General features: G+C 41.8%; 1 protein-coding gene across 1 annotated transcript; it reads right to left on the minus strand.

The window, feature by feature from the left end:
* Nucleotides 1-2890: 2890 nt before the first annotated feature.
* Nucleotides 2891-120401, minus strand: LOC124794370. The gene is made up of 7 exons (XM_047258090.1): nt 120268-120401; nt 77914-78001; nt 66056-66092; nt 65315-65359; nt 38040-38125; nt 25952-26105; nt 2891-3212 (listed from the first exon to the last, which is right to left on the minus strand). Exons 2-7 carry the CDS (start codon nt 77992-77994, stop codon nt 3124-3126), a joined length of 492 nt encoding a protein of 163 aa, XP_047114046.1. The 5' UTR covers nt 77995-78001; nt 120268-120401; the 3' UTR covers nt 2891-3123.
* Between the last annotated feature and the right edge of the window lie 23778 nt (nt 120402-144179).

Genomic DNA, 144179 nt, shown 5'->3' on the forward strand with positions numbered 1-144179 from the left:
TAAATTTTTCCCAACACCAAGGACTGTAGGCGTTAGTATTAGACGGACATCTCAACTCGGTTCAGCTACCCCTCCCCGAGACAAAGGGGTCTTAACAGATCGACACACAGATGAGCGCAAATGTAATCCTATAATGACTCCATTTTCAGAGTCTTTGGTACGGAACTCTAAAAATGAAATAAGTGTCGAATTGTCCCTTGAAACGGCGCATATGGGGAAGTAGTATAAGGTCACAATGAGGTTTGCTGGTCAGTGCAACGTGTACAAGGATTTTCAGGTCACTATGCCCATGTAACATTACACCGCCCAACATCGTAACACCTGGACAACCATCACAATCATCTTACTATAAGGTATTATGTTGTTTGTCTATTTGGTGCTGAAGATTACTGGCGATCACTCAGTCATGGTGGTAATTGTTACGATGATTCCACATAATCTCTGGAAGAGACAGTGTACTTGAATCTTTCTTCTAGGCGAGACTGAATTCGCACACACGAAATGAATTCTGGTATGTATAAGTTACATACTTAAGGCAGTGGACGACATACATAGCGTGTCAGGGGTACGCGAAAAACAGTGCAGTCGTTGTCGTAATGTGGAAACGGACCGATTTAACTCTTCTACAAAAGTCCATGATCGTTGGCTTTTAGTGGAAGAATCATTTCCGAAACAGCTAAGTCCGTAAACTGTTTGCGCGCCGTTATGGTTAAAGTATACTCCGCATGACAAAATGGCTCTATCCAAACCGGGGTCGAGGCAGATGTAGTGCACCATCGGCCATAGATACAGGGCTGAACGATGGCTGCGGTGATGGATTTAAGTACGCCTATTATCCATTGAGACGGCCGCGGTGGCCGAGCGGTTGTATGAGCTTCAGTCCGGAACCACGCGGCTGCTACGGTCGCAGGTTCTAATCCTGCTTCGGGCAAAATGATTCAGATGACTCTGAGCACTATGAGACTTAACATCTGAGGTCATCAGTCCCCTAGAACTTAGAACTACTTAAACCTAACTAACCTACGGACATCATACACATCCATGCCCGAGGCAGGATTCGAACCTGCGACCGGTTCGGTCGCGAGGTTTCAGACTGAAGCGCCTATAGCCGCTCGGCCACTTCAGTCGGCCTGCCTCGGGCATGGATGTGTGTGATGTCCTTAGGTTACTTAGGTTTAAGTATTTCGAAGTCTAGGGGACTGATGACCTCAGATGTTAAGTCCCATAGTGCTTAGAGCCGTTTGAACCATTTTGTTATCCATTGAACCCCTTTATGCCTGTACATGGCCCAGTGACATTAATGTGACTACCCTCTATGTTCGAGATCAAAGTGAAATAAGCACTCACAGATGCCAGAAGGCAGAGCTAGCAGTGGAGCGTGTGTAAAGCATGTCGGGGGATGCAGTAAACAGTGCAGTCGTTGTCTTAATGCGGAAACGAAGCGAATTGTCTCTTGTCCAAACGGGCCTGATCGTTTGCTTCCGGGCCAAAGGTGAAAGTATTTCACAAATGGCTATGTTTTTAAACTGGATGCATGTTGTGGTGATTAAAATATACCGTGCATAACAAAATGGTGCTATCCAAAACTGGCAGCGAGGCAGCTGAGTTGCACCACACGCCATAGATGTCAGGGGTGAACGACAGATGCAGAGATATGCACAGGCGAATAGACGTGCAACTATTGAGAAACTGACCGCCCAGATGAACTAAAAGGCTACCAGCCGTGTCTCCTCAAAGCCTGTTCAGCAGATAATGCTTCATGTGAGAATCGGCAACAGGCACCTGCTTCATGCTCCCATGCTGACAGTTATTAATCGGCGACTAAGGCAGGAATTTGCACCCCTCTACTGGACCTGGCGCCATGTGACGTTTTCGGATGAATCAAGTTTCATGCCCCAGCAGACAGATGGCCGTTGGCGTGTATGGCGTGAAAGCTCTGAAAGCAAGCACCCCGCAACAAGAAAGGCTGACAGGGAGAAGGGAAGGTTTTCTTGGCATTCCCTGGATGATCTCGTCATTCTAGGAGGCACAGTGGATCAACACAATCATGCATCTATCCTTGGGACCATGTACACGTCCACATGAACTTTGTTTTCTCCTCGATACGATGGCATCTATCAGCAGGACAATGCAACATGTCACACAGCTTGTAAAGTACGCGCGTGGTTCGAAGAGCACCAGGATGAGTTTATCGTATTCACCACGAGAATCCCCAAATTAAGCCTAATCGAGAATCTGTGGGACCAACTCAATCGGGCTATTTGCGCAATGAATCCTCAACCATGAAAGGGTTGGGGGCTTTGGTTGTTTGGGGGAAGAGACCAAACAGCTAGAACATCGGTCTCTTCGGATTACGGAATGATGGGGAAGGAAGCCGCCAGTGCCATTTCAAAGGAACCATCCCGGCATTTGCCTGGAGTGATGTAGGGAAATCGCGGAAAACCTTAATCAGGATGGCCGGGCGCGGGATTGAACCGTCGTCCTCCCGAATGCAAGTCCAGTGTGCTAACCACTGCCAACCATGAAACATGTAGTCTTTACAGCCCTGTTGGTAGCTTTTCGATCCTCGTAGAGTTTCTTCCTGCTCGCATTGCAGCAGTCCACTCTGAACAAGGTAGGTTTTCCGCCGTTTTACAGTTGGTCACATCAGTGTGGCTGGACAGTGTATATTCTGTAAATGTGCAGATAATTATTTTCGGCCATACCATTCTGAGATGTGTAGCATTCGCGAAAACTTCATTACCTCAATGACATTTTTCACAGATCAATGGCGGTAAAAAGCACCTGGAATCAATCCATTCCAGGAAATTTGCATGCACTTACCTGTTCATCTGCAGTCGAACATCGTGTCTTTGACACAGCAGGATGAGGGATAGTGAAATGTGTTGTGTATAAAATATCATCTTTATTACAATTTGCCTGAGCGAGACTAACAATTGTTAATCTGAGTGGGCAAAGACATGGGCAAAGCTCCAAAGTTTCCATTTTAAGTACTGACTCCTGAGGGAGCCACATTACAGGTAATCCACCACGAGACACGGTCACCTCCAGTAGATGCCACCTCGGCGCTTGGTATGGTGTGGTGTGTGGTGCTGGCAGGTGCGTGCAGCGCTGATGTGCGCCTCACACAAACTCGCCCTGGTCGCCTGGGGCACGCTCCACGATGATTCGGAAGTAGCTGTACACCACCAGCATGAAGTACACCTCCAGACCTGGAACAGTCGCACCACACGCTCCTATTTGCAAACAATACTCACAACTTGCAGCTTAATTTTGTAAATGGTAACCCTTCTGTCATACATAGTGCGGGGGAGCGAAAACTAAATGGCAACAGCAAAAGTATTAAGAGCTCTAAAGGGAAATATTCCACAGAAAAAATTACTCAGCACACCGAAATGTCAAAATAAATTTTGGGAACCCATAAGAAAAGTTTGGTAAGAGAATCCCACTGTTATATGAAGACAGTAACTGTTCTCGTAAGAACAGATACCATTGATGACCGTGCAACTTCTCTAGAATAAATGATGATTAATTGAAACCCACAGCTGCCGACGGGTGTTGTTGATACACCCCGATGGGGACAGCTGAGAATGGGTGCCCCGTCCGGGACTTGAACCCAGGATCTCCTGCTTATATGGCAGACGCTCTATCCATCTGAGCCACCAAGTACATAGATGAATAGCGCGACTGCAGGGACTTATTTCTTGCACACTTTCCGTGAGATCCACATTCCCAACTGTCCACGACCTATATACGTAATGTTCGTAATAGATATTTGCCCATGCACTCATTACTCGCGCGTACTAAGGTACGATTCCCGCAAGAGTTAGGGCAACCTGTGCGCATTCGCACAGACGAAGGTCAACTGCCGGGTAGCCATTTAACTGTGCATGAAGAAAGTAACTGTTCTCAAAAGAACAGATACCATTGACGACCGTGCAGCTTCTCTAGCATAAATGATAATTAATTGAAATCATCAGCCGCCGACAGGTGTAGTTGATATATCTTGATGGGGACAGCTGAAAATGTGTGCCCCTACTGGGGCTCGAACCCGGGATCTCCTGCTTACATCGAGGTATATCAACAACACCTATCAGCAGCTGAGGGTTTCAATTAATTATCATTTAATCCCACTGTTAGATGGAGAGGAGTAAAAGATGGTAATGATTATGGGTTTAAAGAGAGTGAACACTTAAGGTTCTCAATCTCTTATCCACCGCTGAGGAAGGAATATGTGTACCCCATTTGTCTTCTCTAGAACAAATCTCATATACAAGTAGGAGGACGTTTTCTAAATGTTTGTGTAACATATATCTAAGGCGGAACGGGGTACCAGTCGGGTATTTGCTTAGCGGGATGTGCGAAAACGCCTAAAATCCGCTACCAGGCTGCAGACTCAAAAGCTACCGTTAATGAGAGAGGCGGATTTGATTCGGAACAATCGCCTGACAGTTTAGCGTGTCAACGGATTCAGCTATACGGGCTGGTAAGTGGACAGAATTTATGGATAAAAAGCGTGCATTGAGAGTGTGTAGAAAAGGCTCGAACTGTCTACTTGCATGATAGATCAAGAATTGTGTGATGAGATGGAGGACATAGGTTCCAGCGTTAATGAGTCAAAAAGAATAGATAACTAGTCTAAATTTCTTCAGTTGTTGTCTGAAGTGTTTCATTTATGAGCCTGGAGACATACCGTCAAACTTTCGGATAAAAGTATCATCCATACAATCGAGGAGACAGCAAGGGGTGAAATGTATTACAACTAGAAAATAAAATGGAGGATCAGATGACGAATGTTTTAGAAAGGTAAAGAAATCAGATGCAGTTCTGAGGTTCTGCACGATAATGGAAGGAAGACAAGAAAAATCAAAGTGCTCCCACAGGATTTTTCAACCTAGAAAAGTGTATGGCAACTACCACTTTACCGAAGGGGGGGGGGGGGGGGAGGTGGAGCTATAGTAGAAAGAAAGGAACTTTCAGAAATGGTATTTAAATTTACGGTGAAAATACATCATTGTAAATTCAGCGTGAAAGGTTACCGTTGAACATAATCTCTGATAACATTGCTATCATCAGCGAAAAGGAGGAAGCATTACACGATCTGTTCAATGGAATGAACAGTCTCATGAGTTCAGAATACGCGTTGATGGTAAACTGAAGCAAAACGAAAGTAATTAAGTGCAGCGAAAATGTGATTAGCGATAAACTTAATATCTAAATTAGGGAGTACGTAGTAGATTATGTGAAGGAATTCTGTTACTTTGGAAACAAAATTACGCATAGCGGACGAAACAAGTAAGGTGCAGTACACGACGTAGATAGTGCATGAAAAGGGGTTTATTAGTATAGGATAAGACCCTTAATTTCATGCAGAAATTTCTGAAATTTACATGTAGAGGACAGCGTTGCATGCTAGTTAATCACAGATTGTGAGGAAAACGTAGAAGAAGAGAATTGAAGTACGTGTGATGTGGAGTAACAGCATACGAAAACCGTAGGTTCTCGAAGAATCGGCAAAGAAACCATACGGTCGGAAGCCCTAACTAGAAGAATGGAGACACTGATTGAATACGTGTTAAGAAGTCAGGAAATATCTTCTGTGTTTCTAAAAAGAGTTGTAGCGAACAAAAAGGATAGGCAAGATAGATACCCTGCAACTAACAGAGGAAACTGGTTGCACAATACGTTGTGCATACGTGTATTAAACATCACACGTTTATGTCCCGGTCAGAAGATAACAGTTTAAGTGATTGAAACTAGCAATCAATTACTGTTTCTACAAAGCGGTACTGTTTCTACACTGCGATCTTGGCAAAGTAAAGATTTGTAATACAATCTTCAAGCATTCCAATCTCATAAAAGCCAACAGGAAACTCCGTGGGCAGGAAATTCGTCCCTTGACAGCCGTTTGTAATATAGCTCTAGCTTGCCACTAACATTCTTTTAGTGACAGAAGCTTCAATGGGCGTCAGAAACGATACTTTACTGCTGGTAACACCGGAAGTCATCTGCAGAAGTAAGACAGTAGGCCGTCAGTGTCCTACGAGACAGTCCGAAGATTACACATTCGCGTGACATTTTCATTAGTATCTACATTTTCTTGGTAGTACATCCATAAGATTTTCTATGAAAAATAAAAACATATCTGGATTTATGCACAAGACAGTTGCTGCTATTTCCACACAACGCAGCACCAACGACAACGCTCCTACGAATTACAACTGTAAACGACAACTTTTTTAAACGACTGTTGTGGGTTACGTAATTTGGACATGATTTCATAATAATTTATTTAGCGTGTGGTTTTAAGCACAGTATTAAGTAGTATATTCAGTTTACAAAGAGGCATGTGAAATTTTAACATAATCAATTGCATCTTTCGCTGGCATCAGGAATTCGTTGACAATTTCACGATTTGCCCTGCTGGAACATTTTGTAGACAATATGGCGGACGGTTCATCTGCGTGTTCCACAGTCGCATTTTGGAGTTGGAGCCCTACCCCATCTATAAAGGGAATTCACGTTTTTGTCATTATTGGTGCATATTCTGTTAATTGTTATCCATATTCTGAGCGATTATGGGAGTATCTTTCTTACGCCGGGAAAATTCTGACAGTGTAGAGGAAGCCTTTAATGCAGTCTCGTGGCCATGAGTCGGTTAAACTGAAATGAGACGTGTGCAGTTCCATGGCTGTTTTTGCGGTGTAGGTGCTACAAAATTTCTTTTAAAATTACTGTGATAGTGGTGTTTATGAACTTCTGTTGCCTCTCAATACGAAGGTTTCTAATAATGCTATGTCAAGTATCAAACGTTGATTTCATAAAATTTTATTTCACTTTCACTTTGCACTGTAAAGCAAATTTGGCTGTGACCGATTTATGAATATATCCTTTTCGGTATAGCTAAAAGTGCGTTAATAGCCGTGTTCGTGGTTTCAACATGTAATTGGCCTGAGGTGCATATAATTTTGCACACACCAGCTGTTTTTAGTGAATGACAAACATTTTTTACAGATATGAGCAATTCATTTATTTTTAAGATGGACTAACACAATTTTTAATCCCATGTATCTCAAAGACCTTTCCAAAACCATTAAACTTTCGAAAGGGAGGAAAAGTGGCGGCTGTTGTTACTCATTATCACTGGAATTAATTCATCTTGCTAACAGTCGTCACTGTTTCAATTCGTCATTGATCATTTCTAAAAGCTAATTGTAGATAATTGATCTGCAGGTGACAGCAAATAAATCAGCTCTCATATTTTATTTACTCTATCCTAAAAGTTTTAATAAACATCCCTTCTAGTTTGGATATGGCTGAGATCCTTTCTGTACGCTTTGTAGCTCAATGATCCTGCCGCCCATTTGATCACTTGGATGGATGTCTGAGGACCAATTACTAAATAGACGTCAAGAGACATAGAATTTTAAACGAATAGCAAAACCGAGCGGTCTGAGGCGCTGCAGTCATGGACTGTGTGGCTGGTCCCGGCGGAGGTTCGAGTCCTCCCTCGGGCATGGGTGTGTGTGTTTGTACTTAGAATAATTTTCGTTAAGTAGTGTGTAAGCTTAGGGACTGATGACCTCAGCAGTTAAGTCCCATAAGCTTTCACACACATTTGAACATTTTTTTGAATAGCAAAATTGAGATACTGCTTAAATTTTAACTTATTTGAACAGATAGCAAGTTTCACTTTCACATATACCATCATCGTAATAGATGAAAATAAAAGTTCTTTCAGATTTTGTGAAACATGAACGTGGAGCTATTACTTACAAACGGACAAACAAGAAAGGTGATTGCCTTAGAAGCAGCTGGACAGAAGACACATAGTCGTTACCATGTACGTCTGTGTACCAAGAATGTGAATTTTGCGGCTTTTACGTATCAGGTTCACTGGTATCCCCTAGAGGTTAAAGTGACGGCATTTCTCAGAAAACTCATCACGTGAGAAGAGATGCCCAGCGGTCTCTCTCACTTATCACCCACCCACTCATAGGGAATAATCTCAGGTAACATTAGGAACAACTAAGGAAACAGTGCAACCAAATTTGTAACCAATAATCTCTGTGTCAAACGTCTAGATTGCTACTATGTAACTCTGTCGACGTGGAATGGTAGAAGGATGCAAATAAGCGATACCAAATGTTCAAATGTGTGTGAGTTTCTAAGGGACCAAACTCCTGAGGTCATTCCTCCCTAGACTTACACACTACTTAAACTAACTTATGCTAAGAACAGCACACACACGCATGCCCAAGGGAGGACTCGAACCTCCGGTGGGAGAGGCCGCCCAATCCGTCACATGGCGCTTCAAACCGCGCGGCCACACCTCGCGGCGAGCGAGACCATGTGCGACAGAAAAAGTAACTTACTTGGCAACAGAAAGTGCGAATTTCGTGAGTCCTATAAATATCATATCACTCCAATAATGGTACGAATGAAAGTAAATCATTTGGACGAATGTAATATCGAGATATTCTCGTGCGATGCGTTTATCTTTCCGATAAAGAGGCGCCAATTTTTAAGCAATTACACTTAGACCTTTCTTGGATACGAAGCCATTTTACTTTATTCTTCTCGGTGGCTTTAGAGCTAGTTTGCTGTATTATGAATACCATTCCTGCTGCATTATTTTTGGTCCATGACGTCATTCACGACGCTACCTTCCTGCTTGATAGCACGCGTCCTTTTGTGTTAATTGCCTCTGCATAGCTAAAAGTTCGTCTCCAATACATTTTATGGTATGGCCAGAGGAAAGCGACTTTGTGAAGAAGAGTCAACAGTGCTCCAGAAGTGGTCAGTTATCTCTTATTCAAAGAAGCCAGTGGATGGTGTCTCCTTAGATCATTGCTAGCTAGAAAAACTATACACAGCTATCTTCATTTTACATCTAATGGAAAAATATTCTGGTTTAGAGATTTTTTAATAACTGGTATCCTGAAAGTGTTTTAATGTAATGTTGCTCAACTTGTGACGCCAAAACTAAAGGGAATGTTAAGTGGCTGGTGGTTCTTATTCAAATACAACACAGTTTATAAAAGGGTACAAAGAATCTAGAGCGTACCGTATATAGAATAAGCAATGACCAAAGGTCACAGTGCTCAGAAAAGCCAAATACGACTCACGAAATAATACACATAACCCATCTTTAACTGACTTTCCCCAATATAAACAATCAACGTTCACTGAGGGGCCAACTGACTATACAGTTTAACAACACGTTACTGCGTAGCACACTAGACAGAATACTAATAAATGAGACCCTCTGAATTCACTCAGGCTACAACAAAGGGCGTGAATTAAGATACACAAATAACAACTGACTTTCAACACAACATCTCATTCTACAACCAAATAGAAATAATACCAAACCAAAGCCGTCACTCTACTTAATATTAAACAGACAACCAAGAGCTACAACATTAGCAGTAGAACCAACTATCTATAGACTCTGTTGCACATAGAACAGTAAACCAGTGAAGCCCAGTAGCAATGACATTTTAATGTATACTAGGCACTCTTCTTTCGGCTAGTACTCTCTCCACTGTGTACTCAACTAGGTAAGACGTACCCTAGCTTTATGCGCTACTGCCAGCACTTATCGCTGCAAACAGACACTCCTTTAACTGTCGTACTCGCAAACACGCTTCAGAACTAGAGTGAAGAGCCGAAGAAATTGGTACACCTGCCTATACCGTGTAGCCCCCCCCTCCCTCCCCCGGGCACGCAGAAGTCCCACAACACGACGTGGCATAGACTCGACTAACGTATGAAGTAGTGCTGGAGGGAATTGACACCATGAATCCTGCGGGACTGTTAACAAATCCGTAAGAGTACGAGGGGATGGAGATCTCTTCTGAACAGCACGTTGCAAGCCATCCCAGATATGCCCAATAATGTTCATGTCTATGGAGTTTGGTAGCCAGCGGAAGAGTTTAAACGTAGAAGAGTGTTCCTGGAGTCACTCTGGAGCGTTTCTGGACGTGTAGGTGTCATATTGCCCTGTTGGGATTCCCCAATTCTGTCGGAATGCAAAATGGATTTGAATGGATGCAGGTGTCCTGACAGGATGCTTACGTACTTGTCACCTGTCAGAGTCGTATCTAGACGTATCCGGGATTCCTTATCACTCCAAATGAACGCACCCCACACCATTACAGAGCCTCCAGCAGCTTGAAAAGTCTCCTTCTGACAAGCAGGGTTCATGGATTCAAGAAATTGTCTCCATTCCCGTACACGGTCATCCGCCTGATACCATTTGAAACGAGACTCGACAGACCAGGCAACATGTTTCCAGTCGTCAACAGTCCACTGTCGGTGTTGACGGGCGAAGGCGAGGCGCATAGCTTTGTGTCGTGCAGTCATCAAGGGCACACAAACGGGCCTTCGGCTCCGAAAGTCCATATCGATGATTTTTCGTTGAATGGTTCGCAAGGTGACAATTATTGATGGCCCAGCATTGAAATGAGCAGCAATTTTCGGAAGGGTTGCACTTCTGTGACGTTGAACGATTCTCTTCAGTCGTCGTTGGTCCCGTTCTTGCAGGATCTTTTTCTGGCCGCAGCGCTGTCGGAGATTTGATGTTTCACCGGATTCCTGATATTCGTGGTACACTCGTGAAATGGTCGCACGGGAAAATCTACACTTCACCGCTACCTCAGAGATGCTGCATCCCATCGCTGGTGTGCTGACTATAACCCCGTTCAAATTCACTTACATCTTGATCGCCTGCGACTGTAACAGGAGTAACCGATCTAACGACTGCGCCAGACACTTGTTGTCCTATAAAGGTGTTGCCGACCGCAGCGCCGTATTCTGCCTGCTTACATATCTCTATATTCGAATATGCATGCCTATAGCAGTTTCTTTGGCACTTAAGTGTAATTCATCACTCTCAGATTCACTACATTTCTTGGAATCACGTAGCCCATCACAGGTCGCTGCCCAGGCGAAACGATACCCCCGTTGACAGAAAATGTCTATCAATCCCTTCCGTCCGTCTAGCAGGTTGTGTTGCTGCACTGCCAAAAGTCCCTGCTCCATCTTTCCAGGAGGTAGTCCTCGACATCCAAGCTGCTAGCCGTGCCGCTTTCGCTTTCTGTTTCCCATCTGTCTTCACTCCACCGTGTCTGCCTCTAACCGACCGTTGGCGGTAAGTGGTAAGGCAAGGATAGAACGAGCCAAACTTGAGCCAAACCTAGAGGTTATTCTGGGAAGTCTGTCATGTCAAAGAGGGCAAGTCTTCCCCAACCCTGGTGCTATTCTGCAAATTTTTCATGAAGCACCGCGCCCTCCTCCCCCTAGCCAAACAATGCTACTGAATGCCGAATAGTGCTATTACTAAAGACACCGACCTACTAGAGGCTATGTAGAATAACAGGAGTCTACAGTCAAACCTAAGGCGATAAAACACAACAGAGTGGAAATTAACTATTTTCCACAACTAATGTGTAGCAGTATTGTAAAAAGTTCGCAAAATACGTGAGCAGCATAGGAAGTGCAATGTTTATGTACACATATCTATTAAGTTAACGCCCAAAATTCTACAGAACCCCAATAGTAATAATAGCTGACATACGAAAATGTAGGCCTAATAATTCTACGACGTAAGACTAATCTGACCTGTTTTATAACAAGAGAAAAAAGGGCATGACAGCAAGAAAAGAAAAAAATAAGACACTAAGCAGGTAAATAGACAAACCGAAAGTAGCTATTCAGGCCTGAAGTTGATGTGAACCACAAGACAAATTTTTCACGTTCGAATTGTTCTGAAGCATCATTTTAGAAAAGAGAAAGATAATGAATCGTGTTAATCACTAGAAAAATTTAAACGACTTTATTGGTTGAGAATAACTGCTGTTCTTACAATTGAGCTGGCCGGAGTGGCCGAGCGGTTCTAGGCGCTACAGTCTGGAACCACGCGACCGCTGCGGTCGCAGGTTCGAATCCTGCTTCGGGCATGGATGTGTGTGATGTCCTTAGGTTAGTTAGGTTTAAGTAGTTCTAAGTTCTAGGGGACTGATGACCTCAGAAGTTTAGTCCCATAGTGCTCAGAGCCATTTGTTGCAATTGACAAAGACCAGTAGGAACCGAAATAAAATAACAGTAGTTTACAATCAGAACTACAGTGGTAAGGCTCTCTAAAACTCTTACAGACTGTACTTCCTATATTATTCTACACGTCTAAGAAGTCACAATATTCTAAAGTGCGTAGCAAATGTAAAGTATCGGCTGTAGTTGTTATTAACCCGGTGAGGGTGTAGTTGGGTCAGTTTGATCCTGCTCATTTTGTTTTGTTGGCAGTTCTTTGTCGCACAACTGCACATTGTCAAAGTTCTCAGTAGCTGTAATTATTGAACTCCTCTCCCTAATGCGTGCACGCACTCATTCAGCTGCCATCCGTGAAAGGAGATAAATGAGTGCAAACGGTAAGAGGGTATTTGTGACCCTTCCACAGCCGCGAAGAAGTATCTCTGTGCCATTTTTCCGTTTATCTTTTTTCGTGGCTATTTTGTATTTTTTGGTGTTTTTAGTCAAAGTGGACAACGAAGAAAGGGAGGCTGAGCGTATACTTCGTTGGCCGGTGTAGTTATCAGACAGTGAAAACGACTTTACTTCAGATGATAGTGAAAATGAAGATTGTGTAAGTGAGTACAGTGGCGATAGTTGTGTTGAGCAACATGCAAGTGAAGGTAGTGACAAAGAATATAATATGCCACTAAATGAGCGCTGCGTTACCAGAACTAGTCGAGCGATCGGAAAATCAGGTTTGCAATTCATTTTATTTTGGTAAAGATGGATCCAAGTGGTGCAAAAATCCACTTCAACAACAAGTTTGGACCCGTTCTGAAAATATCATCAGGGAGGTACCTGGTGTGAGTTTAGTGGCAAGACAGAGCTTGAATGCTGGAGTCTGTTTTACAATGAAAATAGTCTTAGTATTATCTTGAAATACAAAAACTTTCAAACTGCAAAAAGGAAAGCAGCTTGTGAAGTAGTTGCGAATCAGTATTTTATGAAGGAGATGACCATCAGTAAGCTGAAGGCTTATATATGCTCGTTGTACATTGCTGGATTTTACCGATCTGGAAGGCGGAACGCCGGTTTGGGCTTTAGATGGAACGCATTGAAATATTTCGGCTGACAGTGACACGGCAACGTTTTCATTTTATTCAAAGTTATCTTCGCTTTGACGATAAATCCACACGTGAAGAACGAAAACGGCTGGACAACTTAGCACCAGTACGACAGATATCTGAAATATTGGTTGAAAGCTGCAAGAAAGCCTATGAACTAGGAGACTATACAACCATAGATCGAATGCTGCTTGCATTCAGAAGCAGATGCAAATTTAGACAGTACATTCCATCAAAACCAGCTAAATGTGGCATAAAAATATTTGCCTTGTTCGGCGCAAAGAATTTCTATATTTTAAACCGCGAAACATATGCTGGAAAACAGCCAGAGGGGCCGTTTCCACTGAGAAATAAACAATTTCTTTTGGTGAATCAGCTGGTGCTACCCATTTAAAAAACAAGGCGTAACGTGACTTTTTATAATGGTTTACAAGCTGTGAACTAGTGTCACATCTGCTGAAAGAACACGAGCTAACTTCTGCGGCAACAGTGCGTAAGAACAAGATCCAAACCCCTCCTGAATTTTGCAAAACTCGTGGTAGAGAAATCTACTCAGCTAAGTTCGGTTTCCATAAGGTTATTACACTTGTTTCTCACATGCCAGAAAAAAAGCAAAGTTGTTTTGCTCATATCTAGTCTTCACCACAATGCTCAAATTGATGAATTGACAGGACATAAAAAGAAACCAGACAAATTGATGAATTCACAGGACATAAAAAGAAACCAGATATAAGTATGTTTTATACTTCTACGAAAGGTGGAACTGACGTTGCAGATGAGCTGTCAGCTACTTATGATGTAAGCCGCAAGTCAAAAAAATGGCCTCAGACTGTCTTTTAGGCAATACTGAATATGGCCAGCATAAATGCTGCTATTCTTCAGTGATCAAATAACAATAAAAACCAAAAGCGTCCTAATTTCAAAAAAACACTTGCACAGCGAACACCTGAGTGCCCAACAAGAGATACCTCAACTGCCAAGCACTTTGCGTAAGAGAATCAGAGAATTTAGTGGAGAATCTTCACAAGAATCGACTGCCAGAGTCCAAGGTGTACGAAAAAGATGTCAAGAGTGTCCCTATGCTATCCATCGTAAGACACTTCACGTTTGTGAAGGTCGTCATAAGTACATTTGTCAAGAACACATTGTTCCATTCTATCAACAATGTGCTATGGCATGAGATGATTAACAGCTTATGTGAAAAGTTTATTGTTCATTTTGTGTTCGAAGAAGATTTATCTCGTAAATACTTAGCAAAAAATCAGAATTACTGATGAGAACATATGGTTTTGCAGATTTAAAAAAAATGAAACGTTAAGAGCGGTTAAAATGATTATTTGGCAGATTTTATGCAAAAATTAAGTAACAACGCATTTGTACGCTTAATGGTGTTTATGTCTATGAAAATCCTTTAATTAATAAATAAATCATAAATTTAATTCCCATATTTTGTCAAAAAGTGACAATAAATCCTTAAAAAATATAAATGAAGAACAGGGTCATATGACCCCCACATCCTTGATGTACCCTTTTTACACCTCATCCTCGCCCTCTTAAATATGTAACGTGCGTACTTCATCCGAGCAGCAGCATTTCTGGAAATTATAGATTGCGAAAATAAAACTTGCAATCAAGTACGCTACCCAAACACGCGAAACACAGCTGTATTACTATCGATGGAAGGAATAAGGTATTTCATTACGAAATATCACTTAAACTGCACAGTATGTAAACAAGTGACAAGGACGGCCAACGACGGTAGCAGTGAAATACGTGACATTTTGAGAGACAGTGTTCGAATCAATAGCTCGGGCGCATGTTTTAAAGTGATGTTATTCTCTGTAATATACAGATGTGTAGATGTGTGCCGGCCGCGGTGGTCTAGCGGTTCTAGGCGCTCAGTCCGGAACCGCGCGACTGCTACGGTCGCAGGTTCGAATCCTGCCTCGGGCATGGATGTGTGTGCCGGCCGAAGTGGCCGTGCGGTTAAAGGCGCTGCAGTCTGGAACCGCAAGACCGCTACGGTCGCAGGTTCGAATCCTGCCTCGGGCATGGATGTGTGTGATGTCCTTAGGTTAGTTAGGTTTAACTAGTTCTAAGCTCTAGGGGCCTAATGACCTCAGCAGTTGAGTCCCATAGTGCTCAGCGCCATCATGGATGTGTGTGATGTCCTTAGGTTAGTTAGGTTTAAGTAGTTATAAGTTCTAGTGGACTGATGACCACAGATGTTATGTCCCATAGTGCTCAGAGCCATTTGAACCATTTGTAGATGTGTTCTTGAACTTAGCAGGTCGCAACCGTAAATGACGTTAGAGATTCTGTCTACTCTCGACCCTGCTACAGCTGAAATATACGCGTAATATCAAGTGCCCAACTACAACGTTTATGTTAGAACTTCCAGCAAGCAAAGCTCTAAGAAAATGGCTGTAAATATTACAAGGTGTGGCACCCCAATATTGCAATGTGACAACATGACAGTGCCTGTTTTGCAGAAACGAAGACATCAGCGTCATAATAAACAGTAAACAGACGAAATAGCGTGATTACAGCAGTATTAGTGGTGGGAATTGCCAATAATTGTCGAAGTGACGTAATTATGTTATGCAATACAGAGTAGTGGAAATGAAAGATACAAGACATTAAGTGCAAATCCAAACAGTGTTGCACGGGCGTCAAACGCACGGTCAATGCCGCAGTGGTTTCCATCCTGGTAATACTATGTTCCTTAGCCATGGGAGACGTACAGAGTTTGCTGTAGTCACACGTCTCGATACTTTATAAAAAGCGATTACTCTTGTGGAGCACTTTTTACTGATAAATTGTGTTAAATACACTCAAAGAGTCTTGGTGAGGGGTCAAAAGACACGACACATCCTGTTCTCCGTTATAAGAGTTTACTGTATCCTTTAATTGGATTCTAAATGTGGTGGTATTCTGTCCCAACACATACCACCTACAAGTAAAGTTCCGGCGATAACAACATAGCAGTCGTTTGCAGAGTTTAAAAGTGATGGAATGGCAGCTTGTAACGGAAATCTGGAAGCGCTCCATGATAGTCTGCAGTCGTGTTTCAATTGTTAGCCTCTATGCAAAAAGAAAAACTTGTCAATAAATGTGAGGTGTTCCATACCAATTAAATGTCATTATTCAGTTCGTTTTAAGTTCTGGAAAGGGTTGTTCTGTTGCTACGTGCACATCAACTAGACCATCGCATTTAAATACGTTGTAACCATCCTTTGTAAGTAAATCCAGGTGGGAATAGAGCTTTGTAAACATATTTTTCACGTGTCTTTTAATGTAGTAAACATGTCCCAGTTCATCATTTTCAGATAGGGTTCCAACGTATGACCATTTACCAGAGTTGCTTACAGTAAATGGAGATATTTTACATTATCCATTCGCAGCCAGATCTCGCCATACACTGTGTTTAAAGCAACATATAAGCCGTACCTGTACATCTGAAATAGCTTCTTTTTCCAATTTATTTTACGTTCTTCCTTTACGGCAGTTGTCTTTGCCATATACTCCTGTTTGCGCTTTTTGGGCTTTGATCTTCTTTCTCGTACGCATATCGCAGTAACTCCATTTAAAGTTGTCAATTCTATAATGGGGAATGGATTAAGGCTGTGTGATATATTTACTCTGCTTCTTATGTTTTGTAGGTTAACATTGGTTGTGGGTATCAGTCCCAGTTCGGTGATGTCAATATCTGACATTATTTTGGAGAACAATAGCCTGGATTGAGACGAAGTGTGTTTTCCCTGCTTTAATATAGCACATCTGTGAACGCTTAGCTGGTCTTTGCTGGAGTCAATGTTAAGAACCTCTCTGCAGTTTACAAGTAGATAATTAAAACAGTAATCTGACAGATCGTAATTTATAACTTTTCTCTGTCTCGAGTGGCAACAAGGTTATCTGTACACAAGTCAATTTTCAGATATTCTTATTACCCAGTAAACAACCAGAAAACGTTGTTAAACTCCACACAGCAGCTGTTCTGCAACTTATTAGTTAGCTGACACCACATGGACGTGATGGGCACAGAACACAGTGGAGCACATTGCACATATTGTTAGAGTCTAAAATCTAATACACTTAAACACACTTGCACAGGACCTAACAAGTGACCCATTCTGCAGTTGTATATTGTAGTCTCCACCGTGGTAATACCATGCTACTTAGTCAAACAAGACTGGACACATTATAAAATCTATAAAGTGGGTACTATTAACTAAATCCTTTGAATAAAAACTAGCCAAAACAGTTAATTGATCCACAACATTACGGACTGCCTCGTCTATAATTGTGTCTAACAGTCCACGTCGTCACAGTTCTTAACAACCGTAATGTTACAGCAAAACGGTCCCATATTTAGTGTTAGCACACTTAAAAAATTTCCTTTTAAGAAGCGTGCCATGGTTGGTGTAGTTTAATTTGCTCGTACCAGTAAGGAGACCGTCCATGTTCTCCAGGAATAACTACAAACCGAAACACCGTCAGTTGGTCTCTTCTTCCTCATAAATAGTGAAGAGATGTTTAGCACATTGGAGGAAGACACGTTACTACTCGTGCTTTCCACTACCACAGAAGCCTCCTCTTAAACTCTAAGGAACAAAGATGGCGGTACTCCTCATCACGCGGTCTTCTGCTCATTTCTTCAAGCTTTGCCTGTGCTTATAGTCTAAATGCAATCTTCTAACTCAGTTGCACTGCTGTGTCAATCTCTGGGCACTAATTTGGCAAATATGTGTATATAAACATCGCACTTCTTGTGCTGCCTACATATTTTGCAAAAAAGTTTAGAATAATACATCATCTTAGCCTATGGAAAATAATTAATTGCGACTCTGTTGTATTTTTATCACCAGAGGTTTGACTGCAGATTGCTCTTATTGTACATAGCCTCTAATAGGTCTGTGCCATTTGTAGTAATAACACTATCTGCCATTCTATACCATTTTGTATTTTTCCAAGTGAATAGCGCCACGTATTACGTTTCTTCCTCCAAACGTGGTCCTTCATAAGTGTTTAAATATGGAAATATTGTGTTGTTATGTACATCAGTAGTAGGCCTAATTAGTTGGTTTACCTGCGAAGTGTGGAATTTTTTGCTAACAGGTACTTTTTTCTGCTATTATAAAGCTGGTTAGGCTAATGTTACAACAACGAATATTGAGCCTACATTTTCAAACGTCAGCGTTGTTAGTACTGAGGTACATAAAATAGAATTTTGGGCACTAATTTGACAAGTATGTACAAATTAACTAACAGTTTATTTTACAATGTAGTATTTTCGCCAATATTGTGGCAGCCCACCGTTTAGAGCGTCACAGCGTTTTTTAATATATGTCTCAGCCAGGTCCTGCATACTCAGTATAAAACATGACAATTTGCTATGCTGCCTACATATTTCACAGACTTAGTATTTTTCAACATCTTAGATGTGGAAAATAACTAACGACTCCCATGCATTTTTAATTGAGCAGCTGTCTACGGGTGGCAGTAAGAAGTAGCAGTGCAAAAACTGAACTGTAATCGATTTTCCAGTGCAACCATCTGCTGGTGGAACTAGGCAACCGCTTTCTCCAGTGCACCCATCTGCTGGTGACCGGAGCAGGCAGATTGTGCAAGTGAACTTGCTTTTATTTACGTATCCAGAGTTTGCAGGATTGTATTTGAGGTAAAACTCATTTTCAACACATAAGAATTTCTGTTTCATTATTTATATTTTATAAACAATTTTTGGGTTTTAGTTATCTATTCGTTTCAGTATTCCATGGTGGATGAAATATAGCTTCAAATCAAGATACCAGTGTGAAGACTGAACTGGGCTGTCACTCCTTAAACAAATATTTGGGAGTCACTATTGCAGACATAATCATAGAGCAGAAGTACGAGGTGCATGGAAGTACAGGAGCACAGGTGTGCAGGGCGTGGAATGGGCAGTGTTTGATGCAAAATTTGCAGAAGTGCAAGGTGCAGTGGGTGGTGATGCTGATGTCAGTGAAATATGACTTGAGGGCATATGTGTCAACTGCAGCAAGGGGGAGGGGAGGGGACATTCTGGGTGGAGGGTGCTTCAGTCAAAACTTGCATAAGTGCAGTGGGGATTGAGAAACCCTCACCTCCTTGACTTTTGCACATCACCGTAAATGACAGGCAAAAGAGTTGCAGGATAAAAATTTATTAAAATTCTTGACCACTGTTTCAGTATATCTAAATGTATCTTCATCAGAAGTAAAATACCTAAAATCACATCCTGCAATGGAGACTCATAAAACAATTGTGCCAAAGGCGTCGTCAGTAGATAAAACATCATCTCCATTTATACAACATAACTGTATATCTATAATTATATATCTATAATTATATATAAATATACCTTAATCAGAAGTAAAATACCTAAAACCACATCCTGCAATGGAGATTCATTAAACAATTGTGCCAAAGGCGTCGGCAGTAGTTAAAACATCATCTCCATTTATACAACATAATTAGTTGTTTTATGAATCTCCATTGGAGGATAAGATTTTAGTTACTTTACTTCAGATGAAGGTATATTTAGATATACCGAAACCGTGGTCAAAAATTTTAATAAATTTTTATCCTGCAACTGTTTTGGCTGTCGTCATTTACCGTGAAGAATTTTTACAGTTGCTGTTTCAGCCATGTTTAAAATCTCGAGATACGGAAGTGGTGATGCTGACACCAGCAAAATATGACATACAAAACTGCATAAGAGTTCCTGGAATGACCTCTGCATTGGGGTCAAAGATGGCTTGTTCTCTCCTTGCCCTCCTACTGTGATACTCTGAGCACTTCCTGTACTCTGCTTGTAACCTCAGTGTTTCGCCACCAAGTAAATCTGAACATGCACTGGCAGTGGTGAGAAAGACAAATTTATGGCATAGACTCGATTTGATTTCCTTCGTATTTGTTTGCCGAAAATGAATCCGCTGCTTTTTGGAATTATTATACCAAATAAGACCGAAATTCGAATTGTAGGCATGCTCAATAAATTTTAAGATTCATTACATGTAATACAATACCGAAATTCAGAAACTTGTTCTTGAATGTAGTTTATTTTGATTGTGTTATTCACCTATGTCAGTCTTCCTCTAAACGCCTCCATACTACGCCATGAAATTTCGGTGCAGTTTCGTTCCGCTCAATCAATCTCAATTTTGATGTTTAATAGGTTGTTATCTTTGTTTCTTGTACTCAATGTATTTACATTCTTTGTTTACTTAAAGTTATTCTGCACTGAGTAACATTTATCTCCTGTCCAGCAGTCTAGGACTTACCGGCATCCATCGACAAAGGTTATATACTCTGTAAGCATTAAAATTAGGTTTTTTTCCCCTGCAGTTTTATTCCTTGCTTGTACTTTTCTTTCACTTCCTGGTATAAGTTAAAAAGTAGAAATCTACTAAGTCTTGTATACATTTTAAATTATTCCTTTCATTTTTTAAATCGGGTTTATGCACATTATTAATAATTCATTTCATTTGTCTTTGCAATGTCATTATTTTCTCTAGGAACAATGACATGTGATTTTACACTAGCGAAGTCGGGAATCTTCGGCAGGTGCTGATGAACAAATTAAATGCAGAAGATGCAGAACTCCTCATGAGATAATTTTCACTTTTATATCATCTCTTCATCATTTTTTTTCTTTCACAGTGATTCAAGACTATTTCAGATTTGGAGCACAACATGGAATCACCAACTTCTTCAAAATCGATTTCTTTCCATTCTTCTATGGCAATCCATACTTAAATGTTCTTCACAGACAAACATTTCAAGTTTCTCTTGGTATCTTTAAACTTAAGGCACCTTAGCGTTTGCATATGTGAAATTAATGTATTTCTTTTCTCCAAGATTGATTTTAACATTTTTCTGAAGTCATGTTTTTTTTCAGTTTTTATTTCCTTATCTGACTAATTTATTTATAGAAGGTTCTGAACCCTTAGATTTTTTGTCTGTTCTTGTGTACGTTTCTTTCACACATTATGGGATTATATGTTCTATTAATCATTGCCTTTCACCTGCTCTTCAAGTTTGTACTCCGTCATCTGCAATTAATTTCATTTTTCTAGAAATGCCGACTACCATCCAATATTTCGTACTGTAAGAACGACAGTTCAAATGATGGAACATTTTTCCTAAAAAGTTTATTAATTTCAGCTCATTTCTCCAAGATTGCATCTGAGTAAACTACAGAAAAGATAACTTATTTTATTTAACAAGCCGTGCAGGCTGTTAATATTATTTTCTTTTTAGCTCATGACATTCGCCAAACTCGAACGAATGCAATTATTAATAGTATACCAGTCCAAGAAAATCAGGGACATATTTTATCAGTATTAATTTGAGATTTCATATCATGAAATTGTATAGAGCTTCATATCACTCAAAATGATTCTGTCTAAAAGTAAATTCAACAAAATACCCCATGAATCAGGGACTGCTACAGCAGTGGGGCAAACATTTCACTCAACAAATGTTCTGTAATAACAAATCAAGCATCAATAAACAACTATGAGCAACTATAAAAAGAATGTGAAATATAACCCCTTTTGCAAATAAGAGGAACATTATTTTAACTGTCATAAATAGAGATTATATAGCTTTCACCAGAGATTAGAAACAAATCTGCAAAAATGGAATTACGTAGTAAGGGAATTCCGCCTGTACCAATGCACGTAGCTTGTGATAATTCAGGCTAGTTCTATAAACGACTCACACTAGACAGCAGTAACAAAATTTACGTGAACCCTGAGTATAAAATAAATTACACATAACTGCCACATCCTCCCCCCATGAACCAGGGACCTTTCCGCTTGCCTCAGCGATACAGATAGCCGAGCGTTAGTGCAACCACAATGGAGGGGTGTCTGTTGAGAGGAAATACGAACGTGTGATTCCTGGAGATGGGCAGCAGCCTTTTCAGTAGTTGCACGGGCGAAAGTCCGGATGATTGACTGATCTGGCCTTGCAACTTCAAGCAAAATGTCCTTTCTGTCCTGGCACTGCGAACGGCAGAAAACGAGGGGAGACTACAGCCATAATTTTTCCAGAGGGTATGCAGCTGTACTGTATGGTTAAATTTCGGAGGTAAAATAGTGCCCTATTCGAACCTCTGGGTGAGGACTATGCAGAAGGACGCCGTTATCAGGAGAAAAACTGGCATTCTACGGACCGGAGCATAGAATATCAGATCCCATAGTGGGGCAGGTAGATTAGAAAATATAGAAGAGGAAACGGATAGATTAAAGTTAGAAATTAGTTAGTGAGAATTAGTGAATTTCGGTGGCAGGGGGAACAGGATTCCTGGTCAAGGGAACGTAGCCTATAAATAGAAAATCAAATATGGCTAATGAAAGATTAGGTTTAAAAAAGAATAAAAATGGAATGCGGATAAGCTACTTTGGGCAGTATAGTTAACGCATTCTTACAACCAAGATAGACTAGAAGCCCAGAACCACACAGTAGTACAAGTTTATATGGCAAGTAGCTCCGCAGATGATGAAGAGATTGAAGAAATGTATGACGACATTATCCAGACAGTTAAGAGAGACAAAAATTTAATATTAATGGGGGACCGGAATTCGATAGTAGGAAAAAGAATAAAAGGAGAAGTAGTAGGTGAATATCGACTGGTAAAATTTTGCACAGAGCATAATTTAATCATAGCCAACACTTGGTGTGAGAATCATGAAAGAAGGCCTTACATGTGGAATAGACCTGGAGACACTGGAGGATTTCAAATCGAATGAATAAGATAAGACAGAGATTTAGGAACCACGTTTTGAATTGTAAGACACTTCCAGGGACAAATGTGGACTCTGACCACAATTTATTAATTATGAACTGTATATTAAAACTCAGGAAACTGCAAAAAGGTAGGAATTTACGGAGATGGGACCTAGATAAACTCAAAGAACCAGACGTTATAGAACGTTTCAGAGGGAGCATTAGGGAACGGTTACAAGGATAGGGGAAAGGTATACAGTAGAAGAAGAATGATTACCTTTGAGAGATGAAATAATGAAGGCAGCAGAGGATCAAGTACGTAAAAAGGTGAGGACTAGTACAAATCCTTGGGTAATGTAAGAGATACTGAATGTCAGTGATGAAGGAGAGCCGGCCGGAGTGGCTCCAGTCGCAGGTTCGAATCCTGCCTCGGGAATGGATGTGTGTGATGTCCTTAGGTTAGTTAGGTTTAATTTGTTGTAAGTTCTAGGCGACTGATGACTTCAGAAGTTTAGTCGCATAGTGCTCAGAGCCATTTTAACCATTTTTGATGAAGGAGAAAATATAAAGTGCACTAAATGAAGCAGCAAAAGAGAATACGAATATATAAAAAAATTAGATGACAGGATTTAAAAGCATATATTACTGGGGGTATGGCAGACTTCACCTACAGGAAAATTAAAATCACCTTTGGAGAAAAGAGAACAACCTGTATGAACATCAAGAATTCAGATTGAAAACCAGTCCTAAGCAAAGAAGGGAAAGCAGAAAGGTGAAAGGTGTATATCGAGGGTCTTTACGAGAGAGATGTCCTTGAGTCCAATCTTATGGAAATAGAAGAGGACGTAGATGAAGGTGAGATTGGAGATGAGGTACTGCGTTAAGAATTTGATAGAGCACTGAAATACCTAAGTCGAAACAAGGCCCTGAGAGTCGACAACATTGCGCTGGAAATACTGATAGCCTTGGGAGAGCCAGCGATAACATAACTCATTCATATAGTGTGCAAAAAGTATGAGACAGGCGAAATACCCTCAGACTTCAAGAAGAATATAATAATTCCAATTCTAAAGAAAGCAGGTACTGGCAGGTGTGAAAATTATCAAACTATGAGTTTAATAAGTCACGATTGCAAAATACTAAGACGAACTTTACAGAAGAATGAAAAAACTGGTAAATCCGACCTCGGGGAAGATCAGTTTGGTGTCCAGAGAAATGTTGGAACACGCGAGGCTATACGGACCCTACGACTTCTCATAGAACGTAGAACTTGTAGACATAGAGAAAGCTTTTGACAATGTTGACTGAAATACTCTCTTTCAAATTCTGAAGCTGTCAGGGGTAAATAACAGGAAACGAGAGGCTATTTAGAATTTGTACGGAAACCAGATGCCAGTTGTAAGAGTCGAGGGGCACGAAAGGGAAGCAGTGGTTGAGAAGGAACTAAGACAGGGCTTACCACGATGTTATTCAATCTGTATATTGAGTAAGCAGTAAAGGAAACAAAAGAAAACTTTGGAGTAGGAATTAAAGTTCAGGGAGAAGAAATAAAAATTTTGAGTTTCGCCGATGACACTGTAATTTTGTCAGAGACAGCAAAGACATGGAAGAGCAGTTAAACAACACGGACAGTGTCTTGAAAGGAAGATACAAGATGAACTTCAACAAAAGCAAAACGAGGATAAAGGAATGCAGACGAAGTAAATCAGGTGATGCTGTGGAAATTAGATTAGGAAATGAGACATTTAAATTAGTAGAAAAGTTTTACAATTTTTTCAGCAAAATAACTGGTAATGGTTGAAGTAGAGAGGATATAAAATGTAGACTGGCAATGGCAAGCAAAGCGTTTGAAAGTATTTTTGTGAAGTGTTACCATGTGTGGAAGTGAAACATGGACGATAATCAGTTTAGACAAGAAGAGAATAGAAGTTTTTGAAATACGTTGCTACTGAAGAAAGCTGAAGGTTAGTTGGGTAGATCAAGTAACTAATGAGGAAATACTGAACTGAACTCGGGAGAAAAGAAATTGGTGGCACAACGTGAGTAGTAGAAGAAATCGGTTGGTAGGACACGTTCTGAGGCATCAAAGGTTCACCAATTTAGTACTGGAGGGTCGGGTTTGGGGTAAAAATATATTACTAACAAACACTTCTCAAGCCCGATAGACAGGAACTACACAATGCACCAGAATAACTGTGGCAGCAACAATTCTAGCAATGTATGGTAGCCAAGTTGGAACCGATAAACTCTTTAAATATAATGTGAGCTAAATAGAACCTGAAACAATATGACTGAAATAATTTAAAGAAAACCGTGGAATAGCCGATAGCGCCAAATAACTGTTCGTACAGTCTACACAGAAAAGCGCTCACGAAAAAATTCGAACATGCACCAATGGCTAATCTCACTTTGCCCATGAATTCTGAAGACTCAAACAGCCTACAGTGTTTCAAGGCCGTCTTGCACCAAATCCGAGCTTCACGCTTGTCGGGGATGTAAGCTGGCGGGATAGAGACTCACGCACCCATTCAAAGTCATATTCAACTATGATAAATCTCATGGGCGATATGACTGACAGCACTTACCCTTGTGTCGCTATTCTGCAGCGATGGTAAATGACTGAGGGCCATCTAATGCAGTGCCGTTCAACTGGCATGGTGGAAAGTGTGCAAGACCTTGGCGGGATGCCAATGAGGTAGTTACTCAACTACACAGGCAAAGAGTTTATGCAACGCTTCCGACTTCGTATCACTCTACTTTTTAAATTAATTTATTCGGTGGTCCGCTTTTCTGTTGAAGTAACTGACTAATATATGCTGTCTTATTTAAACCAATATTAGTTTTTTACGATCACGAAACAAAGTAAGGTATTTCGTGAATCGTTCAGTGTAGCTCGTCAATGCCCTCCATTACCTCTGGATGCTGCAGTTTTCACAACAACTGGGAACTGCTGTATAACGTTTGTCATGTCCCTCGTACGTATAGCAGCTACTGTGGTATATATGATGTATAGCCTCAGCCTAAGCCCCTCTCTGTCTAATGTGAACAACACTTACCAAGTTCTAAGAATCCAAGTACGAGGTATGTGATCATCCATGGCGTACTTCCATACATGAAGCCTAGTGTCATAGTCGCTGGGAAACTGAGTGCCAAGATGATTGTGATCGCTGAATTGATGATAAGCCACCAGAAGACAAGGCGGTGTCGATTCTGGAAGAGAAAAAATTGTGGAAGATTTATATGCATATAAAGTTAAGAACTGGAGGTTTAGTTGGCATAAAAACGTATGAATCAATGCAAACGTTATTTATTAACAATACACTATCATACACGGGAAAATTTTCAATTAGGTATCCAAATAAGAAACTAGCTTCCATATTACTTAATTTTGAATTCTATAGGTTTGTAAGAGGTGCAGAGGACGTATATCTAGCAGAAAGAAGAAAGGTGAAAGAAACATATCTCCTTCCAATGATGGTAATATTCACTAAATAAAAATTTCAGCGATGATTTCACTGCAATACATTAGCAATGAAAAATGGAAAACACACTGATTAGCCAGAACATTATGATTACCTACCTAATAGTCGGTATGCCCACCTTTGCCACGGACAACAGTAGCGACGCAGCGTGACGGAAACAGTGAGGCCATCGTAGGTTGCTGGAGGGAGTTGTAAACACATCTGCACAAACGAGTAACCTAATTCGCGTAAATTCCTGGGAGGCGATGAGCTCTGATGCCACATTTAATCACATCCCAGATATATTCGATCGGGTTCAGATCAGGTGAGCTGGGGGGCCCCCACATCAACTGGAACTCGGCACTGTGTTCCTCGAACCACTCCATCTAACTCCGCGCCTTACGACATAGCGCATGATCACGCTTTAAAATGCGACTACCGTCGGGAAACATGATCTTCATGAAGGGGTGTACGTAGTTTGCAATCACTGTACGATACTCCTTGACCGCCACCGTGCCTTGCACGAGCTCCACTGTGTCCATGGATTGCCATGTGAATGTTACCCAGAGCGTAATGGAGCCTTGTCTTCGTCCTGCAATACAGGTTCATGGTGCTGTTCCTATGAAGGACGACAGATTCGCGCACTCTCTTTTGCATGATGAAGAAGATGTCGGGATTCATCCACGCAACCCTATGCCACTGCGCCAACGTCCAGTGCCAATGGTCATGTGTCCATTTTAGTTGTACTTGCTGACGTCGTGGTGGTAAAATTGGCACATGCGTGGGTCGTCGGCTGCGGAGGCCCTTCGTTAGGAGAGTTGGGTGCACTGTGTGTCCAGACTCACTTGTACTGTACCCGGCATTATTAAAGTCTGACATCAGTCTCCAGTTCGCTGGCCGTCTTGTTTTACCAGTGCGCCCAGACTACAGCGTCCGCCATCTACAATGAAGGGTGGCTGCCCGACCCATGACGTTCGAACGTTGTTTCGCTACATGTTGAAGACACTCACCTTAGCACTGCTGGTACACCCGAGAAGTCGTCCAGTTTCCGAAGTGCTCGTGCAGAGCCTTCGGGCCATCAGAATTTGTCATGTGTCGAATTTAGACAGATCGGGCGCCTTCCCCATTCTACACACGGACAGCACTCTCGCTGATACTACATACACCGAGTGTGTGTCTGACTAGTAGTCATTCCTCGCCAGGTGACGCTGCTATCGCCTGGACAGGTTTATATCTATGGTAGCTCGGTGGTCATAATGTTCTGGCTGACCAGTGCTGAGGTCAACGGTTGAAACAAAGGCTGCTGCTATCCATACGGCACTGATTGTTATGAAAACTTCATACTTCTCCACTATTCAAAAATTAAATTATACCTCTGAATTTTTCGATATTTGATAAACATTTGATAGCCGGCCGAAGTGGCCGCGCGGTTCTGGCGCTGCAGTCTGGAACCGCGAGACGGCTACGGTCGCAGGTTCGAATCCTGCCTCGGGCATGGATGTGTGTGATGTCCTTGGGTTAGTTAGGTTTAACTAGTTCTAAGTTCTAGGGGACTAATGACCTCAGCAGTTGAGTCCCATAGTGCTCAGAGCCATTTTTTTTAAACATTTGATAAACATATATATACTTGAAAATGTGTACACATCATTTTTAGACAATAAATGTTTCAGAGAGTAGTTGCTGTCGATTAAGGGATACATAATCTATTATTGCTATCTGTGCGTACATAGAATGATAAAGGACGACCGATTTTCAACTAAAATGACATGAATAATTTTTCGATTTGTATTACGGCAATTAGTGTGTAGTGCACCGATGTAGGAAGGTAGATCATTTAAACATGAAATGTATTCGCATTTTCAAATCTGAACCACCTCCAGCTGTACAATGGAGTCACGAAAAAAAATGTGGCTGGCCGCGGCTCGGACCCGGTTTCTTACTTTACGCGGGTGGTCGCTTCGATTACCCGAGCGCGACTTACGGTCGGTCGCAAACGTATACGTCGTCATCCATGTGTCATATCCTTATTCGTACATTCCATTAATGTTATTCTCATACAACTAATGCGTGTGTGTCGGCAGGAACATTGCATCGTACTTCTTGACAACACAACACAATTTCGTTAATATCCATAGCCGCACAATGCACTATTCAGACAGGAGCAAGTGGATGTGATGCTCTGTTACGGTGACTGTCGCCTGATCGTGCAAGCTAGGGGATGAGTGTGTGTTGAAAAATATTCTGATGTTGCAGCGCCTGCACGCTCGTAATATGACACAACAGAGAACGTGGATCGTATAAAACGCAAAACATCGGCGCAACAATTGAAGAGAGGACCACAAAGAACATTTTAGTAAAGGTAGGATACAATACGTAGGCAGCTGTGAGACACTGAACACGAAAGAGGTATCACAACGTTGTGCGAGCACTAGAAGCACCTACCACACGCACAAGTATCTAGCTTAACTTTCTCTAGGAGGTACTCAATGGTGATTCACCGAATGGTGTCTCCTGCACCTGCATACGAATGACTTGTTACCGACCAGAATTCTACAGGTGCTCAATAGCCTCACAAACAACCTTTGAGGGACGTCATGACACGCAAAGGACAATTTCTTGATTAGGGACTTATCCTTATCAGGCAGTCATCAGTTTTGAGCAAGAGCAAGGACTATTGACCAAGGAAAGCAACTCACCTTGTCATATTTGCTTCTAAACGAACAGCGTAACTTGCGAGTTGTTATTTACTTGTTATGTCCTGGATGCAGTCTGAATTGATTTTATTGGACTCGGTGAGACGATTATTTGAGAAGGTGGGGCGCGAAACACGGAAGACACTCTTGAGTCACTTAACAGCTGTAGACAACGAAAATGAATGCTCCAAAACTAGCTGCAGTTAGATGATATATTATTAAGTATTTGACACGAAAAGTCTGTTTTGGCTTATTGCTATTATAAAGTGACGTCTAGTTGGTAATCAGGACAGTAATGCATCTACAGTAAATTTTTTCTGTCACATCTTGGTCAGTATGTTACGCATTATGGTCACGAAACTTAAAAATATGTTTTCGTCAGTTTAATGTTGACAGTTCCTTCTTATGGTAGATGTGTTCAGTAACGTGTTTGAGTACCAGCTGTGGTACTTGGTGCGTAAATGTTCACATTTGTTTCAAAGGTGGTGAAGAAATGAGTGTATTATGAGAATGGATGCGGCAGTAGTTCACAGTCCATTTCAAGAATGGCAGGGAGGTCATTAAACTTGCTTCATAAACTTGGACAAAAAAAGAGGAAATTAACATCCTAATGCGCTCTTCAAATTAAAAAAGAGGCAACTCTGTAAACTACTTTTAATATAACTGCATATTAAAGAAAGGAATATCGTATTAGTTGAAGAAGAATCACATACAAAATTTAGTGACAGATTCTTCCTACCGTACAGTCTCAAGGCAATAAGTAAAATTTCATTCGCTGCCCTTCTTCCTGTTGAAATTTTGATGCCTGAGAAAGTTAGCACAAGATAAGAAAGACCGTAAATTCCGTTTCGTTCTTCGCAATTACATTGCAGTTGCTCTGACTGCTTACGAATAGGCCACTGTGACAAATCTGACAAGTCCACCACTCTTCCAAAAAACAGTCTTCGTTGGGGCAGGGCAAACGGCATTTGGCGAGCATATCACGAGCATTCTCTCTCTGTAAAATTTGGGCAATGTGGCTCAGCATTACTTCACGCTGGTAGTACACAATGTGCCGAAGGTTGTGTGTTGTCAAATAGACATACAGCCTCAGTAAACCAAGTGACATTTGCTACCATATGAATAGCGTCCCGCTGTCACCTGCAGCCCATAATGTGCATCTATGCTTGTGAAACTACACTCTTAACGTGCGAGATCGTGATCACTGTTTCAAGTATGTACACATATTTTTGCTGATAGCGTCTTTAGGTATAGATAACAGTCTCATGCTTTCACTATCTAGGCCTTGTCAATCGTGTCTCAGTGAGCCTTTCCGGTACATCAGTGATATCTGCAGAGGGTATTCTTCTTTTGGCCACACCCAACATCCACGTAGCAATATTCAGTCATCTTCATCATATTCAGACTTAGCTTAGGCATCCTTGCCTGTTCCAATTTCAAGTAGACTAGAATTTGTTTTTCCATCTCTTCTTAGGACACACAACATATCTTTTCCCTTGAGGTGTATGTTTGTGTATTAATTTAGGAGTTCGTCCAGCTGACATCCTCTGAATGTATTTATGCCATTTCTTTCTGTCCTCCGCTATTTTTTGAAAAGTTCTTTGACACTCAATTGAGTCCTAATTTCACTATCTTTTGCTACCTATGAGTTTGCGACCAGCTTGTGGTCTCAAGAATCATATCTTCGCTGCTTCATCCTCCTTCTTGGACAGGCGGTAAGATTCCATATCTCTGACCCATACTTTAGTACTGGAGCCGCCATCACATCATAAAATTTTAATGCTGTTTCTTTCCTAATCTTTTTGAGGAGAGTGTGATTTATAGTACCTACCAACTGTTGAAAATTTTCCAAATTTGAATTTCTGATGGTGAACTTAATATGCGAGATCTCACATCCCAAGTATTTAAAATTATTTATTTATTCTAACCGTTTATCATGAACTACTATTGCTCTCAAATCTCCTTTCCCATGGAATGCTTTTACCTTAGTTTGATCTTTAGATATTGCCATAATATTTTGCTACTTTCTGGAAGGACCAAATTGCTCTCTGTAATTTATCTTCCGACTCCGTGAAGATTATTTGATAGTTTGTGAGCGGAAATGTATTTGTAACTTCATTACTAAGGGGAGTTGGAACACCCCATCCCGACAATGATAAATTTAGTGACTTGGCTTCCTGTATTTCAGGAACCACTGCAGTCATTGACATGAAGCTTTTACAAGACATCAAACAGTATGTTCTGAGTCAACTCAACTACAATAATTGCATTTCAGCCACTGCTTTCGGAAATACAATTTCTTAACTACACCATTAAAATTTTGTGTAGTTTTTTTGTACATTATCCTAAATAATTTTAATTATACATTACATTATGTTGTTCTTTTAGTTCAGTAGACTTAAGATATTTATGTTTACTCCCTGAAAATTTGAATACTCTACTCGAAGTGATTTCTGATATTTCGGGAAAAATGCAACAGAAAATGTATATTTTCAGAAATGGCTTCTAAAGTTTCAAAAGACAGTAACTCACTTACTACAAGCTTAATTTTTTATTTTTAGTTAGTCAGTAGCTCCCTGCACCATACTGTATATCATCCTCTTGATCTTTTTTCAAGTTTCTTCTTCTTCTCTCCTTTCTGGACTCCTTAGTGGCTAACTGTGCTGCATACTCTGCTTTATCAAAGTGAACCTTCGTCATCCATTCAAGTTCTCTGATGCAGTTTGCTCCAGGATTAATTCCCATATGCTGTAGCACTTTCAACCTACCATTGTTTCCATCATTAAAAGTAATAACAGCATCACTGAGCCCACACTTCACAGTCTTCATTCCAACAAAAACACTTTTTATTAACCGAGTCCATATAATATTACTGAACGACTCATTGGGATTTTGAGTCTGACCATGCAGACACTTCTTCAGTAATTCAGGATTTGTCACGTCTCTGTAAATAGGTTTTATGTTATCCATGACTGCTGCTAGGAATGTTTATAGCTGTATGAACTGGTTGAGTGCTGGGCATTTCGGTAGTTGCACCATGAAACAGGTCCAGGAGGGCAAAGGTGGTGTACTATTTTTTCATCAGCTGACAGTCTGTGGAAGAGGGTGGCCCATACAGCCTGCTTCATTTTCAACAAATCCTCAATATTATTTCTAATGGCCATTCCATACTGCTGCTGTAGTTCATTAATAATTTTGTCTGTCAGCCTGCCTCATATGGTTTTACCATCAGAAAGTTTCTTGTCTCTCGAACTTTGTTTTATCTTCCTCAACCTCGTGCCCATCCTCTTCTGGACACGACCAACACATTCGTTTCGTGATAATCTTCTCACCATAAGGCTGAGCGGCTGCTACATTGTTATACGCTTTTGAGTCTTCATCACCTAAGAGCTTAGTGTGACACACTCCCCTTTCGTTAACAGATCGACTAAAAATTTCAGTAGCTGCAAAGGCGTCCATACCACCACTTGTTCGTTCATAATTTCTGTCACAGATATACCCTTCTTCATTCCCTGTATTACATTTATAATAACGTTTGGTTAAATTATGGAAATCTATTGCCTTTCCAGTATCAACACTGGTCGCCGTAGCAACAGAATTCTTAGAACTGTAGCCGCACTTTTGCCAAGTGCCATCAAAAGCTACTGGTATGTCAGTCATACCATGATTTATTTCAACAGATTCGTTTACAGCACCATTCATTGACTCAGCAACAGATTCAAGGGCAGTTCCAAAAAATCCTGCATGCTTGCCGATATTTATCACAGCAGACATTGTTTCTGCTGCAGTGTGTCTTTTGCCAATGGCTCTTAATCCACAAAACCACATAACATTTACTTCAAAATAATTATCCTTACACTTATCAGACTTCCAAAATGAATGAGTATATTTACAACTGGCACAATTAATGATAAGTTTCCTGGCTAATCCATTTGATACCTCACTGCCTCCTTAAAACTAAAACTGTCCGTCCACATACTTCACAGAACACACATTCACTAACAGCCTTGTTAGGATGTGTAAATCTATCAGAATATTACCTAACCTACCATTTACATCACTTTCGTTTTGAGAAAACTGTGTATCACAACATTTTATTTTAATCTTCGTAGCAATAACGGGGGTTTCTCTAGATACTGATGAGTTTGCATGTATTTCATTGTCTGTAACTTCACATGCCACATGTCGAACACAATGTTTCCCTTTGTTCGAAAAACTGTTACAAGAAACCCACGTTTCCTAAAAACACTTCGTTTTGGCGTCATACTTTATGTTTTGAGAGATTTGCCAATCGATTCGTCACTTTTCCTTGGAAAAACGTTAGCACTTCGACATACAATGCATGTTTATAATATGAAAAGATAAGATACTGTTTCCGATAGTGTTACCAATACAAAACCTAATTTAACCTTTATTACACAGCAATCCATAGCCTTCTATATAAAAAAAATTGCCGATTTTATTAGATCTGGAAGTAACGCATGTAAACATTTTTACATTTTCAAACGGTGTAGATTATATTTAAAGAAATAAAATAAAATGTTTCGCATGTGTTTATATGTGATACATATATCATTTTATTCGGAAAATTGCAAATTTTATGGTGAGATAATAACTGGAAAATGAGAAAAAAAATTCCCTTTCCAACTCCCCTTAAGCTCATTATGGTCCACTACTTTATTCTGCCCTGTCCTTAGGTCGTCGTCTATGTAAATTTTAAATAATGTATGTGATAAAGAACACATTTGTCTCACTCCTTAAGAGATGGTTCTCGCAAATGGACTTCCTATTTGACCTTGCTGTGTATGTACCTACTTTAGATACCACTTATTTTCTGAAATTTCTCATAATTTCATTCTGTTAAGTATATTAAAGGGTTCGCAATGTCGACAAAGTGTTTGTAAGGGGGATGATTGTATTCTCTGTGTTTTGAAATAATCTGGGAGACGAAAAATGCTGTCTAAGCAATATCACCTCATCCAAAACCCATTCTGTTCTTCTGTGAGAAACGTTTATTGAAACATCTATAGCCTTACACATATGTCCTGTGTCCAGAGTTCAAAGGACTAAACCTGGATAACTGTCACACTTCCTGATGAATAACAACTTCAGTTGCTAATCTTCTGGTAGTTACTGCTTATCCAATAAGTATTTACGAAAGTTAATACCTTTAAGAGCGATGACTCCGAAGCCTATTCAAATTCATCTACGTCGAAATTGTCTTGTCGTGGTGGTTTCCTGGTTTTGGAAATCGTTAACGCAAATTTCAGTTTTTCCACTGATATAATATCAACAAGCTCGAAACTACACTCCTGGAAATGGAAAAAAGAACACATTGACACCGGTGTGTCAGACCCACCATACTTGCTCCGGACACTGCGAGAGGGCTGTACAAGCAATGATCACACGCACGGCACAGCGGACACACCAGGAACCGCGGTGTTGGCCGTCGAATGGCGCTAGCTGCGCAGCATTTGTGCACCGCCGCCGTCAGTGTCAGCCAGTTTGCCGTGGCATACGGAGCTCCATCGCAGTCTTTAACACTGGTAGCATGCCGCGACAGCGTCGACGTGAACCGTATGTGCAGTTGACGGACTTTGAGCGAGGGCGTATAGTGGGCATGCGGGAGGCCGGGTGGACGTACCGCCGAATTGCTCAACACGTGGGGCGTGAGGTCTCCACAGTACATCGATGTTGTCGCCAGTGGTCAGCGGAAGGTGCACGTGCCCGTCGACCTGGGACCGGACCGCAGCGACGCACGGATGCACGCCAAGACCGTAGGATCCTACGCAGTGCCGTAGGGGACCGCACCGCCACTTCCCAGCAAATTAGGGACACTGTTGCTCCTGGGGTATCGGCGAGGACCATTCGCAACCGTCTCCATGAAGCTGGGCTACGGTCCCGCACACCGTTAGGCCGTCTTCCGCTCACGCCCCAACATCGTGCAGCCCGCCTCCAGTGGTGTCGCGACAGGCGTGAATGGAGGGACGAATGGAGACGTGTCGTCTTCAGCGATGAGAGTCGCTTCTGCCTTGGTGCCAATGATGGTCGTATGCGTGTTTGGCGCCGTGCAGGTGAGCGCCACAATCAGGACTGCATACGACCGAGGCACACAGGGCCAACACCCGGCATCATGGTGTGGGGAGCGATCTCCTACACTGGCCGTACACCACTGGTGATCGTCGAGGGGACACTTAATAGTGCACAGTACATCCAAACCGACATCGAACCCATCGTTCTACCATTCCTAGACCGGCAAGGGAACTTGCTGTTCCAACAGGACAATGCACGTCCGCATGTATCCCGTGCCACCCAACGTGCTCTAAAAGGTGTAAGTCAACTACCCTGGCCAGCAAGATCTCCGGATCTGTCCCCCATTGAGCATGTTTGGGACTGGATGAAGCGTCGTCTCACGCGGTCTGCACGTCCAGCACGAACGCTGGTACAACTGAGGCGCCAGATGGAAATGGCATGGCAAGCCGTTCCACAGGACTACATCCAGCATCTCTACGATCGTCTCCATGGGAGAATAGCAGCCTGCATTGCTGCGAAAGGTGGATATACACTGTACTAGTGCCGACATTGTGCATGCTCTGTTGCCTGTGTCTATGTGCCTGTGGTTCTGTCAGAGTGATCATGTGATGTATCTGACCCCAGGAATGTGTCAATAAAGTTTCCCCTTCCTGGGACAATGAATTCACGGTGTTCTTATTTCAATTTCCAGGAGTGTAATTGCAGTTTTCCCCTTTCCATAAACTTTGGATATAATCCAGTCAGTCACTTTCTGAAATGGTGTTAAATTGACTCGTGTCTCTTCCGTCATAATTATGTTGTTTCACCATCTTATAGGCTTTAGTTTGCTTACCTTTTATATGATGCTCCAATTCAGTCAAAAAAATTTCCCACGTTTGTTGCCGTATTTCTCTTGCCTTTCTTCTGACCACCGCTGTGGGCCTCTTTCCTTGATTGCAGGTATTTCAGGTTGGATTCTTTTATATTTTATTATGTGCGGCAGTTCCTTGTTCCTGATCGACAGTCTCCTTTTTTTATACTTAATGCTTTTACCCAAATCGGTATCAGCAGCTATTTATATTGTTATGACTACTTCGTTCCATTCATCTTTATGTTCTCTTATTCTTGCACTTCTTTCGTACACCATCTACTTCTTGTATCTCATAACAAATGTATTCTACAATTTTGTTTTGTGTTAGGGCTTTTATAGCTATACAATAGAGGTCTTAGTTTTGACATTAACAGTAAATGGTCAGCACTAACATCGTATTCTTTTACAACAACATAATCTGTTATAGACCTAATACCTTTAGCACCCCATACACAGTTATGAATGTCTTTATGGGAGATAATCTGTTTGTATACTTAGATTGTTGAAGACAGAAAAATCTATTACCTACTCTCCAGTGTGGTTTCTAGTTCATTCTCCTTGTGGTTTCACTATTCCTTAGATGATACATTTTCCTAATTTACTCAGTGCATATTACGAGGGTTGAACTTTAGCAGTGGCTGAGCCATGGTTGGTTCGTGTTCATGCAATTTTTTGTTTGTCATCTTCTATTGCGGTACTGCCGTCTCGTTTTCTTATTCTGTTTACTGGCCTCACTGACTTACTGCCTTACTTGCCCGTGAGTGGCAGCAGCAACGGGTATCGATAAGTGCACTGTTGTACCATTTCTGGAGCCACTGATAGTATTTCCAGGTCGTACGTGTGTCTGGGAGTCAGTCGGAGATGGACCAGGAGTGCAGTCGCGACGCAACAGGAGTGAAGTCGGGGAGGAGCGCCGGTGAGGCGCCGACAGCCAGTGCTCGCCGACCGCTGGCGACACACATGAACTTATCCGACGGAGGGAGATTGGAGCGGGACGACCATTGGTCGTCTCATCAGCCAACGTATATTTGGTCCTTTCACCGTCTGGGAGTCAGTTGGAGATGGACCAGGAGTGCAGTCGCGACGCAACAGGAGTGAAGTCGGGGAGGAGCGCCGGTGAGGCGCCGACAGCCAGTGCTCGCCGACCGCTGGCGACACACATGAACTTATCCGACGGAGGGAGATTGGAGCGGGACGACCATTGGTCGTCTCATCAGCCAACGTGTATTTGGTCCTTTCACCGTTTCCGGGCGTGGAGCACCAAGGAAGTTCCTGTCGCACGAAGTTGGGCCGGAGCTGCTGGCGACGTGCGCGTACGGTTGCAGTGTGAGGTGCAGCTTACGAGTGCTACAATGTTACTCGTCCTCCGATCTTAGACATGAAAGTAAAGTTCCGTTTACCTGCCCTGGTCGTTGACGTATTGTTTGGCGTGTAGTTCGACAGCTGAGGTATTTATGGTTGTAGTGGGCGCCAATATTCTGGTTGTCGTTGTGGTATTTTTACTGCTTGCTTCGAGCGAAACTGATTTTGTTTGATTGGTCGGTCGGCTGTCTGTCAGTTTGGTTGCCTTCTGATGTAGAGATTGTTGGTCAGGCTACCTATCTCGCCTAAACGGCCGCTGATTCCGCATAAAGTCCCGATGCAGCTGACATCAATAGTTCCTCGCTTTTCCTTTCCTTTCTACCGCCACTCCAGCTTCAATTCGAATAATATTTATATAATGCTCCTCATACCGTGCATCCATGCAATATCATGACTATCTGCCCATTCAACTTCGAGCACTAAACACTACTGTGAAGTCTGCCGGATTCGTAAAACCTTCGACAAAGACTATAATAATACTATATTAAATATGAGCATAACATTTTTTTCGTCACTGTAAGAGAATCTCTAACTGTAGACATTTACTCTTCGCACTGCTACACTCTTGATGTGAATATTGCCGAGGTATTAATTTTATATGTTACCAAACATAGAGAACGAATGACTAGCCACCACTAAACGAACGTTTGTGTTTGTGTGTTGAGCTTTTTTCTACCTTAAATTAGAGACTCTTATACAAATGTAATATGCACAAGTCGGACGTGAGCAGAGCGTCCCGCCCTACCTTATTGGCAGCCACTATGAGGAGGATGCTGGCGGCGATCATGAGCACGGCGAACACCGACGTCGCTATGGTGTAGCCGTCCACGACTGCAACACAGATAGTTGTCGTATAGCGTCAGTAGCTGCAGAATCGTTGACTGCCTGCTGCCACAGAACCACCCTAAGTAAATACCCACATTGAGAAATCTTAGGGAGAGATTTCCAGAAATCCAAAAACAAAACAATGCCTAAAAAACTGTACCTTGTGAGAGTACAATGGGACGAAGATATGCAGATTGGCACAAAATTGAATTAAAGAGTAGATCAGTGAACTTCTGAAATATTTCCTACCAGGCCGCTTCAACACATCGCCGCAGTTTGCAGTTTCTTAGTTATGAAGAGCTTTTATAAATGTGCAGGCGACCAAAGAAGCGTTTTCTGCTATGCGGTGAGGAATGTGATGCGTCTGCCAAGTGTACCACTCTAGCGAAGCACCGACCATGCTCATTGCAATCTTCGTTGGCGTAGGTCAAATGCCATTTGGCAAGCATATCACGAGCATTGTCCGCTGTACAATTTGGGCAGTGTGGTTCAGCACCACTTGACGTTGATAGTGCACAATGTGCCGAAGGTTGCGTGTTTCAAAGAGACGTACGGGGTCAGTTAAACAAGCAGCATTTGCTAGCATATGTTACGCCCACCCTTCCATCCGCCAGTCCATAAAGTGCATCAGTACTTTTGAAACTACCCTCATAACGCGAAAGATCACGATAACTGCTTCACAGTTTTGGTGATAACATCTTGAGTTATAGATGGCTGTCTCACGCTTTCACAGCCCCGGCCTTGTCAATCGTGTCTTAGTGATCCTTTCCAGTACCTCAACAGTACTGGCAGTGAGTATTTTATTTGGATCACACCGAACATTCACGTAACAATACGCAGTCATAATCATCATTCGTCGCAGGCCCCATCAGCCTAATCAGACGACTGTTGCACAAAGAAACGTATAGTTTAGGAAAATCAGACTCTAGGGTAGAGACCTCTGAGATATTTAGCGTGTCATGAAACATGTTGGGAGTGACACATTAGACGCCACAGGAGCGAGTATTCATTGCAGTTGACAAAAAATATTTCTCTGTTGAATTTGAGTGTGATAATGAAGTTATCGTGTCCCATATAACGGGTATAGGTGAAATCAACTTAATTGTTGGCTGTATTTACCGGCCACCCGATTCCGCTGTGACATTTTTAGAGAGTTGCAAAGAAAGTTACGTATGGTAACGGGTAAATACCCAAATAATGCAGTACTAGTTGGAGGCGGCTTTGCCCTACCTAGTATAGTCTGGGACATGTATGGATTCAATGCAGGGGGTACAATCTTGATATTATTTCTGAAAAGATTTCCCGAAAACCGTCTTGAGCAACTAGTTCGACATCCAACACAAAATGTATGTATTTTAGAGCTTGAAACTACAAACAGGCCTGATCTTATCAACGGTGTCAGCGTAGGGACACTGAGTAGTAGCCGTGACTTCATTATAGTGTCTGTGATAACTAAAGTTAATAAATCTGTCAAGAATGCTAGAAGAGTATATCTGCTAGAAACAACAGTTAAATCGTCCTAAGCAACTCACTTAATCAATCAGCTGACCTAATATAGTTCCAGTACGACGGATGTATAGGAATTACGGGCAAAGTTATACGAATAGTAAATCGTGCTCTGGATAAGTATGTGTCTAGTAAGCGGATTAAGGACGAAAAATTCGGAAAATGCTGAGGAAACAAAGGCTGTTCCAATGTGGGTTCAGAGGAGAACGCGCAGATGATGACAGATAAGCGTAGTAGAGATTCGTGCGTGTTCACAAAGATAAATACGCGAAGCATTTAACTACCACCGCCATACCTTAGCAAAAGATCTGGCCGATAAACCGAGAAAAGACTTGTCCTATGTAAAATCACTAAGCGGCTCTAAGGCTTCTAGGCAGTCACTCGTTGACAAGTTTGGAGTGGCAGTATATGATAGCAAAAGGAAAGCCGACGTTTTAAATTTCGCGTTAAGAAATCATTCACGCTGGAGAATCGGACACGTACCGTCGTTTGGCCATTGTAGAGACTTTCGCTTGCATACTGTCATTTGACCATCATACAGGCTCCCGTATGGACAATATAGTTCAAATGGTTCAAATGGCTCTGAGCACTATGGGACTTAATTTCGGAGGTCATCAGTCCCCTAGAACTTAGAACTACTTAAACCTCTAGCCTACGGACATCACACACATCCATGTCCGTGGCAGGACTCGAACCTGCGATCGAAGTGCTCGCGCGGTCCCAGACTGTAGCGCCTAGGACCACTCGGCCACTCCGGCCGGCGGCAATATAGGCATCCGTGGCTTAGAGGAACAACTAAAAGGGTTGAAACCAAGTAAGCTTTTGGGCTTTACAGAAAGTACTACGGCACTGGTCCCTTACTTACATTTATTATTGGGTGGAGAACTGTAGGGCCCCCCTAGACAGGTCAGGCGTGCACTACACACCGGAAGCAGCTACTAGGGTAGCAGAGTACGTGTGGCGTGCACACGGGGGTTTTTTAGGTTAGAGGGACCCCCCCTTGGGCGAAACGATAAAATACCTGACGGCTTACCAGAGAGGACATTATCATCGTTGATAAAGAACGTCCGTCCTCAGAGACCAAAAACAGGAAAAGTTAACGTAATATTGGTAAACTGCAGGAGTATCCAGGGCAAGGTTCCTGAATTAGTATCTCTTATTGAAGGAAATAGTGCGCATATAGTATTAGGAACGGAAAGTTGGTTAAAACCGGAAGTGAACAGTAACGAAATCCTAGACACAGAATGGAATATATACCGCAAGGATAGGATAAACGCCAATGGTGGAGGAGTATTTATAGCAGTAAAGAATTCAATAATATCCAGTGAAGTTATTAGCGAATGCGAATGTGAAATAATCTGGGTTAAGTTAAGTATCAAAGGTGGGTCAGATATGATAGTCGGATGCTTCTATAGACCACCTGCATCAGCAACCGTAGTAGTTGAGCGCCTCAGAGAGAACCTGCAGAACGTCGTGAAGAAGTTTCGTGATCATACTAATGTAATAGGGGGAGACTTCAATCTACCAGGTATAGAATGGGATAGTCACACAATCAGAACTGGAGCCAGGGACAGAGACTCTTGTGACATTATCCTGACTGCCTTGTCCGAGAATTACTTCGAGCAGATAGTTAGAGAACCAACTCGTGAAGCTAACGTTTTAGACCTCATAGCAACAAATAGACCGGAACTTTTCGACTCCGTGAATGTAGAAGAGGGTATCAGTGATCATAAGTCAGTGGTTGCATCAATGACTACAAGTGTAATAAGAAAGGCCAAGAAAGGAAGGAAAATATATTTGCTTAAGAAGAGTGATAGGGCACAAATCGCAGAATATCTGAGTGACCACCATCAAACGTTCATTTCTGAGGAAGAGGATGTGGAACAAAAATGGAAAAAATTCAGAAACATCGTCCAGTACGCCTTAGATAAGTTCGTACCGACTAAGGTCCAAAGCGAGGGGAAAGATCCACCGTGGTATAACAATCATGTACGAAAGGTACTACGGAAACAAAGAAAGCTTCATCATAGGTTTAAGAGTAGTCGAATCATAGCTGATAAGGAAAAGCTGAACGAAGCGAAAAAGAGCGTAAAGAGAGCAATGAGAGAAGCATTCAACGAATTCGAACATAAAACATTGGCAAACAATCTAAACAAGAACCCTAAAAAGTTTTGGTCATATGTAAAATCGGTAAGCGGATCTAAATCCCCTATTCAGTCACTCGTTGACCACGATGGCACCGAAACACAGGACGACCGAAGAAAGGCAGAAATACTGAATTCAGTGTTCCGAAACTGTTTCACTGCGGAAAATCGTAACACGGTCCCTGACTTCAGCCGTCGCACGGACGCCAAAATGGAAAATATTGAAATAAACGATATCGGAATTGAAAAACAACTGCTATCACTTAGTAGCGGAAAAGCATCCGGACCAGACGAGATACCCTTAAGATTCTACAGTGATTATGCTAAAGAACTTGCCCCCTTTCTATCAGCAATTTATCGTAGATCGCTGGAAGAACGTAAAGTACCTAGCGACTGGAAGAAAGCGCAGGTCGTTCCCATTTTCAAGAAGGGTCATAAATCAGATGCGAATAATTATAGGCCTATTTCGCTTACGTCAATCTGTTGTAGAACAATGGAACATGTTTTGTGTTCTCGTATTATGACGTTCTTAGATAATACAAATCTCCTTCATCATAACCAACATGGATTCCGCAAACAGAGATCATGTGAAACTCAGCTCGCCCTATTTGCCCAAGAAATTCACAGTGCCGTAGACACTGGCGAGCAGATTGATGCCGTATTCCTGGACTTCAGGAAGGCATTTGATACGGTTCCGCACTTACGTTTAGTGAAAAAAATACGAGCTTACGGAATATCGGACCAGGTTTGTGATTGGATTCAGGATTTCCTAGAAGAAAGAACACAACATGTCATTCTTAACGGTTCAAAATCTGCAGATGTAGAGGTAATTTCGGGAGTACCGCAGGGAAGCGTGATAGGACCTTTATTGTTTACAATATACATAAATGACTTAGTTGACAACATCGGTAGCTCCGTGAGGCTATTTGCAGATGACACGGTTGTCTACAAGAAAGTAGCAACATCAGAAGACTCGTACGTACTCCAGGAGGACCTGCAGAGGATTAATGCATGGTGCGACAGCTGGCAGCTTTCCCTAAACGTAGATAAATGTAATATAATGCGCATACATAGGGGCAGAAATCCATTCCAGTACGATTATGCCATAGGTGGTAAATCATTGGAAGCGGTAACGACCGTAAAATACTTAGGAGTTACTATCCGGAGCGATCTGAAGTGGAATGATCACATAAAACAAATAGTGGGAAAAGCAGGCGCCAGGTTGAGATTCATAGGAAGAATTCTAAGAAAATGTGACTCATCGACGAAAGAAGTAGCTTACAAAACGCTTGTTCGTCCGATTCTTGAGTATTGCTCATCAGTATGGGACCCTTACCAGGTTGGATTAATAGAAGAGATAGACATGATCCAGCGAAAAGCAGCGCGATTCGTCATGGGGACATTTAGTCAGGGCGAGAGCGTTACGGAGATGCTGAACAAGCTCCAGTGGCGGACACTTCAAGAAAGGCGTTACGCAATACGGAGAGGTTTATTATCGAAATTACGAGAGAGCACATTCCGGGAAGAGATGGGCAACATATTACTACCGCCCACATATATCTCGCGTAATGATCACAACGAAAAGATCCGAGAAATTAGAGCAAATACGGAGACTTACAAGCAGTCGTTCTTCCCACGCACAATTCGTGAATGGAACAGGGAAGGGGGGATCAGATAGTGGTACAATAAGTACCCTCCGCCACACACCGTAAGGTGGCTCGCGGAGTATAGATGTAGATGTAGATGTAGATCTCGAATCTCTCGCCCAGCGCGAAGACCCAAACGATTGGAAAAAGCGGAGGTGATCCCTCCTTACAAGAAAACGGACATGGAAAATTACAGACTAATATTCTTTACATCGGTCCGCTACAGATTTCTTGAACGTATTTTAAATTCGAAGACAATAAATTTACTTGTGACCGAGAAACTTCTGTCAAAGAATCACCTCGCTTCTAGATAGCTTTGCTCGTGAGAAACCCAAATTTCTTTTTTCTCACTTGATATACTGCGACCTACGGATGAAGAGCAATAGACAAGTCCATATTTCTACATTTGCGAAAAGCATTTGGGACGGCACCCCACTGCAGACTGTTAACGAAGGTAAAGATTACATGAAATACGTTCTCAGATATGTTCGAGTTTGCTGCTTTACGCGGTCACGTTGCTTAAATATCTGGGCGTAACGTTGCAAAGCAATATGAAATGGAACGAGCACGTAAGGATTGTAGTAGGGAAGGCGAATGGACGACTTCCGTTTGTTGGGAGACTTTTAGGAATGTGTGCTTCACCTGTAAAGGAGACCGCGTATGAGGCGTTAGTACGGCCTGTTATTCAGTACCACTCAGTTGTTTGGGATCCACACGAGGTCGGACTAAAGGAGGACATCGGAGCAATTCAGAGGTGGGCTGCTAGATTTGTTTCCAGTAGGTTTGAACAACACGCCATTAATACGAAGATGCCTCGGGAACTCAAATGGCATTGCCTGGAGGGAACGCGACGTTCTATTCCAGGAACACTACTGGGAAAATTTAAAGAATCGGCATCTGAAGCTGACTGCAGAACGATTCTACTGGCGGCAACGTACATTCCACGTATGGGCCATGAAGACAGCATTAGAAAGATCAGTGCCCGTACGGAGGCAAATAGATAGTCGTTTCTCCGTCGCTGTGTTTACGAGTGGACCAGGAAAGGAAATAAGTAGTAGTGGTACACAGTACCCTCTATCAGGCATCGTGCAGTGGCTTAAGAACTATGTATGTAGACGCAGATTCAAAGTATAATGAAATATATTATTGATTTTGTTCCTCGAAGTGTTAATCGAGAACACATCTTTGTATGGAAGAGGCACTTGGAAGGGAAATAAACTGAAAGTATTTAAATTATGGTCATAAAAAAAGGATGATGAGGAATTAAAAAATAAAATAAATGAAGCGGTATGAGAATAGCCAAAAAAGAAGTTAATCATATAGTGTTGGCTCGAAAAGATTGTTAATGGTGGAATGTCTGCTAAGACATCCAGGTGTAATTAGATTCTCTTTAGAAGTATCATTAGACGTATGAAGATGTAGAAAATTACCAAAAATAGGAGTAGGTAATTCGGAAAGGATGACAGTAAGACATAAGGTATCTGAGAAGAAATATATGTGTAGAATAAGCATACAAGAAGATTGAACGTAATTTCTAAACGACTGAAAAGTATCCTAATCTAGCAATCTGAAGGTGAAAAGAGTCGTATGGTCAACTGAAAGACTAGATAGATAGGAGGAATACATTAGAGGTTAATGTTATATCACAGAACTGTCCAAGAATGTGGTAGAAGAGAATAATGACGTTGATGTTGAGGAAAATAGCTGCTTGAGGAAAGCAGCTGGAATTTGATGGAACATATGACCTTAGCCCAAAAAAGAAAACAGCAGGAGCGGATGATATACCGACCTAAACTGCTGAAATGAGTCGTGAGCAGAGTAACAGTGGTTATAATTCTAATTGATGGCAGAAACAAATGAAACGGGTTATCTGCAGTTCCAGAAATGCATTTCAGTAACACTTCTAAAGAAGGCGAAATGGATAAGTATGAAAACTGTCGAACAACTTGTCTGGCATCCCACACATAAAAATTTACGAGAAAAATAAATTTCTGAAGCACAAAAGGAAAATCGAGGATACGTTGGAAGATGGTTTACATTGAATTGAGAGAAAAGTATAAACGTGGATCACAACTGTATTGGAGCAGAACAAGGACATAAGGATGCTGGTCAAGAATAAAATGGAAGCACGATTAAAGATTTATTTGTCTGTCATTTGGCATAAAGACCTGGACATGTATGATACATTGGGCATTTAAATTACTCCAGTTGAGGATCTGAGAAAACAAGCAAATCAAATATTTTGCGTATTAGCTATAAAATATGTATAAAATATGCAGTAACGTGACCAGCATAATGTGCAATGCAATTTGCTGAAGAATAAGCAGTAACAGTAAGTTCTATCGGCAGCCAGAATAAGAATGGACGTTAAAATCAGCAATAAAGTAACATTAAAATGAACAATAACTATGCGAAGAAAATAAGAATAAATTGAATAATGATTTACATTAAGAAAAGTTGACAGTGAGTTAAGGAACATGGACAAGCACAGTCCTTAAATATTAACGTCTAACCCACTCATTCATGAAATTACAGCGTCTTTGGGTTCATATAAATCTGCTTTTGGTAGTGGGTACACTCTGACATTGCAGTCAGAGTACAGTCCATTAACGGGTGCACAGCACCACAGTCATACTGAGGACCAGGAGGATTTACAACATTTATACAATCAATACTGGCAAATTCGATGTGATTTTGGAATCCTCTTAAGAGCCTAGCAATATCAACGGGGATGATTGAGCCCAGTGGATCTTTGTGGCGGTCGGATGTGACCAATGAATCATCAAATTAGCGGCGCCCCACTCTCCCCATCCCTGAACACCGATTGTGAAGTAATTGTTTACAGTCGTTTCGTAAGCGTAATGAAGGTTTAATATAACCCAACCTTCTCAGTGGTATTTGACGAATGTCCTTATGCACTGAATGAGAAGATGATTTAAATAGGAACACAGGACAGCCAAAGTTAAATGGCTGCACGAAAAATGTGAGGAAAACGAGAAATAAATGGTAATCAGAAGGACTAGTTCAGTATATCGAAAAGGAAAAAAAAAAAAAAAAAAAACGGCCTTCTGTAAAATTAGCATTGAACTTCGCGAGTGCAATGGAAAACGCACTTGAAAATGCAGAGGAGAAAGCGGATAAGTGGAAAGATTAATCTGAAGGCCCCTGTGAGTGGGAGAATTTGTCTCATGACGAGATAGAAGGAAAAAGGAACTCCATATGGAAGACACGTGCCATACACTCAGTTTAGCAGAACACTGGAAGACTTGCTATCAAATAAAGTATAAGGAATAGATAAAATCGTTACAGATTTCTACAATCGTTGTGGGAAGTGGCGACCAAACGACTATTTAAGATCACACTTAGATTCCGAGACTGCAAACATACCATCAGAATTTTAGAAGAAATATCGTTATGACAATTCCGAAGACAGCAAGATCATATGGCCAGATTTACCATCAATGTGAGGCAGCTGGGCCGGCCGTGGGGGCCGAGCGGCTCTAGGCGCTACAGTCTGGAACCGCGCGACCGCTATGGTCGCTGGTTCGAATCCTGCTTTGGGCATGGATGTCTGTAATGTCCTTAGGTTAGTTAGGTTTAAGTAGTTCTAAGTTCTAGGGGACTGATGACCTCAGAAGTTAAGTCGCATAGTGCTCAGAGCCATTTGAACCATTTTGAAGATCATATGAATGTCACATTTACCACACAGTCAGCTTAATGTTTAATGCATCCAGGTTGCTGGCAAGAATAATATACAAAACAATGGAAAAGAAAGCGGTGGAACTATTAGATGAAGATCAGTTTAGGTTCCAGAAAGGTAAAGGAGCCAGAGAGGTACTTCGGACGTTGTGCTTGCTAATAGAGGAAAACTTAACGAAAATCAAGATACGGTTGTTATCTTTGACGATCTACAAATAGCGTTAGACAGAGTTTTATGATGAAGTTGTTCGAGGTTTTCTGCGAAAAAATGGTGTAACCTAAAGAGAAAGACGGGGAATGTGCAGTAGGCCTTTGTCCAAAAGCCAAGAAGGAACAATAAGAATGGAAAAGCAAGAACGTTGTGCTTAGATTAAAAAGGGTTTTGCATTTCGCACCATCTGCTCAATGTATGCTCGATGTATACCGTGAAGAAGCTATGATGGAAATAAAAAAAAAGTTAAAGAGTTGGGTTATAACTGAGGGTCAAAGGAGAATAATGATAAGATTCGCTGGTTTCCTTTGCGAAAGTGAATAAGAATTATAAGACCTATTGAGTAGAATGAATACAGAATATAGATTGAGAGTAAACCGAAGAATGACGAAAGTAATAAAAATGAGAATACGGTTAAAAAAATGGTTCAAATGGCTCTGAGCAATATTAGACTTAACATCTGAGGTCATCAGTCCCCTAGAACGTAGAACTACTTAAACCTAACTAACCTACGGACATCACACACATCCATGCCCGAGGCAGGATTCGAACCTGCGACCGTAGTGGTGCGCGGTTCCAGACTGAAGCACCTAGAACCGCTCGGCCACTGTGGCCGGCAATACGGTTTAACTTACAGTCAAAATTGTTGACCATAACTTAGATGAAGTTACGGAATTGTGCTCTCTTTCAGACAAAATAACACATAACTGATGCAGTAACGAGGAAGTGAAAATCGCACTAGGCCAGAAAAGGCCTAATATCAAACAATGGACTTAATTTGAGGAAGAAATTGCTGAGAATCTATATTGTAAGTAAATGATACACGCAAGCTCTTTCACATGCTTTTTTCATTCCATATGAAGTAAGTTAAGGGAAGAGATAACTGTGCAGATTACGTAGGTATTGTCCATTAAAGTACATCGAATCCCAGGGACAGGACATATAGCGCTCTTTGTGGCCTCATTCCTTTCATTTTATATAGCTACGGGAACAGCTTGTTTTCTGAACGCCTTTTGTGAGTGTGGGAAAGGTACAGCGACTCGGGTAAGGGACGGGATGGACAGACTGCTAAAAAAAACGAGCAGCTCTCTGTACCAATCAGGGACGGTGACCTCAGGTGACAGTTAGCGGACGTTGAGTCGCCAGCGCGCAGCCAAGGGACACAGTAGCTACTGCGCATTTTACAACCTGGGCCTGCCAAGCGACAGAACTGATGCTGAGTCGGTACGCAAACGGCGAGAGGGCTTTGCTTTCCTAAGCTTCCAAGTATTTATATCGATAACCATAGCTTGCTTTCCCAAACAAATACGCAGTGCTGAAATAATTGCCCTTGCCTCGTGTACGGCTCTCTAATTTCAGTGCACTTGTGATGCGAGGCTAGTGATGGGTGTGAGAAGTTGCCATTGGGAAAGTAGTCAGTGGTGTCATAGAGGCAGGGCTGAAGTGACTATAAGTGGGAAGACGATCTGCGATATGATTGGATTGATACCGTGACGCATCGTTTTGGCAGGAATCTGTGTGCTGGAGGGAATCCACGCTGTTCGGCAGCTGTGTACACATTCTTCGCTATTAGTGAGCATGTGTGGCTTGGTGGGATAATATTGCTGGGTGCAGGAAGGTGATGATAAATGAGAGACGGTGGCGAGTGTTCAAGGTGGACGGAATTCGGAACACGCGGTCAGGACGCTAAAGTCACAGTGTCTGGAGAGCGCATCTTAGCCACCGACCGGAATTCAGAGTTGCAGTCACTGCACCACGCCCACATCCATCACAGCAGAACCATCTCCCCGTCAGCGCTGTCCAGCATAGCTGCCCGAGATTAATTTCGGTGTGCGTAAGTTGCAGCTCTGGCCTGATAGTGCGTTCGTAGTCTGCACTTACGGATTTCTGCACGACAACCTGTCTCAGATTCACAGACGCTGTATCGAGCGTACGAGGCTCTTCATTAACTACAGATCGATCCACGAAGGACGGCAGTTCGTGCAGATCGAGAGGGGGACGGGGATTGCGCTGTTGTCTGCTCCAAGCGACAGATGCGGTTCGCACATACACGTGCTCTGCACCTGATGAAAGTGTGTATCCCGTAAATTGTGTGTCTCGTTTAGTTGTGCAGAATTTGTCGCTCACCACTACCATCAGTCATGACACCTCGCAACAAATGGAACAAAACTTCACTAAATAACTCGCTACGACTGCCTATAGTACTCGCATTGCATACAACATTCACAGCAGAGCGCTCGGGAAGCTACTGAACGCTTATTGGCTGGCGGAGAACGCGTGACATAGGTGCGCAGAACAAGCATTAACTCGACCGACATCGTTCGTGACTCAGATTACAGCAGGTGTCCAGTCACCGTATTCGTTTGGGGCTAACGAACCTTCAGACTAAATTACTTGTTGATAGTTTTCATTAGAAGGGCTCAATTACCTTGTTGGGGAAAGTAACTCTGCGAATGATTTAAATCTAATAGTTAACGTTATATACATTGACTTTAATAATCATTTTGCCATATTGAATAATCTGTTCATTTCTTTCTATATTTTACTGAATAAATTATTATTTTCACTGGAAGACTGTATCTATTAGATGGTTTCCATACACGTTAAAATAAAATTTTGTGCAAGTCACCACATTAGGATCTATAGTTAGGGCCACACAAACCACCTTATCTATTAAAGATGCTCACGTTAATATTGTTAACTTAGATTTTAAAGGCATGCGAAGCACACAATTAGTTTCCTGTGCCTTGACATATTTCAAACGCAGAGGGTTTCGCAGATTTGGCGTACCTGTGCTCAGGATTCTACGTCCCTTAGGATCTCATAATGTGCAGTCAGATTCATTAATACCAATGTAACTGAATTTTGTCTATTCTGTCGGAAATCTCTGACAGTTACAGTAATATAACCAAGTGTTAGAGCTCTATGAAATACTATTCAGTGTGGATGCACGAATATTGTTCAAATCACTAAGGGAATGAAAAATTTGAGAGCTACAACGGAGGAATACTGCAGTGCAGTGTGCGGTAGGTTGTGAATTTTGGTTGGACTGTAGTCGAGTCCGTTAAGACAACCGTTCTAGAGAAGCGGAGGATACGGGTTGAAGTCCCAGTCCAATACAACTTTTCAGCTTTCACCACTGCGTCATTATTTCTCGCCTACCTCTTTTCCTTCCTTCCCCCTTCCTCAGTTTCAAATCAATAATACAGTTTTTTTTTCGTTTCTCATGCATTTCAGTTTGTTCACGTGGGATGTGAAACAAGCACCACACTACAGTAGCACCTAGGACTTGATGACGTGAAGTAGTAATTCATGCGACATCTTTCCTCTAGGTTAATATTCAAGGGGCCGTGGCTTCTGCTCAGTATCTGTACCTAGACTGATACCAGCGAGTCTTTGTTAACTTACAATGAGTAGAAATGTCAGAAGGTATTTTAGGACATGAGTTTGTATTTTGTGTGTCGGTCGTTTAGTCGACTTTGAATAATGATATAAAGTAAAGCACATCACATATTAAGTCAGGATAGCTGCACACCAGATAGAATCATGGAGCAAGATAAGGCCATATATTTTTGTGAGTCAGGAGAGAATCATGCGACATATCCTGCAGAACAGTCAAGTCCAATATATGGAAATCACGAAGACAGTGAAACAAATAGCCCCCTATTAGAAAATGAGAACAGTACGGCGAACAGCAATACACTTGAAGAAACAGGAGTTAATGCACAGCAGCTTGTAGAAGCCTTGGTAATTATTCACAACTGGGCAGAAGAGAAAGGCGGGTGATCGAACACAGAATGATTGAGCCACTCCGGTAGGATCATGCGCACCTTCACCACACAGAACTAATGAAACGGAAGATGACGACTTCAGGGTCATAACGTTTTTGAGGGGAATGAGAAAGGAAAATAAGGAAGTGGGCGGGAAGCTACTAGGCGAAACTCCTGAAATAAGGAAACACACGAAGAAAATAGCCAAACTGGCTAGCGAAACGAAGAAAATTGCTCGGAAAGCAGAGGCTCAAGCACAATCCTGTAATTAGGAAAGAGAGTTGAAAACACGGAGATGCGACATTGAAACAGAGAGAAACGACGCCAAACTGCAAGAGGTTACAAATGATTTAGTGAAGGAGACTAACGTAAACTCGAAAGCCATCTTCGGAAAATTAGCACAGGATCCGATTTAACGAACCGAACACCCGCGGCCGAAACTGAAGAAGTTCGGGCGCTGCTCACTTTCAAAAATAAGCAGGGGATTATCATCTCAAGTATGGCGAAAAATATTATAGAAGTTCAAGAATGCAATGGCGTAATAGGACCACAGCTGGAGAAGACACTGTTTTAAATGAACCACATAACTATGCGCCATGGGTAATGACACAGCTTCAACATTGGTAGTGGTGGGACCTTACATAACGTACCGAGCACCAAAATCGTGAGAAGTGCAAAGCTACTGACAGGGCGAGAATAGAAAGCGTGTTACCATTAGATTACAAGCACTTCTTCCACGTTAGGAAATTTCAAAACCACTAAGATTAGGAAAACTGGGATTTTTCAATTTTATTCTTACTACCACCGTCTTGGCCATAGTTTTACAACCTCGAATTTGTTTTTGCGGTTGGAGTGAATGACAAAGGAAAAAATGAGAGTTATAGCAAATACGTGCTGGTCTTATAAAGAATTTGGATACAAGTTCCTGGGGAACCACTGGTCGAAGGAAACTCAGGAGAGAGTCAAACACAAGCTGATTCTCGCCAAGGATTATGGGGGTCAGGGTGAACTTCCCTGAGGTAGCGATTAAGAAAAACCAGTTTATAGATGAACCGTACATGACGAGAGAAATAATCGGACACTGTTATGTGAAACTTCCGTCTCATTAACAGCAGCTGTTAACAGGAACATGTAAAGTGAGCTAAAAAGCATTCCGGGGGAATCTGCACCAAGTTAGAATTAAGATTACATTGCAAGGTAGGTGCAGTAATGAGAACCACTATGGATATCCATCACACTGCTAAAGCTATTTTAACTGCAGTACTAGGAATTAATAAGTAATAATCACTGGGTCCATCAGAGGGAGGTGATATTGAATGTAATTGTGGACCACTAAATGGAGGTTGGAATGAAAGAGAAACAGGTACGGGATGAAAAGCAGAGTGTAAAACATCGGCAAAGTATTAGTAGTTGACTGGAGAACGGCGAATGAAATAATCATGGGTACATCTACAATGGAGAACGATTTGGGCAGAATAACGAGAAGGAGATTCGAACAGAGACTGCCTAGAGATTGTTGAAATTCGAGGGCCTAACCCACGCATCGAACAGCATGGAAATGGTCCAGCGAGGCACTGACTGTAGGGCAATGTGGGAGAGGCTAATGTTACGACTGCTACACAGATCGGAACTAGCCTCATAAATGTAATCGAATATTACGATATTTATGAAGCTTCATTAGATCGAACAGAAATGACAACAACCAAGGACAGGTGAGAAAAGACACAACAGAAGTTGTTGATTTTGGTTAGCGATAGCTAACTTTCGGCTCTACCAGAGACCACCTTCAATAGATGGGGAGTGGACTGGAAGAAAATTAGAGTTACAGACGTTCTATTGGGAAGGTTACTGAAGCAAGCAGGAATGTGTGACTCAAACTAGACTGTCTGCGTCATGCCTGCTGTGCAGCGAGCTACGTTAATTTACGTATTAGCCGTATTTTTCTTACTTGTCACTTCTTCTTCCGTGTGTTTTTGCTTTTAGGAAGATTTAATTGTCGAGTGCTAGTAATAGTGTTCCATAGATTTCGTGTTTGTTTTGAATACAGTCAGAGAGAGTCACTTTAGTCAGCCATAGTGCCAGTAGTGCTAGTGTTTGTTTTCAATAGAGTCCAGAGACAGGTAGTGCTATTTTCATTGTTTTCTACATGACGCGTCTAGTAACCACATTTTAGTCAACTATCAGCCGCCTTTAGTGAATTAGCAGTCTAGATAAAAGTTGATTAATTCTCTACAGTAAATTGATTTCTTAGGGTGGATAGGATCTGTGACTTGTGTACGGACGCAGGAGGAGCTGGCCACTGTTCGCGAACAGCTGAACATGTTGATGGCCGCGGTCAGCCGTCTTCAGGCTGCTGTCTCGGAGTGTAGCGGCAGTGGGGAGTCTGGTGCTTCGCATGGTACAACCCAGGTGTTACATGCTTCACCCACCGTCCCTGATGTCGAGACATCTTCGCAGGTACCGGGTGCGGTTGGGCCACCCTCTCCCCAAGGGGAGTGGCGAGTTCAGCGGCGTTCGCGGCGCACGAGGCGGAGGTTCAATGTGGAGGCTGGCCGTGTGGCATCGTCCATTCCGCCTGTGAGTGGACATGTGGCCGCTCCTTCAGCAAGGTCCGAGCAGGCACACGGGGGGAGGGGTTTATTAGTTATTGGGAGCTCCAACGTTAGGCGGGTGATGGAGCCCCTTAGGGAAATAGCGGAAAGGTCGGGGAAGAAGGCCAGTGTTCACTCTGTCTGCTTGCCGGGGGGTCTCATCCGAGATGTGAAGGAGGCCCTGCCGGGTGCACCCGACTGCAAATTGTTGCTCATGTCGGCACCAATGACTCCTGCCGTCTGGGTTCAGAGGTCATCCTCAGTTCGTACAGGCGGTTGGCGGAGTTGGTGACGGCGTAAAGCCTCTCTCGCGGGGTAAAATCTGAGCTAACTATTTGTAGTATCGTTCCAGAAGCGATCGCCGTCCTCTGGTTTGGAGCCGAGTAGAAGGCTTAAACCAGAGGCTCAGACGATTCTGCGGAGATCTGGGGTACAAATTTCTCGACCTCCGCTATCGGGAGGAGAAATGTAGGGTCCCCCTGAATAGGTCAGGCGTGCACTACAAGCAGGAAGCGGCTACAAGTGTAGCGGAGTACGTGTGGAGTGCACATGTGGGTTTTTAGGTTAGAGAATTCCCTCCCTAGGCCCGACAAGACGCCTCCTGAGACGCGTCAAAGTAGGAGTAGGCAAAATGCAACAGGGAATAACAATATTAATGTGCTAATAGTAAACTGTAGGAGCGTCTATAGAAAGGTCCCAGAACTGCTCTCATTAACAAACGGTCACATAGTATTAGGGACAGAAAGTTGGCTGAAACCTGATGTAAACAGTAATGAAATTCTAAACACAGACTGGAATGTATACCGTAGAGACAGGCTGGACAGTGAAGGGGGAGGCGTGTTTATAGCGATAAGAAGTGCAACAGTATCGAAGGAAATTGACGGAGATCCGAAATGTGAAATAATTTGGGTGAAGGTCACGATTAAAGCAGGCTCAGACATGGTAATTCGATGTATCTATAGGCCCCCTGGCTCAGCAACTGTTGTGGCTGAGCATCTGAAGGATAATTTGGAAACTATTTCGAGTAGATTTCCCCACCATGTCATAGGGGTGGAGATTTTAATTTGCCGGATATAGACTGGGAGACTCAAACGTTCATAACGGGTGGCAGGGACAAAGAATCCAGTGAAATTTTTTTTAAGTGCTTTATCTGAAAACTACATTGAGCAGTTAAACAGAGAACCGACTCGTGCCGAAAACGTATTAGACCTTCTGGTGACAAACAGACCCGAACTATTTGAAACAGTTAACGCAGAACAGGGAATCAGCCATCATAAAGCGCTTACTGCATCGATGATTTCAGCCGTAAATAAAAATATTATAAAAGGTAGGAAGATTTTTCTGTTTAGCAAAAGTGACAGATTTCAGAGTACCTGACGGCTCAACACAAAAGTTTTGGTTTAAGTACAGATAGTGTTGAGGATCAGTGGACAAAGTTCAAATCCATCGTACAATATGCGTTAGATGAGTGTGTACCAAGCAAAGATCGTAAGAGATGGAAAAAAGCCACCGTGGTACAACAACCGCGTTAGAAAACTGCTGCGGAAGCAAAGGGAACTTCACAGCAAACATAAACATAGCCAACGCCTTGCAGACAAACAAAAATTACGCGAAGCGAAATGTAATGTGAGGAGGACGTTGCGAGAGATGTTCAATGAATTCGAAAGTAAAGTTCTGTGTACCGACTTGGCAGAAAATCCTAAGAAATTTTGGTCTTATGTCAAAGCGGTAGGTGGATCAAAACAAAATGTCCAGACACTCTGTGACCAAAATGGTAATGAAACAGAGGATGACTGACCAAAGGACGAATTACTAAATGTCTTTTTCCAAAGATGTTTCACAGAGGAAGACTGCTCTGTAGTTCCTTCTCTAGATTGTCGCACAGATTACAAAATGGTAGATATCGAAATAGACGACAGAGGGACAGAGAAACAATTAAAATCGCTCAAAAGCGGAAAGGCCGCTGGACCTAATGGGATACCAGTTCGATTTTGCATAGAGTACGCGAAGGAACTTGCCCCGCTTCTTGCAGCGGTGTACCGTAGGTCTCTAGAAGAGTTTAGCGTTCCAAAGGATTGGAAAAGGGCACAGGTCATCCCCGTTTCCAAGAAGGGACGTCGAACAGATGTGCAGAACTATAGGCCTATATCTCTAAAGTCGATCAGTTGTAGAATTTTGGATCACGTATTATGTTCGAATATAATGACTTTTCTGGAAACTAGAAATCTACTCTGTAGGAATCAGCATGGGTTTCGAAAAAGACGATCGTGTGAAATCCAGCTCGCACTATTCGTCCACGAGACTCAGAACACCATAGACACGGATTCCCAGGTAGATGCCGCGTTTCTTGACTTCCGCAAGGAGTTTGAACAACTCCCCACAGTCGTTTAATGAACAAAGTAAGAGCATATGGACTATCAGACCAATTGTGTGATTGGATTGATGAGTTCCTAGATAACAGAACGCAGCATGCCATTCTCAATGGAGAGAAGTCTTCCGAAGTAAGAGGGATTTCAGGTGTGCCGCAGGTGAGTGTCGTAGGGCCGTTGCTATTCAAAATATACATAAATGACCTTGTGGATGACATCGGAAGTTCACTGAGGCTTTTTGCGGATCATGCTGTGGTATATCGAGAGATTTTAACAATGGTAAATTGTACTGAAATGCAGGAGGATCTGCATCGAATTGACGCATGATGCAGGGAATGGCAATTGAATCTCAATGTAGACAAGTGTAATGTGCTGCGAATACATAGAAAGAAAGACCCCATATCATTTAGCTACAATATAGCAGGTCAGCAACTGGAAACAGGTAATTCCACAAATTATCTGGGAGTACGCATTAGGAGTGATTTAGAATGGAATGGTCATATAAATTTGATCGTCGGTAATGTATATGCCATACTGAGATTCATTGGTAGAATCCTAAGGAAATGCAATCCGAAAAAAAAGGAAGTAGGTTACAGTACGTTTGTTCGCCCACTGCTTGAATACTGCTCAGCAGTGTGGGATCCGTACCAGACAGGGTTGATAGAAGAGATAGAGAAGATCCAACGGAGAGCAGCGCGCTTCGTTACAGGATCATTTAGTAATCGCGTAAGTGTTACGGAGATGATAGATAAACTCCTGTGGAAGACTCTGCAGGAGAGACGCTCAGGTCCCGAGTTCTAGTCTCGGTCCGGCACACAGTTTTAATCTGCCAGGAAGTTTCATATCAGCGCACACTCCGCTGCAGAGTGAATATCTCGTTCTGGAAACATCCCCCAGGCTGTGGCTAAGCCATGTCTCCGCAATATCCTTTCTTTCAGGAGTGCTAGTTCTGCTAGGTTCGCAGGAGAACTTCTGTAAAGTTTGGAAGGTAGGAGACGAGATGCTGGCAGAAGTAAAGCTGTGAGGACGGGACGTGAGTCGTGCTTGGGTAGCTCAGTTGGTAGAGCACTTTCCTGCGAAAGGCAAAGGTCCCGAGTTCAAGTCTCGGTCCGGCACACAGTCTTAATCTGCCAGGAAGTTTCGTATCAGCGCACACTCCGCTGCAGAGTGAAAATCTCATTCTGGATATATCAGCTGCGTTTATTCGTGGACTTAATGGTATCCTCAATGAATCAGCGGAGAAGTACATTACTAGTTACTTGGACGATCTGTTAATTGCAAGAGAATCTTGGAAGTATCTCAATAGAATACTGAAGGCATTGCTCCGTGCACTGCGGAACAACATTTAATAAGTTGATATAATGTGGTCTCCTCCACAAAAGCATGATATGGCAGGAGTTATAGATCATTCAGCCATCAGCGGCACTGTTAAGCAAATTTGGTTACACTTCAAGACACACCAATCATGATTTTATATTGTACAATTTATACATGGTACTTTACAGTAGTTTGGAGTATCTGTTTAAGAGCATGGTATATTTTTGTTGCAGTAATAATATCACTCTATTTTGCACAGTCGTATTTCAGATTTTAGTAATCTTGTACTGGGTTTGCTCCTTTGAGTATTTTGCAGAGTCATGGAGCCGAGAAATGGGGTCACTGTGGCAATTTGCAATGTGAACCAACATGACACAACAAGGGGCGTGGTGAAGTGTATCCAGAAGGAAGAAAGTGTACTTCACAGTGCGGCGGCATGAGGCCTCAGTCGCTGGCAGCATCTACGATCCAGGTCCGCCAATCTACAGTCACTCGACAACTTGTGGCATGGAGCTTACGTCAGTGGCACACGGCGGGTGCAGGTCCAAGGAGACAAGGGAAAAATAGCTTCCAGTGACTGGCACGTGGCTGCAAGGTGAGCAGCAGTCGTTTACATCACAGCGCCGTATGTCAACAGATGGAATTCGAGGCATGAGGAAACCTCCAGATATGGTATGGCTAGTGTTATGTCACAACTAATGAACTGGATAATTCAAAAGGTTCTTCACAGAATGAGTCTGCCACTCCTTAACATAAATTGCCCTTTTCTCCAGCTACGGACCAGTAGCAAATAGCCAGTCTCTACCATAATGCATTTCGTAGCTACACAACATATCAGCTGCAATTGCAGTTCTCACAGCTGAAACTTCCAATGCTGTTTATCGACGTGCTCCCTGCAGATCAGCACACCTTTTCCTGTTGAACTTTTGGGCAGTGCGGAATGACTGTCCAAGCTATACCACAACTAGTTTTTGTTCAGCTCTAGTAAGCAAAATAGCAACACACACAGGCCGTCAGCTGTGGCTGAGCGGTTCTAGGCGCTTCAGTTCGGAACGGCGCTGCTGCTACGGTCGCAGGCTCGAATCCTGCCTCGGGCATGGAGGTGTGTTATGTCCTTAAGTTAGTTAGGTTTAAGTAGTTTTAAGTCGAGGGAAATGATGACCTCAGATGTTAAGTCCCATAGTGCTTAGAGCCATTTGAACCATTTAGCAACACACAGTCTGGGTACAGTCGAGTTGATCACTACGACCAGCACCAGTCACGTCGACACGAACACTGGAGTAATGATCCACTTCTTGTTCATACACAACTGTAGCCAAAACACTGTCACGATGGGATAATGCTAGCCAAGTTACCTGCAAGTGAGGTGATGCCACACGCAGCGTGCTGCCACTCCTCTGTGCAATGTACCTTGGAGAAGTGATGGAGTTCCACTTGCTGTCCACTAGTTTGACTGCATTTGCCAGATGGGGCACACACACACTGCAAGTGACAACGAGAGAGCTGCATCGAACTAGTCAGCATGTCCTCCCACTATACTTTGTGCTTCTCTCAACCCCGATGTACTCGTGTGTGCTGAGTGAACCTCAGTTCTCTTGTGACCTTCCAAAGGACAGTGACAGCTAAACGTCCAGGCTCATTTCAGTTTGTATACTATGTAAAATTTTGCAGTGTTCTCTATGTCATGTTGAACGTATATTGTCATTTTTGTGTTTGAGCTGCTATTTTATATGACATACTTTTTGTGTACTGGCTGTCTGCATTTAAGAAATCCAGGATGATACCGAAAATTTATTGTCACTAAACTTGTACAGACCATATATTCGCAAAAAAGTAATTCAAGTAATCCTAGCACCTGTTGACTTAAATGTAACGTTTCATTCAACACTCATTTAGCTACTTAGTAATCCTGGAAACATGGCTACCTGATGTCATTGTGTCTACTAGATCTTTCGATCATGAAGTGCAAATGTACCACAGTAGAGATATCTTTGTAATCTCACGTCGTCACAACTGTTAGTGATGATATTTACAACATATATACAGGGTGATTCAAAAATGCATGTAAATATTTCAAGGGTGTATTTGTGAGGTAAATATAAGACAAAAATGTTCTATACAATTTTTTCCATACTTGGCTTATTACAGAGTTATGAACAAAACAGGATAATACATTCAATACAACGTAAGGTATTTAATTCCCAGAGTTCACAGTTTAATTACAGTGCATTTGGACTAACAACGCAAACTGATAAATAAACGTGACGTAAGAAACTGAAACAATTCCTCGCGAACACTGTATTAATTTAGGTCCTGTTGATTGAACTACAGCAATGCACAATAACTAAGGAAAATTGAAGAATTTTACAGACTGTACTGTACTGTACTGTATTTGCACAAATCTTAATGCAATGCATGTTCAAAATGCTGTCCCTGAACTTGCAGACAGACCCGTGCTCGTCGCATCAATGATCTCTGCACATTACACAGTCCGTTCAACTCTCCACGAATAATTTCACAACCACCTTCAATTCTTTGTTGTAGCACTTCTCTGTTCGGTACTGCAGAAGAATACACCAATGTCTTTAGTCGGCCCCATAAATAAAAGTCTAAAGGGTTCAGGTCAGGTGATCTGGCTGGCCAAGCAATTGGTCCTCCGCGACCTATCCATCGATGTGGATACGCAGAATTGAGGTACGCCCTTACGTTGCGGCTGTAATGGGCGGGAGCACCATCGTGCATAAACCACATGGTGGCTCGTGTTGCAAGAGGGACATCCTGTAACAATCCAGGCAATTCTCCCTCCAAAAATTCGCAGTACGCGTGCCCATTCAGCCTTGGAGGCAGAACATGAGGTCCGAGTAAGTAATTCCCCACAATACCACACCAAATGTTTATGGAGAATTGATGTTGATATCCACGCACAATTCTCGCGCCAGGATTCTCGACAGCCCACTGGTGCATATTATGCGAATTGATTACACCCGCACGAGTAAACATGGCCTCATCTGTGAATAATATCCGCCGAATGAACATTGGATCATTCAAATGACGCTCTTGTAACCACTGGCAGAATTGCTGACGGCGAGGATAGTCTTCAGGTGTCAATTCGTGCACTTTTTGCAGGTGAAATGGATGCAACTGTTGTCTCCGAAGCAGCCGCCATACAGTAGATTGTGGAAGTCGTACAGCTGCGCTAATTTGTCTCGTACTGATAGATGGATCTTGGTCTACCAGGTCCAAAACATGTTCCTCGACGTTCACTGCATGCTCAAGTGGTCGACCTGAATGTGGCCCAGGACGAATGCCATACTCCCGCATACGTCTGTCCACAGATACAAACGTCTGATGACTTGGTAACCGTCTTCCTGGAAACAGCTCACTGTACCTTCGTCTTGCTGCAAGTGCATTTCCATCTGCTGCACCATACACAAGGTGCATATCAGCATACTCACTGTTTGAGTACATCATGTGCACGAAACCTTTAGCCTTCCGACGATGAATGAACGACAGGACGTACTTTTCCGTTACCAACAACATCAGCGCCATCTTCCGTACAGTAGGAGTAAACATCACGTGCAAACAAAAACAAACACTATTCATGCAGTTTCGAATCAACTGTTGGGAGATACGTATGTGAATTACGTACCAGAATATGGCATCCTGCTGCTTGCACTGCCGTCGTTTTGATACGGACATGACTTTCGTATTTAACGATAACTCTGGAATTAAACGTTTATGGAAAAACATTTATAGAACATTTTTGTCTTATATTTACCTCACAAATACACCCTTAAAATATTTACATGCATTTTTGAATCACCCTGTATATAAATGGCTCTGAGCACTATGGGACTTAACATCTGTGGTCATCAGTCCCCTAGAACCTAGAACTACTTAATCCAAACTAACCTAAGAACATCACACACATCCATGCCCGAGGCAGGATTCGAACCTGCGACCGTAGTAGTCGCGCGGTGCCGGCCTGGGAGCCTAGAACCGCAAGACCACCGCGGCCGGCATATATATATATATATACATATATACAATGTTCTGAACACTATATTTGCTAGGTATAGAGCATGAGCCGACATTTAGCGGCAATCATATTGATCTTGCATTAGGATGAGTGAACCAGGAACCACGTTAAATGACACTCAAAGTGAGAGATTCAGAACATATGATTCAACGTTGACTTTGATCTGTGAGGAAGGTCCGTCTTTCATATGTTCATCTGGTCTTTGGTACCTCTTTCCATTGAATTTTCTATAATTCCAAAGGACCAGACTTCAGCATTGAATCCAGTGATAACGTGGGGTTGCTTCCTTGAGAGTGAGACTGTATATATGTCATCTAATTGGCTATTTACATACTGTGGTTAGCAGAGATGTTGGGAAAGATATTGTCAGTCATAAGAAGGCTTGACGTTCTGACAAACGAATTACATCTGAGAAGGTTAGTGGACAAATTTTACTTGTAGCTGCCCTTCTGCCAACTGAATAGGGACACCTAAGGCACAAAATTTACACAGATGATGTCATTGCACACGAAAAGCTATTTTGCATGCTTTTTTCATTTTATATAAAATCGATTAGTGGTGGAGAGAAAGACAATGGTGCACATTACTTGGGCAATGTTTATTACCTTATAACAAATCCCAGGGACTGGGAATACTGAGCTGGTTCTAGTCTCATTTCTTTCATTACGCCTTAATTCTTGAACGGCCTGTTCTCCAGATGACTTTTGTAAGTCTGGAAAGGCACAGCGTCTGGGATTTGTCACTACATGGACAGATCGCAATGAAAACAGAGTGGCTCTCTGCCGTGAGCGAAGACTGCGTCCTCCGGCGCCTGTTTTTGCAGGAGTCGGATTTCCAGCACGCAGCCTGTGTATCTCACAACCCGGGCCTACCTAGCGGCAAAACTGTGGCCGAATCGCCGCACAAGCAATGTGAGAGCGCCGCTTTCCTATGTATAAAATAAGTTTTGTAGATAGCGATAGCTCCCTTTCCCAAAGAAACATTTAGAGCTGAAACAATGAGCCTACCTATTGTATGGCTCTCTAATTTCTGAGGACCCTGACGTGAAGCTAATTCAGAGCGCGAAAACGAGCCATTGGTAAATTAGACAGTGATGTTGTGGAGACAGAGCTCAAGCAAGTTTATGTAAGTGGGAACGCAGTTTCCTACATTTCTGGATGGATGTGACACGTTGTCCTAGCGGCGTTCTATGCTCTGGAAGTAATCAATACTTATTTCATTCACACTATTTAGCCACCATGTACATAATTCTCGCTGTTGGTAGACATGTATGGCTTGGAGGTAAAATATTACTGTGTGTAGGAAGATGCTAGAATGAGGAACGGCGGTGAGATATCACGGTTGGGACGCTGAAGTCACAGTCCCGAGAGAGCAACTCAGCGTGTGACCGGGGTCCATTCCAGCAGAGCCATCCATACGTCAGCGGTGTCCAGCACAGCTGTCCGAGAATAATTACGGTGAGCATAACTTGCCACTCTGTAATGAAAAAGCGTTCTAGGCCTTCCCTAGTAGATTTCTGTGCGATGACCGGTCTCACAAGGAACCCCTTGACTGCGAGGTCGAAAATTCAATCTTTAGTAAGGCTTATTTCAAATATTGGGTGCTAATGACTCCCCATGTGCATCAACAGGGCGACATAAAATGTAATGTAGAGCATTAAACGACGCTACAGCCCCTGTTGTCTTGCAGAACATATTTTCGGTCAAACTGCAGTTTTACCTGTCATTGTATCGCATTTACTGTAGTAGGTAATCCCTCAACAGCAACAACGTCTCTCTTTCTTAGATGCTGGGTTCCCTTGATCCAAACTTCTGTTAAAATTCATTCGCGCATTTTTCGCCACTGCTGTAAGTTATTCCTAGTTTTTATTATCTATGCTGGAGTTACTGGTATCGTATTGCTAACATTTGTTATTGGATATACATATTTTCTGCTGTATTCTTATCACATTTTATATGATAACGTGTAAACAAGCAATGAAATAATTTAACAGGTTTTAATAACTGCAGAACGAATTTTACGAAACACTGCAGATGCCGCAGCAGAGTTTTTTAATCAGGACTCAATAAAAAAAGTGATTATGTATGCAAGTACGAAGAGATATTGAGTTCAGCTCCAGCTGCTACCATGTTTGTATCCTCCCTCCACGACAGCTAACATAAAATGATTCAGTTCATAGGACACGCACTGCCGGCGTCAAATGCTAGAAGTTGTCGCAATAATACCGCTCCACTAGAAATAGCACACGCAAACCAGACCAATGTTCCCATTAGATTTCTCAATGTCACGGCTTTGTAGGTAAGAGACCCTGGTCCGGAACAGACGAGTCGAAAGTTATAAAAAAAAGTCGTTGTGGAATCTCTGACAGCGGCATATGTTACCGGTACTGAGTCGAGTAAACATGGGCTCTAAAATGCAAACCTGAAGAACTATGACCACTAGTTCATCCTCTTTATTGTGAAACACAGGTGTGGTATTGACAAAGTTCCCGTAGATTATGCAATTTGGAGCTCACATTTACCTGACATTATTTTCTCGTTTTGGTGCATAGTATCTCCTCCAACAATAAACCAAAGAGGTTACAGTAGGAGAGTAGTGTTTCACAGTACCTAAGACGAACAAGTGCCCATATTCTCGAGTATTCGCTAGAATCCCATGTTTCAGAGCCTTTTCTTTTTTTCGAAATTAACTTGCTGACTGCTAATTCCTTGACGTTAAATGTATTAGGTTTAGATCTTCTACCTAACATTGACATGCGAAAACATAGCAAGCGGTCACCTCAGCCACTTCCGTTATCCGAGCAGGCTTCCAGGGCTGACTAAACTTCCATATGTCACAATGTCTATATCCTTATATTAAAGTTCACGAAATAAAATCCTGGTCCAAGTCCCGGCCTGGCATATATTTTTACATTGTACTATAGGGAAGTAGATCTATACAGCTGATGTCAAGGTATTCGCAGACAGAGAATTACTTTCGAAATTTTATATTCCATAAGGCCTGCAGCGTACTATTAGTCAGCAAGTGACGTCTTTATAAGGAGTTTCCAGACTCACTGCTGTGTGATATTACTTTTTCTTTCTTTCACTACAGACCTGTTTCGGCTGATTTGCCAGTATCGAGTGCCGTATATATTGTCTAGATGGACTGACATCGTTGGGGACTGTATTTTGACTGTCCTGCTATATTTACTGCATTAGATGGTAATTAATTTGTTATGGCAGTAATCTGACTACCATAATGCAGAAAATACGTAAAAGTAAAGTTCCCAACGATGTTATATGTATGTCAATCGATCTAGACAGTATATACGCAGTATATGGCAATTTAGCCGAAATGGATCTTTAATGAAATTAAAAAAAAAAAAAAATATATCACACTCCAGGAAATCCGCACAATCCATATAAATAATTTCAAAATATTTCATACAGATGTCGATCGTCAACATTGTGTGTTCTTTCAGACCTGCATGTTAATAAAGACATTTTTTCTTGTATTGGTCCGTATACTACCACCTCTGAAAATCGCCCACTCTACTATATTAACAGAACAATTTTCGCTTACAACTTTCGACTCGGTCGTTGCCGGACTAGGGTACCTTACGTCAGATTGACACATTTACCCTCCTCCATCATCCGTGAAAGGTTGTAACATCATCATAGAATCAACTCGTATATGAAACTGTATGATTTCACCTCACAGCTGGCTGAACTTTCAACACTGCCTTTCAGAAAAAAAAGGCGAATCTACTTACATTTCTTGTGATGAATTTCACCTAGTAAATAATTAAATGTTTCAGGTGTAACACTTTATCAACAATACATGACGACATTCGTACTATTGATACACAAACAGACGGGATGATCGTTGGTTCATTTACAATTAATATGCGTATGTACTCACAGTAGGTCCAGGCAAGTTTGTAATTGAACTGGAAGGGATGAAAGTCTGAAACAGAAGAAAGTGTTTCATATTAAACTTACTAGTCGATCATCTACAATTAAGTAATATAAACTACTTGGATGTAAGATTATCAGGAATCAGACATAATTCGGTGTATAATAAATTTGAGCACCTGATAGTTATTCAGGCTATAATGAAAACAGTGAGTGACTGATCTGATTACTCATGCAAAAATAAGAAGAAAGTCCTATCTCAACAAATTATGGAAATTATTAGTTTCTGAAATATGAATCACTCATACTGAGAAACCTCAAGTATTTGTTCATCACGGTCGTAGTTTGCTGCAAATTTCGAGTAACCCGTAAATAATAATAATAATAGATAAATAATAATAACAAGTGTTCAAAGTTGAGCTAATTGTTGTATGAAGTTCTGACCACGTTCGAATACATTCGGCCTATTGTGTACTGTCTGCATTTCCACAACTCGCTTCAGAGGAGATTCTCCATCAACGACAGATTTTGCGTACGTATTTGTCTTAACTCATGAAAGCATTTTAGCACTAAATGAGTTCGCAGTACACGATGTCTTACTATTCCGAACTAAACACTTCAGGAACCTAATGACACAGAGTTTTCTTCTTGTTTTTGCCTGAGAAATACAATCTTGGAGGTTTTTACCACTATTGCTAGTACATCCCTTAATGATCGATGAGAGATAATTTTTGAATAGTTTACTTACGAATGAGTGATTCAAGTAAAGCCAGTATGCTCCGTACCTGTAACAAAACAGTTTATTAAGATACCACTATGGAAAGACAGCATCGTGTTAACTTTTGTAAATACTAACTGTTGTATCATGAGTAACCTCCTACACTCCGAAGGAAATATATGCTACCTTCATACGTCACTGAGGTATTTACAACCTGTTAGACATCAAAAACGTTACAGGTACCACAGTCGAAATTAAATGAAATTGTAGGTTCGTGCAAAACTACCTCTTTCGCCGGGACATTGTGACAATCCAGAAAAATCCTAGAGTACGTGACTTGTTTATGATTCGCATCACCTCATGTGACAGTACTTTGTTTATTTTATTGTAATATTTAATTGTAATTGCGCCGGCCGATGTGACCGAGTGGTTCTAGGTGCTTCAGTCTGGAACCGCACGACCGCTACGGTCGCAGGTTCGAATCCTGCCTCGGGCATGAATGTGTGTGATGTCCTTAGGTTAGTTAGGTTTTTAGTAGTTCTAAGTTCTAGGGGACTGATCACCTCAGATGTTAAGTCCCATAGTGCTCAGAGCCATTAATTGTAATTGAATTGTTCTGGTATATCGATGTGTGGGAAGAAGGCCGGCTCCTTCTTTGTCCTTCGGATTACCTGCGACGTGCATAAGATAATACACTGCCTGACAAAGAATGTGAAGCACCAACAAGACATACTCGGATGTCCATGTAACTTTAACATGTACTCACTCTCTGCGCGTGTACAAACAATTAGAGTTAGATTTCTCAATGACAGCCAGAGCAGACATCCGATTGAATTAGTATCGTTCGTGTCTGAGAATGACTCGACTTTCATAGAAATCCAAGGAAAGTATTATGATAATCTGACCTGAAAAGATACTGCAACGAGGTCTGGGAACTGACCAACGAAAGGACACATGTTGTGTTGATTGTAAATATACGATATTGTCGTTTCAAAGTTATCGATAAAATACAGAAGATGAGTAGCACTCTTTTTGAGAACCGGAGTGCGTACTTTGAACTGCTTCTCTCGAGCTCAAAAGCTTCCGCAAATCTTTACCAATGAAGATACCTCTCGATGAGAGTGAAGAGCAATAATGACTTGATACCGGGTAGGGGGCCACGAAGTGTGCAATCGAAAGCGGCTCATCTGCAGCGCTTTTCTTTGATTAATTACTGTTCAACGCATCGCTAATGGGGAATGTGTTAAAGACCAGGCATTCTTTCAGGTTGGCAGCACTCTTGGGAGCAGTCGAGCGTGGCGTTCATTAGGAAACTCTGTTAGGGTATACAAGAGGCATGAACAGACCTTATGTTGAGTGACAGTCATGAAAGAGACGGAGAGGGTGCGTACTGTGTGAGCGGTCAGCATCTCCCAGTGTTCGAGCCTCCATTCTAACGGGTGGAGGAGCCGTACAATACCAGGATTTGTGGGCATTCCTCTGCGACAAGTGGCTCGGCGTTGGACCGCAAGGGAACATGAGGGCATGTATATTCGTCGTCTGGTTCCGGACGACCACGTCTCATCACTACAATGGAGTATCGTCGTATTGTGCACCGAGCACATCGTAACCGCTTAGCATCTGCGTCCACCATCTGAATACAAGTAATGTCTTACGTGCAATGCACACACACCATTGATCGGAGACCAGCGGGTAGGTTGCCATTAGTACCACAAACAGTGGGTTGCATTTGGAGTGCTGCCGTTACAAGGAAGCATTTGCTGGTGAGGAATGGCGTCGCGTTGTGTTCGGCGATGAACTGCTGTTCTGCACTAACCTGAACGATCATCAAAGGCAAGTGTGCTGGAATCTAGGAAGAGACCTCATTCTTTCAAGGGAGGATGTCATTCTTTCAATGTTTTGCTGAGGCGCTGGCGTCATGGTGTGGAGATGCATCACAGATGGTTGTGATTGAGGAATCTCTGATGGTACAATGGCACGTTACGGGTATCATGTGTTGTCATGTGTTACGTCCTACGCAACAATAAGGTGGTGCCATTTTTCAACAGCACAATGCTCGTCCACATATGACGTGTGACTGTATGAAGTGTCTGCGTGACGCTAATGTTCTCCCGTGGACAGTAAGAGTACGTGTGGAAGAATCTTGGACGTCACCTCTGTCCCAGTGCAAGTACCAGGATACTAGGTCATTGTACCAATTATAATAGCTGCGCGCCAGTTTCTCCCACGAGACGATATGAAGGCCTTACGTCGTTTTTTTCCCACCAAATCGGTGCATACATTCAGGCCAGAGAGGGCGTAACGTCATGCTAATAAATGGGCTCGTATTGCAAAGTGTTTCGCAAATTTGACTCTGTATTTTAATCACTGAGGTAACATCACATGCGTCTCTTCGTGAAAGGTTCCATTTAGTTTCCTCCTTCCCTTCCGGACGCTCCACCTTTTTTCTCCGATAGTGTATATTCTGCTCTGGGGTCCACACATAACTGACACCGATCTCAGAATAAAGGGAAAAAAAAACTGAATGTCTAGAATCACCATGTATAATTATTGGAATTTGGACAATATTGTGTCAGGACCGTGAATGCGCTATTCACTTCGCAAGTAAAGGCGTTTGAGTTTGTTGATGTAATTGTTGCAGTATACAGGAAATTTCTACCCACCGAAACAGAAGCTACGTGTGAGATTGTTTGGGCAAGGCTCAGCATTAACGGCGGGCACAAACTTACAATTGGATCTTTCTATCGATCACCTGATTCTGCTGCAAATGTTACCGAAAAGTTTAAAGGAAAACTGAGTCTAGTACGTCTGTTCCTTAAGCATAGTCGAATACTCAACTGAAATTAAACTTTTGTTAAGTGAAGGGGCTGACAAAGACAACCTGCGAAATATTACTAAGTGCCTTGTCAGAAAACTACTAGGAACAGATTCAGAAGCACACACAGTACGTAAGTATGTTGGACCTAATGCCAGTAAATAGATGTGACCTCTCCGAAAAATATGAGCATGAGGCAGTTGTATGAAGAAGTGTAACAGCCAGGCAAACGAATGGGAAGATTTTTTTTTGTTTCATTAAAATAGCTGAAGAGGCAGTCGTGCCATGTCTCAGAGTGGAACTTAAAACTCTTCCCACCTGGCATCTAGAGCAAATGAGGTTCAAGTTGAAAAAAATTGGTTGGCCATATGATGGATTGACAAAATCCTACCATGTGGTGAGCAAGATGTATGAGATAGGCGAAAGAAGAATATAATAATTCCAATCCCAAAGAAAGCAGGTGTTGACAGATGTGAAAATTACAACTATCAGTTTAATAAACCACAGCTGCAAAACACTAACGCGAATTCTTTACAGACGAATGGAAAAACTAGTAGAAGCCGACCTTGGGGAAGATCACTTTGGATTCCGTAGAAATGTTGGAACACGTGAGGCAATACTGACCTTACGACTTATCTTAGAAGCTAGATTAAGGAAAGGCAAACCTACATTTCTAGCATTTCTAGACTTAGAGAAAGCTTTTGCCAATGTTGACTGGAATACACTCTTTCAAATTCTGAAGGTGGCAGGGGTAAAATACAGGGAGCGAAAGGCCATTTACAACTTCTACAGAAACCAAATGGCAGTTATAAGAGTCGAGGGGCATGAAAGGGAATCAGTAGTTGGGGAGGGAGTGAGACTGGGTTGTAGCCTCTCCCCGATGTTATTCAATCTGTATATTGAGCAAGCAGTGAAGGAAACAAAAGAAAAATTCGGAGTAGGTATTGAAATTCATGGAGAAGAAATAAAAACTTTGAGGTTCGCCGATGACACTGTAATTCTGTCAGAGACAGCAAAGGACTTGGGAGAGTAGTTGAACGGAATGGATAGTGTCTTGAAAGGAGGATATAAGATGAACATGAACAAAATCAAAACGAGGATAATGGAATGTAGTCGAATTAAGTCGGGTGATGCTGAGGGTATTAGATTAGGAAATGAGAGGAGTTTTGCTATTTGGGGAGCAGAGAGGATATAAAATGTAGACTGGCAATGGCAAGGAAAGCGTTTCTGAAGAAGAGAAATTTGTTAACATCGAGTATAGATTTAAGTGTCAGGAAGTCATTTCAAAAAGTATTTGTATGGAGTGTAGCCATGTACGGGAGTGAAACATGGACGATAAATAGTTTGGACAAGAAGAGAATAGAAGCTTTCGAAATGTGGTGCTACAGAAGAATGCTGAAGATTAGATGGGCAGATCACATATCTAATGAGGAGGTATTGAATAGAATTGGGGTGAAGAGAAGTTTGTGGCACAACTTGTCTAGAAGAAGGGATCGGTTGCTAGGACATGTTCTGAGGCATCAAGGGATCACCAGTTTAGTAGTGGAGGGCAGCGTGAAGGGTAAAAATCGTAGAGGTAGACCAAGAGATGAATACACTAAGCAGATTCAGAAGGATGTAGGATGCAGTAGGTAGTTGGAGATGAAGAGGCTTGCACAGGATAGAGTAGCATGGAAAGCTGCATCAAACCAGTCTCAGGACTGACGACCACAACAACAACAACATATGATGGATAGATATGCACGGAGTAGAACAGTTCATGATGGTTAGGACCAACCGTAGTACACAACCAATGTAAAGAAACTTCTACAGAAAGAGTGAAAATTGCATAATGGGTTTACAGCAAACCATAGTTAGGTGATGAATGAACCGAATTTGCCAAGCAAGAGTGCTGTGCCTGTAGTCTTTAATCACTGCTGAACCCTAATTTTATCGAAAGATCACTAAACCCCGAGGTTTTATGGTCATATGTAAAGGCTTCAGGTGGCACCAAATTAGTAACGAGACACATGAATAGCACAGGAATTGAAACTGGGGGTAGAAAATCAAAAGTAGAAACGCTGAACTCACTTTTCAATTTATTCTTTGCAAAAAAGAAACCAAAAAAAAGAAAAATACTGCACTGTCACAGTTTAATTCTCGCACCACTTCAAAGTGAGTGACACACATACAGGACATGGCAGTTAAAATTATTTTGGGAAACATGTGGAAATTACACATCGAATAACAAAAAGCATTTTAATAGCAGCTGTTCATCTCGAAGGGGGACATATAATGACACTACATTCGACCATCCTGATGCACTCTTATGGGGTGGGAGAGAGGTGAGCTTCGAAATATTCAGTAGGAACCACCAATTTCTGTTGGGGATATGGATTCTCTGGAAAAAATACATAACTTCGTAGGGAGAAAATTATTGTTGCGTAATAGATGGCGCTGTAATCGACCATTTCGAAAAGGGTTACAATCCTTTGAAATATCATAGTGTTTCAGAATATTACCCAACACATTAGCAATCCAGGACTGTAGAAGGGCGGTATTCTTACATTCTGTAATGCGACACCGGTGTTTTATAGGAAACCAACGTGATTCTCCAGACCATAACTCATTACGGTGTCCACATTATTGGTGTAATTACATACATAGATGGCGCCGAAGTGGAAAGCGATTGGAACACATCATTGGTTTGTTAATCAATCCAGTAATAACTACATTTACCGTTACCCAGGAACAACGACGTGGATATTGTAGTGTTTCGTTCGCTTCGGGATGGTTTTTTAATGTGAGTGTCCATGACTCTCACCACTGGGGTGTCTGTTTTAGGTAAGTCCTCTAGCCTCTCACCACTGGCTGCTTGCTTTAGGTCAGTCCCCTTGCCTCTCACCACTGGCTGCTCATTTTAGGAGAGTCCACTTGCCTCTCATCTTTGAGGTCTTGTCTTAGGTGCATCCCCTTGCCTTTCACAAATAGTCATGTTTTACTGAAGCAAATGTTCGAAATGGTTCCTGTTTGCTATTAAATATTTTGGAATCGTATCTCTGAAAGACAATCCTACATCTCTAAGGGTCTCTTCACTAATGTTTGCACACTCAGAGATAATATGCTGCCGCATATTTGCAAGGGATGTCGCTACGACAATGTAAGATTTCTCTTATAGTGTTCCGACAGGAAAAAATCTGGAGGCATTAAATCGGGTGAACACGTAGGCCACTAACGAAGACCTCCTTGCCCAGTGCATTGATCAGGATGGTGTCTATTCAGAGCTTCACGAGATATCTATGACTAGTGCGCTGGACAGCCATAGCGTTGAAACCATGTATCCATTCTCGTTTGAAGTAGGATATCTTTCAGTAGTATTGGCAAAATATTGACTAAAAGTTATAATGAAATCTAGACCTCTTACTGTTGACAACTCCATTCTTCGAGAGCTGCAAGATCACCAATGATATCTGTATCGATACCAGCTCCACATTGACTAAAATGTCGTCATGTGTTCGACATTTCACAATACCGTCTATGAAGTGTGGGCCAATTGTTATATAGTATATTACGTAACACACCGCATGAAACACTGATACTACACGGTCATTGAAATTTGACTTGCCTTAACCGGTGGAGATTCTCCCCCGGCCCAGCAAAGCATTTACCTGACGACGATTCGTCAGAGGAAAGTATCTGTGAATGAAAAATCATCATTGGCTGATAATTGTTGTTGCATCCAATTGCAAAATTTCAAGTGGCGGTGAAAGTCGCCCCCACATAGGGCTTGACGCAACGACAGGCGATACGGGTGGTGCTTGTGTTCATACAGTATGCGCAGAACGCTTCGTCGAGAAATTCCCGTACCACATGCGATTTACCGCGAAATAATGTGAGGATATGCAGCAGTTACAGCTAACACATCCTTTGCTGCACATCCGTTCGTCGCAATCCGCGATCGGATAGTTCGTGTGTTTTGAGCGTTTCCACATGGCAATAAACAGTTGGATAAGACTGCAAAATGTCGTCGCAAAATGAATATTCCTCTCAGGGAACACGTTCGCATACCATCGACGAGCTTCTCCTACAAGCCTACTAGAAGCAAAATACGAAGCAGTGATATCTACTGTCTCTGTTATCGTCGTCCTGGCTGCTCACGTAAGAAAAGAGTTTTGCGGTCCGAATATTTGACGAAAAGTGAACTGTGCCCGCCGGTTCCTTGACCGTCGTTCGCGGTAGGGTCACAATTGTGCTAGACACAATGGAACTACATCGTTGCACCTCAGCGTGTTCCATCTACTGCGAGAGTCTGATCACGGACAGCCATCCATGTTCGCCGTTCGTTCGTCTCAGACGGTTATTTGAATGGTACAAAATGTATCTCAGACAATGATTAACGTATCGAACATTTACCTAGCACTTTTCAATGGTTTGTTACGCATTTTGATTAGTGTCAGGTAAAGCGCCATCTATCAAGCAACGACAAAATTGTTCCATAGACACTTAAATATACACTCCTGGAAATTGAAATAAGAACACCGTGAATTCATTGTCCCAGGAAGGGGAAACTTTATTGACACATTCCTGGGGTCAGATACATCACATGATCACACTGACAGAACCACAGGCACATAGACACAGGCAACAGAGCATGCAGAATGTCGGCACTAGTACAGTGTATATCCACCTTTCGCAGCAATGCAGGCTGCTATTCTCCCATGGAGACGATCGTAGAGATGCTGGATGTAGTCCTGTGGAACGGCTTGCCATTCCATTTCCACCTGGTGCCTCAGTTGGACCAGCGTTCGTGCTGGACGTGCAGACCGCGTGAGACGACGCTTCATCCAGTCCCAAACATGCTCAATGGGGGACAGATCCGGAGATCTTGCTGGCCAGGGTAGTTGACTTACACCTTCTAGAGCACGTTGGGTGGCACGGGGTACATGCGGACGTGCATTGTCCCGTTGGAACAGCAAGTTCCCTTGCCGGTCTAGGAATGGTAGAACGATGGGTTCGATGACGGTTTGGATGTACCGTGCACTATTCAGTGTCCCCTCGACGATCACCAGTGGTGTACGGCCAGTGTAGGAGATCGCTCCCCACACCATGATGCCGGGTGTTGGCCCTGTGTGCCTCGGTCGTATGCAGTCCTGATTGTGGCGCTCACCTGCACGGCGCCAAACACGCAAACGACCATCATTGGCACCAAGGCAGAAGCGACTCTCATCGCTGAAGACGACACGTCTCCATTCGTCCCTCCATTCACGCCTGTCGCGACACCACTGGAGGCGGGCTGCACGATGTTGGGGCGTGAGCGGAAGACGGCCTAACGGTGTGCGGGACCGTAGCCCAGCGTCATGGAAACGGTTGCGAATGGTCCTCGCCGATACCCCAGGAGCAACAGTGTCCCTAATTTGCTGGGAAGTGGCGGTGTGGTCCCCTACGGCACTGCGTAGGATCCTACGGTCTTGGCGTGCATCCGTGCGTCGCTGCGGTCCGGTCCCAGGTCGACGGGCACGTGTACCTTCCGCCGACCACTGGCGACAACATCGATGTACTGTGGAGACCTCACGCCCCATGTGTTGAGCAATTCGGCGGTACGTCCACCCGGCCTCCTGCATGCCCACTATACGCCCTCGCTCAAAGTCCGTCAACTGCACATACGGTTCACGTCCACGCTGTCGCGGCATGCTACCAGTGTTAAAGACTGCGATGGAGCTCCGTATGCCACGGCAAACTGGCTGACACTGACGGCGGCGGTGCACAAATGCTGCGCAGCTAGCGCCATTCGACGGCCAACACCGCGGTTCCTGGTGTGTCCGCTGTGCCGTGCGTGTGATCATTGCTTGTACAGCCCTCTCGCAGTGTCCGGAGCAAGTATGGTGGGTCTGACACACCGGTGTCAATGTGTTCTTTTTTCCATTTCCAGGAGTGTATTTTTTCCGGAGAATCCCAATCCGCAATAAGATTTGGGGGTCCCTATTTTAGATTTCTAAGTAGACCTCTCCCACCCCCTTGAGGTGCGGCAGTTGGGTCAAGTTTAGTGTCACTGGATGTCCCCTTTCGAGACGAACAACTTTTAGTGTAACCGTTTTTTCATCCGGGTTGTGGTGTCTGAGATATTTCCATGAACAATTTTACAAGATTTGCAACTGTTTAGGTCTTGACCACAATGTAGCGACGATCCCTTGAACAAAAAACTGTGCTCAGTGATTAGGAGAAGGAACAGGTGACTTCCATTTACGAGAAGAGTAGCAAGGGAGATTCGTATAACTAATATGCAATATCTTTGGCATGCATCTATTGTACAAAGTAGAGCCTTGGAATAAGCATGCATTTGCATTTGACTCTGTACAGCAGTACCGTTCATCAATAAAATTGCTACCGTGTGGGGTATGAACAAAATTCGTTTGGATTAAGGATATCTTGCTAGACTGGACGCAGAATGCTTTTTTGGATGGAGAGTCCGGTGTGTCCCACGTGGCCGTCTGCTGTAATTTTTCCAAGAGGAGGCCATATTCTAATGTTACTAACTTTTACATTTGTAATACAGTTAGACAGAATACTTAGTTTGCTACAAGAACTAAATTTGACAGGAATTATATTACATTTTATCTTAAGCGATTGATATGGCTTCTTTTACTGTGTTTTGAGTAGAATACTTCGATAGCACAGTATATAATAATCTAAGTATATATTTCTCCGTGTTATTGATACGAATACGAAAACCACCATTTCGACTTAACTATTTGAAATTATGTGATTTTTGTGGTTTTTCACTCTAAAGTATTCAAGGAATTATTCACAATAAATTTTTTATTCATACACTAACCATGTTATGTTGTCATCAAAAACTAAAAACCTGAAATAGAAAAAATTAGAACACTGAGAAAAGATTACTAAGGAAAAATCACAAAAAATGCTAAATTAATACTTCTCAAAATGAAGGAACAGGAATAATATTAAACACACATTCTCTACCATCGAGATAATGCTAAATCTGTTATTTAATGAGATATCAGACAACCAGTACTAAAATTGCATAACAATTCTGTAGTAAATATAAAGTACATGCCACCAGGTTCCAGCAGAGGGCGACTGCCCCCTCTTGTGCCCTGCTGCGGAAGCCTACGGCTGGGGCTATCTCCCTTGTAACGTTATCTGAATGCTACCTAGGCTGGCCAATCAAAACCCCTGTGGGTGTTTGACGTCAAGGCATGGGAATCAGCAAGAATTTAGTCAATTAGTGAGATTAACATAAAGTAGCTTTTCTTTATATATTTGATTTGCTTAGTCTGAAAAATTAATGATTTTGTTTATAATAACTGAAAGTTACTCACTTAACACTTTTGAGGTCAATTACTTAGCTACCCAAGCAGTATGCATATTTCAAAAGCGTATGAAGGTACATGTTTTTAAATTAACAGTATGGATATAGATGCCACCTCTTTGATTAAACAGTCTGAAATTATATTCACATATGATTAAATTCAGGATATCTAACGAGTTACAAATTATAGCTAGAAAATATTCACAAAAAGTTAGTCCATGCACCAGTAACGTTAGAGTGACGCTGGCAGTTAAAAGGCTGAAATTTAAAAAAGACAAAACAATTGAGAAAATCCTGTGAACTTCAACAAAAATATCCAACAAAAATTTACGCTAATGCTTCTCGAACTTGAGAAATACGAAAAAAACTTTGAAAAACGTTTATTTAACTCCGATGACACCATTTTTGTGTACACAACTTCACAGCAGATCATATTAATGTATCCATTACACTGTTTTTGTGATTTCTGTAATTTTTTAATGTGAAATGGTATAATTAAAGGTGAAAGAATGTGTTTCTTACGCTACATTTTTTTGGTTAATTGGGGAAAGTGTAACGCAGGGCCAGTATATGATTGGACTAACGTGGGAAACCTTCCAAAGCCATTCTGTGATTGGTCTGTTCTAGTCTCTCCACTCTGTCATGTTACTGTGCACTCATGTCATCAGATGTGCAAAATGCATGGCTGTGTTCCTGCATAGGGCGCTGCATTGCACGTCGTAGAGTTTTAGAAGATTCCATACATGGAGGGGACGTATTTTCGACCTTGCAGTATTTCTTTCTTTTTCGTTTTACCTAAATTGTAAAATGGGATTTTCTTTGTTAGAAATTCGATTCCACTATGAGAGAAAATAGACCACCAGATTCCATGAGCGGGCAACTGACCACTATTGTCCCTTTCGTAGACGCCTATGGTGCCCCAGGGAAATGTGTTGGGATTCCTGTAGTTCGTGTTGGCTATCTGGCATCAGTAGTACTAACCTCAAACTTAACAACATTCAAACCGAACATTAAACAAATAACTCATGTAATTAACGAGAGAAGAAACTGAAATAAAAGTTACACATTCCTTTTAGAGAACTTTGTGTCTCGCACTTCTATCGAGTTGATGTTCACTGATAGACTAGTCAGTACATGAAAATATATACGGAATCATTGGCTTGTCACTAAAGCGTAGTTATTCGTAGTTCATTGACATTGAACTCAAAACTTTCTAGAAATCCGTAAATCATAGGTAAAGTCGTAACTCATACTCACTGGTCCACTCAATAAACTCATGCTTGCCTACAAAATGGTCCCTAGAATTCTGTTTCCAGTTTAAACTCCATATTGATAAATATCCCACTGAGAAGAGACCGTGAAATGTATTGAAGGCATCAAGAATGGCCCTTCTTGCGGATCCTTGGGTTGCTGTTAAGTTCTTTCCATTAGGTTGCCTAGATTATTTTAATGCAACAAAATCGTAGCAAAGAACCTGCTACGTTGACGTAAATCCAAAACGTGTAACATTTGAAATTTTGTGTAGTCTGTACGCTTTATGACCTCATTAGCTATTTTATACATACCACTTTAGGTTCTGTCAAAATAAATTGGTAATGTACCTACATGAATCACAATGAGAGCATTTCACGATATTTTCTCGTTTATCCTGCATGCTTCGGCCAATATTTGTATGGGGAAACAATATATCTTCAGGCATCTATGGTTATAAGTTATTTTAATACCTAGAGAACTTTAGTTGGATGTTAAGTCTTATGGACTTACGAGTTCAAAAGTGCCGATGAGAACGCTTCCCGTCTGCAGAGTGCAGCCGCAGCAACAGTAGTCCAGCATAGGCACCCTCATTGTGAATCTGAAATAGTGTGAAAATTGGCATTTGTGATATGAAAACCTGGAGTCTAAGACATAATCTAGGCTGCGGTAATGGTACATCGTAATAAGCACGATGTGCAGTCCCCAGGATCAAAATCAAAAGTATATTTATTTCGATTTTTCGATTCTTTAATTACTCAAAATAAGATCAGTTTCTATGTACGCAATATTCTACCTCTATTTACTGCCTGATAGATGGTTCAGTTAGGAAATGCCCAGTATTTGACGATTACTGTCTTCTGGATATCCTTAGCAGAGTCAAATCTTGAATTCTTCAAGAGAATTTTCCATTTTTGGAAGATAAACACAGTCAGTATCGTTTTCACCTTTCAGGATTTTGAAGGGCCTTTTTCCAGACTTGGAATGCCCTTCGCCCTATGTGGAACTCTAACGTCTTGTTTGACGATTGTCGGCAAAACTCTAACTTTTGTCTCCAGTATACCCACATACACATACTCTGCAAGCCACCAAATTGTTAAACACACTGTGCACCACTGCTAGTCATTGCCTTCTCTATTCCACTCGCAAATGAGGGAAAATTGATTATGTAACCGTACAAGACCTAATTTCATTTGTCTTCGTGCTCATTACAAGAGGTGTACATTTGTGACAGTACACTAGTTCTGTAATGAATCGCATATACCGATTGTCTAAGCTTCCTCATAAGTATTTACGGGAAAGAACATCTATCTTCCAGGTATTCCCATTTCAGTTCACTGACCGTTTCCGTAAAGCGTATTGTAAACTGAACACAGTGATTTTTGCTCCAACTTAAATTTGCGTCCAGAACTGATAATGGGAAGTCAACTCCTGTCCGAACTTCACAAATTTTTGAGCAGGCAGATGAGCTGAGGCCCCGTATGTGATGTTTTACTTCATAATAACTACTAGTGAAAAGTAATTGAGATGATCGGACGAGAACTGAAATGCCAAAAGTTTTACCATCTGAAGTGAACACAATTTATTTTGTTTCTTGTCTGTCACAAAATATTTACTTATGAGCGGATCATCAGATATTGCAATGGAAAACATAGAAACCAAATTACAAAAATGAAATTTAAAATTATAACTCTCTTACTTAATAAACATAAAGTAAAATACGGTTACAAGAACTGGCTCATCAGTCTGCATAATTGTCATCGGAAGGATACAGATAGTCCACGGGGAACGGTTGAGGTGTCTCATGTACATTTGATATGTTGTCATGTTCCAGACTAACTAAAAAGCCACGAGCATGCACATGTACAGGGTGAACATTAATAAAACCGAGAAATGACGGGGATGGCTTCCTAAATGGAAATGGAGGAGAAAACATCATATGATCATCTGTCGTAAATGCGTCGTAGCCACGGTACATGGCGCTAACGAATGAAAGTTCCTCTGACTACGTGCCGTGTTTTCCTTGTGTGCTGCAGGCTGCGTAATGACACAGCAAACTGTATACAGCATAATGGTCCGGTATTCATGTCGGGGACAAGCCGAGATGGTGTCTGTGTACAGCCAAACGGATGGAAACGGTTGAGAGGCAGCACGGCTGTACCAACACAAGTATCCTCACAGACACCAACCACACCACACAACTTTTCAAGCCATTTTTGTGCGTTTGTGTGGTGACGGGTACTTTCAGACAGACGAAGGTGCAAAGAGGCGGCGGACTGTGCGTACACCAGATCTGGAGGGTTATGTTCGACAGAATATAGATACGTAGTACAAACTCCAGGCAAGTGGGAACCATAGTAACACTATGTGCATCCGGCATGACAACTACTACTATCCGTATCACTTGGCACGAGTACAAGAATTATCACCAGCAGATTTCTCTCTACGGGATTGATTCTGTCTGTCCTTTTTGGACCAGACCAAAACAATTTCGGGATTTCTGTCATCAATCCTCTTCACCAACGAAGCAGTCTTCACAGTAACTGGCATCATCAGTCTGCATAATTGTTCAAAAATGGTTCAAATGGCTCTGAGCACTATGTAACTTAACATCGGATGTCATCAGTCCCCTATAAATTAGAACTACTTAAAGCTAACCAACCTGAGGACATCACACACATCCATGCCCGTGGCGGTCGCGCGGTTCCAGACTGAAGCGCCTAGAACCGCTCGGCCAAACACCGTCGGCTGCATAATTGTCATCGGTAGGATACAGACAAGCCTCGAAGAATGGTTGAGGCGTCTCGTTAGCATCGGTTCAACAACGATGTGTGGGTACGGGTTCTTATACCACAACGCCTAAACGGAGCAACGCACGTAGACTTGCTGTGGAATACCCTGCCTGAGATTCTTAAGGATGTGCCTTTGACAGTACAAAAGGTCATGTGGTTTCTGCATGAAGGAGCGCCACCCGACTACCGCTTTAGTTGGATAGGACGCAAAGGCCCTGTATCGCGACCTGATAGATCACCGGACTTAAAGTCACTAGATTTTTACCTCTGTCGGCACCTGAAAAGCGTTGTACATGATGAACCAGTTACTGGTATGTGCCGGCCGTGGTGGCCGAGCGGTTCTAGGCGCTTCAGTCCGTAACCGCGAGACTGCTACGGTCGCAGGTTCGAATCCTGCCTCGGGCACGGATGTGTGTGATGTCCTTATGTTAGTTAGGTTTAAATAGTTCTAAGTTCTAGGGGACTGATGACCTCAGATGTTGAGTCCCATAGATGTCAGAGCCATTTGAACCATTTGAACTGATATGTAGACCCTCCAACAGCTTGTTCACGACGCTTGTGACACTGTTAAGAGAGAGGCCGGAACGCGCGGCAATCCATGGTGCGCATACATTGCTTACCATGGAGGGCACTTGGATTAACTGTTGTGACGTGGATGTGATACAACTCTGTACTATGTTTCAGGACGATTTGTTGTCGTTGCACGCACATTGTCTATGTCTGGAAATTGACACATGTATATAGTACCTTTTTTTCCTCCAATTTCAGACAGGAATGCGTCCCTGCAGTACGTCGTGTTTATGGACTGCACATAGCTTTACCGCCCACTCCAAGCACTAAATACGCGTGTTATCTATGTGTCACGTCAGAATATGAAAACTGTTTTCCTTCTAAATTTAACTGTGTATCAAAGTCAATACACTGGTAAGTGGAAGATATATGAACATTAAAACTTGTATGTTAAGCAAGATACGGTTTAACAGGACGGAGTATGCATCATACAATAAGTTAAGGAATGAAAAACAAAATAAAAATAATTAAGGTGGCACTGCTTAGTATGATTTTTCATATTAGGACACAGAACAGTTCATAAATGAAAGAAAATGTTTAAACGTTAAATCAACTAAAATCAGTGCGTATTTTTTTCAACTGGCTTTCGGGAAGTGTCCACACAGCCATCTCAACACTGGAAGATACCATAGAGTGAGCCAACATTTCGTAACATTCATTAGGGCCAAGTAAGAAGCTATAGTACGAAGTTATTCGAGATGTGATCAAAAAGTAACGGGATTTATTTTAAGTTAACGGGTTTTATACATCTGATTTTCAAAATTTTTTCATCTTGCTGTTGCACATGTTCCTGACGTGTGTTTTCATTTTCGGATATTTTGAGTATTTAGTTTGTTGTTGACAGTCAATGGTTATACGTGTTTTGACATCTCGGCGAATTTTTTATTTCGAAAAAGGTGGATCAAAGAATTTGCATTAAATTTTCCTTTAAAAATGGAGTAAAGTGCACCACCGCATTCGAAACGTTGACTGTGCCTTTTGGCGAATGTACTGCGAGTAAAACAAGAGTTTACGAGTTTTACAAACATTTCGAAGAGGATCGAGAATATGTTGGAGACAACGACCGTCCTGGACGCCCTCGCATATGAGTTACCGACAACAAAGTAGAAGAAGTAAAGAAAATGGTTCTGGAAAATCACAAAATCATCATCAAAGTGGTTGCTGATGATGTTGGCATAGCCTTTGACTAATGAAAATTCATTTTTGGATGTTTTGGGCGTGAAACATATAGCAGCAAAATTTGTCCCGAAATTGTTGAGTTCCGACCAAACTCGACGTCAGAAGACATGGCTCAGAAATTGCTAATTAAAGTCGATAACCACCAGAACTTCTAAAGAAGATTATAGTGGGTGACGAAAAATGGGTATACGGGAACTACGTCGAAACCATGGCCCAGTCGTCCCAATGCAAACTGACTGTAAAATCAAGACCGAGAAGTTCAAGTTCGATCACACCTGAAAGCTCTTCTCACTGATTTCTTCGATTACAGTGGGATAGTGTCTCATGAGTTCCTGCCTTATTGTCGTACGGCCAGTAAAGGATACTATCTAGAAGTCTTGCGCTCTTTGCTTCAAGCAGTCGGAAGAAAATGACCAGGATTGTGACAAAACCACTCGTAGAAATTGCGTCACGCTAATGCTTGTTCCCAGTTCCAGCTCAATGCTTGTACGTGGTTTTTGGCAAAAAACAAAATTGTTATTTTGCCTCACAGTATTCGCATGTCACCCTGTGACTTTTTTCTATTCACGAGGCTATAAAGAACCCTGTAAGGCCGTCGTTTTGCCATCACTGATTACGTAAAAACAGAATCACTGAAGCAGCTTAACACTACAACGGAAAGTGAGCTCCAGGAGTGTTTCCGAGACTGAAAGAAGCGCTAGTACAAGTGCGTTTTATCTAAGTGGCAGTTCTCTGAAGGGGTCAAAGGTAATGAATAAATAGAGATTCGTTAATAACAACGAGAATTACCGTTACCTTGTGATCACACCTCGTATATGCTTAGACTTGTTATGCTATTTTCATGCCATTGATGACGGTACGAAGATAAGGAAAACGTAACTCTCAGTCCAAGAGCAGAGAAAAATTTCCATTTGGGCTGGGCATTGAACTCTGGCCCTTTTGGGTAGCAAACTACCACGCTGACCCCACAGTTACCGAGACGAACCAACCATATATACGGTAGGTAGTTATGTCGACCATAGGTAGCGCTCTTTTCCCGGCAGCAGGATGTTTATGTCGCTGCTCATTTGCACGGCGGCGTCATCGCGGTTTGGGCAGAGCGGCACATTAACTCACGGCGCTAACCAGCCAGCGGATAAGCCAAGCAATCGATAATTAATTTTAAAACAAGTATTACTGACAAGTTAGTTTTCTTCTTTCAACAGTCAGCCTGTCTCCTTCCTTTTTGCAACGTACATCTCCAGTTCTTCTGAAACGTCGAGTAGTCTGTTTTTTGTGTTTTGTTCATCACTTCCATTTGCTCTTCAGTGTTATCCTTGCCACATTCCTGCCTAAGCCAGGCTAACTCCGTTTTGATACTTCACATTGATACTCATTAAAAAATTGGAGCCTTACTAAACGTGACTGTTCAAGCTGCCCACAGGGGTGGACAAGGACGTTTGAAGTACAGGTGGACCGATACTCACAGGGAGCGTTACCGGTGGTCGAGGATTCTCGATGCGTAGGTAAAACTTACAGAATAGATAATTCCCTGGAAGACTGGGTGCAAATTTCAGAGAGTTTCGTATTGGCGCAAATTTCATAGGATGAAGCTTCCATACAGGCTGAAGCTGTGTCAGCTGCCCCTACTTGACCATTTAGTATAGACTAGCAGCCATGTAATCCTCTGCCAACGGGTATGTAGGGGCATGGGATCAGCACAGCCTTCTCTCCGTGTCAGCTTACCCGACATTGGAGCCAAGACTTCCCATTCAATGAGTTCCTCAGCTAGCATCACGAGGCTGAGTGGATCCTGCTTCAGTCCTCCCACCACAGAAAAATCCCTGGACATACCGAGAATCGAACCCAGACCATCCGCAAAGCAGTCACAGTGGCTGACTACTGAACTATGGAGGACACGTACCACATGTCATTTCCATAATAGTTGCGTGTTGATCTAACCTGCCGCTAAGAAATTGAGCAGAACACCTCTTTAATCCTCTTTGGGAGGGGGGGGGGAGGGGGACAGGAGTAATCAAGAATGGATCATACAAGTGTTTTACAGTCACATCCATTATACACTGAGGAAAAAGTCGCAACATCAAACAATAATTAATGTGTAGTAGGGAAATTTCGGGAACACATTTGCCAAGGCAACATTTTTAAGTGATTAAGACTACAATGTAACAGGGTAATGTATGAGATATATGAGACACTGAAAATATGAAAGGCTGGTACATTGATAAACGTTGTAACAGCCAGAATGTGGAATGCAAGCATACAGACGTGCATACATAGTGTTTCACATGTGGTCGATGTCAGTTAATGGGTTGGAGTTCGATGCCTGTTGCAGGTGGTCCGTCAATAAAAAGATGGTTAATACTGGTTGTAGATGGTGCTGGAGCTGTCACCCGATGATGTCTCACATGTACTAGATTGAAGACAGTTGTTGTGCTCGAGCAGGCCAAGGTAACATGCCGACAATCTGTAGAGCAAGTTAGATTAGAGTAGCGATATGTTGTCGAACGTTATCGTGTTGTAAAACACTGCCTGGAATTCTGTTCATGAATGGCAGCAAAACAGATCGAACCACCAGACTGACGTCCAGCTTTGCAATCATGATGCCTGTTATAACCACGAGAGTGCTCCTTCCGTCATAAGAAATCGATTCTCAGACACTAAATCCAGGTGTAGCATCAGTGTGTGTAGCACGCAGACAGATTGATTGCAGACCCCCAACTGACCGCCTTCTAACCAACACACGGCCTTCATTGGCGTCGAGACAGAACCAGTTTTCATCAGAAACTACAACACTCCTCCAACCTGCCTTCCAATGAGCTCCAGCTTGATGTCACCGAAGTCGCAAATGATCGTGATTTGGGCTCACTGTACTGGGCGTGTAGCTCGGAGCCGCCCTTAAACTAACCGATTTATAACACTTCATTTTGTCACTTTGGTGCCAACTGCTGCTGCAGATGCAGGACGATGCCTCAGACCCATACGCCGAACAGGATAGTCTTCCCTCTCGGTAGCGCGACGTGGCCGTTCGAAGCTTGGTCTTCTAGCACCACCACATTCTCGTGATCACCGCTGACAGCGGGCATGTACAGTGGCTCCACTCCTGCCATATCTTTTTGCATTATCGCAGAAGGAACAGCCAGGTTCTAGTAGTCCTGTTACAAGACCTCGTTGAAACTCAGTCAGGTTTGATAAAGACTGTCATCTTTGAAACTCTTGAACTTGTATTGCTACACGTAATATGTTGTCGTTCTGTCAATATAGCATCAAACTTTAATCTTGTCACAGTTTATCATTTTTATTGGCAAATATGGTTTTCATTGGTAACATATGTCAAAGCATCAGTGACATATGATACATCTGCAATACCTTTTATTGAGTATCTCGACTGATTTAACGGTTTTTTCTGTTTTGTCCTTTTTCGTTTCAAAACCGAACTCGGTAGCAGAATAAATATAATTTGTTACAGACTGCACATTGTTATACATTTTGTAAAACTCGTACGTGCTACTGACAAACGCCAAAGCAAGATTTTGAGTTCGATACCACACACAGCAAAACAGGCGACCTTGGATTATCAACGTACAAAGGTAACACTTATAAAGTGTGTCGCTGTAATCAGTTTCATAAGACGATGTATTACTTCATGCATTACTCGCCCAAGCTAAAATTAAGTTTAGGAATGGGGTTACTAAGAAGTTAAGAGAATATTACGAGAATAAGTGGTTGAAAGACGAGTTGAAAGCCAAATATAAATGGAAATCTACTTTCAACAAAAAACTTAACATGGCACAGTTGTTTCTGGGGAAAATTTTGAATATTTTATACACTGACATTGTCTTTGAAGTTGTGGATGAATTTCTTAAGTTAGAGAGTCAGTCTTTTATAGAGAGCCATAACAGAAAATTGACAGTCTTAGTTTAAAACAGTTGCCTGGTCTTAGAAGTACTGACCCTGATTTTAAATTTTATGATGGTTGGTAAATATAATTGATGCTATGTTTCCCAATGAGGAGCTCCGTATACTCAAAAAAGGTCTTAGTATAATTTGTGTTCTCCGGTAGTGACAAGGAACTGTAGAGACTTATAGTTGTTACAAAGGTGTCAACAGACAAAACTGAGAGTTCCCTTGCTCATAAAAACTTTATTTGTAGGAAGGTGGCTAAATTCATACAGCATCGCATAAGGAAAAATAAGAGGTCTAAAACTAATAATTTTGAATATCATGTGGTAAAAAAGATTAATTCTAAGCTAACAGAAAACTGGGATTTAGCTCTGAGAGCTTATAAACGAAATTCTCTTGTTGTCATTTATACAGATGATTACATTAGCAAAACATATGAATTCTTTGAAGCTAATAACATTGTGAGATTAGATGGTGATCTCACATACTTGTACTTTCTCGGAAGACCCTTCAAACATAAAATGAATAATATTCAATTTCTGTTTTCTGAAAAACATAAAAAGAGAGTTCTGGTAATGAACCCCAAATCACCAAAGCTTTGATGTCAACCCAAGACACATAAAAATAGTATTCCATTAAGACCAATTGTTAATTTTATTGAAAGCCCAGTATATTTAATTTCTGAGAAGCTTAATTATATCATCAACAATAACTATGCATTACAACAAAAAGTATTAAGAGTGCCAGACATTTAATAGATCATTGAAAAATATTGATTTCCCTCAAAAGCGCCATGTTATTTTGATGTGGTTAACTGATGTACTAATGTACCAGTTGAAGAATCTATTGAGTTTGTTAGACAAATTTTTTTCCAAGACAGAAGGTTATCCTTACAGTTCACAGTACAAACTGAAGACTACATTGGCATAACTTATTTAGATTTCAGAGTGGAAACATAATCTTAGATATCAGTTTAACTTACATAGAAACCCTACAACCACAGATGTAATATTATCCAGCCATGTCACCCAATTACAGACGAATATGCCTTGTTCAACTCTATGCTGGAACGAGTTCAAAGATTGCCATTGTCTGATGAAAACATAAATAAAGAACTAAATATTGTAAAATATATTGCAACCAAAAATGGTTATAACCCCAATTTAGTACAGAAACTACATTTAAAAACTCAAAGCTAAAGAGAAGTTAGGTAGACCAGAATTCACTTTGGAGAACTGAATATAATGCAATGTGACAAAATGTGTATTAGCCAAACAGCAAGGAAATTAAGAATTAAATTTAATTAACATTCCTGTCCAAGTAGTATCTCTGAATTAAATTCACATTTAAGATGACACAGTCATACACTGGATAGAATTACTGATCAGATGGAAAAGTTGCATACAACTGAAAAAGATATGATTACAAACCTTCTACAAGAAACAGAGATTTTTGAAAGTAGGATTATTCATCCAGAAAAAGATCTCAATGAGCAGGTGGAACTTAAACTGAAAGTTTCTGAAATAATTTCACACAGAGTTTCAAATATTTGAGTGAATCTTCTTAAACTACAACTATTTTCAATTAAGCCCTCCCTTTTTATTTCAACTGTGTCTCCCCCCCATTTACCCTCGTCATTACCCACTTTCCTGTTTTTTAACTTACAGGGTTTTTTGGCATACATGTTTTACTTTGACATTTGGAATCTCTCTATGGAATTTAAGTTACAACATTTTGTGATTGTGTGACGTTGGATGACATATTCTCGTAACTAATGTGCAACTGTTTAGGTGTATTGAACACGTATGTTTTACTTTGACTTTGTATTGTACCATATCTGTTTATTAATTTTTATACATACGATAAATTGAATTTCAAATACGTTTTGTGAGTGTGCAAACTTTGGATGACATCGTCTCATAACTAATGTTAATAGTTTGGATGTATACCATACATCATCACAAAAAAATGGGCAGATTGTGACATAAGCATAAAATTTTAGATTTTTCTCATCTACATATTCTGCATGTCTTTTGTATGTTCCTTCACTCTTAAAATTGTATTTCCTTCATATCAGTTCACTTTAATGCATATTTTTGTCAAATTTGGTTTGTCTGGTTGTAATTTCATGGACTACCCTGTAGCTTGTAATTTATGTGCTTACATTTTTCACTGGATTGTAAAAAATTGTATATTCTGACATTCGTCAGTCCAGGTATTCTTTTACTTTATATTTATTTCATCAATGTTTTTATGTATTACCAAGCAAGTGTAGAACTGTTAACTCTTCTCTTTTGTAAACTAATTATCGCAGAAGTGTTTAATACCAACTTCATAGGATTTGGTCAAGACTGTCATCTTTGTCCTTCTGCCAATGTGCAATTAAACTTTAATCTTGTCACAATTTTTCATTTTTATTGGCAATTACGGTTCTCAGTAACACATGTCAAAGCATGTACGACATGTGGTATATCTGCGATAATTTTTGTATTTCGATTGATTTAACGGTTTTACCTGTTTTATCTTATTTCGTTTGGCATTGTCAGATTGTCCAATTTTGTTTGTTATATAGCTGCCGCTGATGATGGTTTAATAACGAAACCGGCAGCAGAATAAATAACATTATCATAGACAGTGTTATGCATTTTGTAAAATAGCATCAACTCACCCCACCCAGTCTCAAACGTAACTAAGGCCTACGACCGTTACAGCGTATATTTAGAGAAAACCAGATTTGCATCCTCGTAGTGGTGCTACTAGCACCACTCTTAAGCGACTGGCGCTATATTTGAATAGACATCATCTTTTAGATATAGATAAAGGCCTACCTACTTTCCTTTTGTCTCTCACAACTTCTTGAAGTTGTGATTTTTTTCCCTGGAGTGTACATCAGCTATACTTTTCCTAAAGAGCTCAGTAAATAGGGAGGCTAGGTTTGTTACAACAATTGACTGGAAACCGAAGTGAAAATGAAAGATGTTTTATTTGCAACTTTTCCTTCCAGACACTGCTCTACATAGTCGTTCTTCCGTCTTAGACATTTGTCATAGTGCCCTACTGACATTCCAGTACCTTCGTCCCAGAAGGCAGCCGCTGGTGATTTCTTCATTTCCCTACGCTGATCTGCAGCTCGTTTTCTATGCCAAAATACTGTCCTCATGTGAGCAAAGTGATGAACGTGAGAGTAACGTCCGACCTGTAATGTGAGGGACCAGACATCTCCCATTGATATTTTATCGATTTGATTTAGTTAAACAGCACCCCACTAATACTTCATACGAACGTTACATGATTTTTTCCGTACTCATCTGTATTACCTTACATTTTTCCATATTTAGAGGAAGCTGTCATTCAACATGCCAAGCAGACTATCTCTCCAAGTCTTACTATATTCTCTTATTGTCACTGACCGACGACACACTCCAGCGGCATTGGGAAACATTTAATGATTATAACTAAAATCGTTTATGTATTCAGACAAGAAGTGTGTTGTCGGTTCTGGTACGTAGCGATGTCATCACCGCCTTTACTAGACTAATTGGAGACGAACACTTTTTTTAAATCATGCAACAAAATAAAATTAATTTCCAGCCACATCACTACTCCCTCCCTCATTTGCATTCACACTTTCACACAGAAGACCAAAGGATGTATGCCTCAAGGCATTTAATGATTAAAATACATATAATGTAACAACACAAAATCTAAGCTGATGAAACATGAAATCATGCCTGGGTGATCAATGGGAGAAGAAAAAATTAACCATTTACCCTGGGAACATATTAAAATCTTATACCACATAATCTATGTCAAAGGTCAGGCAGAGAAAAATTGCGGCCTTAACACATTTCTCTGGGATACGCCTGAAGGTACACTAGTCTCTGAGAACATTAACCATCGTAGCAATGTCAGCTAAAAGTTCTCGTCAAAGGCAAATAACGACAAGACACAGCTCTTCATTTCCTCCTCTGATGGAACATATGTGACAAACATTGCTCACACACTGTGTTGTTCAAATCTTCCCTTAGTATCCGCAAAACGAATTCTTTGCGGATTTCTAGCATGTAATCTGATTTAACTTAGCTGCCTGGCTCCCCTTGTCCCGAATTGGTTATAATCGACCATTCCGTTCGTAGCACAATGCCAGAAAAAAATATATTAGTACACTTGGAAAGGCAGCGTAAATTTTTTTCCGATGACGGCATATAGCACTTGGGGGGGGGGGGTAATAGTAGGTGTACTGATAATGGATTCATCATCGTCTGCCAACAGATAGCGTAGTGGCATAGGTACTAGAGAGTCAGCTGTGTCTACCTTTTGTTAGGGAATGCTCACAGCCAGAACACTCAGTGGGTGCAAAAATGTAAAGAAAGCTGCCACATAGATGCATTGGTGCTTTCTAGAGCCCAGTGAGGGAGTTGCCTTCCGAGTGGCGAGAATTGTCACTCAATTTGGATGTACTGCGTTTGTTGTTGAAGCATGCTATTGTCAGTGGTCACGTGATCGTTCTCACATCTGTAGACGAGTTTCTGGACGTCCATGCAACATAGACGCCCGCCAGGAACGTCGTGGTGTAAGTGCAGCAGTGCCAGGTCGTACGGCTACCACAGCACAGAGAAAAGGGCTTGTGAACCCAGACATGTCATCACAGCTGTTGTGAGCCAGCTATTAGCACTGGCACTGCGGGCACTCAAACCTCTAGCCCGCCTTCCACTCACACCACAGCATCTATGTGCACATCCCGACTGGTGGAATTAGAGGTTCCGCTGGAAGATAGAAAAGCGTGGCATGGTCTCCAATGAAGAAAGCAGATTCTGCCTGTATGTTTGCGAGTATGATGTAGACCTGGTAAGCGCTGTTTGTCTGTCCCTTTGGGTTCATCATTCGTGCCATATGGTCAGGGATGCGATAAGCTAGTTCATCCGTGGTGTTTCTCTATGGGACGCTATCAGTGCCCCATATGTGCAGAATGTTGTTAGACCCGTTCTTCTGCCGTTCTTGCAGCAGGAAGGTGATGTATTGTTCCAACAGGTTAGTGCTTGTCCACACACTTCCCGTGAAACCCAACGTGCTCTACAAGAAGTGCAGGGACTTCCCTGGCCAGCAGACTTGTCTCCAGTCGAGCACGTGTGGGATACGATGGGACGAGGAGTGACTAGTTCGACTTGTCGAACAAGAATTCATGCATAACTATGTGAAACGTCGAGTAGGCGTGACTTGACGTATCCCAGGACAGTATCTGACGTGTGTACGATCGACTGAACGTCACAGTCAGCAACTGGATTGCTGCCAGTTGAGACTACACCACTTATTGAGATGGGTGTTTCAGCATGGGTCGATACATGGTACCTCAGAATCGCGTGGTTACTGATTTGTAAATGTAATCATTTCATGTGCTTCATGTGCACTGTTGCAACAGTAACTCTTGACTGGAAACCTTTAAAGGATGTACTGTTTTTATCTGGTGGTGCATATTCACGTCCTCCAGCCAACACAAAAGATTTGTGCCACCCAGTGACGGCTGTGCGGCTCAGTGCTGATTCGTCGTACTAAAACACTTCAAATGTCAATGAAAAGTTATATCTGTAGCAAGCTTTTTCTACCCACTCTTCTGTTTCTTCGCCCATCTGCCGAGTTTGCAGACACATCAGTTCGTGTAAGTACACATGCAATGTATCACTCGTGGCTGCAGCTCCTGGCTATTCGTCGTCTTGTCTACTGTTGTCGCCGGAGCCAGCTTCCGATATGTGAGAGAAGGGGACTACGTACTGCTTGAAGATGGTAAGTCGATCTTTCGAAAACCCTTCTACATGAGGTATGCCTCACTATGTTGTGATGGTGAAAGTGCTACTGACTTTCCCACGATACCAGGTGTTTTACAACACCTATCGGAAATTATCTTTTTTAAAATCCCCGAAGCCAAAACCAGACTTCTTTCGAGGACTACAACCAACCGCAGCAGCAAATGACCAACGACAGTATCTCCATTCCGCTTTTGAGGTTGATTTAAAGGTGTGAAATACGACTTGATCTCCAGGGTTCTGAAAACTTCAACAAAATATGTGATCAGGAAATTTATATTTATTTATCACATGTTTCTACTGACACTTTTAGCGTAGCTTTACAACAGCATCACAAAGCTCAGCCTGTTAAATTCGTTGCTGGTAACAACACATATGTCTTTTATTGAGCCGATGCACAAACATCTCACAATCATAGATGAAATGAAAACGGGTTTTAAACCTTTGGCGCAGAAAAGAGTTCATTTACCAAGATAGCATATCACCATACCTATCTTTTATCCGCAGCCGACTAAATCTCCATTAGAAGTGAATGTCATCAGGCCAATATGAGAACTGGGCCTTACTATTTCTGTTCAGGAAGTGATAGCGAATCTACATCTACATCTACATTTATACTCCGCAAGCCACCCAACGGTGTGTGGCGGAGGGCACTTTACGTGCCACTGTCATTACCTCCCTTTTCTGTTCCAGTCGCGTATGGTTCGCGGGAAGAACGACTGTCTGAAAGCCTCCGTGCGTGCTCGAATCTCTCTAATTTTACATTCGTGATCTCCTCGGGAGGTATAAGTAGGGGGAAGCAATATATTCGATACCTCATCCAGAAACGCACTCTCTCGAAACCTGGCGAGCAAGCTACACCGCGATGCAGAGCGCCCCTCTTGCAGAGTCTGCCGCTTGAGTTTGCTAAACATCTCCGTAACGCTATCACGGTTACCAAATAACCCTGTGACGAAACGCGCCGCTCTTCTTTGGATCTTCTCTATCTCCTCCGTCAACCCGATCTGGTACGGATCCCACACTGTTGAGCAAAACAAAATGCTGTGTTCTGTCTGCTAAAAACTCTTCAATCCAGTCACACAGCTGGTCTGATATTCAGTAGGCTCTTACTTTGTTTATCAGGCGACAGTGCGGAACTGTATCGAACGCCTTCCGGAAGTCAAGGAAAATAGCATCTACCTGGGAGCCTGTATCTAATATTTTCTGGGTCTCATGAACAAATATAGCGAGTTGGGTCTCACACGATCGCTGTTTCCGGAATCCATGTTGATTCCTACAGAGTAGATTCTGGGTTTCCATAAACGACATGATACTCGAGCAAAAAACATGTTCTAAAATTCTACAACAGTTCGACATCAGAGATATAGGTCTATTGTTTTGCGCATCTGCTTGACGACCCTTCTTGAAGACTGGGACTACCTGTGCTCTTTTCCAATCATTTGGAACCTTCCGTTCCTCTAGAGACTTGCGGGTCACGGCTGTCAGAAGGGGGGCAAGTTCTTTCGCGTACTCTGTGTAGAAACGAATTGGTATCCCGTCAGGTCCAGTGGACTTTCCTCTGTTGAGTGTTTCCAGTTGCTTTTCTATTCCTTGGACACCTATTTCGATGTCAGCCATTTTTTTGTTTGTGCGAGGATTTAGAGAAGGAACTGCAGTGCGCTCTTCCTCTGTGAAACAGCTTTGGAAAAAGGTGTTTAGTATTTCAGCTTTACGCGTGTCATCCTCTGTTTCAATGCCATCATCATCCCGGAGTGTCTGGATATGCTGTTTCGAGCCACTTACTGATTTAACGTAAGACCAGAACTTCCTAGGATTTTCTGTTAAGCCGGTACATAGAATTTTACTTTCGAATTCACTGAACGCTTCTCGCATAGCCCTCCTTACGCTAACTTTGACATCGTTTAGGTTCTGTTTGTCTGAGAGGTTTTGGCTGCATTTAAACTTGGAGTGAAGCTCTCTTTGCCTTCGCAGTAGCTTCCTAACTTTGTTGTTGAACCACGGTGGGTTTTTCCCGTCTGTCACAATTTTACTCGGCACGTACCGGTCTAAAACGAATTTTACAATTGCCTTAAACTTTTTCCATAAACACTCAACATTGTCAGTGTTGGAACAGAAATTTTCGTTTTGATCTGTTAGGTAGTCTGAAATCTGACTTCTGTTACTCTTGCTAAACAGATAAACCTCCCTCCCTTTTTTTATATTGGTATTAACTTCCATATTCAGGGATGCTGCAACGGCCTTATGATCATTGATTCCCTGTTCTGCACTTACAGAGTCGAAAAGTTCGGGTCTGTTTGTTATTAATAGGTCCAAGATGTTATCTCCACGAGTCGGTTCTCTGTTTAATTGCTCGAGGTAATTTTCGGATAGTGCACTCAGTATAATGTCACTCGATGCTCTGTCCCTACCACCCGTCCTAAACATCTGAGTGTCCCAGTCTATATCGGGTAGATTGAAATCTCCACCTAAGACTATAATACGCTGAGAAAATTTATGTGCAATGTATTCCAAATTTTCTCTCAGATGTTCTGCAACTAATGCAGCTGAGTCGGGAGGTCGGTAAAAGGAGCCAATTATTAACCTAGCTCGGTTGTTGAGTGTAACCTCCACCCATAATATTTCACAGGAACTATCCACTTCTGCTACACTACAGGATAAACTACTACTAACAGCGACAAACACGCCACCACCGGTTGCATGCAATCTATCCTCTCTAAACACCGTCTGTGCCTTTGTAAAAATTTCTGCTGAATTTATCTCTGGCTTCAGCCAGCTTTCTGTACCTATAACGATTTCAGCTTCGGTGCTTTCTATCAGCGCTTGAAGTTCCGGTACTTTACCAATGCAGCTTCGACAGTTTACAATTGCAATACCGATTGCTGCTTGGTCCCCGCATGTCCTGACTTTTCCCCGCACCCTTTGAGGCTGTTGCCCTTTCTGTACTTGCCCGAGGCCATCTAACCTAAAAAACCGGCCAGTCCACGCCACACAACCCCTGCTACCCGTGTAGCCGCTTGCTGCGTGTAGTGGACTCCTGACCTATCCAGCGGAACCAGAAACCCGAACACCCTCTGGCGCAAGTCGAGGAATCTGCAGCCCACACGGTCGCAGAACCGTCTCAGCCTCTGATTCAGACCTTCCACTAGGCTCCGTACCAAAGGTCCGCAGTCAGTCCTGTCGACGATGCTGCAGATGGTGAGCTCTGCTTTCACCCCGCTAGCGAGACTGGCAGTCTTCACCAAATCAGATAGCCGCCGGTAGCCAGAGAGGATTTCCTCCGATCCACCTGCAGATGGGTGCACCCTGTACCCTTCATGGCATCCGGAAGGACCCTTTCCACATCTGGAATGACTGCCCCCGGTATGCACACGGAGTGCACATTGGTTTTCTTCCCCTCTCTTGCTGCCGTATCCCTAAGGGGCCCCATTACGCGCCTGACGTTGGAGCTCCCAACTACCAGTAAGCCCACCCTCTGCGACTGCCCGGATCTTGCAGACTGAGGGGCAACCTCTGGAACAGGACAAGCAGCCATCTCCGGCCGAACATCAGTATCAGCCGGAGACAGAGCCTGAAACCGGTTCGTCAGACAAACTGGAGAGACCTTCCGTTCAGCCCTCTGGAATGTCTTGCGCCCCCTGCCACACCTCGAGATGACCTCCCACTCTATCATAGGTGAGGGATCAGCCTCAATGTGGGCAGTATCCCGGGCAGCCACAGTCGTAGTCCGATCGGGGGATGCGTGGGACGAGCTGGCTGTCCCCGACAAACCCCCATCCGGACTCCCACAGTGATGCCCATTGGCAATAGCCTCAAGCTGTGTGACCGAAGCCAACACTGCCTGAAGCTGGGAGCGAAGGGATGCCAACTCAGCCTGCATCCGAACACAGCAGTTGCAGTCCCTATCCATGCTAAAAACTGTTGTGCAAAGAACGTCTGAACTAATCTACAGAGAGCACAAACAAATCGACACAAAATTTAAACGGTTATTAAAATACAAGATTGCCTAGTAAATGCAGTAATGCTGCTACTTGCGCACTGCTGACACACTGCTTGGCGGCGGAAGGGACTAAGCGATTTTACACTATTCAGGTACTAAAACGCGATGCTACAACTCTCAAATATTGTAATACGCCCGAAATTTATGAATTTAAACAATGCAAGTACCAAAAACACGCAGAGAAATTAAGAATTAAACTATGTAACAAATGAGTGAGCTAGGAGTATACGACTTTCTGCTGGCAGCTGCTTATCCAACGGCGGCAGGGAGCACACTGCCTTTGCCTTTCGCGGGCGAGTGCTCTATCATCTGAGCTACCGAAGCACGACTCACGCCCGGTCCTCACAGCTTTACTTCTGCCAGTATCTCGTCTCCTACCTTGCAAACTTTACAGAAGCTCTCCTGCGAACCTTGCAGAAGTTTGGAAGGTAGGAGACGGGGTACTGGCAGAAGTGAAGCTGTGAGGAGGGGGCGTGAGTCGTGCTTGGGTAGCTCAGTTGGTAGAGCACTTGCCCGCGAAAGGCAAAGGTCCCGAGTTCGGGTCTCGGTCCGGCACACAGTTTTACTCTGCCAGGAAGTTTCATATCAGCGCACACTCCGCTGCAGAGTGAAAATCTCATTCAAGTTATATTCCTGTTTTCGTACGTCAGATTTTAAGTTTATATTTCTTTCTTATAAATTGCAATTGCACTGCTGGTGTCCCTTTCTACTTATTTCCGTTTTCAGGTGTTGTGGGACGGTATTTGGTGCTTCCCACCGTCCCAGGAGCACCGTCAGTTCGTTTTGTCAGTCGCTGGAGCCCGTCGGCTCAATATTCTTGCTTCACGCGGGTACTTGTGAGAGTGTGCATGGCAGGCTGAAACGTAAGCGGTACCATGTCTCATGACTCCCACTCTGCACTTAGAACTATACCCACAGAATTTCACTTAAATTTAATTCTGCATTGGATGATTACATCATTACATGCTCCCAATGCTACCCTGGTTTGTGGTTTGTGTTGTACCGTACGACATGTATACGTGTGATACTGCCAATGTTCTGTTCATAATAGAGCCGCCGCGCCTAAAAGCTCAATTAAACATGCCTGTATCTAGGAATAACACGTGGATTAGTTCCGCAAATTGTGATATTACTCTACTCTGGCTAAATGAGGATCGGTATTTGGAATGTACGAGTAAACCTAAGAATCATAGAACAATTGGGTACTGAAAAGATATTTGATGTAAATAGAACATTCAAAGAAAACTATGCAAAATGGACAAATATTTACATAGAATGTTAACTCCTATTCATTAACCTAAATTTCAAATCGGTGAAACATCTATGAGCTGAATCGAAATCGCGCCCCCCATTTATTCAACGGTAACACCAAATGGTTGGTGCTCATTAGCCTCAAAGTTAAGAAGGTATCCACCCTTGCTGGCACTAGTTTTGACGAGTTCTGCTCTCAAACCAATGAACGTAGCAAATACGCTGTTAAAGATTCTCTGTCGGCTGAACCTTGGTGCGTGTGTAACCGAATTCTGTGATGGGAAGGGCAAGTCTGCACATCGATCTGAGCTATGCTGCCGACCGTCGTCCAATCGAAGTGCGTTCTATAGTTGTAAATTCTGACTACTTCAGTAAAATGCTGGACACGAATCAGTACTTCTGCTTGCTCATTAGCCAGGAGAAGAGAGTTGACTCAGATGTGCTATCGTAAAGAAGCACTGCATAATGCCTTAGTCTCTACAGAGAAGCACAGATTCGTTTCTCTGCTGACAGAGCAGTGGTGAAATCAGTACTTTATCAAATCTCATAGTGAGACTGTTTACTGGCACCTTGCAAGAGGCGTCTCACAACGCTATTCTGCCATCTGCGTGTTCTCTCGACACCTGTGCAGCGCCCAGTTTAGAGAAAAACCTCGTCTTGTCATCATGTGCTTCCCATGCAGCCAATCATTTACTTGTGACGAATAGAATACTTTCTACTTTACGAGTCATGAAACTCTCAGCCAACCACTTTCAGCTCATAATAAGTTCGATTTCAGTGCCTTGTGGTGGGAATGTGCCTTGACATCTTGTGTGAGAACTTTGGCGACCATTAGCTCGCACCTGCAACCTGTGTTCCTTGCTCATGCCTCAATGCTAAAAAGCTGGTGGCGACACTTATAAGCTGGCATCTCGACAGTTTTAAGGTTTCAGCACTGCCTCACCCCCAACTCATTCGTAGCAGTGGATGGCCGCCTTGAGGAGCCTCTTCCACCGGCTTCTTGACGGCGCGGCTGTTCTAGACAGTAAACATCTGTGTTGTCACAATCTTTTTAGAGCCATAAAAACTGCCAAGCCTCCAGCCCTCGGTTCATGTCACTTTCGAAGACCGTTGAGTTCCTCACTCTCCGTGCTGTCAGACCTGGTAGGAAATTATGCTTAAAGCAAGTAACTCTGCAGAAATGTTAGTGTGAAGCTACGCAGTGTCAACCAACAAATGATTAATAATTCGTTAACCTAACCTAAGAAATGGTATCATATAAAGTAAACATGAAATATGAATTGTCAATCATTATTCATGTATGGTGGCAAAATCTTGCGTAATTTAACTCTTTCATTTAAAATCTTGCTATTTTACACACTATGTAATTTCACTCTTTCAATTCGAAAATTGTCACTGTTTCCTGTAATTTGACAGTCAATACAGTATAGCGGCAAAAGTAGGACATAGATGTATGCAGACTGATCCTATGAAGAGCGTCGTGATTCGTGCCGGTTTGGCTCACTCAATGACAGCACTGATCGCAAAACTTGAGGGTCTAACGCACTATTTTAGTTGTAAGTAAGTTTCATCTAGGAAAGTTTCCACATCTTAAAGCAAATGTTTCATCAGGATTGACTTCCACCAAGAGTGGCAGTGCTCACTTCAGGGTTTTCTTAGCAGCCACAACAACGATCTCTTCTGAAGCACCGAATCATTTGAATAGACTAAACACCAGAAACAATGGGGCACTTACTGCTGATGTGGGAAGAATGAGAGTGTGGATGTGGCATAGCCATGAAGCCGTGTGTGGTTCACTCACCACGTGTAAGTGGTTTCAAGGTTTCAAGGCTACAGCAATTCCTTTTTGAAAAGAATAAGGAAGAAAGAGTGGGTTTTACTCATTGGTGATGACACTGTCCTTAGAAAAGGGAAACTGGAAAAATTTGACGAAGATACTATTAGATTTTCGCAGAATCTTCTTTGTTAGAACCGTCCTGGCATCCTTTTTAGTGATCTGCATAGTGCCTAACTGAAGAATAGGTTTTTTTATTAGTCACCTGCTCTAGAAGTAGCGTCTTTGACTACTAATCAAAACGCCCTCGGTCCCGGGTTCGAATCACGAAACCGTTTACATTTTGAATAAAAATCAACAGCAGTGACTGCCGACACTTCCACCTTCATTCTGCCAATGGCCTTGTCAAAGAATGCCGAGGGGCGGAGAGAGTTTCACGGTACGCCCTTGCCCTTGGGGCGCGAAAATGCCTCTAAAGGCGGAAGAAGCAGCAATGTTCAATGGCATGAGAATGCAGAAGGAAATTAAAACCACTGCTATAAAGACACACAATGTGTATCAACAAGACATGTGGCCTCTAATTAAAAAAAATACCATGGTGCTCTCTCCACTGGCAAAAGATTCTAGACTGGTCCAGCATTTACATCTCCGGAACAGGTCTACCAAGGGGGAAGTGACTATGAGAAAAAGATTGAATAATCGATGAAAGGATAACGTTCTACGAGTCGGGGCTCGAAATGACAGAAGGTAGGACGTTTTAGGGAAGCTAGAGAATCGGAAAACGGGAATGCAAATGCTCCATCTCAATATAGCGTAGGTCAGTGAAGTGAAACGGAAAGAAGACAATCGTCTCTGCTCAAATTAGTATATTATAATATCAGTAGCAACAGAAAATGGTACAGCTGGAGTAAGATTCGTTATGAATAGGAAGGTATGGCGGAGAGTGTGTTACTGTGAACAGTTCAGTGATAGGGTTGTTCTCATGCGAATTTACAGCAAACTAACACCGACAAAGACAGTTCAGCATGTTGACATTGCATGCTGGAGATGAAGAGACAGAAAAAGTATATGAGAATACTGAACGGGTAATTCAGTACATAAATGGAGATGAAAATCTAAGAGCCAAATGTGGTTGTAGGAGGAGGAGTAGAAGAAAGCGTTACGGGGGAATAGGGGCTTGGTACTAGGAAAGAGAGAGGAGGAAGATTAACTGAGTTCTCCAATAAATTTCAGGTAGTAACAGCGAATACTTTATTGAAGAATCACAAGGGGAGGAGGTGTACGTGCAAAAGGCTGGGAGATAGGGGAAGCTTTCGCTTGGATTACATCATGGTCAGACAGAGATTGTGAAATCAGATACTGGATTGTAACATGTACCGAGGAGCAGATATAGATTCAGATCACAATTTAGTAGCGATGAAGAGGAGGCTGAAGTTCATGAGACTTGGCAGGAAGAATCAATTTACAAAGCAGTGGCATACGGACGTACTAAGGAGTGAAGAGATATGCTTGACGTTCTTTCAGGCTATAGATAATGTCATAAGGAATAGTTCAGTAGACAACTCAGTTAAAGAGGAATGGACATCTCTAGAAAGAAAAAGAAAAAAGTAAACACAAAGAGAATAACTGCGAAGAAACCATGGGTAACAGAGGAAATACTTCAGTTTACCGATGAAAGAAGGAAATACAAAAACGTTCAGGGAAACTCAGCAATGCAGAAATACAAGTCGCTTTAAAATGAAATAAATAGAAAGTGCAGGGAATCCAAGGTGAAATGCCTGCATGAAAAATGTGAAGAAATCGAAAATGAAATTACCATCGGAAAGACTGATTCAGTACATAGAAAAGTCAAAGTAATCTTCGGTGAAACTAAAAAAAAGGGAGGTTCTCTGCGTATGCAGAGAACAGAGCTGATAGCTCTGAACAGTACATTGAAGGCTTCTACGAGGGAGAAGATTTCTCTGACGCGATTCAAGAAGAAACAGGAGTGGAAACTGAAGTGTTAGTGTTAGAATCAGAAATTAAGAGAGCTTTGGAAGACTTAAGATTAAATGACGCAGGAGGGATAGGTAACGCTCCATCAGAATCTCTATAATCATTGGGGAAGTGGCATCTAAACAGCTATTCATGTTGGTGTTTGGAATGTATGAGTCTGGCAATATACCATCTGACTCTCGCAAAAACATCCACACAGTTCCGAAAGCTGCAACAAATGACAAGTTCGAGAGTTATCGCATTAAGAAGCTTGACAGCCCATGCATCCAAGTTGCTGACAAGAATAATATACAGAAGAATGGAAAAGAAAGTTGAGGAGAGGCAGTTCTGACGTATCGGTTGATAATGGAAGCAGGAGTAAAGAAAAATAACGACACGTTCATAGAATTTATCGACGTGGAAGGAACTTTCGACAATGTCAAGTGGTGCTAGATGTTCGCAGTTCTGAGAAAAATGGGATAAGATATAGGGAGAGACGGGTGATATACAACACTTCAAGAGCCAACAGGGAATAATAAGAGTGAAGGACGAAGAACGAAGTTCTCGAATTAAAAAGGGTGAAAGATAGGGTGTAGTCTTTCGCTTCTATTGTAGAATCAATAAATCGAAGAAACAATGATGGAAATAAAAGGAAGTTTCAAGAGTGGAACTGAAATTTAGAGTCATAGAATATCAACGGTAAGATTCGCTGATGACATTGCTGTCCTGAGTGGGAGTGAAGAAGAATTACGGGATCTGCTGAATGAAAACAACGTCTAAATACTACAGAATATGGACTGAGAGTAAATCGAAAACGTCTAATGAGTCCAGAATATGGATTGAGATTAAATCGAAGATATCGAAGGAATGAGACCTAGCAAAATTCGATGGTCATGAAGTAGATGAAGTTAAAGATTTCTACTCTCCAGCCAGTGAAATAACCCATGGCGGACGGAACAAGGATGGCATCAAAAGTAGACTAGCACTGGCAAATAGGTCATTCGTGCCTAAGGCAAGTCTGTAGTATCAAACATAGGCCTTAATATGGGGAAGAAATTTCTGATAATGTACGTTTGGAGCACACCATTATATGATAATGGAACACGGACTGTAGACTGTAGGAAAACTGCAACAGAAGAGAACTGAAACCTTCGAGATGTGGTGCTACAGACAAATATCGAAAATTATGTGAACATAAGGTAAAGAATGAGGAAACTGTGGACAGAATCGGAGACGAGAGGAATGTATGGAAAACACTGACAAGAAGAACCGACAGGTCGATAGTACATATGATAAGACATCAGCGAATAACTTCCAGGGTACTAGAGTGATCTGCAGAGGGTAACGACTGTAGAGGACATAGACTGGAATACATCCAGCAAATAATTGAGGATGTATGATGCATGTACCACTATGAGATGAAGAGGTTGACAAATGGAAGGAATTCGTGGCGGGCCGCATCTTTAACCACATGAATTGAGATCACCGATTGTTAAATGCCGCTACGAAATTCAGCATCTACATCTGCATCAGTACTCCGCATGCCACCTAATGCTATGTGGTGGAGGGTAATTCTCGTACCACTAACTTATGCCTCCTTCCGTGTTCCACTCGTGAATGATGCGTGGGAAGAGCGATTGTCGGTAAGCCTCTAATTTCTCGAGTTTTCTCGTTCTGGTCATTTCCCGAGACGTATTTGGCTATAAGAAGTATGTTGTCTGACTCCTTCTGGAACAAGCTATTTCGGAAACTCAATAGTAAACATCCGTGAGACGTTCAACGTCTCTCTTGTGAGGTCTGCCAGTGGATTTTTCAGAGACTTTCTATAACGCTATTGCGCGACCAAACGACCCAGATACGAAGCAAGTCGCTCTTCGTTGGATCTTTTCTTTCTCTTCTACTAAACGTATCTGGTAAGGGCCCTACACTGACGAGCAATACTCGAGAATCGATCGACAAACTGTTCTGTAGGCCTCTTCTTTTCTGGTCGATCTACATTTCCGTAAGGTTCCTCCTATGAACCTCAGTCTGGCCTCTGATTTTCCTACTATTTACTTTATGTGGTCATATTCATTAAGGTCGCTCTCGATAGTTACTCCTAGGTATTTCACGTTGGATACTGTTTCTAGCTGTTTGTCACCAACACTGCAGTTGTACAGTAGTGGATTTCTTCTCCACTGCGTGAGCAATATATTACATTTATTTACGTTCACTGTCAGGTTGCTAGAGCCTGCACCATACATCAAAATATGCAGATCCCCCTGACGATCGATTCTGTTTTCTGATATTACTACTTTCTTATAGACAAGAGCATCACCTGCAAAAACCTGATCCTGAAACTAACCTTGCATCTGTCGACTGTGTTTCGTTAAGAGCGACGTGTTCAGTTCTGTCTACAAGGAAGTCTTGAATAAAGTCACAAATCTGGTCCGGTATTCGGTAAACTCGAATTTTGGCATTAAACGGCATTGAAGGACGTTACAAATACCTTCCTGAAGTTAAGGAGCATGTCATCAACCTGAGCGCAGATATTTGTAGAGCTCATGGAGGAACAGAGCGAGCTGAGTTTAGCAAGGTCACTGTTTGAGGAACCTATGTTGAGAGCTTTGTTCTCCAAAAATATAATAGTAAGTGAATATAAAACATTTTCCATAATTCAACAATAGATTGACGTCAGTGCTATAGAAGTATAATTACGTGAATCTGTCGTTCAGCCCTTCTTGAAAACGGGAATGACACGTTATTTTATCCATTCCTATGTACGGACCCCAATCATTGGTCCAGAGAACTACGATAAACTGCTGCTGGAGATGGAACAAGTTCTTATGCATAATTCTCGTAGAATCTCACAGGTATGTCATCTTGTCCAGATGCCTTTTCACTAAGCGACTGCAGTTGCTCTTCTTTTCCGTGAACGCATATGTCAATATGCACCATATCTGTATACGTATGAAGATTCAAAAGAGGGGTCGTATTACGATCTTCCGCGATGAAACAATTTCGGTAGACCGAATTCAGCATTTCGGCTTCTCTCTGACACCTTACCTTTAGAGTCAACTCGGTCGGCAAAATAATGCTTTCAGTGGTATTGAAGGCTTCTCTCATTGCTCTCCTTACATTCATTTTCGCTTCGTTTAATTTTTGTTTTCAAGCATGATTTTGACTTCTCTTAAATCTGTGATGCTCTCTTTGCTCACGTAGCACTTTTCTGATATGACTATTAAACCTCGGCACGTCTTTCCAATTCATCAAGACCTTGCTCGTAATGTACTTGCCTAAGAAATACCAATGATGGTTTGCAGATTTTTCCATTTGAGTTCCACATCTTCGTCCTCAGCACTAGGGATTTGAAGTGGACTCTTCACATACTCAGCAACTCGCATCCTGTCACGCTTGCTAAGTAAAAACATTCTCCTACCATTCTTAGCAGTAGTTGTAAACTGTTATCGCTGACGCTATCACTACGTTATAATTACCCACCTCCACGTTAGCTCTCTTCAAAGGTTTACGTGTGGTTGTTCCTAGGAGATCTAAGACGTTACCTCCACTACCTGTTTTTCTGTTTGTTCGAATAATTTTCGAATAAGACATTCAGAATGATGTCAGACGAATCCTGTCTCTGCCACCAGTTTTGATTATATGACTCCCATTGTACAACAGGCACGTTGAAGTCTCGCCCTTTTACAGATTCACGAGATTCTGCACGTTCCCTCTGAAATGGTCTCCCACTAGAGCTCCTGATGGATCCGATTACCGTTTCTGAGCCACCTTTGATGCACAGCTGTACTCAGATTAACCTACATTAGCAATCTGTCACAGGCTCACTAGATGTGTCCGGACCCTTTACTGCAGTAGATAGTACGGCGTTGATGGCCAACAGTTCCCGCCTCTGGAAGTTCGGCCGCCGAGTTGCAAGTCGTTACATACGCCCCAACCATTGCATGTAACCTATCTTTAGGATATATATTCCAATGTGAATTTACGATTTCGTTGCTATTCACTTCAGGTTTCAACCAACTTTCTGCTCCTAATACTATCTGGCCAATATTATCTACAGTGAACGATACCATTCCCGGGAGCTGGCCACGGATGCGGCTGCAGTTTACTGATTTCATATTAACCTTTTCTGTTTCCGATCTGCGAGGAGGAGCATTCTATGAGAGAAATATGGCTGGGCTTCATTCGATTTCGGCTGCAATGCATCTCTAATCTGGACGACATAAAGCCTTTTTCTTCCGTTTACAAACAAAAATCACATTTGTCATAGGATTGTGCTAATTAAATCCTATTCGATATTCAATTTGGTCTGCGCATGAATTATTGTGAATCAGGAGAGTCCTAAACAGTTTAACTGGACATGTCACGGCAAATTTCATATGATAAAGACTTTTCTGGGATACCTGTGCCCAAGACAGATGATTTAAAAGCATTTTTAACATTTTTACTGCCAGCTACCCAGGTGTGTGTCGATTTAAATGTATTGCAAATTGCTCAATGCAGCAAATTGAGAGTGGTAGTGATTTTCTTCCCCTCATTTCTAACTACCACAAATTAATATTAGGTAGTTTTTTTGTTAAATGTCAGACTCGACCGGTGAGAAACTTTACTTTCGACAGAAATAGCTACGAATCTCCATAAGATAAACAACTGCATTTATTCTGCAGAGAGTAGGAGTTGCAGAAATTTTTGTTTCATTTGTAGCAGCGTCAATATGTAAACCGGAATACGGTTTGAGTATCTGTTCACTGTAGCTTTAAATTTTTGTAACGAGTATCTCGGCTGTTCCTGAAGGTACTGAACAAAACGTGCTGATGTTCTGTTTTGTTTCAGATCTAAATAATATGTGTAGGCATTAACTAAAAGATAAAAAGATTTCTTTTCTGATTTCAAGTTTGACTAGAAAGGACAGTTAATATTAACAAATGATAAACGGGTAAGGACGCTGTCAGCGTCGTATTTTCAATCTAAAAACTGCTGGGCTGAACCGTGTTGTGGGCAACTAGCAGAGTTTTAGATCAGTCTTCGAATTAAAACCATACAAAACAGCGTTTAGATAATTAATAAATTCTACAAAAATTTTCTGTAGCAGTTTATGATACAATGACGTGATGATTAAAAAATTTAAAATTTTCATTTGGTGCTTCCGGTTGTCACTTCATCAATCTTTTGTGTTTTATAATTGTAGATTACTAACGACCCACACAGCTAATTAACTACGGCTGGACGACTTGTAGCGCAGTGGTAATAAATATTACACTGAGGTGACAAATGTAGTAGGGTACCTACTAATGTCGTATTGGACCTCCTTTTACTCGGCGTAGTGCAGAAATTCGACGTAGCATGGACTCAACAAACCCTCTGCAGAAATTCTGAACCGTGCTGCCTTTATAGCCGTCCATAATTGAGTAAGTGTTGCCAGTGCACGATTTTGTGGACAAACCGACCTCTCGATTATGTTCCCCATATGTTCGATGGGATTTAGGTCGGGCGAGTTATTCGCTCGAATTGTCTGGAATGTTCTTCAAACCAGTTTCAAACAAATGTGGCCCAGTGACATTGCGCACTCGCATACATAAACATTCCATTGTTGTTTGGTGCAAATGATCTCTAAGTATCCGAACACTGCCATTTCCAGTCGATGATCGGTTCAACTGGACCAGAGGGCCCAGTTCATTCAATGTATGCACAGCCCACACCACTATAGGGCCACCAGCATCTTGGAAAGTGCCTTGTTGACAACCTGGGGTCCGTGGTTTTGTGGGGTCTCCGCCACACTCGAACCCTACCATCAGCTCTTACCTACTAAAATCGGAACTTAACTGACTAGGCCAGATATCCCAGTCGTCTAGGGGTCAACCGATATGTTCTCAAGCCCAGGAGAGGCACTGCTGGCGATGTCATGCTATTAGCAAACGCACGCGAATTGGTCGTTTGCTGCCATAGCCCATTAATGCCAAATTTCGCCGCTCTGTCCCAACGGATACGTTAATTTCTACAGTTATTTCACGCAGTGTTCCTTGCTGTTAGCACTGACAACTCTACCCAAACGCCGCTTTCTACACGGGTAAGTGGAGGACGTCGGTCATTGCGTTGTGTGTGATGAGAGGTAATGCCTGAATTTTGGTATTACCGGCACACTCTTGATACTATGGATCTCGGAATATTGAATTCCCTAACAAGTTATGAAATGAAGTTATCCCATGCATCTAGCTCCAGCCGCCACTGCGCTTACAAAGTCTGTTAATTCTCGTCGTGTGTCTATAATCACGTTGTAAACCTTTTCACATGAGTACAAATAACAGCTCCGCCAATGCGCTGCGTTTTAATATCGCAGTCCCACGACTCTGGAACCTCAGAGTACATACACAACAGTGACGCCAGGTCAGGTGTAGTAGGTGCTGTAACACATCACCAATATTTTTACCTTGTCACTATTTAAAAATGTTTATTTATATTACTTCGTGTTCTGGTTTTTACGCCAAAAGCACTTCCCAGTTTTGTATTACACGAAATTCTCTTGTAGCACGAGGCGTGTAATTCTGACTAGGCGAAGTATAGTAGGCTTCTTTTCTCGCAGCTCAACCTCGAGGAAGCAGAGAGACTTAGAACATAACTGCAACCGTGTGCTCGCTTGCTTCAGTTTGTCTTTTGATGGGGCATGCGGTGAGGGAGACGAAAATTTTATTCCCAGCAGCTTCCTGTTTCAGACTGTAAAGCAGTGATTATCGTATGCGTGAGCATTCTTCCGTATGTAGTGCGTTTAGTGCTGTATTGTAAGTTTTAAATAATGGGCGCCCCACTGAATCTCTACAAATATGCACTCTAAAAGAAGTGAACCATTCAGGTAAATTTTGAATCAGGTTTTGATGGCAATGATGAAAGACTTCAGTATTGTAAAAGAAATCACTTTCTTTGCCTTCGAAAACCGAAAAATTTGAAGAATGCGAAACTTTATTTTTCTACGGAAAATTTGAAGAATACGAAACGTTATTTTTCTACGGCATTTGACAACCTGAAAAATTTCTTTGGGCTTGTATTCTCCAAGAAACAACGTGTAAGAAACAAACTAATCTGTGTGCCGATGAGAAGTACAAAAGGATTTCCAGCAGAAAGATGTTATAAATGATAAAGACATTTTTACAGGTACTTCTCAACTACTGTCCTCCTTTATCCGACCATCCCTTCCACTAAATGATCTGTGGAAGTCAGCTTGTCTTACCTGACGTGAATATAAATATATGAAACTTCCCGGCAGATTAAAATTGGGTTCCGGACCGAGACTCCAACTCGGGATGTTTGCCTTTCGCGGGCAAGTGTTCCACCAACTGAGCTACCCATGGCCCGTTCTCACAGCCTTACTTCAGCCAGAGCACTTACCCGCGAAAGGCAAAGGTCCCTAGTTCGAGTCTCGGTCCGGCACACAGTTTTAGTCTGCCAGGAAGTTTCATATCAGCGCACATTCCGCCGCAGAGTGAAAATCTCATTCTGCAAATATAAATGTATATTATAAACAGTTTACCCCGCGCCAAAAAGCAATGCATGGTGCTCAGGAAATATGGTTAAAATACGAAGTCAAATCTATACTCTGCAAAACAAGAGCTAAATCACGAGTTATATACTGAAAAGCCAAAGAAACTGGGCATGCTTATTCAAATGCAGAGGTACATAAACAGGCAGAATACGGCACTCCGGTCAGCAACGCCTATACGGGACAACAAGTGTCTGGCGCAGTTGTTAGATCGGTTATTGCTGCTACAATCGCAGTGAGTTTGAACGTGGTATAGTCGGCGCACCAGAGATGGGACACAGCGTCTCGGAGGTGGCGATGAAGCGAGGATTTTCCCGTACGACCATTTCACGAGTGCACCGTGAATATCAGCCTCCGGTAAAACATCAATCTCCCACATCGCTGGCTCCGGAAAAGATCCTGCAAGAACGGGACCAACGACAACTGAAGAGAATCGTTCAACGTGACAGAAGCGCAACCCTTCTACACATTACTGCGGGTTTCCATGCTGGGCCATCAATAAGTGTGAGCGTGCGAACTATTCAACGAAACATCACCGATATGGGCTTTCGGAACCGAAGGTTGACTCGTTTACCCTTGATGACTGCACGATACAAAGCTTTACGTCTCGCCTGGGCACGCGAACACTGACACTGGATTGTTGATGACTGGAGACATGTTGCCTGGTCGGACGAGTGTCGTTTCAAATTTTATCGAGCTGATGGACGTGGACGGGTATGGAGACAACCTCATGAATCCATGGACCATGCATGTCATCAGGGGACTATTCAAGCTGTTGGAGGCTCTTTAATGGTGTGGGGCGTGTGCAGTTGGAACCTCTGACAGGTCTAGATACGACTCTGATAGGGGACATGTACGTAAGCATCCTGTCTGATCACCTGCACCCATTCATAACCATTGTGTATTGCAACAGACTTTGGCAATTCAAGCACGACAAAGTGACACTCCAAACGTCCAGAATTGATACAGAGTGGCTCCACGAACACCCTTCTGAGTTTAAATACTTCCGCTGGCGACCAACATTAACATTATTGAGCTTATCTGAGATGCCTTGCGAAGTGCTGTTCAGAAGAGATATCCACCCCTCCGTACTCTTACGAATTTACGGACACCTCTGCGGGATTCATGGTGTCGGTTCTCTCCATCTCTACTTCAGACATTGGACGAGTCCCTTCGACACCGTGTTGTGGCACTTCTATGTGCTCGCGGCGGCCACACACGATGTTAGGCAGGTGTACCAGTTTCTTTGCCTCTCCATTGTATAAGACCCACTTACAACTTGGAAGACACCATTAATAATATGGCAGTTTCCTCACATGGTAAACAAGGGCGAATGGCATACAAAAACTGCTGTACAAAGAATGGGAACAGTTCGTGGAAGAATGATTAGCTAACTCAGATTCTCCCGTCGCAACACAATGACTTTACACACAACCAAGTAAAACGTACATACAAATTCTACCCACCTTACAGACACACAATCAAACAATAAAGAGAGAAAACTGTTAGAGAAAGGATTAAAATACAATCTAAATTTAGAAATTGATGAAGATGATTACATAGAAAGTCTGATTATAGAAGCACTAAGTGTATTGACAAGGAAAGATAGGAACGAAAACAGCAATGCCAACATTGGACTAACTAGAGAAACAGATAAGGAATGAAATCCATAATATAACAACTAGTATGAAAACACAAGAACACAAAAATAACAAAAACACAGAATCTGTAACACTTAGCAAAAGCTTCAAAATAAAAATGTTAACATTTAAAAAGCAGACAATGGGAACACAGTAGTACCTATACACAAAGAACAATACACTGAAAGAGAACAATAATTCATCTCACAAAATAATATTACAAAATTAAAATCAGACCCAAGAAACAGATTCCAGACGAAAGTAAAACTCACTCTGAAAAATATAGACATAATGCTGGATAACGTGGGGAAAAGAAAGCTGACACAGATTAATCCCACTGCACCTGTTCTCCGTCGCATACCAAAGATCCAGAAACTGAATCTTCCTGTGAGGCCAATATTGGATTTCATGAAATCCCCCACATACAAGCTTGTGGAATACATGTTTCAATTACTGTCTGAAAATTTCAAAGTAGAGGAAGACAGAGCCAATGAAAACACTAAACAGCTAATACAACAAATAAAATGTAAAACTCGCAAGCACAGCAACACTCCTCTCAACCGATAATGAAAGCATGTATTCCAACATACCAGTACCACAAACAACAGAAATCATAGATAAGAATGTGAAAACTTATAGTCAGCTCCCTGACGTACAGGTTAATGAAATACGCACATTAATAAAGCTCATACCAGAAAAAAATTACTCCCAACACAATAATGAGTTTTATTTACAGAAGGATGGATTATCAATGGCGTCCCCAGATTCAGGAGTCTTATCAAATATTTTTGTAAACCACATTGAACAGATCATTTTCACAAAAATAGAAGCAAGAGAATACAACACGTTATATTGGTTCAGGTATATGGATGACATCCTTTGTGTATTAGATGAACCACAAACAAAAACTGAAAAACTACACAATGACAACAACAAGGTACATAAAAATATAAAATTGACAATAGAAAGAGAACAGAAGAACCAAATTAACTTTCTGCATATAACAATCAAACAACAAACCAATAAGCACATAACTGAAATTTTCTGTAAACCCATAACACCAGACATTATCATTCCCCAATCCTCGAACCACCCATACTCACAACAGCACACAGCAAATCGGCACACAATCCATAAACTCAGCACAGTACTACTCCTCAAAGAAAACTACCAAAAAGAACTTGATATAATAATGCAGCTTGCACGATACAATAGGTACAATAGTAACATAGTCACAAAGCTAACACCAAAATTAAAAGCAAAATAAAAGTAGAAAGTACCAAACTAATAAAACAATCTAACAGAACCAAACACAAATAGTCAATACCATACAACTACACAAAATATTCAGAAAAACATAAAACAAAACACAAGATGTTACATAGTGACATACAAATACAAAATCACACCTTAAATCACCAACATTTCCATAAGACAAAGAATAAACACAGCATACACAACAGTTAATTCTATACAAAAATACAAACCAAACCTGACAGAAAACAGAGACATATACCAGAAAGCAGGTATATATCATCTACAGTGAACACTGATTACATATACACAGGACAAAGAAGTAGAATATTTGATGTCCGATACAAAGAACACATGGGAGTCTGGAAGTATGGGACAAATCACTCGACATTTGCAGAACACCTAAGAGAACGTATCTACAAACCAACCACTAGAGAAGAAGACACGAAAATAATTAGAATCAATAATAAAAAGCACCTCCTACTCCTGCAAGAAAATTGCCGCAGTCAGGAAACCAAAGCAGAAAAGAGAACCCTGTTCAGTGATAAAGTACAATTCATTATTTACACTAATAAATTAAGTAATAGAATAACACTCCAAAATAGGATTATTATCATAATACTAATAACACCACTCAACACCTGTTCATTCATTTATACATGAACCACTCCACAGAACACTTAAACCAAAACTCAAATCAGCTTATACCAAAGCTTGCAACCACTGTCTAACAGCTGCTACATTCATAACAACACTCTACAATTCAAATCACCAATTGCACCCCCCTCCTCCCACCACACACACACACACACACACACTCACACACACACACACTCACACACACACAGAGAGAGAGAGAGAGAGAGAGAGAGAGAGAGAGAGAGAGGGAAAGAGAGAGAGAGAGAGAGAGAGAGAGAGAGAGGTATTCATGAATAGACGTTATAGTCTTCGTTAGATTAGCAGCTTGTTCGTGAACCAATCAAACAGAACGAAACACATAATGGACTCACAAAATTTACGTATTTAAAATCACAATTTCAAACAAATAGGTATAAATAGTGGGAAATGAATAATAGTGCACCACAAAGTAGGAGGAAAAACATGGTGAACAGTGTGAAAGGAAAAGCTCGGAATATAAAATTGCGCTTATATTTCGGAAATTAAGTGGTAGTGCTACCTCCAGAGCACATAAAAGAGGAAACGCAGATGCCAATAAACTGTAAGTAATTACGTATTTACATAAAAATGTGACGTGAACTGTTTGATAATCTAGAAAAACAAAACTGCATCGTTGTAGATCCCACTGAAGATGCATTAGAGTAAGACAAAGGTGAAGTCTGGTGGAAACACATTAAGTTGCAGCAAGAAAAGGTGGTTTTATTTATAAGCCAGTTTTTTTAAAAAATGAATTTTTTTAAAATTTCTGATACCGTATCTTAAACGCTCGACAGTGGGGGGGGGGGGGGGGTGGAAGGAGGGATGGGGAGGTTGCCACGTCAAGATTTTGCGCCGGTTCCACAATCACAATGTCGTAGATTCGGGGCTGGCAGCGTGTGTCGCTTATGTAGAACGAATTGTATAGATTAGTAAGGATTTGACAGTTTATTTGTGTACTTCGACATATTTATACACTTTAACATAGATAAACAACAAGTGAGGACGCTTAATACAAGGTTAAAACAATGTCGTTTCCTTAACGTGTTTTCTGGACACTTCGTTAATCGATAGCAATTCATCGAATTGTATCTGAAAAGGGCAAAAATGTTGTTAGAAATATTTCACTGAATTATTACATAATTTTGGGTAGTTGTTTTATGTTCTGTTCAAACGTTTTAAGATGCTTCTTAGTCCACTTTTTTGTGACTGCAGTACTACTTAGGGCATATTTGTATAGCTTTGAGGCGCCCATTATACAGAGATACCCCAACGCAAAGTTTTGCTGGTGAAACAAAGCTAACTGAAAACATACTTCGGTGACTTCAGACCCCTTGGGAAGACCCTGCAACCCTTGCCAGGTATTTAATACGGCAGTTAAAACTGCATTTACGTGGTAGCTCGGACATTAAGTGCATGTTTTAATGCATAAGTACAGTAATCTTGAACCTCGGGATCACGGTAAAGAATAATATTACTGAAAAAAGCTTCGAAGTTACCCGAGAATATTGTCTTAGGGACACAGGGTAAAAATTTCGCTGATCGGCCAAGAATAGAAATTATAGAATTAGCCATCCCCACAACTGGTACTTTTCGAACCCAAAAATCATAGTTTTTCGGGATTTCGACAGGAACCGGACAGGAGGTAATGGTGCTTTTATAAGTAACTTAAGGTCCGGCCCAGAACTTGTCTAGCGCAACAGAATAAACCGTTTTGCTCAGTCTGCCTAGGGTGGAGGCAATGTGTAATATTTGACCTTGTATTCTAAGATAGCTGCAGCATGCCCCGTCTTCTGATAGGCATGCAAAAGGTCGCTACGCCAAGGGCAATCAAAACACTTGGCCCCTATCTCCGTAATCAATGGCACCTGACATATGACCGCCTATAAAATCTCGTTTTCGGGCCGGGCTGTTTGGAACATATTGATACCATACACTGTCGTACACGAGCCGATTATTAAGTTAAGCAAGTAAAAATATGTCTTTCTTTTCTGCTAGCTGTTCATCTAACTTCTCACGGAGGAGCCGCAACGGATACACAAACGTTGCTCATAAATTGGTCCCTCTTTTAACGGAAGCCGTTTCAATATCTCTGCATTAGATGCCGAGGTTAGTCATCACATACAGACGCATAGATACGAATAAACGTAAAGAAGGGTTTCATTGCAATAACAGCGCTACTTTGCTTTCACATTACTATGCGCATACAGTAGCAGCTACTGTAGTTATAATAAGGATGGCGGTAGTATAATTAGAAAGACCGAAAACATTTTTCCACATGACCGTTTGATCTCGCTATGACCCCACGTGTGAGTGGCCTATCTGTCAGACGCTGTGGATTTGCAGGTTATTTTGTACGTTTCCCTCTAACAAAGAAAGTTTTCCGAAAGAGGTCTTCCCTAGCTCCAAGGCTGAGGAACCCCTGTCTGTTGATATGAATTTGAAATACACAGTGTGGTTAGAAATAGCGCGGTAATTTGTAATGGTATTGCAGGGTATGCTGTAGTGAGTAATAATAGTTACAAAAAAATTCTATACGTCGTCTCTTCTCCGATTAGATTAACACTGAAGTTAACCAATCAGGCCGTAGCTCGCTCTAGTTCAAGCGGCCCGTCAGGGATGGTTCCGCCAAATGTGTCCTTACTTTGGTTTCGTAAGACCGAACAAGTGAGCGACACAAAAACTGAGACACAGAAACTGAGCCAAAAGCTGAGCAGTACCGTGCGCAACCCTTTACGCTATGAGAACAACTGACACTGTTTGCAACTTGCGGGCCACTTGAATTTATGTGCGCAACGGCCTGACTGGCTAACTTCAATGGTAATTAACTAGTAAACTACCTAAGGTATGGAACTTTTTTAACAATTATTTGTCAGCACAACCCGCCCTGCAACACCAGTACAAGATCTCAGATTCTTTCTGACCGTTCTGCATATATGGATCCCGATTTGACGGAACATCTGTATGAATAGTCCACAAGCCACCTGAAGGCGTGTGCCGGAAGATTCTTCTGACACCACCATCTGATCCTACCTGTGCTATTCCACTCGCGAATAGTGCGTGGGAAGAATGACTGTTAGTAAACCTCTGTATTAGCTCTAATTTCTCGAATTTTCTCGTTGTGGTCATTTCGCTAGACGTGTGTGGGAGGAACTAAAGTGTCGTCCCACTCTTCCCGTAAAGTACTCTCCCAAAATTTCAGTAGTAAAACTCCGCGTGATGCAAAATGCCTGGTTGTAGGTCTGCTGTTGCAGTTTTCCGAGCGTCTCTGCAACACTCTCGCTCCGAATAAACGATCCCGTGACGAAATGCCCAACATGGCAACGGTCCCAAATTGATTGACAGTACTCAAGAATGGTTCGAACAAGGGCCTTGTAAGCCATTTCTTTGGTCTATTAATTACATTACCTTAACGTTCTTCCTATGAATATCCGTCTCATTCTGATTTTCCTTGTAGTTATAGTATGCGGTCATTCCACTTAACCCGAGAACACCAAATTCGGGAAATGTTACATTGTTACTAAATCATCCTAAATTTTACTATTCGGTTTTTTACTCAAAGGAAGTCTCAATTTAAAGTTTATACAATAGCTACTACAATTATAAGGTCTCCAGTGGTATGTCACATACAAAATAAGCAGAAACTATCCTGTTTTACGCCCTATACTGACAATAGCAAATAGTCCTAAACATTTTACTGTGGTTAGTATCCAGCAGTTTGTCATCAGTAATGTAGTTGTAAGGTAGTGGATTTCTGTACCTACCTATGCGCAGTACGTTACATTTATTTACATTGAGGGTCAACTACCAGTTCCTGCACATCTTCTGTCGGTTCTCCTGCAAGATGATACTGTCTTCTAGCCCAGCTATTTTCCTTTTGACAGCTGTATCACCTACCAAGAGTCATATACGGCTTCCGACGCTTTCTACTGATTCATTTATATACATTTCGCGGTTGGATTCTGTGCTGCGAGGTATGGTGTTTGTGATGTGAAAGAGCGAAACGAGGGCTGGGGACGCGAAGAGCACCAATCATAAATGTCCTCTGCGCAAGAGTTTCGTAAATTTGCTGTGGATAATGTATTCGAGGAAATGGATGCGCAGCTGTGTATATCGAAATGTAATAGATCAGGGTTCAGTTGCAAGTTACGACACTGGGATGCCCTCGTTGTTTCTTATTGCAAGTCACGTCAGCCTGTGTTATCTAGTGGCTAAAATATGGGTCACATTTTTTTTCACTCATTCCCAGTAACAATTCAAGTTTTAACGCTCACCAGCGTATGCTTCCGATACTAAATTGATTTCTGAACCATTGTTGACGTCTCCGGTACGACCGAAAAGTATTTCTTTCCATAACCTCGCTTTTCTTACTCGTGGATCACCTGCATTAGATTAGTAGAAACTACAGCAGGGACCTATGGGATAAAATAAGACTTCGAGTGACTTGATGCTTTCAACTAAGGTGTCTACTTAAAATCCGAACAACAATGAATTGAAGGAAGATTTTGAAATACTCTTAAATTCAAAGATCTTCTTTGCAGAAGCGCATCAAGCAAGCTGCACAATGGTCTGGGCATCTCCGATCCCAGCGATCAAGTTTTGGAGGAGCAGAGAGTTCACTGGAAGCAGTCGAAACGTTTCTTGGATAGATTGTCGCTAGCTTCAGGGGAACTTTGAAACGAAGACTAAAGATGCTTTGGATAATATTTTTTCTGGAATTTCAACTTTGTATGTTTAGAATCGGTGATCAGAATTATCAGATAAAAAGAATAAGAGCGCCGAATAGATTCAAAAGTTTGATTGGTAAAGCGACAGGCATGGATGTCAGTCGTGTGCAAAGGATGATGAATCAAAGTGCAAGTTATTAAAATTGCTCATTATTGTTAAGATGATGTGAAAATATTGTATGGACTTGTATCAACATAGGCGATTACGAATCACACACCATGTTATTATACACCATAATATTGTGTAGCTGATAGGTTTTCAAATACACGATCTACGTTGCCTTATTGCTGCCTTATCTGGAGGCAGCTGAAAAACTCTGAATTTCCATCACTGAGCAGCTTTTCTGTGAGTGACAAAAGTCGTTTTTGAAACGTATGTATTGACAAAACCTGTTTGTATTAGGTTTCACATGATGCTGAATGGTTGCTTGTACTTATGCTTACATACACTAGGAGTGATACCATGGATGGCTGATTGCATCATGCGTACTTTGCGAATCACAATACGTACACCTGAAACATTTCCTACTTCGTTGTTTTTTATATTTACATATAACAAGCTATGGATGAGGGGTTATAATGAGAGATTACAAACATGATGCGTTTTTATACCCAACGACAAAAATTTGCAGGTTGTTCAGTGTTTTGATGGAATGGATGTGTTCACTGTTGGCTCGCAACCCAAGTAATTGCTTTACTTTTGATTTCTAGCCCACACTTACCCTTGTGTTTCTATTGCACTGAAAAAGCTTCAGAACAGAGGAAATGACGACGATATGCGCTACGAGTAATTATGAAACAGACTTTAAAAATACTGTAACTTTGCTCAAAAATATTTCATGGTTTCTTGGGAATTTCTTTATAGTATCTTGTCATGACACGTATCGGGATTATCCCTCACCTTATGACCTAATAAATAAACGTAACTTATTTTTATTACACTTGGTAGATGTTACAAGAGTCGTATAATGGTCGTTACAATAAAACAACAGTCAAGAGACGTAAAATGTAAACCTCCGAAACATACAATGGCGGACGAAAAAAAAAGAAAAACATAAATAAACCACAGCATGAAAAGTCTGTTAATACCCTTGAATTCTGTTCCTACTGTGAAGGCAGTAATAATAACACAGTACTTTCGAAGCTGTACGTAAGTGACGACAAACACTGAAGAGACAAAAGCCATGGGATAGCGATATGTACATATACAGATGGTAGTTGTATCGCGTACACAAGGTATAATAGTGCAGTGCATTGGCGCAGCTGTCATGTGTACTCAGTAAATTCATGTGAAAACCTTACCGACGTGATTATAGCCGCACGACGAAAATTAATACACTCTGAACGTTGAATAGTAGTCAAAGCTAGACGCGTAGGACATTCCATTTTGGAAATCGCTAGTGAATTCAATATTCAGAGATACACAGTGACAAGAGTGTGGCGAGAATACCAGATTTGAGGCATTATCTCTCACCACGGGCAACGCAGTGACTGACGACCTTTAGTTAACGACGGAGAGCAGCGGCGTTGGCGTAGAGTTGTCAGTGCTAACAGACAAGCAACATTGCTTGAAATAACCATAAAAAATCGATGTGAGACATACGACAAACGTATCCGTTGGGACAGTGCGGCGAAATTAGGCATCAATGAGCTATGGTAGCAGACGACCGACGCGAGTGCCTTTGTTAACAGCACGACATTACCTGCAGCCCATTCCTGGGCTCGTGACCATACCGGTTGGATCCTTGACGGCTGTACAGCTGTGACCTCTTCAGATGAGTAATGATTTCAGTTGGTAAGAGCTGGTGGTATGTCTCGACTGTGTCGCCGACTCCAAGAAGCCATTGGTCGAACTTGTCAACAAGGCACTATGCAAGTTGGTGGTGGCTCCATAATGGGGTGGGTTGGGGGAGGGGGGTAGGCTGTGTTTACACCGAATGTACAGGGCCTTCTGGTCCATGGTCCATATGAGCCGATCGGTGACTGGAAATTTTTATGTACGGCTGCTTGGAGACCATTTGCAGCCATTCATGGACTTCATGTTCCCAAAGAAAGATGAAATTGTGAAGGATGACAATGCGCCATGTCAGAACACTATGGACAATTCGAGCGAATGATTTAGCCAGGCAGATCGACCGGAAGGAATCCCATCGAACATTTGTGGGACGTAATCGAGAGGTCAGTTCATGGACATTTTCGGGGTTATCGACGGCTATGGTAGCATCGTGGCACAGTGTTTCTGCAAGGAACTTCCAACAACTTGTTGAGTCCCAGCCAGGTCGAGGTTGTTTACTACGCCGGGCAAAAGGAGGTCCGAGAAAACATTAATAGGCATCCCGTGACTTCTATCACCCCAGAGTGAAAACGACATCCTCCCTTATTACAATGATTCGATATTACAAACCTTTTGACTGATGTGAAGGCATTTTCACAGCAACAAAGCAACTAGGGTAAGAAGCAGAATAAATCCTATTAGATTACCTTTAGCACCTGTATCGGTGACTGCAGTAATTCATCTGCTGATAATCTGTCTGTAAACCTTGTGGATTTAAGATTGAATCGTATAAATAGAAGCACAAATTTTCCAGAAGACGTTTTCTGGTGGAAACTTTCCAACGGTGAAACCATCTCCCTTGTAGGTACGTTAGTGGTTTCAAACTGGATAAATATGTCCGCATTTCTATCCTTAGACGAGAAATATCCAAACTAACTATATGAGTCATTTATGAATATACACTTGTCCTTCTTGCCAGCAATATCTCTTTACTTTTAACTTCTCATGACTCGTTTCTGGTTACCCCACCATCAGATTTGTGGCATAAGAATACAATGTGAAACAGAATGGAGACATGTACATTACAAGGAGGCAGTGGAGCTAAGTGACGTATGTTTAACATCGATATACAGTATCTTGTCACTTACAATCAATCCATTACAACACCAATGTCCGAACGGTCTTAGCAGTACAAATGCTATAAGGTAAAAACTCTCTTCCTCTAGGTGCTGTTAATGAGAGCATCAAAACGCATATGACAACAGACTTGTCTCTGACTTGTGAATGCTTATTACAAGTGCATTATTTAATTTCAGTTATACAAAAAATTACTACACGAGCTGTGAAGAGCGTAAAAGTTACATCTCAGTGCTGTTCGGATTGAAGTGCAGGAAGCAATTTTGTCAGAAGTTTGGTATATTGTTTTGCAGCTAACTTTCGCAAAATGATTGATGAAGAAATCATAGCGTCATTCACTTTATATTTTCATTCTTTGAACTCATTTTGGTCCAACATTTTTACTTAAGTTAAACCAATACGGTATGTTGTTTCTGCTTTTGCAGAAATCCTTTGAAGTTCTCTGGAATTACCTTAAAAGGTAAGTAATTGTTTCTTTTCCGAATATGTAGGGCTGAAATAAGATTTAGAGATTCACTTTTGTTACAGAGGAATTTTAAAAGAAAAAGTAACCCACTACCGTGATCACAAGATTCATATTTACTTTTAAAGGTCTTACCAACACTCCAATGCAAGTAATGTCTGAGGGAGGGGGTGCGAAATGGTAGTTCACTTGTGTGGAATAATATTATGGAATCGGTCTTGGCTCCTTCGAATACCCGCCCGGTAGATAACAGAATATCCGGTCCGCCGAGGAACTTCATATCACAGTTACATTACTGCTCCGTCACGAGCCACGGGAGACCATAGGGCCCTCATACCAAAATAGCCAGAAAATGTCCCTGATCAACGACATTCTACTTGCGGAATACTGCTGTACCCCGTAAGGCAAAAACGTTGGAGTGACAGATAGATGCAGCCGTGTCTAGTACTCACGGACGGCGTCGCGGCGTGCGAAGGCAACTCGGCTGGCGCTGCTGATCCTCGTGTGGGAGGGACCCTCTATTGGCGAGCGGACGCTGGCGGAGTGCGTTGTCGCTGGCCGAGGCGAGCGCCGCCCCGACCGAGGATGAGTCGTCACGTGTCTGGGAGTAGGAGGAGAAGGAGGAGGGAGGGGGACGGATCCAAGAGCATTCGGGCAGCGGGGGCGATCCCAAGCTAGGCCCGGCGGGTCGCCCGCGGTGCCGCGCTCAGGGACACAGATACCGCGGATGGGTGCCACGATTCGTAGAGATCGAGGGAAATTTTGTTATGTGCCGTGGCGGCTTTTTTAAACCCATCTTTAAGTTACACTGACCGAAAAAGTAAAAGCAACACTAAGAAGAAGTTGTGGCGGATCATGTCATTCCAAATTGACCGCCAGTCACGTAACAGTGCCACCAATAGCGCAACTAAGAGAATGCAAATCAGGTTTGCTTTAAATACACGCTGTAATGGTCGTGAGCGTTAGTTACCTTTGAGATTGGACGTGGTGATTTGATGTTACTCAAGAACTCCTGTGAGGCGACAAAGACGCCATTTTCAACACCTAAGTGAATCTGAACGAAGTCGTATAATAAGATTATGAGCACACATGGTGTTTCGTGGGGCGATCACTCAGTTTTTAAAATAACTGAGAAGCCACGATCGCTTCAATATCGTTTAGTAGATGACCGGTTTCAGCACTCTGAAGGTGCCATCATCGGATCTATGAAGGTATAACATAACAGGTTTGAGGGAGGGCTGATATGAGTTACCTATATACATTACAATTATTACACAACCACATACCCGAAACGTGGATTAACATTTATAAGACCATATGGACATCATGGCACATCAGGCAGACCTTCTGGTAAAAAATACTGTCGCAACCAATAATAAAAAACTGCTCTCATGATCTTTCTTTCCATAAAATGTAAGACTGAGGTCACCAGATGAAACTACCACTGCTCGCCTAACACCGGTCGGCATCATCACTGCCATATTCCTGACAGGCTTACCTGCTGTGATTCTAGCGGTTCACAACCGGCCACCAGATAGCGCTGTCCAAGCAGAACACACACGGTATAACCACTCATAACTACTAAAACACAACTTTACTATAACTTCTTGTCACATACCCATGCAAAGCCCACATTTTCGAATATATTTCATGTACATACTACAATCACTATAAAGTACGTCAAATACAAAGTAAAGGCATCTGAGGCACAGAAATTATCCATTAGCGCCTTACAAAACTACATATTATAATTTACCTTTATTCATATAAGGACGTCAGGAATATGCACACAGAAAGCTGTTCATAACACAACTTACATACGATGTGACGAGTGATTAAAACCCGGCCGGCCGGAGTGGCCGAGCGGTTCTAGGCGCTACAGTCTGGAACCGAGCGACCGCTACGGTCGCAGGTTCGAATCCTGCCTCGGGCATGGATGTGTGTGATGTCCTTAGGTCAGTTAGGTTTAATTAGTTCTAAGTTCTAGGCGACTGATGGCCTCAGAAGTTAAGTCGCATAGTGCTCAGAGCCATTTGACCCATTTTTGATTAAAACCTGTATCCTGGGCCTTACGTGTCTACCCACTATGGTCTTAGGTATTGTAAGAATAATGTATATAGTTAACTCATGTAAGCCCTCCCTCAAACCTGTTATGTTATACCTTCAAAGATCCGATAATGGCACCTTCAGGGTGCTGAAACCGGTCATCTCGTAAACGATATCGAAGCGACCGTGGCTTTTCAATTATTTTAAAGATTACGAGATGCTGGACGTTTCTTCCACGATATTGCATAAAGACTTGGCAGGAATATAGCCACTGTGCGTCACTGCTACAGACGGTTATCGGGAGAATATATAGTTGCATGTTGGTCAGGCTCCGAACGGCCCCGTGCCACTGCCAACAGGGAAGATCACCGTGTTCGGCGTATGGCTCTCTCTGGTCCAAATGGTTCAAATGGCTCTGAGCACTATGGGACTTAACATCTAAGGCCATCAGTCCCCTAGACTTAGAGCTACTTAAACCTAATTAACCTAAGGACATCACACACATCCATGTCCGAGGGAGAATACGAAACTGCGACCGTAGCTGCAGCGCGGTTCCGGTCTGAAGCGCCTAGAACCGCTCGGCCACATCGGCCGGCCAGGCTCTGGTCCATCATTTTGCATCTACAGCAGTAAGTCTGAGCAGCAGTTGGCACCACAGTGACACAAAAAACTGTTACAAATCGGTTACTTCAAGGACTGCTCTGAGTCACATGCCCGGTTGGGTGCATTCCACTGGCCCCAAATCACCGCCATTTGCATCTTAGGTAGCGTCAAGCGAGAGCTAACTGGAGGGCGGGATAGAGGTCTTTTGTGTTTTCTGATGAAAATTGGTTCTGTCTCGGTGCCAATGATTGCTGTGTGTCCATTAGAAGGAGGACACTTGAGGACCTGCAATCGACCTGTCTGGGGGCCAGACACACTGGGCCTGCACCTTGAGTTACGAACTGGGATGAAATTTATTATGACAGTAGGCTCACTCTCGTGGTTATCCCACACACCCCGGCGATTGAACATTTCATGAACAGCTTTCCAGGAGGTTCTTTCCAACAGGATAACGCTCGCCCACGTACTGCTGTTGCAACTCAACATGCTCTACGGAGTGTCGAAATATTGCCTTTGCGTGTTCGATGATCAGATGTCCACATTCATTTCCAGTCGGCCACGTATTGGGCATCACCTGACGACAACTCGGACGATATCCACAAACGGCATTAACCGTCCCTGTATTGACCGACGAAATAAAACAGGCGTGCAACTCCTTTCCGCAAACTGACATCTGGCACCTGACAAACACAATGTACACAGTTAAATTAAAAGGAAGGTCAGCGTTGACCGTAGTATTGATGTTTTATTGATAGTAGAATAAATTTTCGATCACATAGTGATCATCTTCGGTGCTGTACAAATTAAACACAGACACTGGTATCGAGTTATCAATAACCAAAACTGAGAAGCGATTACAATAATTGTTGATCGCTTCTCAGTTTTGGTTATTGATAACTCGATACCAGTGTCTGTGTTTAATTTGTACAGCACCGAAGATGATCACTATGTGATCGACATTGATTTTGCTATCAACAAAACATCAATATTACGGCCAACGCTGACCTTCCTTTAATTTGACACATATGGTCGTTGTGCACACAGCACTCCATGGAGTCGCCAATCAACAATGTACACAGGTTTGCATGCTTGCACTCTGCATTCTGGATGTTGTTGTTGTTGTGGTCTTCAGTCCTGAGACTGGTTTGATGCAGCTCTCCATGCTAATCTATCCTGTGCAAGCTCCTTCATCTCCCAGTACCTACTGCAACCTACATCCTTCTCAATCTGCTTAGTGTATTCATCTCTTGGTCTCCCTCTACGATTTTTACCCTCCACGCTGCCCTCCAATGCTAAATTTGTGATCCCTTGATGCCTCAGGACATGTCCTACCAACCGATCCCTTCTTCTAGTCAAGTAGTGCCACAATCCTCTCTTCTCCCCAATCCTATTCAATTCCTATTCTGGAGGTAACACTCGTTATTAATGTACCCGCATTTCACTTGTGGAATGGGCTGTCTCACGCTTACATTATCCTGTGATCTTGCAACGTTAATCACTTAAATACATCACCTAGACAAACGTATTCCAAACATTTCCTTATTATACATCAATTACTTTTTCCTGTTGCAGTTTTTTGCGTCAGTGTATAACACATAGAACCAAGCGGAGACAAGCGGCAAGCAGACCCACAAAAGCTAGACTAAGTTTTTCCACTTTCATATCCATATACTTTTCTAAAATGAAATTATTTTCTTACGAATCCGATGATTATTTTTTGTCTTATTGACACACTTGCAATACCTTGCAACTTCAGTGTCTTTCATGGGCATTCTTAGGAACTAATTCAACGAAGGATGGGTGTTTTGTTACACACCATCTGATCGACAGTAATCGGACACTTCTATGTAATGTGCAGCTGGTCACTAGGTCGGTGGCACGAGAGGTGAATAGGCCAGTATAAAAGGAGGCGCGGAGTATTGTATTGTCAGCAGAGAAACATCAGCAGAGCGGTTGAGTCTAGAGAGCTCAGTTACTTCATGCGTGGACTAATCATTGGATGTTGTAAGGCAGGGGGCTCCAAGGCTTTTTGTACACCACTTTACGTATTTAAAAATCTAGACATAACACTATAAGTTTTTCACTTTGTAAGTAAACCTCATACGGAAGTGTGTGTGTGTGTGGGAGGGAGGGGGGTAGAGGGAGGGGGGGAGGAGGAATTGGAGGAAGTTGAGCGACGAATGCCGCACGGTGAGGAACGGTATGGGATGATAATTTTCGCCATCCTACTCAGTGCTGACAACATGCTTCGTGATTAATCAGGTTTAACTTGGCATAATAATGTCAGCAGTCAGGAATTAGCTCATTGTAATAAGCCCACTCCTGTTACAAACGCAAGCTTTCTTCGTGTTGCATTGTCATTTAACGTAATGCCCAACAAGGCGACAATAACGATAATAAATGATTGACTGCGTTATGACAACTGCGGCAGCGTACATTGGTACACCGCATGTTTTGGCAGTACTTGCAAAGCATCACGAAAAATTTCGAATACCACCGACTAGCCCCAATCAAAATATGGCCACCAGCAAAGCAGGAAAAAGCATTCCCGGCTGAGGCATCGACGACAAATGAAGGGAGAAGTGGAGAGGGTACAATCCAACGTTTCTGTATGCTGCGCACAGTCCCAAACAAAGATTCTGCCATAAATCCATTTTCTTTAACTTTATACTTTTGCCAACCAGTTTTCTCACTACTATTTCACTGTAAAAATAATGTAACGTAAGGGAAAAATTTTACTTATATCAGCAAGTGTTTTGTTCACTTGTACGGGTACACCTTGAAATGCCGGCCGCGGTGGTCTAGCGGTTCTAGGCGCTCAGTCCGGAACCGCGCGATTGCTACTGTCGCAGGTTCGAATCCTGCCTCGGGCATGGATGTGCGTGATGTCCTTAGGTTAGTTAGGTTTAAGTAGTTCTAAGTTCTAGGGGACTGATGACCACAGATGTTAAGTCCCATAGTGCTCAGAGCCATTTGAACCATCTGAACCACCTTGAAATGCCCTTGTGTACTACCAAGGGTACGCTTACCACCGTCTGGAATCCACTGTTTTAAATGAACACTACCGTTACATATTTGAATATACCGCTGATGCCAACAACACGCTGTAGTGCACGTAACGAGCAAAGGTCGGTTGTAGACGGATAGTGTTGCACTTGAAGTAGTTACTTTCAAATAAACTGATTAATTTTTCCAGATTATCAGGTATCATAATGTCTCAAAGGAATGGATCCACTCCAAAGATGATAAAGAAGTAGAAGTGCAACTATTATAATTTATAATTGAATTTACTGTGAAATTTGATTACTTTTACTTCAGATGAAGTCGTATTCTTTGGTTTTAAGAGACTGGATGAAAATAGCTTAAGGCCAAAAGTTCATTATTGGTTGAGGCACTCTTTGTGATGAATGACCATGCAAGTATTTATTGTTCATATAAAAGAAATTATTTTTTAAAAAGTTAATTGGATTTCGTATTACGATGCAGGCTCGACTTTACAAAAATAAAATAACTAACGAAAGAGCGTTGAGGGTACTCAATCATTGCGTCACCAAACAATCCGCTTCCCTTCTGAATTAATCTGACCATAAAGTGATTCTCTGATTTAATTACTACAAGACAGCTGAGATGTTTCTCAATTTACAGATTAATACTGGCTTAAAACGAATCATTCCAATTATTTTTGGCGAAAAGGTAGATGTATCAGTACTTATATGTATAACGTGTCGGTCCCAGACCAAGAAGAAAAAGACAATATAGTGTCGCATATCTCTCAGACAGAACAATTATCGGATAACAAATATTGGTATAACATCATCGTGTTAAAGACACTGATTTTTCCTAGAGTTTGCTTCCACATGGGTACAACTAAAAGAAATGGCTTTTTCCGGTTCATTCTATATAGTTTATGTAAATTCGCAAAAATTTTAATTGAGAGAATATTAGCAGTTGTTACGTGGCAGTCCACGAGCAGGAACATATTTTGACATTGTTTCTTTCATGTGCCTTCAGAATTATTGAATTAGGCGCAAGAGTTCACCATTACGTCTTCATCATAGGATATGTTGTAGACTACCGTGAGCCACGGGCGACCACATGCGAAGGCAGTTAACGGCATCACGTTAACGGCACAAAGCAGCGCAACGTATGTAATTTGAAACGTGTTTCTGTTTGCAAGCGATTTAGTATCAGCACATACTGGTCAAAGCTTACGCACTGAAATAATTTAGTAGTTGGAAAAACCTGATTCGTCGTAGTTAGCATTAGTGGTCAAGAAAGCTCAGCGATACAGCCGGCAGGAACAATCTCACCCCACCTTAGTGCTAACGAAGGCCAGATCGTACGCAAGGTAATAACAGAGCGCATAACGCCAAATCAGTTACACGTGGTGGTGAGTGGCTCCAGGACATTGAAACAACTTCAATCTTCTGAGGCTTTGTGGAAGACAAACGTAGCATCACGGTGAGTTCATCAGCTATTTGCGACAGCGGCGCTTCGTGTGAACTGGATTCAACATTGCTTCGCAGTGAATAGAAAAGGAACTGCGAACTGTGTTAGTAACTGTTAAGTGACAAAAAAACTTTTAAATTACATACAGACATTAGCTATGTATCTAAAAGTGGCTGTAGAGAACGTTATTGCAATGACTGATAACGGAGCAAAACGGCAAAGAGACAGTGAAGAGCCAAAGAAAACTGGTACACTAGCCTATCGTGTAGAACCCCAGCGAGCACACAGAAGTAAAGCATAGACTCGACTAATGTCTGAAGTAGTGTTGGAGGGGAATGGCACCTTGTATCCTGCAGGTCTGTCCATAAATACGTAACAGTACGAGGTGATGGAGATCTCTTCTGAACACCAAGTTGCAAGGCACCCCAGATATGCTCATAATGTTCACATCTGGGAGTTTTGTGACCAGCGAAAGTGTTTAGGCACAGGAGAGTGCTCCTGGAACCACTATGTAGCAATTCTGGATGTGTAGGGTGTCCCATTGTCTTGCTGGAATTGCCCATGTCCCTCGGAATGCACACAATGGACATGAATGGATGCAGGTGATCAGACAGAATGCTTACGTACGTGTCACCCGTCAGAGTCGTACCTAGACATATCAGGCGTCCCATATCACTCAAACTGCACACGACCCACACCATTACAGAGCCTCCACCAACTTGAACAACCCCTTGCTGACACGCAGAGTCCTTGGATTCATGAGGTTGTCCCCATATCCGTACACGTCCCTCCACTCTACACAATTTGAAACGAGACTCGACCGACCAGGCAACACGTTCCCAGTCATCAACAGTCCGATGTCGGTGTTGAAGAGCCCAGGCGAGGCGTAAAGCTTTGTGTCGTGCAGTCATCAAGCGTACACGAGTGGGTTTCCGGCTCCGGAAGTTCATATCGGTGATGTTCCGTTTCATGATTCGCACGCTAACACTTGTTGATGCCCAGCACTGAACTCTGCAGCATTTTGCGGAAGGTTTCCACTTCTGTCACGTTGAAAGATTCTCTTCAGTCGTCATTGGTCCCGTTCCTGCAAGATCTTCATCCGGCGTTAGCGATGTGGGAGATCTGATGTTTTACCGGATTCCTTATATTCACGATGCACTCGTGAAATGGTCGTACGGGAAAATCCTCACTTCATCGCTACCTCGGAGATGCTGTGTCCTATCGCTCATGCGCCGACTATAACACTAAGTTCAAACTCACTTAAATCCTGAAAACCTGCAATTATAGCAGCAGTAACCGAATAACAACTGGACCAAGCACTTGTTGTCTTATATAGGTGTTGCTGACCGCAGCGCCGTATTCTGGGTGCTCACATGTCTCTGTATTTGAATACGCATGCCTGTACCAGTTTCTTTGGCGCGTCTGTGTATTGTTAATGCGAAAAGACAATTTGATGATTTGAACAGAACTATGAACGTGACAATATAATGATCTGTCTAACAAAAGATGGGTAGTTTTGATTCGATAATGAACAGTTGAAGACTGGCAGCTATTTGACAAACGGAATCGACTGTTGTTAACAATAATTTACTAGTGTGGATGTTCAAAGGAATGAGTCAATAAATTAAACAAAAAATTGATAACCTTGACCAAAAAATAAAAATTGGATCAGGCAAATGGGACAGCTAATCGAGAAATTAAAAAATTCTGACAGTGAAATAAGCTTTCATATCGAACAAAACTAAGAAAGTACTGTGACGAGTGTAGGAAATGTGGAGACGCCGTAAGTGATTAATTACTGTTCTATTATCCCATGCAGTCACTTTGTTGAAATGGACATTTTAGGCGAGGCAAATGATGACCAACAAAATTCTGTGAGGAATGTAGCAAATGCGTAGACACTGGACGTGCTTAATTACAATGCATTCCATGTAATAACTATGAAGAAATGGACGTATTCGGAGGCGAGGCAGTTGATGCTAAAGTGATATCTGAGTTGTGAAAGGCACACAAACGTTTGACCGAATGTACTGAAAACTTCTAGAAAACTGTTCCATGTGTGAGGCTTGCTTTGTCTTTGAATCGTGTAGAGCTAGTTCCGTGCGTAAAATTGTGTCAATATTTGTCGTCATATGTAACTTAACTGGTAGAAAACGCACTAGAACGAATGTTGCGACCAATTCAAAAGCAATTATTATCAACTTGATGCTTCTCCGGGAGATAATAACTTTTCTGAAATGTGTGATTGTACTGAGAAATTACGAAGATTTAATCTGAGGATTTCATTCTGAAAGGATGTAACTGAAATGGATGAGATCATAGATATTTTTTCTTTATACAAACGCTGGATACATTTTAACTGAAAATACGTGTGAGAATAAAACGTACAGCTAAGTACAGAAATGAAACTGTGTATAATCTCTTGGGAAAGGTATAACAAATGGTATTAAATCAAAGACTATGGGCACCACCTGTCAGATTAATGCATTGAAACCTTCAGCAAAAAAAGTGATGTCTCGAATAACTGAGAATTTTAATGAAACGACTGTAGTAGGTGCCCGCAGCTCGTGGTCGCGCGGTAGCGTTCTCGCTTCCCGCGCCCGGGTTCCCGGGTTCGATTCCCGGCGGGGTCAGGGATTTTCTCTGCCTCGTGATGGCTGGGTGTTGTGTGATGTCCTTAGGTTAGTCAGGTTTAAGTAGTTCTAAGTTCTAGGGGACTGCTGACCAAAGATGTTAAGTCAAATAGTGCTCAGAGCCATTTGACTGTAGTAGGTAGCTGAAGTGACTGTTTACGTAACTGCAACCCTTTGCTAAAATGAAGTAATGATTATTGTCTGTTGATTACATTAGCGTTTCTAGGGACTGTGTACTTTGGAAGACGCTACAGAAAACAATAACTGTAGCGTGCATAGCAAGTGTTTTGTTTGTCAGTTTACATGCGGGCTCTAGCAAAGCTAGGTCGTGCGTGAGCAGCCCTTCAGTGTTTTGTTAGTAATGTTGCCATAAAATTTTTTGTATTCTGACGTTGGAAATACATCCAGTGGAATGCGACGGGTGGAGCGTTGAATCATGAGAGGTCGACGTCATCGGACGAGCAGCTCGCTTTACTTGTGAACAAAATGAGACACATGTGGATCATCTGTTAAGATCCGACAGTGGTACTGGAGATCATGGGGTTGTAACACAACCTTGGTTCTCTGCCAGATGACTTGGTGCGGTCTACGTTTACCAGTCTGTCACTCGGTTTTTTATTGGTTTATTTAAAGCCGGCCATATTTGTTTACGTTTCATAGTAAAGAGAAGCTGCTCTCATTGCAACGTGTTTGTGATTATGGCTTATCGTGTGTATTTCACGTTTTGTATTGCGTTGTGAATGTTTTTCTTGTATTTCTCTTGATTTTTGCTCAGATTCATTGGTTGGAGTTAATGATACCATGTTTTTGTGTGATATAAAAAACAATTTGGTTTCATTGGATATTTTTCTGCGGACATATTGTTTTTGACTACGAATCCTTCTGTGAACTGCGAGATTGTAAGATATGTTGTCTGTATTCCACTTTATTTAGTTCACATCCGTTTTTAGTACTATATCGAATTTAATGGAGGATTCCACATTATCAGCTTTCGACGGAACTGGTATTCAACTTTATTGCATCTTGTCATGGAATGAGTGTGTAGTTCTGTTTTGAATCGTGTTGTTGGGTACAGAGTTACGTGCCAGGTGTTATTATGTAGTAAAAGTATTCTACATAGAAGTGCGTGATTATACATAGGATTGTTTGGTGTCGTGTGAACGTACCTGCACCATACTAAATGCTCCTACATTTAGTTAACTCTTATTGCACAGAATTCACTAGCAGACCCCATGATGAAAGCATGAGAGCGTGTATAAATTGCTTTTTGAAATTTTCAGTGGAGTGGGAGGATGATTGTAGTATACTGACGTCTGCTAAATATTGTTTCTCCCACGTGTTAATAACGTGTGAACACATTTGGGTAACTACTGTTGCAGTTTTAGCATTTGCAAGGAAGAATGGCGTAGCCACTGAGACGACAAAGCATACACAGTTGCAAGGAGCAACACCAGTCAAAACTGAAATTCACAGGCCTTACTCATTCCATGATCAGACAAATATGGTTGAACACCAATTCTGTTAAATTCTGCTGACATGGAGCTCTCCATTAAATACGAGAAAGTACGAAAAACGGATGTGAACGAAAATAAAGTAGAATAGGTACAATATACTTATAATGTACTTACAACGAGCAACTCATAGTTTTATAGGCAGGAAGCAAATGTCCACAGAACACTACCCGACAAAACCGACTTCTGTTTTACACGAAACAAAAATAAAATTTAATGTGTTACTCCATCGAATTTTACGAATTCATACAAACATAAAGCATACTATGAGCAATATATTGATAATGCAGCTCAAACTTTACAATTCATAGAAGAAAACGTAATCAGGAACACACGAACTTCTGTATCATGTCCTGTCAGATAATTTTTACTTTTTGAGATGTCATAAGATTCAATTATTTCCTCTTTATAATGGCCACATGGCCGAAATAGTAATATTGGGTTTTACAAATAATAATTTTACAGTTAAAACAGGACAGTGATTCCATTAACTAAATTTTAATGACTGTGAACTCCAGCTACGAAAAGTTGACCTTACGTTTTGACTGAGATTTCTCGAATACATTTCTGCAGAAGGTCAAAAAATATCTTTCGATTTCCAGGCCAGTACTGTAATAGTAGACTATGAGGCCGACCCACAAAATATAAATGAAAAATACTGTCATGTAAATCGCGTATTTCGAATTTAAAATACTCTTTTTTGGGCCATGTTTTCTCGCAGTCAAACCTCACTGCCAGGCTACTTGAAGCGCTGCTGTCGTTCTCTGTTTCCATGTCGTAACATACGCCTTGCGTTTCTGATGTTTTAGGCGTTCTGTGCTGGAGGCATATGGACGTCGCGTCCACTGAGACGTGTTTGCAGTCACCTCGTGAAACTGGGGAAAGGTGTGTGACGTACAGCTCAACATATAGGAAATGTGTTAAAAGCAGAGTAACCAGTGACGTATTTACGACGATTGTACGTCTTCCATGCCGGCCTCTGTCGCCGAGCAGTTCTAGGCGCTTCAGTCTGGAACCGCACGATAGCTGCGGTCGCAGGTTCCAATCCTGCCTCGGGCATGGATGTGTGTAATGTCCTTAGGTTAGTTAGGTGTCAGTAGTTTTACGGTCTATGGGACCGATGACCGCCGATGTTAAGTCCCTTAGTGCTCAGAGCCATTTGAACCAGCTTTTGTACATCTTCCGTAGACCCCAGAGCCAATGACGCCACAGTTCACTGCTTTGAGAGACTGTATGATTGTGCGTTAAGTACATCTCAACATGTAAGTAAAGAACTGTCCTTTTAATAATTATTCACTGTAGTACAATAATTACCAGTGTCTCAAGGTGTATCACGAAGCTGATATTTTTTTATCAGAGGTGTATAGATGGATTATGTCAAGGTAGGTGTAAATTTGTAAGTAATATTAGTAGATTGTACACTGCGTGCCAAGTTAATCAATTTCTTCTTACATGATTTAATATCTTCCTACAGAATAATTACCAAATAGGTATCTGCCTCTATGAGACATAACATGCTCTTGTGGGCTAATACTACACACATTTTCAAATGCAGGGTTCCTTTATAGGTTGTACACGAGCTGTTTTCCGTATATAACCTACCTATTTACTTCCAGACTTCCTTACAAAAACAGTACATAAATGATTTTTACTCATGAAATTAAAAACTATCGCAGAAGGAACATCCAGCTTCCAATAGCTCATTTACACGACCTTGTTTAAACTCGTTGAAGTGATGATAATGGCGTCTTTGTCGCCTTAAAGGTATTCTTGACTAACATCAAGTCATCACGTCCAATCTGAAAGGAAACTAACGCTCACGACCGTTACAGAGCGTATTTAAAACAAATCTAATTTGCATTACCATACGGTGCTACTAGCGCCAATCTTATGTGACATCATCTTTCTGATGTAGAAACACGCCTACCAACTTTCTTTATGTCGCACAAAACGTTGTTGTCATTGCCATTTTTTTCGTCACTGAATTTTCGTTTTAAATATTGTCAAAGTTCCTTGTAAGTAAAATTCTAGTACCTTAAAATTTGGATTTGGTTTCATCGTGGTTAGCGTGTTTTTTATTGGGTTTCAAGCCGTTTGTGTAACTGATAAGCATAACTATTGGTATCACCAATAGATGTTCTTGATCTGTAATTGTTTGATTATAAACTCATTGCACCTGTTTGGTACTTTTAAATTATTTTTGATCTCGCTGTGGAAGAGCTTTATTACTGGGTTTTAAGCTGTTTGTGCTTTTGCTAAGAATATTTTTTAATTAGTCTTGAACAGTAACTTCGTCAACGGCTTGTACTGTACTTACTTGTAACTTTAAACTATTTTGACTTACCGATGAAATACAGGTTTCGTGGGACCTTATGCAAATTGTGCAGTTGCTAAATATAATTTATTCATTTCTTGAATTTTCTTTTAATGAGTAGCGCTACGGGGCGATTAAAAATTTGGAGCACCTTCTGAGTACAAGCATTATTTGATAATTTCATTAGGGCCCTTCTATGTGGGTCGATCTGTTGTTTCTTGATAATCACTTTACTCTGATGCATTTCAATGACTGGATGTAGTTGTGTGTCTTTTCTCATCGTTAAGGTATTAGTTGTTCATAATAACAAGTTGTTGTTAAGAATGTGGTCCCAGCACCTTTTCACCGCCCAGCCAGATCCCCTTGATCCTACACCTTCGAACAACCTTGTGGCCAATGGAGACGTGAGATTCTTAGATTCACTTGTAGTGAGGCAGCTGTGGGTATGAATTCGACTGTAGTGTTACTACCTCTAATTTTGTGGCTGATGGTAGCTCCCTTCAATGTTTCATTAAAAAAATCCAATAAGCTTCGTGACACAGCTTTCACGGATTTTTTTTCACTTCTAACGTAAATAATCCAGCGTAGAATTACATCTTCAGGAAACGTATGCAGAATTTTGAGAACCAATATGTGGCGGTAATCGTCCACAAGCTCATTGGGCTTGTTGCATTTGACACAAATATGTAGCATTATAAATGTTTATTAATGCATAAACCATTGGATTTGTAACGTCAGAATATATCTTGAGCATGGTTAATACGATCTCTTCCTCAATAGCGATAAACTAAATCCGTTTCGTTTCATCATACTGGTATGCAGTGATTAGTACAGTTACATGAGGATGCTGTCGTCCGTTGTACAAGTACCCTCAGAAGGACGTCCGTTGTGGAACCTGCAGGACTGCCGTCTTCGAAGACGGAAACTGCTCCCAAAATCGGAACCACGTTTATAATTCTCTTGAAGACAGCTATAATCAAGTGGTTTTAAGGCACCACAGGTACATGAACTGCTGTTCAGTTGAAATTGGCCAGTTTCACCCCATTTGCAGTCGAAGAGGAAAAACTATTCGCAACCTACTTTGTTACCTTCAAAACTCCTTCCTGGTGACGTCGACCTATTCTTCGCATTTGATGGTGTCGGTGTCACAGTCCGCGCTGGAAAGCAGATCTTGGATTGCATCGTAGAGCACTCTCCTACGATCTAACGTCTGCTGCAGTCTTTTTCAAAAGTAATCATGATATATATTTTTGCTTGTATCTCCATCAATTGTCATACTCAACCCCATTACTAGCGTTCTTTCATTCTTTCATTTCCTTTCCAAATTTCGTGCACGCATTTCTGTACAACCAAAGAATATAATGCTTAGAACTCACAGTAGAGAGGATTGACAAAGATTACCGTTGCGTGACAACGTTGAAAGGTAGTAATTATAAAAGCAAACAATTTATGGCGTTGATTGCAGTTAAATATCTTGTATCCATACACCTTCACTTCCTTATCAACATTCCACAACAGTAACAGTCGTATGTGTTCTGCCTCTGTATAAACTATACAATAATTGCAGAAATGAATTAAAGCGCCTATGCCAAAACATTAAAGCGCATTTCTTAAATTCTACGTCGGCGTTATGTGATTGCAGTCTGGATTGCTATCTTGGCCCTCTCTTCGATTCGATGACACGAAACACGTGGATATTGTTTTCATCTAGCAGCTCCCATGCTCCTCCACAAAGTCTCAGATTCCCAGGTTTCAGTACCAAGATAGATCTCGTGGATTAACACACAAGACACTAACTGTATTTTCTTACAGCAACTTCTACAGTCAAAGATATTACATTAAAGAAATAAGTAACAAGCAGTGTATTTGTTTACAATCCCCAAAAGGAGCCAATGTATAAAAATTGCTATTTCTTAATAACTGAGTCGACCGAAAAAACTGATTGACTATCCCCAGAATGCAGCAGTCTAGTCACTTTGAAGAGGACCGCTCCAAAAACAGAGCCTCATTTATATAATAGCTTTAGAGTTTTATAATGATGTTGTCTTGCACTTAAAATGATTTTATTCAAACGGATAGTGAATCAATAAGTCTCATGCACCAAGAATCAGTGACAGCTGTTCATCAACATATAATGTACGCAGATTCATGGACATTAGCTAAATATGTAACTAAGAAGATAGGCATTAATTTTTTTCTTTTTCCCTTCTCCACCATGTACAATTTATGACAGATAAGGTATACCTTTAATAATTTTAATACAATTACTGATGACCGATCTGCTGGCGTAGCTTAATCCACAGGGAGGTAGCTTACAAGAGGGGACGTGGATCACACGTGGATCATATACACATGATGAGTTAACGACAATCGGCTGGTACACTGGGCAGCTTAAGTGTGGTTTTTAGGTTGTTCCCCACACTCGTTTAGACAAATGCTGGGCTGGTCATCAAATTCTGCCTCAGAAAATACGATACAAAGACAGCTAAAATATAACACCCAGAACAAAGTTCGCTTGATTCACAGACAGATAGTACACTAGATAGCTATAATTGAAGTTAATTTACGCCACTTCATCTTACTGCCCCATTTAATCAAACACTCGGCACCTTGCATGACACTACATAACTGCATAGTGTTCCATGGTAATTATGAAGTATTTTTGTTTGCATTGGCTTTTACAGTGTCCTATTTGCAATGAACCAAAGTAAAAGTAAGTTATGTCCATGGAGATGTGTTCTGTTTATGCAACTAAATAAAAGGCAATTTGCTTTTTGCCAGTGTGTTTTGCTTCTTTTATTTGTGAAGCATCTTCAGTGGCGATTTCCAGTGTTGTTAGTCCATATTAGTCTATATTTGTGGTCCTGAAGATATGTTCATCCGGTCCTCATGCTCCGCCAGATCCGTATCCGGCGTTTGGCCACGTTTATTATAACCCATGACTTGCACTTTTCTTTTTGTGATCCGTGTGTGTTTACAGAGTGTAGTGTTGGCAACACCGCTAATGAAAATCACAACACTGTTGACAAAAGTATCTTATAATTTACCCAAAAAATTGTGAAATACGACACTGCAGTGGTAATGTGGGAATTAAGTGTGATTGATTTCTGCACCGGAATGACCCTTGCCAACATTACTACAATCTGTGCACAATGCACTAACTAAACACGTGTTAGTAGCGGATGGCCCAAGCAGCGAATTCTAAATTGCCAAATTCGTAATAAAACAATAAATGACATAAATATTCCACAGAAGAAACAACAAATTCCAAGTGAGCAACGCATAGCGTCTACTGAAATGAGAAAGGATATTCATTGTGACGATGGATCTACCCCACAACAACGTGAATCAAGCATAACGTTCAACACAGTAATAAAGAGCTGATATGCATGTATCAGTCAGAACCATAAAAGTGTAAGGATGGTTGCAAAGTTGACGGGAAGACGTGACACTTCATAGTAGTTTCTTTCAAGACTTCTCTAGTATTTTCTGCCGCCTATAGGAACTCTAACTCACAGAGAACACTCTTGAAAGCTTTCACATTATCTCCACGTTTACCTGCAAGTACCCGTCGATAGTTAGTGGTTAGCTTCACGTAACATTACTTAATTATTTCACATATGCAACATGACGCATTCAGGAATCAACTCTTCTTACACAACAACTCGGAAAGTTTCACTGTGCTTCTGAAACCTGACGATTTCAAATCTTTAACCATCAAAATGTCTCGTGACGATCCTTCCGTATGTTGGGAAAGGAAATCGGATTTGTAGTATAAAGCCCAGAATGGTGGTAACGATCGATCAAACTGAGGAATCCACGATGTTGGATGCAGTGTATTTCCACTGTCACAGTAATATTGGAAATTCTGCACAGCTAAAGTGTTTGTGATCGGATGTTGCGTAGAGATGGCGATCATCGCTGAAACAACCGGTTTTCGGTCAGATCGATTTTTTCCCACATCATTTTAAACTGACTGATAAAATCATTCAAATTAACTGCTTTGTCAACTAATATATTTTCGGTTTTTCTATTCCTACATTTCTTGAAAAAAATTTGACTCAGTTTCAAGATACATAGAACCAAAGTATCAAATTAAAATGGAAAATAAAAGAAAACTTAGTCCATCCACCATTAGCTACTTTTCTCAGAAAGTGATAACCAGTTGAATACTACACAGAAATCACCAGTATTCTCCTACTGATACAATATTTTGGCAACTCTGCTCAAAATTCATGTTGTAATCGCAGATCATACACTATGTGATCAAAAGTATCCGGACACCTGGCTGAAAATGACTTACAGCTTCGTAGCGCCCTCCATCAGTAATACTGGAATTCAGTATGGTGTTGGCCGACCCTTCGACTGCCTCCACTCTCGCAGGAATACGTTCAGTCAGGTGCTGGAAGGTTTCTTGGGGAATGACAGCACAGTCTTCACGGAGTGCTGCACTGAGGAGGGGTATCGATGTTGGTCGGTGAGGCCTGGCACGAAGTCGGCGTTGCAAACAATCCCAAAGGTGTTCTATAGGATTCGGGTCAGAAATCTGTCCAGGCCAGTCCATTACAGTGATGCTATTGTCGTGTAACCACTCCGCCACAGGTACTGCATTGTGAACAAGTGCTCGATCGTGTTGAAAGATGCAAGCGCCATCATCGAATTGATCTTCAACAGTGGGAAGCAAGAAGGTGCTTAAAACCTCAATGTAGGCCTGTGCTGTGATAGTGCCACGCAAAACAACTGGTGCAAGCCCCTCCATGAAAAATACGACCACACCATAACAGCACCGCCTCCGAATTTTACTGTTGGCACTACAAACGCTGGCAGACGACGTTCACTGGGCATTCGCCATACCCACACTCTGCCATCGGATTGCCACATTGTGTACCGTGATTCGTCACTCCACACAACGTTTTTCCACTGTTCAATCATCCAATGTTTACACTCCTTACACCAAGCGAGGCTTCGTTTGGCATTTATCGGCGTGATGTGTGGCATATGAGTAGCCGCTCGGCCATAAAATCCAAGTTTTCTTACCTCCCGCCTAGCTGTCATAGTACTTGCAGTGGATCCTGATGCTATTTGTAATTCATGTGTGATGGTCTGGATTGACGTCTGCCAATTGCACATTACGACCCTCTTCAACCGTCGGAGGTCTCTGTCAGTCAACAGACGAGGTTGGCCTGTACACTTTTGTGCTGTACGTCTCCTTTCACGTTTCCACTTCACCATCACATCGGAAGCAGTAGACCTAGGGATGTTTAGCAGTGTGGAAATCTCGTGTAGAGACGTATGATACAAGCGACACCCAATCACCTGACCATGTTCGAAGTCTGTGAGTAGCGCGGAGTGCCCCATTTCGCTCTCTCACGATGTGTAATGACTACTGAGGTCGCTGATAAGAAGTACCTGGCAGTAGGTGGCACCACTATGCACTTAATGTGAAAAACGTGTGTTTTGAGAAGTGTCCGGATACTTTTGATCACATAATGTATCACTGTTTGGGCATTACGAATAGCCTGTGGCAAGGGGTGAGAACTTAGTTTGAAGAACTGTTTTGTTAGTGTTAATTTTTCTATTTTCAAGGATTACAAGCAGAAAGGCATATTATATAGACATATGGAGCAGCTCAGCTATTTTTCATTTTTAATTTATAGTATTAATGAATTGTTGTTAAGTTTTTAATTTATTACTGTTACAGTTATTGCCTTCCTCTTTTATTATTTCTCACAAATGGTAGTCAGATCTTTAACCGTTTGAAGCAAGTGAGAAGAATTGTACTTCATAGTTAGATCACCTTATTTAAAACACTTCGAGACGACGTTGGTGGCATTCTGCAATACAGCGGATGTCCGATGACCACGGTGAGAAACCACCATATAGACTAGATGGGAGAGAGCTTTCCACATTACACTTACCTTAAGCACAATGTGCAGCAACTGGAACATTGTTGTCTCAGCAATGCTGCACCAGTTCTCATGCTATGTGTTTGTTGCTCGTTTCTGTCGACGCTGTTATTAAAGTAGCACTGATTTGCTATACCATTTTCAATAACAACACAAGATTTCAAACCAATACAAATTTTATGAGTAAAAATTACTCCTATTATAAAAAATGTTTATACAAAAACGAAAAATTGTAGCATTGCTACTATGTCAAAATGGAATTTATTTTTTTACTCTGTTATTAGTAAAAAATAAAAAAAATGCTGCTGCAAACAATCCCGAACAAACATTGAATAGTACCGGTTATTCGGAACTGAAATACTGGTATCGGTTTTAGCCGGCTGGCTCTTGCCATCCCTAGTGCTATGACGTCTCTTGCGCTCGTTGTTACTCCCGATTTGGATGCTCTTATTACCTCCACATGGTCCATAACCTCATGATGCCGGTTGCTATGATTGCGTCCTGCAGTATTTTCATAACTAATGTGTTTTTCGCATCTTCTGTGTGGCACACAGTTGTGTGACTGGTCACTCTCCACGTCTCAGCTTGCGGCCTGTACTGCACTAATTTGTGGAGGACACGCACATACAGGTCGACCTGCCACGGACTTTTCCGTATGTGCGGTTTTATGATCGAAAACAATAAATGTCCTGTCACGCAGCGCCAAGTGTAACGGTAACATCGACCACCTTAAACGGCAATCACTGCTAACTTTAAACCTCTGCGAGGAATTTTGAGAAAGTTGTAACCATGAGATAACCTAATGGGAACAGAACAATCAGACTGTGATTCGTTTCCGAAACACTCCAGCAAAGTATAACCAACAGTAAACACGTAGGTCAGGAACAGACGTTCTCCCAGCACAAAAACAAGTTGTGACGTTACATATTAATATTGGTCGCCATCCTAAATAGGCATTCTTGTGTCATGCAATATAACAAAGCAGAAGGCAGTGCTAAGGCTAGCCAACCTTCCTTGACACACACATTAAACTCATTCTTTATATCTGTCCGCACTATAAAATAGTAATCTAACCTTGCAGATAAATGTACTGCTGACTTGGAAGTCAGACAAACAAATACCCAATGAGATGGCAAACAGTAATATATGCCTCTTAACAACACGTATCTTAAATGAATTAGATGCAGCAGTTTATAGAACCAATCACCAACACACATGAAACTAGTAGCAATACTGAACAGGGAAGAGCATGAAATGATTCTGATTTAAATCAGGGGGTCAGTTAATGATCAGATTCTATAACACCATTGCTAAGTATAGGGTGTCTATGCCAATGCATTGACCAGCGTGCATTAGAATAGATGAAACAGTCAATATTTGTTCCTCAGACTCGGTTCGAAGCAATTAAACTGAATGCAAATCGAACTACCGTGGCTCTGAAGGATACTTTGCGTTGCTTCATTAGCTAAGTAGTCTAGTGCATGAGAGGCCTTAAACTTTCATGCTTTCAAGAACCATGCTCATTAACAAAACTACACAAGCATTTATGAGAAATGGTTAATATTTTCATTAATAATTATTAATTTAGTGAAGCACAAGAACCTATAACTCTTTACAAATGTGCTTTGATAAGCAGCTTTTTAAACTACTCAAAATTTAGATCGCTATGCAAATATCAACACAATATTAAATTCAACTTCAAACACTTTCTCAAGAAATGAACACTAATAAAACTTTATAATTCTGATCAAAATGCACAACTGCAACAATTATTAATCTTTCTCACTTCAGATCAGCTTTGCTATTTTCAGGCAGCTTTGCAAGTAAGGCAAATTATTTAAGAAAATGACTGCAGATTGATTTTAAAATGCACTGGAAGTGGTGTATTTATCGAACTATAAAACTGAACTTTAAACACTATGACTGTCATTAAGTGGCTGCTTGGTTGTCTTTTCCCTCTGCTATCGATATCTGCGTTTTTGCTTCCGGGAAACTGCTATGGAGGAAGTGAGATCTTTGACCGGTTGTAACCTCCTGTGGTGGCGCGAAAGTAGGGGCGTTGCGCGCAGAGAGTGTGGTGGACACGGGAGGGCAGTGTGGCTCTCTAGCGCAAAGCAGACGTGGTCGGTTGTACCGGGTCACCACGTGATGTATGTCGGTTGTGTGTAACGAGCGGGTCTAGTTGACGGAAGAGCCCCCCGCGTGTTGGTTGTATACAGAATCGCCCCACGAGTAGTTGCTGTTTATTTCGCCTTGGTGGGACGTTAACAATCTTCTTTAAATCCCCTGTTTCAACATTGGAGTTTAAAAGGAGACACCTAACATGAAGGAGCGGTCACTACCCGTCAACGTTGCAGAGAAGACGTGAACTCCGGTGACAGAGCGTGTTGTCGCGTCCGGATGTGTGGATCCTTGCCATCGGAAGTCGTGTGCTGCCTGTTCCAGCATAACTACAAGTTAAGTTCGTGGAAGGTTTAATCACATTTTGTGTAACCAGCGTCTCTTCTGCCTTGTGGCCTCCGGCCTCCCTGGCACCGGTGTAATTGAAGACAGTGATCTTTCCTCCTCCTCTCGTTACTGTCAGATAGGAGGTGTAGTTTCTGCAGTTTAATTGTTTCGCTATTCTGGCGTGGGTTATGAGTAAATTCATGCTTCTTGTTGGTTGATCATGTGGTCGCTCATTCAGGACTGTGTGCTCAATGTTTCCTTGTACGAGGTTAACTCTAATTCTGTCAGCAAGTTACGCCATCTTATAACAAGTTTTCGCTGGCTAAAAGTCGGTGCAGTGACCAGCCTGAGAGTGGCAATTGTGTTTACGGGCGTATGTAAATTGGTCAGTATTCTGTCTACCCTGAGCATTCCTGAGTGGGTGATTTGTGGGCGCCTTACACCGGGTCCGTCATATCTGTTATGTTCTAATGATATTCAAGGACTAAATTTTTTTTAAAATTCCTCCAAGTTTGTTAATTCTTTTATTGCCATTAATCGTGTGTTTGCTGAGACCTGTTTAATTTTGTAATGGCGGTGTTGAAAGCTTCACTACCTCACCGTACTTTATTAACAAAGTTCTGTATTTACTTTAGTAGCATGTTTACTAATGTTCTTCAAATTTCTTTTAAATTGTTGTATTGCTATAAATTACTTTGACTGGCGTTAGCGGCTTGTTTTAAAAGGTAGTTTACTGCCGTACTGGTAGCTTCTGTGTTCAAAACAAATATTTAAACTGTTGTATTGCTATAAATTACTTGATTGCTGTTAGCGGCGTGTTTTAAAAGGTTGTTTATTGCCGTACTGCTAGCTTCTGTGGTTTTTTAATTTTTTTAGATTGTTGTATTGCTATAAATTACTTGATTGCCGTTAGTGGTGTGTTTAAAAGGCTGTTTATTGCCGTACTGCTAGTTTCTGTAAGATACGAATAAAGCATTTGTGAAAATCTCACCTCGACAGTAAGCTACTAGAAATTTGACCCCGTTTCCCAACTTGTGGTGTGGCTTGTAGTAACCGTAACCACTGTGTGTGTCACCATTTTTATCATTCTGTTACGTTGTCCAGGTGCTACACTACCACTTTCAAGTAACTGGTTGAAGAGGTTGATAACTGTCGAGATGGTTGATGTATATTGGGTACCTTGTTGCGTACGCCTACAAGAGCGAACTGCATTCTTCCTACTTTTACCATGAGCATGTCGGCTTGCTCTGCATTGGCAAATCCCTTCGTCCACTTACGACCTACTGCATGGACTACCACACACTTACTGACTAGCAAGTCGCAATACACTCAAGGAGCACATAAGCACATTGTAAGCAAACATAACATCATACCTTTCAGCTATACAATTTGAATGGTACAAACAAGTGTTGGTGCGGGAACTTTTCAAAATACGATATCTCGTAAACGGCTTGCACTAGAATCCTCCAACAACACCATAGAAATACTATTTTACACTACTTTCAGTTGGTTAATATCAACAGGCATATTCCATTTAACAAGTGCCTGCTTTCACGAAAAATACTCTTTCTAAGAATCACTAAAATTTGACTACCAATCCATACTGCGAAAACCACACATTAATAACACTTTACATTTCCGCAATATCTGCGGTGCAGGTTTTAAGTAATTCACCCTACATACAGATGACCATCCCTTCGAAATGATGATATCAACACTGCAAAAACATCAATAGTCATTGGTGCAGAAATCTTCAAACTAAAACATCTAAAATAAGGAAAGCCGTGCGTTGAAAAATAAAAACGTGGTTTCCTAAATTCGTGCCAGCAACTATCGCTATCACAGATCTAAAGCTTCACAACCCTTTAAATAAGATAAGTTATTGGAAATCACGTTTAAGTTTAGTGACTACACATCAGAATCTTCCTAGCGAAAGCTGACAGAGACAACAAACTGTACAAAATTTCATAGTGGTATGGTAGTGTGGGTATTACCTGTGATTAATTTCTGCACCAGAATGACCCTCAACACAGAACAAATCTTAACACCCGTTACTGTAAACACCTAAATGCGTATGAATAATGGATGGCTCTAGTAGTTAACCCTAAGTTGGAAAATCAAATATTCCGGAGTAAAAGACCACAAATTCCAAGTGAACAAGATATATTGTCTACTGAAATGGGAAAGGTTATTCACTGTCACGATGGATTTATTACAAAAAAATACATAAGTACTAGTAGAAGTTTGGCAGGAAGGAGTGGAAGTCTCTCATGATGCCTCCCTCTCTGCATACCGGCATTAACACTATCTGACTAATTCTGTAGTGAGCTACAGTTATTGTGAAACACTAAGCTCTAATGATATGCTATATGCACTAATTGTAGAACTGCTCCTCCAGGTAGAACGAACACGCCACAGACGGAGATAAAGCATCCTGAAAAATTCCTTACGTGT

This window comes from Schistocerca piceifrons, chromosome 1, assembly GCF_021461385.2.
Source record: "Schistocerca piceifrons isolate TAMUIC-IGC-003096 chromosome 1, iqSchPice1.1, whole genome shotgun sequence".
Taxonomy (NCBI): Eukaryota; Metazoa; Arthropoda; class Insecta; order Orthoptera; family Acrididae; genus Schistocerca; species Schistocerca piceifrons.

Excerpts from the sequence above, each read along its gene's own strand:
- LOC124794370 (XM_047258090.1), bottom strand. The coding sequence starts at position 77,994 with ATGAGGGTGCCTATGCTGGACTACTGTTGCTGCGGCTGCACTCTGCAG. Across the intron at positions 66,093-77,913 it reads TCATCGGCACTTTTGAACTC|GTACGGAGCATACTGGCTTT; the intron begins GTAAGTCCATAA and ends GTTTTGTTACAG. Across the intron at positions 65,360-66,055 it reads TTTACTTGAATCACTCATTC|ACTTTCATCCCTTCCAGTTC; the intron begins GTAAGTAAACTA and ends CTTCTGTTTCAG.